Source organism: Hemitrygon akajei, chromosome 20 (genome assembly GCF_048418815.1).
Source record: "Hemitrygon akajei chromosome 20, sHemAka1.3, whole genome shotgun sequence".
Lineage (NCBI taxonomy): Eukaryota > Metazoa > Chordata > Chondrichthyes > Myliobatiformes > Dasyatidae > Hemitrygon > Hemitrygon akajei.
This window is the reverse complement of record NC_133143.1, coordinates 32,296,546-32,440,724: the sequence shown is the minus strand read 5'-3', so window position 1 is coordinate 32,440,724 and position 144,179 is coordinate 32,296,546. Positions and strand designations below refer to the sequence as shown.

At 40.1% G+C, this 144,179-nt stretch overlaps 1 protein-coding gene across 3 annotated transcripts; it reads right to left on the bottom strand.

The window, feature by feature from the left end:
* Window positions 1-26,390: 26,390 nt before the first annotated feature.
* Window positions 26,391-122,646, bottom strand: LOC140713701 (collagen alpha-6(VI) chain-like). Of its 3 annotated transcripts, XM_073024101.1 has the most exons (35): window positions 122,574-122,646; window positions 120,543-120,737; window positions 117,790-117,887; window positions 115,439-116,050; window positions 114,031-114,639; window positions 110,571-110,917; window positions 105,950-106,028; window positions 95,908-96,053; window positions 92,301-92,393; window positions 91,188-91,241; window positions 85,918-85,989; window positions 85,793-85,819; window positions 85,633-85,677; window positions 85,490-85,543; window positions 83,291-83,353; window positions 81,412-81,477; window positions 80,006-80,059; window positions 74,808-74,843; window positions 70,391-70,453; window positions 67,467-67,529; window positions 63,031-63,093; window positions 62,004-62,066; window positions 54,756-54,806; window positions 50,862-50,897; window positions 50,686-50,748; window positions 42,175-42,237; window positions 37,622-37,654; window positions 37,487-37,523; window positions 36,412-36,426; window positions 35,824-36,317; window positions 32,683-32,782; window positions 30,993-31,661; window positions 28,192-28,300; window positions 28,049-28,101; window positions 26,391-27,087 (listed from the first exon to the last, which is right to left on the bottom strand). In XM_073024101.1, exons 3-35 carry the CDS (start codon window positions 117,860-117,862, stop codon window positions 26,912-26,914), a joined length of 4,581 nt encoding a protein of 1,526 aa, XP_072880202.1. In that variant the 5' UTR covers window positions 117,863-117,887; window positions 120,543-120,737; window positions 122,574-122,646; the 3' UTR covers window positions 26,391-26,911. The 3 variants fall into 3 exon arrangements, with proteins under 3 accessions (XP_072880202.1, XP_072880204.1, XP_072880203.1); XM_073024103.1 differs by lacking the exon at window positions 114,031-114,639; XM_073024102.1 differs by lacking the exon at window positions 120,543-120,737 and having other exon boundaries at window positions 122,574-122,637.
* Window positions 122,647-144,179: the final 21,533 nt, after the last annotated feature.

Genomic DNA, 144,179 nt, shown 5'->3' with positions numbered 1-144,179 from the left:
TGTAAGCAGCACCAAAGCAATGACCCCCCCCTTTCACCAGCAAAAAAAGCATGTGCACCCCCCACCGAGCACTCAGCATGCAGCAAAGCATCAATAAAGACACAGATTTGCAGTACCCCAAAGACTACTCGTTCACCCGGTAATTCAACATACCACAAGTTCTCTCTCTCTCCCTAGTAAGGGAAAAAGAGATGTCTCCATTTCACAACGAGAGGAGAGACATAACAAACAGCTCACTGATTTACAATGTTAAAAATCAGTTGAGTCGCTTTTTCCGAGCTCTTTGCCCAAAGAACTGGGGTCTCTGGGCACACAGTCAGAGATCTTCTGTTTCCCACAACACATTAATTTCCTGCAGAGGCACCAACCTTGAGTCCGCCCCCTCCAGAACCCCAAAATCCCGAAACTCCAAAGGCAAGCTAATCTTCTAGGCCGCGTCCTCGTTATATCAAAAACGGCCAGTCGTGAGACCCTGAGAGTGGGTCCCACTCCCGCAAAGAACCGAAGTCAGCATGTTAATGCACATTTAGTTATATACTGTATGCACCTTTATTTAATTTATAACAGATCCAGAGAAAAATGAACCATGAGCCATTTTGCTGCTTGTAAGCCAGTCATGGCTGGCAAAGTGCCAAGGGGACAGGCTCCTAATGTATTCAGTTCCTTAGCTCAGATGATCTATAAGATCTATAAGATCATCTGACTCAGTGGAGATTACTGCAACAGAATCAGAGGTCATTTGATATTTGATTACACCATATCCAGTAATTTCACAGACATTACGAATGTAGATCTGTGGGACAGTTAAGATTAGTTCTCTTATGAATTTCTGACTAAAGTGCTGTCTGGGTTATTCAAATTAGTGCTTTGTTTCCCTCTGCAGGATACAGATGGTAACTTGCTTTTATTAAATAACTGCGTGAAAGTTTCAGTCAGCTTTATATGCATGGCTCAAGTTATCACCAGTATCCCGGTCAGCACTGCAATCACTGGCCACTTTTTCAGGTGCATCTGTCCATTTTGTTAATCCAAATATTTAATCAGCCAATCACGTGGCAGCAACTACACACATTAAAACATGCAGACATGGTCAAGTGTTTCAGTTGTTCATATCAAACATCAGAATGGGAAAAGTATAATCTAGGTGACTGACTGTGGAATGATTGTTGGTGCCAGATGGGTTGGTTTGAATATCTCAGAAACTGTTGATCTCCTAGGATTTTCACACATAACAGTCTTGAGTTTACAGCAGTGGCATGCTGAAGTGGATTTTAAGCACTTATATGCTCCATATGTCCATGAGCCATGTCCTTAGAAATGTGCTGTTAACACTATGACATAGTGCAATGGTGCAAAAGAGTTCGTATTGCCTTGCAGTCCATTTTTCTCTCCCTTCCAGCATTCAGGAAAGTTTTTTTTAAACAAAATTTTTCATGGACATGCACAATATAGCCAAATGGAAGGTTAGCAGTTATACAGTACAGTTAAACCATAGAACCATAGAACATTACAGCACAGAAACAGGCCTTTTGGCCCTTCTTGGCTGTGCCGAACCATTTTTCTGCCTAGTCCCACTGACCTGCACCTGGCCCATATCCCTCCAAACACCTCTCATCCATATTCCTGTCCAAGTTTTTCTTAAATGTTAAAAGTGAGCCTGCATTCACCACTTCATCTAGAAGCTCATTCAACACTCCCACCACTCTGTATGTGAAGAAGCCCCCCCCCCCAATATTCCCTTTAAACTTTTCTCCCTTCACCCTTAACCTATGTCCACTGGGTTTTTTTCTCCCCTAACCTCAGTGGAAAAAGCCTGCTTGCATTCACAACCATTTGCCTATTGTTTGCAATCCCTGAATGCACAACATCTGGCTGACAGGATCCCATTTCCATGCTCCACTTAAACCCACTTGTTCACTGAAGATTTTATTATATTGCTATGCAACGTCTGAAAAGGGGGTATTAAAGTGTGTTACTATAGTGGAGTCTGGGCATTCTAGCAGGGGGGCAGTTGAAAGAAGAGAGCAATCATGAATGTGAGAATGCATATGTTCCAGCCAAATATGTTTCCTTGGTTATCGCATTTAACTTCCTTCCTTTGGTTTCAGTCTTGTCAAGTCTTGACCGAAGCACAGGGACGACAACAATCCTTGCATATCTTAATCCACCTTTTGGGAAAGTAGATCAGTTACTTAGATACTTTGCAAAGAATGATATTGATTTAGTTCTCAGTTACTGCCTTCAAGCCACAGAGATAGTGCTAGTTTTTAGTTAGCAACCCTTTAGGCCTAACTTTTATTATTTTCCTTTTGTTCTATACAGTTCTTGTTAAAACTCAGTGAACTGTTCGTTCCAGGTCAATGCCTCTCCCTCTGCATGTGTCAGCAAGACTTGACCATCAAAATAGACCCAGTTGAGAGAGAACAGCTGAATTTGGTCCTAAACTTCATTGGTCAGGTGGAGGCTGGTTTGGCAGAAATGGCTCTCGCAGTTCCATAACGACTCTCAAAGTGTCAAGCCCTCATTGGTCAGGTGGAGGCTGGTTTGGCAGAAATGGTTCTCGCAGTTCCATAACAACTCTCAGAGTGTCAAGCCCTCATTGGTCAGGTGGAGGCTGGTTTGGCAGAAATGGCTCTCGCAGTTCCATAACGACTCTCAGAGTGTCAAGCCCTCATTGGTCAGGTGGAGGCTGGTTTGGCAGAAATGGCTCTCGCAGTTCCATAACAACTCTCAGAGTGTCAAGCCCTCATTGGTCAGGTGGAGGCTGGTTTGGCAGAAATGGCTCTCGCAGTTCCATAACGACTCTCAGAGTGTCAAGCCCTCATTGGTCAGGTGGAGGCTGGTTTGGCAGAAATGGCTCTCGCAGTTCCATAACGACTCTCAGAGTGTCAAGCCCTCATTGGTCAGGTGGAGGCTGGTTTGGCAGAAATGGCTCTCGCAGTTCCATAATGACTCTCAGAGTGTCAAGTCCTCATTGGTCAGGTGGAGGAGAAGTTAAAGTCCATGAAGGATGAGCTGGCAGAAATGGTTCTTGCAATGCAACCACTACTCTCGGAGCAGCAAATCTGGTCCAAGCTGGATAAATGGGTGTTAGCACTCACAACGATGATGTAGTAACTAATTTGGCAGGGGGATGGGAACTGGAGTGATAGTGCTGAAGATGAGGTAGTTGGTTTACAAACAGAGACAATGTGTAGTAATACACCTAGCAAGGAGATACTGACAATAGGGCAAAATTGCAGTGAACAGAATGAGCTGCAACATAAAACATAAAGAGTGGACAAATCTGAAAAGAGTGAGGTGTTATATTTGAATGTGCGCACTGTATGGAATAAGGTAGGCAAACTTGTCGCACAGTTAGAAATTGACATGTATGATGTTTTAGTCATCACTGAAACCTGGCTCAAAGGAGATTATAGCTGGGAGCTTAATGGTCAAGGATATACATTGTATGAAAAGGACAGGTAGGAAGGCAGAAGGGGGCAACTTTGCTCTTTTGGTAAAAAATGCTATCAAATCATTAGGAAAAAAAAGGTGACATAGGGTTGGAAGGTGTTAAATCATTGTGGTTAGAGCTAAGGAACTGCAAGGATAAAAAGGTCTTGATGGAAGTTGTAGCAGACCTCCAAACAGTAATAAGGATGTGGTTTACAAATTACAATGGAGGATAGAAAATGCATGCCAAAAGTGCAATGTTACAATAAGCATGGGGGACTGCACATGCAAGTCAATTGGGAAAATCAGGTTGGTGCTGGATTCCAAGAAGGGGAATTTCTAGAATGCCTATGAGATGGCTTTTTAGAGCAGCTCATGTTTGAACCCACTAGGAAATCAGCTATTCTGGACTGGGTATTGTGCAATGAACTGGATTTGATTAGAGAGCTTAAGGTAAAAGAACCTTGAGGGGATAATGATTACAGTATGATCAAATTCACCCTGAAATTTGAGAAAGAGAAGCTAAAGTCAGATGTATCAGTATTACTGTGGAGTAAAGAGAGTTACAGAGGCATGAGAGAGGAGTTGTCCAGAATTGATTGGAAAAGAACACTGGCAGGGATGACGGCACAGCAGTAATGGCTGGTATTTCTGGAAGCAATTAGGAAGAATCAGGATATATACATAAAAAAGAGGAAGAAGTATTCTAAAGTCACAATGATACAACTATGGCTAACCGGAGAAGTCAAAGCCAATACAAAAGCCAAAGAGAGGGCATATAATAGGGCAAAAATTAGTAGGAAGTTTGAGGATTGGAAGTTAGAGCTTTTAAATACCAACAGAAGGCAACTAAAAAGTCATTAAGAAGGCTATCCTGAAGAAGGTAAGGATGGAATACAGAAGTAAGCTAGCCAATAATATTAAAGAGGATACCAAGTGTTTCTTCAGATACATAAAATGTAAAAGAGAGGCGAGAGTTGATATTGGACTGCTGGAAAACAATGCTGGAGAGATAGTAATGGGGGACAAGGAAATGGTGGATAAATTGAATAAGTATTTTACAATGGTCTTCTCTGTAGAAGACACTAATACTATGGTGGAAGTTCCAGGTGTCAGGGGTCATGAAGTGTGTGAATGGTCTGAAGGTAGATAAATCACCTGGACCAGATGGTGTACACCCCAGTGTTCTGAAAGGGGAGGCTGAAGAGATTGTGGCAGCGTAAGGCAATAGCAATGATCTTTCAAGAATCACTAGATTCTGAAATGGTTCTGGAAGACTAGAAAATTGCAAATGTCACTCCACTCTTCATGAAGGGAGAGAAACAGAAGAACCAAAATTATAGGCCAATTAGTCTGACCTTAGTGGTTAAGAAGCTGTTGGAGTCAATTATTAAAGCATGGTTTCCTCAAGGGAAAATCCTGCCTGACAAATCTGTTGGAATTCTTTGAAGGAATAACAAGAATATTGAAGGATAGACAAAGGAGACAAAGGAGAATTGGTTATGTTCTGCATTTGGACTTTCAGAAGGCCTTTGACAAAATGCCACACATGAGGCTGCTTTACAAGCTATGACCCCATGATATTACAGGAAAGATTCTAGCAGGGATAAGGCAATGGATGATTGGTGGGAGACAAGCAGTGGGAATAAAGGGAACCAATTATTTTTATGTTATTTATCAGTGATTTGGATGATGGAATTAAAGGATTTATTGCCAAGTTTGCAGAAAATATGAAGATAGGTTGAGGGGCAGGTAGTTCTCAGGAAGCAGAGAGACTTTAGAAAAGCTTGGACAGATTAGGGGAATGGGCAATGATGGGGCAGATGGAATACAGTGGTGGGAAGTATATGGTCCTGTACTTTGGTGGAAGAAATCAGATGGCTATCTATTTTCGAAATAGAGAGAAAATACAAAAACCTGAAGTGCAAGAGGTCTTGGGAGTCCTTGTGCAGGATTCCCTGACAGTTAATTTGCAGGTTGAATCTGTGGTGAGGAAGGCAAATGTGATGTTAGCACTTATTTCAAGAGGACTAGAATATAAAAGTAATGACGTGATGTTAAGACTTTATAAATCACTGGTGAGGCCTCACGGAGTGTTGTGAGCAGTTTTGGTCCCCTTATCTTAGAAAGGATGTGCGGAAACTGGAGAGGGTTCAAAGGAGCTTCACATAACTTATTCCAGGTTCGAATAGCTTATCATATGAAGAGCATTTGATGGCTCTGAACCTGTATTCACTGGAATTCAGAAGAATGAGGGGTGATTTCATTGAAACATATTAAATGGTGAAAGGTCTTGATAGAGTGGATGTTTCCTATGGTGGGAGAGCCTAAGACAAAAGGACAGAGCCTCAGAATAGAGGGACGCTCCTTTAGAACAGAGATGAGGAGAAATGTCTTTATCCGGAGAACAGTGAATCTGTGGATTTCATTGCCACAGGCAGCCATGAAGGCAAAGTCTGTATGTATATTTAAGGCAAAGGTTGATAAATTCTTGATTGGTCAGGGCATGAAGGTATTTGGGTGGGGGAGGGTGGAAGCAGGAGATTGGGACTGAGAGGAAAATTGGATCAGCCATGATGAAATGGTGGAACAGACTCAATGGGGAAAATGGCCTAATTCTGCTCCTATATCATATGGTATAATGGTCAATCTGCCTACTGTCACAATGGGTTTACAGCAGATGCCAATTGATTAGCTCTTCACTCAATCCTGGATCGTCAGGAGAGTGAAGTTGCATACATCAGGATGCTCTTCATTGACTACAACTCAGCACTCAATGCTATCATCCCCTCAAATCTGATCAATAAGCTTCAAGACCTAGGCCTCAATTCCTCCTTGTGCAACTGGATTTTCAATTTCCTCACTTGCAGATCCCAGTCATTTTGTTTTGGCAACAACATCTCCTCCACAGGTGCACCACAAGGCTGTGTGATTAGCCCCCTGGTCTAATTGCTTTATACTTTTGACTCTGGCTAAGCACAGCTCCAGTGCCATATTTAAATTTGCTGATGACACCACCGCTGTTGGCCAAATGAATTGTTGTGACGAATCGTCATAAAAGAGGAAAACTGAAAATCTGGCTCAGTGGTGCCATAACAACAACCTTTCACTCCTGTGTGGAAGAGCTCACATAAAGCACTGTATGTGGCCCGGTCCGTCCTGGGTAAAGCCATTGAGCACATCTGCATGGAGCGCTGTCACAGGAAAGCAGCATCTGTCCATGCCCTCTATGCTGCCACCAGGAAGAAGGTACAAGAGCCTCAGCACCCACACCACCAGGTTCAGGAGCAGTTCAGTGATAGTGCAAGTAAAGTTACCTCCTCAACCATCAGGCTCTTGGGCGAGAGGGGATAACTTCAATCACCCCGTCACTGAACTCTTCCCACTGAGTAGATGGGGCGATTGAAGATAGAGAGGAGAGGTTTGGATGGCGGCGAATAGGAGTGGTGGAGAAGCTTCTCTTGAGTACCTCAAAAGCATGGTCTGTGGCAGCAGACCCAGTTATCCATGAGCTAGGTGACAGGAGCAGTGATTTGGCTATAGTTTCTGTACAAATGGCAGGTGAAGCTGGAGAAGCCCAGTTAGTGCTGTAACTGTTTGAGAGAGCGTGGCCAAGGCCATTCAGCAATGGTGCACACTTTCCCTGGGTTCATGGTTGTGCCTTGGAGTGAAAGGAAGTGAAGGAAGTGACCAGGGTGTGGAACTGGACATTTTCTAACTTGCAAGGCTTTTGAGGAGATGCTGATGGACTGAACAGATGTGACAGAGGTGATCTTGAGGCTCTTGGAGAAGAGGATGATGTCGTCAAGGTAGACAAATACATACCTGTATAACATGTCTCAGAGGATCTTGTTAATGACAGCTTGGAAAATCCAAAAGGCATCACTAAGAATTCATAGCGGCCAATGGATGTTATGAATGCCATCTTCCACTCATCCCACTCGACTCAGGTTGTGTGTGCTCTATAGATCCAGTTTGGTGAAGTTCAGGGACCTATGGAGTATCTTGAATGCACCATCCATCAAGGCTCAAGGGTAGCATTTCCTACTAGTCATTTTGTTGAGTTCATGGTGGTCAATGCAGGGACAAATTGGCTGGAATGTATGCATTCTCATATGTGTAGTTGCCGCCTTCTTTCAGCTGCCCACCTGCCAGACCACCCAGACCTTATGGCAGTGTCCACATTTGTGACAGAGCCCCCCTCCCCAGGCTCCCAAGATGCCAGAGTCCTGTGCCTGCTGGAAGTCCCGGATGAGAGACTTGTCCAGGATGTGTGGAGTCAGACCCCAAGAATGTAACTCTGGACAATACCCCTCCCATTCAATTAGGTATTGGACACTGCCCTGAACCCAGCAAGATACCAGGATGCACTGCACAGAACAGACTATGGACCCATCTACCAAGTGGGGGAGAGGAGACTGAGGGTGAACGATAATCAACTGTTATTTACATTTTATCTGACACATGCTGCTTTCTACATTTACATTCTAAGTGACAGGAAGGGCCTGAATCCTGGTTACTCATTTGCATTTTATGAGGCACACATGGTGACTATGTCTCAACTTTACAAAGTTATTTTCAGTAGAACTAAAGCACAATCAGTGTATTGACAATACCCAATATATATTTTAACCCTATGGAACATTCTTGCTATGAAAAACAATGTTTCAGATCACTCCCCCAAGAGTTCCAATCTTGTTCCAACAAATTTCAAATTCCCATTTCAGTATACACAAATATCAATGTCCCTGAATGCCAATTTCTCCCTGGAATGTGGGAATCTCATATCCGAAACAGAGGCGCTCACATTTCCATCACCTTAATGTGGAATATACAGTATATTAAAAATATATCTTAAAACTTAAAACACAAATAAGATAAAACAAAAATTGGTGCTTGCACTTTTCTTCCTTCTGAAGCTTTATAAATTAACTGAAAAATACTTGGACAAACATTTACTACACAATAAACACGTATTTCAAAGAACAAAGGAAAATAAAAGCTGGATGGATGGATTCCCCCACCCCAAACACCCACATTTACACAATTTCTTAGAGATGTCTAAAGAAGACATCCTGCAAATTCTCTCTCTTTCAAGTGAACTCACATATGGCTACACTTTTTGCAATACTCTTCTAATTCAAACCATTCATTTTTAGTTTCTTTCTCTCAAAGGTTAACACTCACAAAACATTTAAAGACACATTCACACACCGCCCAGAATCTTAGACCTTAAGGCTTTGAACCAAAGAATGCTGGAAATGATTGGTCATGGACAAGCAAACATTTAACTAAAAGCAGGAGAAAATCTGCAGATGCTGGAAATCCATGTAATACATACAAAATACTGGAGGAACTCAGCAGGCCAGGCAGCATGTATGGAAAAAATAAACAGTCGACATTGTGGGCTGAGACCCTTCATCGGGACCTTTCTTCCCTTCCCTGAGTCTATGACAACACCTGCCTTACCAAGTATATCTAAACCCAAGACAGTGGCCTCATTATTTGGGCATACCCTGAAATCCACTGGAAAGTGCACTTCCTCTATCCCAAGAACTTGAAGCTCACTTTTTTTTTGCTCTTATTGTTTTCCTCTCTACATCAGCAAGATAAATAGCCTCTAGAGTTGTGCGAAAGAGTAGGTTATGTGTCCACTAACACATAACGTTGCTAGCTCCTTATTAAAGCTCTTGTGTACTTCATGGGTGACCAGTACCAGTACTGGCAATGGGGGCTGATTTTACCTGTTTGTCTTACTTAATGCTATCTTGGCTAGTTCGATAATCTGGTCAGCGGTCTGATTAGATGGAGAGGGCAATGTCGGGGTTGGAGACAGGTCCTGTTGTGATCTCAGCCTGTGTTGGTGGATGACTCGCATGTCTCCTTCCCCTGTTAGGACACTGTCTCCATCCTTGGCCTGGGAGACCACAGCTGTCACATGTCATCTCCTCTGCATTTCCATGTTTAACATGGCAGTCCCTCACTAAGCGCTCTGGTCAGTGGCAAACAAAGCAAGATCCCTGTATTTCACAGCAGCTATGTCCTACATCTGCTTTATGACCTCTCTTCCCTCTCTTTCAATCTATTTCCCCGACCTATGGAACTACTGTGCTGTAGGTGGACCCCACTGTTATCCCCGTCTAAAAGCTCCTGGTCAGCTGAGCTCAGCCTTTCCTTGAGTATTTTCAGGAAGAATGGATCTTCCCTCCCTGGATTGCCCAGCCATGGATATTCCTCATAGGTTAAATATTTTTTCTCTGCATAGTCTCTGGTAAGTTCATTGGGCTACTGTACAGCTGAGATTATTATTTTCTTGTTACTCTTTCTTTCCTCCTCCAAGTCACTGCATCACTTCTTCCTTAAACGTCCGCTATTTTTCCTCATTACTGGCATTCCCTTTAGCTGGCCATGTTCAATTCTGCACCACTGGGGTCATACTGTCCCAGACTGATCTAGGGCATTTAACTTTAATATGTGTTCACTTTTGGGGTGTATCTGGTGGATTTTGATCATTTCTTCTAACTTTTGCCAAAATTCTGCATTGCCCTATGCAACTCTAAGCGAGGGTGGTTCAGATAGAATGCTTTGCTTTCTCCCTGGGGTGAAGGGCTTGTGGATGATGAAGATGTGAGAGGCTGGCCGGGATCATTGAGGTTCTGAGCTTCTTGTTGCCTGGTCCCTATAGGTTGCATTTCGACAGGCAATACAGGGTATAACCTCTCCGATTTGCGGTGCTTGTCAACTCCCTGGTCCAGCACTTCCCTATTTACCTCATCACCTTCCTCAGTAGTTATTCCCATGGCTGCTGCCCAGTGGGCAACATCCTCCCGTGTACCTCTCTGTCTGCCCATATCCCTGACTAATTCATTCTTGTATTGTTCTAATTGTTTTTCCACACACTCGCTCTGTCTGTCAGTGTTCCAACTGTCCCTTCTATCTGTCTCGCTGTTCTCTGTATTCATCCCTTTCCTTCTGTAGGTCCACTATTTGTATACCATGTGATTTCTGACATTTTGTTCTCTCTCCCCAGTACACATGACTGCTGCTTTATCTCCCTCCCTCAGTGACTGGCTTTTCCACCACTGCCAATGTTCCTCTGGGCTCCAGGTCTTAATGCACCTGACTTCGTCTATTCCCTGTTCAACCTTCTCAAGTTTATGGGGTATATACTCTGTGAGTTTGTCCCTCTTCATAATTGAGCCTATGATGTTGCTATATCCCTTTTATGCAGAAAGTTAAATATTTATGCTCTATAGCTTGTCTTAGTGTTTAATTCTCTGATTACCCTGTACACAGACAGCCACGCACAAACAGTTCCTCGAACGAGTATACACACATCACTCTGACATCCTGAACAGTCATCTACTGGGGGCCTCGTCTTGACAAACTATCCAGCATTGTCTTGTAGCTGGTCCCTTACACAGAACAAACACACATAAACTCACAGACAGATTCACACACCATTACACCATTACACGTTCACATCTACCTCTCCCGCTCTCCATCATGTTCTTTGATACTTCATGACCCCATAATGAGGGCACTAAGCAGATATAAGCATGGGATATCCTGATCAGAAATGATCACCCTCCTTGGACTGCTGAGGTTTCTGGCCATGTATTAAATGTATCCTGGATTAGCCCCCTAATGTTGTGACTGTGATCTAAGTATCAGTGAGACACTGGAGTTGTGGATATCAATATCATTATTCATCATGACAAACAAACATTCTAGTGGAAACACTCATGGTATAGGTTCACAAGCCCAAAAGTACATCACATTAGTATACCCTTAAGATCAAAGATAGCAGCAGGTATTTCAATATAATCACAATACTTAAAATGACATAATTTACTTCAATATTTTGGGTTGACAATGGTTCCTTTGAATTGCTTATCTACAGTGGGAGATCCCTGTTGACACAGATACTCTAAAAAATCATCTGAAGACGGACAGCCAGGTGCCAGAGTTCAATATGCTGAGTGAAAACATCAGCCTGACCTCCCAGCTTGAACACATGCACAATGGTGCAAATGATCTAACAATGCTGCCTGGTTTGATGCAGGCCAATTAACACAACCCCATTGTCTTAACATTTGGCTGATGCATATACAAACATGATTCATGGTCACCATTTTGCAAAGCTGTGCTTTTAACTTCAATATCCTGCTTGCAATTTACAATCTCCATTAAGAACTGGATTGGTTCTTGCTTGAATTAATATCTGTTATATTCAGATAACTCCAGAATACTCCTTAACAGTTAGTTTAAGAGGTTTTAGTTAGCAGCCTTGTTGCCCTACCATATATTATTTTCCTTTTTTTTGTACAGTTCTTATTAAAACTCAGTGAACTACTCATTCTAGGTCTGTGTCTCTCCCTCTGCACTCGGGCCATCAATGAACACGTGTCAAAGTGTATTACTAGGAATAATACCAAGTAATCTGGAAAATTTGCAAATTCCAACATGAGTATTAAAAGTTGCAAAGATGCTGTTTTATTAGAGCTTTCCTCTAATCTTTCAAATCTACTCAAATAAGAGCTTCAGTTGCCATTAATAACATATATTGTCTGACATGGCAATTATCAGGTATAAGCTATGATTGTTTTATCAGTTTGATTTTCTAGTATTTCTACAGTGTATTTCCCCAGTGGATTCAGTGTTGGACATAGTAAATTAAAAAGTCATTAAATCCTTCAGATCTGCTCTTCCATTCAATAAGATGTTGATTTATTTAGTACTCTAACTTCAAATAATATTCCCCATGCCAACAAATTTAAATCGTTATAACTTTGATTAAACGCAGGACTGATAACATTTTGGGGAAGACAGTGCTGGTGTTAATTATCCTTTATGTGAAAAGTCACTCCCAATTTAACTACTAATTAGTTAGTTCTACACTATAATTTCCTGGGCTATGTCCACTCACTTTCTTGAATAATGCAACAACATCCACAAGCCTCCAATCCTCCAGAACCTCTCCCATCCCCATTGATAATGCAAAGAACGTCACTAGAGGCTCAGCAATCTCCTTCCTCACCTCCCACAGTAGACTGGGATAAATCTCGTCCAATCCCGGTGACTTATCCAACCTGATGCTTTCCAAAAGCTCCAGCACATCCTCTTTCTTAATATCTACATGCTGAAGCTTATCAATCCACTGTAAATCATCCCTACAGTCACCAAAATCCTTTTCTATAGTGAATACTGAAGCATAGTATTGATTAAGTACCTCTGCTATCTCCTCCCGTTCCATACACATTTTTCCACTGTCGCACTTGTGGTCCTATTCTCTCACATCCTATCCTCTTGCTCTTCACATACTTGTAGAATGCCTTGGGGTTTTCCTTAATCCTGTCCACCAAGGCCTTCTCATGGCCCCTTCTGGCTCTCCTAATTTCTTTCTTAAGCTCCTTCCTTCCAGCCGTATAATCTTCTAGATCTCTATCATTACCTAACTCTCTGAACCTTTTGTAAGCTTCTCTTTCCTCCTTGACTAGATTTACAACACCCTTTGTACACCATGGATCCTGTACCCCACCATCCTTTTCCCTGTCACATTGGAATGTACCTGTACAGAACTTCACACAAATATACTATGAACAAGTGGGATTTTATTTCAATTTGCCTCCTACTCTTATTTTAAGCATTCATTCTGCTGATGAAACTACACCAGTGATTAAGAACAAGAAATCAACAAGCCACACAATAGTTTCCATACTTTAATTTTAATGCTGATTGGTTCTCCTGGAATTTGTAGTATGTACTTTGATAGCTGTTATTTTTGGTGCCAATTGGTGGGTGTTTGTTGTGTAATAAGAGACAAATATAATGTGGTTGAAGAACTATTTTGTTTACTGATTAAACAGGCAATAAACCAGCAAATATCAGATATAAGCGCAAACACAAGGAAATCTGCAGATGCTGGAAATTCAAACAACACACACAAAATGCTGGTAGAACACAGCAGGCCAGGCAGCATCTACAGGGAGAAGCGCTGTCGACGTCTCGGCCCGAAACGTCGACAGCACTTCTCCCTATAGATGCTGCCTGGCCTGCTGTGTTCTACCAGCATTTTGTGTGTGTTAATATCAGATATAAGCTATGATTGTTTTATCAGTTTGCTTTCCTAGAATTTCTGCAGTGTATTTCCCCAGTGGATTCAGAGTTGGACACAGCAAATTAATAAGTAATTAAATCCTTCAAGTCTGCTCTTCTATTCAGTAAGATGTTGATTGATTTAGTACTCTAACTTCAAATAATATTCCCCATGCCAACAAATTTAAATCGTTATAACTTTGATTAAACCCAGGACTGATAACATTTTGGGGAAGACAGCACTGGCTTTAATTACCCTTTATGTGAAAAGTCACTCCCAATTTAACTGCTAATTAGTTAGTTCTACACTTAAAGTATTGCCCTCTACCAATAAATTCTTTGCCAGAAGAAAAAGTTTATCTATGGAAACATAGAAAACATACAGCACAATACAGGCCCTTTGGCCCACAAAGCTATGCTGAACATATCCCTACCTTACAACTTATTTTTAAAACCTCTGTTAGACCACTCCTAATCTTAATATGTGTTCACAAACCTTTCAGCCCCGCTGGGATTTTAATGAGCATATGCATTCTCTTAATGGCCATTTTATCCTGCCTGAGGTGCAATATCTAAAATTGAACACAATCCATCAGGTAGGGTCTGTTCAAGATTGTAATAGGAAGCACAACCTCCCACTTCTGAATTCTACCTACCTCAAAATATAGTTGTGTGTACCATTAGGGACTTTGTCAAAGTAAATGATATATCAGGAGGTTTTGAAGGAACCGATGGAACCATGAGACAGAAAATACAGTTGTGATAAATAGCAATATGAAGATTGCTATTATATTATATACATATTACATACAGTGTAACTGTCCTTTTGTTACTCTAATGCTCTGTATCACTTTCATTGGAGTCTTTCTATCATTGACATATTGCACTGTCGCAACAAAGCTCAACATAGTCTCTCATCTTTCAACTAGGCACACGATAGTCTTTTGGAATGGACATTGATTTCAAAAGTTTTTTGTATGATGAGCATTCTCAGTTGTTTTACTCCAGCTTTTCAGTAGTCCTTCCAAATCACAATTTTACTTTCAGATAACCCTAGGCCAGGGTTACTCTAAGCCAGGGTTTCTCAACTGGGCTTCTGTGAGAGGTCACTAGAGGTTCTGGGAGAGATCGTGATTTAAAAAAAACACACCATTTTTTTGAACTTGGTGCTACGTGCAATGCAAGCATTTGCAGTGGTGGGCAGTGACTGAGCAATCTCATCACAGGTCTCTCAGCCCAGTAGGGCTGTGTTCATTTGCTTGAGTCCATTCTCAGTTTTTAATGCGAAGATAGGGGAGGATGGCAGGTTGTTGAGGAACGCAATGTATTGAATGAACTCACCCAACTTGGGCTGTGATGTCAGCCTCACTCTCCCAAATTACTTCACCCATCACGCAGCTGACTGACTTATGGGAGCAAACAAACTCTACTGGTGTAGTAGAAAACTGGAGGGATATTTTCATTCTGAAGACGGCCCAGTATGGTGATTTTTGAAGAGGAGATGTTGAACAGAAGAGGAGAATACTAGGACAAGGCCTGAAGACATTTCTGATAAGGTTAATGATGAAGAAATACAATTTTCTGAGTCATTTCACTGCAACAACAGATTTTTAAAAAATCTGCCTTTTTTTACAACACTATAAAAGTTTATTTACATAACAAAGATATAAAGTACAAACATTAAGTATTTACAAGATAATGAATATATACAAATTAAAATGTTATCACTGTCTCATAAAACAGTCAAATCCCTGGGGGGGCCCACCGCTATTGGAAACCCCTCTCCCCCCTCCAAGGACAGCCAGGCACGAACATACCCTCAGAAGAGGCGCAGGCAGTTGAACTCAACTTCCCACCACCTGGACCTGTGAATGGGCATCTTGGCCAGGCCCAGGAACAAGCCCACCAGTAGATCCACTTTGCGACCTGCCCTCTTCTGTACTAGGTGCCCATATATAAGGAGCCTGGGGCTGGACTGCAACCAGAACCCGAGCAGCAGCACCTTCAGATACTCAGTCAGGGGCTGCAACCTCTCACACTCCATATAAACATGGTACTCCACTCGTCCCGGCCACAGAATAGACAGGCAGACGGGGTGCCAGTGAACCTGATTAAAAACCTGTTGCAGGGTACTGCCCTATGCAACATCTTCTCCCCAGGTCCCCAATATACAGGGAAAGGACTCCGGCATAAAAAAGATTTCTACTGGGGACAAAGGGTAAAATTAGATCACTAAGGTGAATCTGGTCTGCAGGCGAAAGCAAGGATTTGAAAGGTGTGTAAAAGAAACCCATACATGAAACGCTTTGCAGAAGGCGGCGGTGGGCATCCACATGAGATGGCTCATGTATTGGGGCCCTCTCCCACATGGTATCCTGCGGTCTGGGTCCGACTGGCACTTCTGGTGGTACAGCCAGAACCCTTCCACTTCCCCCAGCCTCCTAGACATGTACCATGATAGGATGGGGAGCAGTCCCCCTCACAGATGGAGCACACTGTCTGGTTGAGACTAACCCCCATATCCTCAACAGCTCTCGGTAAAAGCAAGGCAGTTCCCTCAAAGCGGCGCTGCTGATGCTGTCTGTGGAAGCCGTGAGCCCTCCTGCAGGCAGTGTCCCTGGCGAGAAAAGTGCACCGCCATCTCGGAGGATGGTCGCTATACACGTAGCTCTACAGGGTCCTGAGGAGGAGTGCTGCCAGCTGACCAGTGACCTCCGCAATCGGAAGACTCAGTACTGCAGCAGGGACCCAATGCCTCCTGTTGCCCCAGAGAAAGTCCACCAGCCTCTTCTGGGTCCTGGAGACAAAAGCAGAAGGCATGTCTAAAGTAATCAGCTGATACCATATCTTTACAATGAAAGCTACTACTCAATGGCTTTTACATGGACAAGTGATCCCAGTTGTCCAATTCCATTGTGCCGAGTCTGTGGCAAACAACTTAACAAATGTAGCAATAGCTCCAGTAAAACTTAAAAAAAAAACACTTAACTACAAATCACACCCATGTGACACATGAAAGTGCTGAATATTTTGAACATTTATTGGAATTCAAGGCAAACAGATTAAAGCTTTTGAAAATAAAGTCACAGTCAGTAATGAGATCAGGAAGTAAGTTGTTTAGTAGCTTTAAGACCAGTTCACTCAAGAATGTTTAAAAAACAGTGTGGAAACCTGGACAAAGAGCACACCATTTTCCTGCTACACACAGAACTCCATTGGCTTAACAAAGAAAAAGCTCTCAACAGGTGTTTGAGCTGAAAGGTGAATTGTAATGATACTCTCAAGAAAATAGTAGGTCAGATTTTGCAAAGTACTTTGAAGATGAAGACTGGCTGCAGAAACTAGCCTACCTAACAGATATTTTTCATCATAGGAATCAGTTGAACAAATGTCTGGAGAAAATATTTTGACTTCAAGTGACAAGGTTCTTGGATTTAAAAGTGACAAGACTCTTGGATTTGAAAGGAAACTGAATCTTCAGAAAAATCATACTGCAAAAGGAAATCTTGAAATGTTTCCACCACTGCTTGGGATTGAGAGTGGGTAAGGATATCAGGAAGTCTCGAGTATTATCAAAATCCACCTGGAAGAACTGCAGAACAAACTGAACAGTATTTTTCCTCCCTTTCAACACCAGTGTATGACCGGGTGAAAGACCCTTTCTCTGCATATTCTAATCAGCTTGAGAACTTGACTTTGAGAGAAGAGGAAGAACTCTGTGAGCTCTTCTCTTATCACACACTCAAAATGATATTTACTGTCCTGCCCCAGGACATGTTCTGGATTTCTATGAAAGAAGAGTATCTTGCCATTCATAAGAAAGCAATGAACATTTACCTGCAGTTTTCAACTTCTTACATGTGGGAGCAAGCTTTTTCTTGTTCAACAAGCACCAAGAGCAAGGATAAAAAATTGCATCATTTCAGTTGAAGGTGAAATCCATGTGTGTTTATCTCAAGTTTGGCCCTGAATTGAGAAATTTATTATGTTTGCCTTATGAGTTTTTAAAGTTTATGTAGGAGAAAGAAAGGGTAATTTCAAGAAAGGAAAGCTAAACTTAACTATTTGTTTTTTTAAGAAAGGTTATCTACTTGAAAGAGCATTTACAATTATTTATGAATTATTATATCTGCAACTTACTGATCACGCTAATGTACCGTGTGCTCCAGATATAATAATTTTTATGCAGGGGTTCCCTGAGACCTGAAAATTATTTCAAGGATTCCTCCAGGGCAAAAAGGTTGAGAAAGGCTGCTCTAGATATTTGCTGTCTTCCATCATTAGAAATTTAAATCCTTCCTGCCCTCTCTACCTTTATCGCTGATTTTCCCTTTGACTCATTGCTCCCCAAACCACTTTTCTACATAGAGTCAGAGAATATTACACCACAGAACAGGTGCTGCAGCCTAACTCATCCAAGATGTCCACCTATGACTGTTCCAGTTGCCTGTACTTGGTCCATATCTCTCTAAAACTTTTCTAACCATGAACCTGTTCAATAGTCATTTAATTGTTTCATTGTACCTGCCTCAACTCCTTTGTCTGGCAAATAATTTCATTATATACACCAGGCTCTGTTTTAAGAAGTTGTCTCTCAGATCCCCTTTAAATAGTTCCCTGCTCAGCTTAAACCTATGCCTTCTAATTTTTTTAAAATTTCCTTTCCCTGGGAAAAAGACAAAAATAATTCAGCATGTCTATGTCTCTGCGAATTTATACACCATTATAAGTTCAATCCTTTTGATTTGTACATTCCCAGGATTAAAGTCCTAGTCTGCAGAACCTCCAATGAATACTCAGGCCCTTGGGTCCTGCCAACATTCACATAAATATTTTCTATACTCTTTCCAGCCTAATGACATCCTTAACCATGATTATCAATAATGAATTTGAGTCCTTACCTTAGAAATTACCAAGGGTTACCTACAGCCCTCTATTTTTCTGAGCTGCATGTTCCTGTCCAGGTGTCTCTTAAAAGGTCCTACCATACCTGCCACCACCACCATTGCTAGCAGCACATTCCACGCACTTACCCCTGACATCTCCTCTGTACCTACTTCCAAGCACCTTAAAACTGTGTCCTCTCATGCTAGCCATTTCAGCCCTGAGAAAAAGCTTCTGTCCATCCACATGATCAATGCCCGTCATCATCTTATACACCTCTATCAGGTTACCTATCATTCTCCATCACCCCAAGGAAAAAAGGTTGAATTCACTCAACCTATTCACATAAGGCATGCTCCCCAATCCAGGCAACATCCTTGTAAATCTCTTCTGCACCCTTTCTATGACTTCCACATCCTTCCTGTAGTGAGGCGACCAGAACTGAGCACAATACTCCAAGTGGGGTCTGACCAGCATCCTATATAGCTGCAACATTACCTCTCAGCTCCTAAACTCAATCCCACGATTGATGAAGGCCAATGCACCGTATGCTTTCCTAACCACAGAGTCAACCTGCATAGCAGATTTGAGTGTCCAATGGACTTGGAACCCAAGATCACTCTGATCCTCCACACTGCCAAGAGTCTTACCATTAATAGTATATCCTACCATCATATTAGACCTACCAAAATGAACCACTTCACACTTATCTGGGTTGAACTCCATCTGCCGCTTCTCAGCCCAGTTTTGCATCCTATCAATGTCCCGCTGTAATCACTGACAGCCCTCCACACTATCCACAACACATCCAACCTTTGTGTCATCAGCAGATTTACTAACCCCTCCCTCCACTTCCTCATCTAGGTCATTTATAAAAATCACAAAGAATATGGTTCCCAGAACAGATCCCTAAGGCACACCACTAGTGCCCGACCTCCATCCAGTATATGAGCCATCTACAACCATTTTTTGCCTTCTGTGGGCAAGCCAATTCTGGATCCACAAAGCAACGTCCCCTTGGTTCCCATGCCTTCTTACTTTCTCAATAAGCCTTGCATGGGGTACCTTATCAAATGCCTTGCTTAAATCCATATACACTACATCTACTGCTCTTCATTCTTCAATGTGTTTAGTCATAGCCTCAAAATTAAATCAGGCTCGTAAGGCATGACCTGCCTTTCACAAAGCCATGCTGACTATTCCTAATCATATTATGCCTCTCCAAATGTTCATAAATTCTGTCTCTCAGGATCTTCTCCATCAACTTACCAACCACTGATGTAAGACTCACTGGTCTATAATTTCCTGGGCTATGTCTACTCCCTTTCTTGAATAATGGAACAACATCCACAACCCTCTAATCCTCCAGAACCTCTCCCGGCATCATTGATAATGCCAAGATTATTGCCAGAGGCTCAGCAATCTCCTCCCTCGCTTCCCACAGTAGCCTAGGGTACATCTCGTGCCCTAGATAATCCCGGTGACTTATCCAACTTGATGCTTTCCTGAAGCTCCAGCACATCCTCTTTCTTAATATCTACATGCTGAAGCTTTTCAATCCACTGTAAATCATCCCTACAATCACCAAAATCCTTTTCTACAGTGAATACTGAAGCAAAGTACTCATTAAGTACCTCTGCTATCTCCTCTGGTTCCATACAGACTTTTCCACTGTCGCACTTGATTGGTCCTATTCTCTCACATCCTTCCTCTTGCTCATCACATACTTGTAGAATGCCTTGGGGTTTTCCTTAATCCTGTCCACCAAGGCCTTCTCATGGCCTCTTCTGGTTCTCCTAATTTCCTTCTTGAGCTCCTTCTTGATAGCCTTATAATCTTTTAGATCTCTATCATTACCTTTCTTTTTGAACCTTTTGTAAACTCTTCTTTTCTTCTTGACTAGATTTACAGCAGCCTTTGTAAACCACGGTTCCTGTACCCTACCATCGTTTCCCTGTCTCATTGGAATTTACCTATACAGAACTCCACACAAATATCCCACGAACAAGCGGGATTTTATTTCAACTTGCCTCCTACTCTTACTTTAAACATCCATTCTGCTGCTGAAACTACAACAGTGATTAAGAAAAAGAAATCAACAAGCTACGCAATGGTTTCCATACTTTAATTTTAATGCTGATTGGTTCTCCTGGAATTTGTAGTATGTTCTTTTTGGTGCCAATCAGCAGGTGTTTGTTGTGTAATAAGAGACAAATATAACGCGGTTCAAGAACTATTTTATTTATTGATTAAGCAAGCAATAAACTAAAGAAGTGAAAAACTTCGAACAACTTGACTTAATACTTTTAACACTCAATTAAGGTAAACATTAACCTGATTTGACTCTATATTTTGAAGTAATGATAAACCAGATGGATTTTTTAAAATAAAGTGTTCTTGAGGTATTCTTGTGAGTAATATTGAAAGCCACTCTCAGTTGTAAGTCTGAAGTTACCTGAGTCAGTTTGATAGTGTTGGGTAGGAGTTACCTGGAGGCCTAACTGAATAGGGAACACCAATTCATTCTAATGGATATTGGGGAAAATTTGGCAAAACTGTGGCTGTCAGTAAATACCAGCCCACAAATGACCAGATTTGCTGAATTTCACTTAACTACTTTATGGAAGAGATTAGTCTGGCATTTTAATAAATAAACTACTAGATACACGTAATCAAAACACTAATTTAGATATCTGTAGCCAGAAAAGTAGGAAGGAGTTGATCCTCCAGCAAGCTTAAGGTTATACAACATTCTGCTTTACAGAGGGAAAGGTCTGGTGTGTCCTGATAGTCAGGGCCAATAGCTATCAAGCTTATCTCCTAATCGATCAAGTGGAAGGATGTAAATTGCAGTCCAAGGACATATGACAATGGTATACTTTTTGAAGAAACTGCCGTCTGGATCTCTAGCACTTTCTCTGTAAGTGAGAGAGCTGTATTGATATTACTTAAAGCTCACAACATCCCAGTTGAGAAATTTCAGATGGGTTCTTATGAAATTCATCAGAGTCCACAAAATACATCATGTAAGATAGAATGGAGTCAGATTTACTGACTGGTTAGGTGATCCTGTTGCAAAAACACTTTAATATAGTCATGAACACCTAATATCTGGGCTTTATTGGTGCCAATTCCATATGTACACATTTTTAACAGGTCACCCTAGTGGGCATATCATTCTAGATATTTCCATATATTATATGACAAACTCCCAGAATTAAAAAGATCATGGCATCATTTAGTGTGAAATATGGATTTGATGCTAACACTACCACACCATCCCTTAAAGAATATGTAATATTTACAAAGATGAACAGATTCAAGACCAGAAGGAGTTTTGCTCTAACTCTTCATTCAGTATCATTTAGAGCAGGGGTTCTAAACCTGGTATCTATGGACCCCTTGCTTAATGGTATAGGCCTATGGCATAACAAAGATTGGGTACTGATACAGAGAATTTTCAACCAGTTGTGAATTATTTGACCATAAGACTGTAGGACATAGGAGCAAAATTAGGCCATTTGGCCCATTGAATCTGTTTTGATTTGTTATCCCTCTTAAACCTATTCTTCTGCATTCTCCCCAAAACTTTTGACACCCTTACTAATCAGGGACCCATCAACCTCCACTTTAAATACACTCAATGATCTGGCCTCCATAGCCGTCTGTGGCAATGAATTCCACAGATTCACCACCTTCTGACTAACAAAATTTCTCTTTATTTCGGTTCTAAAGGGACATCCTTCGATTCTGAGTCTGTGCCTTCTATTACTAGATTCACTCACTATAGGAAGCATCCTCTGCATGTGCTAACTGCTATGCTACCATGCTAGTGTAACATTCGGTTTGGCTGCGGCTTAACATAGGGATGATAGCCCCTTCCAACCCAGCCAAACTTAAGAAATCACGTTTGGGTGGACGCTGCGTGATGTGTCCCCTGTTACAAATCAGTATCCTGAAATAACAAACAGTACACGATATGCGATTGAACGATTGAGCTTTATAATTCTTAATTTGACTGTATGGTTAGTAAAGAAAACAGAAATGAAAAAGTCATGAAACAGTCTGATGCGCAACGTTGGAGCTCATTGATAAGGCTGTTCATCCACCATCGACCTCCTCCGATCGTCGTTGACCTTCGGACCCTCACTCCATGTCCACTCCATCCATCTACCAACTCTCTCCATTCACGTCTTCTCTCCTCATCCCTCCCCGGCAAAAGACTGTGAATTCTCGGCTCCCAGACACACAAGAAAGAACAACATCCCATTCATTGGCTAACATGCTCCGTTATCTCTAGTCATAACCCAAACATTGCTGCTACAGAGAAACCATTACCTTAGCAGTAGCACTTTAAAGAGAGGCCATTACACTAGCAGTGAAACAATAGACAATAGGTGCAGAAGTAGACCATTCGGCCCTTCGAGCCTGCACCGCCATTTTGAGATCATGGCTGATCATCTACTATCAATACCCGGTTCCTGCCTTGTCCCCATATCCCTTGATTCCCCTATCCATAAGATACCTATCTAGCTCCTTCTTCAAAGCATCCAGAGAATTGGCCTCCACTGCCTTCTGAGGCAGTGCATTCCAGACCCCCACAACTCTCTAGGAGAAGAAGTTTTTCCTTAACTCTGTCCTAAATGACCTACCCCTTTCAAACCATGCCCTCTGGTACTGGACTCTCCCAGCATCTGGAACATACTTCCTGCCTCTATCTTGTCCAATCCCTTAATAATCTTATATGTTTCAATCAGATCCCCTCTCAATCTCCAGCGTGTACAAGCCCAGTCTCTCTAACCTCTCTGCGTAAGACAGTCCAGACATCCCAGGAATTAACCTTGTGAATCTACGCTGCACTTCCTCTACAGCCAGGATGTCCTTCCTTAACCCTGGAGACCAAAACTGTACACAATACTCCAGGTGTGGTCTCACCAGGGCTCTGTACAAATGCAAGAGGATTTCCTTGCTCTTGTACTCAATTCCCTTTGTAATAAAGGCCAACATTCCATTAGCCTTCTTCACTGCCTGCTGCACTTGCTCATTCACCTTCAGTGACTGATGAACAAGGACTCCGAGATCTCTTTGTATTTCTCCCTTACCTAACTCTACACCGTTCAGATAATAATCTGCCTTCCTGTTCTTACTCCCAAAGTGGATAACCTCACACTTATTCACATTAAACGTCATCTGCCAAGTATCTGCCCACTCACCCAGCCTATCCAAGTCACCCTGAATTCTCCTAACATCCTCATCACGTCACACTGACACCCAGCTTAGTATCATCAGCAAATTTGCCTTCAATGCCTTCATCTACATCGTTGACGTAAATTGTAAACAGCTGTGGTCCCAATACCGAGCCCTGTGGCACCCCACTAGTCACCACCTGCCATTCCGAGAAACACCCATTCACCACTACCCTTTGCTTTCTATCTGCCAACCAGTTTTCTATCCATGTCAATGTCTTCCCCCCGATGCCCTGAACTTTGATTTTACCCACCAATCTCTTACGTGGAACCTTATCAAATGCCTTCTGAAACCTTACAGAGTGTTACACTAGTAGCTGTCCTACAGCTGGTAAAAGACCACTAACATGCTGGTGTAGATTGCAGATGGCCTTCGGTAGTTCTGGATGTAGAACAGGGATTGCCAACCCTTTTTACATCATGGAGCCTTGCATTAACCGAAGAGTCCATGGTGCCCAGGTTAAGAATGCCTGGGTCTAGAAGTTTTGGCTTCTTTCTCAGCTTTCGCACCAATTATATTGGTGACTGGCCTCAGATTATAGTGAAGCCAGTGGAAGAAAGGAAGCGGTGGAAGTGGAATACTGTCACCTTGAATGGGAAATGCAAGCTCGTGCAACATGGATCCATTGATATTACCTGGGAGCATCACATCATCAATCCTTGCAGTTGTTCAGTTGGTTGCTGGCCTTCTCTGAGATAACAGAAGAATGTTGATGCCAGCGTGATTGTGTGTGTATGGCAGCAGTCTGCGTGTGCAAAATGGTACCCTGAGCATTCGTGGCATTATCTGAACATGTGTGACCACATTCAGTGTGACATTCACGGTGGCATTCTGTGTATGCACAGCCCGAGTGGGTATAGCATCTGTCCAAGTGTGAATAATGGCAGCAATCTGTGGTTCCACTGGGGCAACCAGACCTCTAATGGTTTCTGCTTAGGTTACAACCAAGGCAAAAAAAGAATGTCCGCTGTGGCCACAGAGGTGTTTGTAGAGTTGGCCACTGTATCTATGGTTGAAAATTTGGGCTGTAAGCTCTGTGTCCGATGTAAGGCTGCAATGACATTGTGCACAGGCTTACTGATAGACAATGCCATCCAACTTGTCCTGTAGGCTGCCCCACCACAGTACTCTTCAGAAAATCACTCAAAAGCTATAGAAGCTGGAAACCTGGAATAAAAATATTCCAGAAACTGTCTGAAGCATTCAGTAAGTCAGTTAGCATCTATGAAAATGAAATAGAATTAAGCTTTCAAGTCAAATACCATTTGTTTGTGTCTTTGATCTGTAAGATTAGTTCTGTTCTTTTATCCACAGATGCCTCTGACATGTCCTGAATGTTTATAAAGTTCTTTTCTGAGTTGTCTGCAGCAGAAATCATCCTTGGTTGGCTCCGTCCTTGCCAATTATTTCCTTCCCTCAACATAGGACATCTGGATAGCTGGTGACTCACCATGTGCAGATCCGCTCGCTGAACTGACCTCTGCTGTTTGAGAAGACTCAGCAACTGAGCTGTTGGCTGCAAATGTTTAAGTAAGTGACTCTTGTACTGTTCCCTGTCCAGATCATGATTCCTGATTCTCGGGCTGGTTACAAGTTCAAGAGGAATTGTCATAAGGTATTGTGGGGGGGGGGGGGGGGGGAACTGTTGAGGACTGGGTGGAGGGAGAGAGAAGAGGCCAGGAATAGTAAGTCCATGTTTACCCATTCTTTAGTTTGTATGCAATAAGAGCCTGAATTGAGAGGGAAATGAGATGCATTAGGAATGATTGGGTATGAAGAAACTATCATCTTCAAGTGTTTCCTGTCTGTAGCAAGGCCAGACTATGATTCCAAGCTCTTATTTGACCATGGGCATTGCAATCATATTTGTTTCCCAATATTTAACTGTAGCTACCCTGTATGGAGACACCAAAATGCTTCTGCAATTATTGCACAATGATCTTATTCTACGAGCCTATCACTGTTGAAGCGCTAATAGCATGCGGAAGTTGTGAAATGAAATATGAGCTTATACAAGTGCCATGTTAGCGAGGTTAGAGAAGTAGTTGAATGGCTGTGATTGTCAGTAGGCAGTGATGGAACTGTGTTGATTTTCCAGGTGAAATAGGGAACTCTGGAGACAAAGTATTTGCAAGTCATTCTCTGAGCTCATCTGCTCATGCAAGTTATTAAACCTCTTACAGCACTGCATCAGTGTTTCCAAGGCAAGATTCCTGGATCTGGTCTCGCAAGTCTCTTCATCCTGCCTTTTCAGTGAGTCTTTGGAGTGTCTCCCAATTACCTATAAATAGAAGACATCACTCCTTCTCCCCACCTCTTGCACTATGGCCTCCAGTGCAGCAACAGAGTACGTTCGAGCTTGCTCCCTCCAAGAGGAGTCAAGTTTTGGTGATCACCCTTCAGTACCGACCCCCAGCAGGACACAAGATGCACTTCCTCCATAAGATTGGAGGCCGGCACTAATTAGTGCAGACCAACTTGTAGTGACTCATTCACTTATGAAAACGTGACAAAGAAGCAATGATGCAGTCATCTGTGGCTTATACTGCAGTCAATGTTACAAGCAATATTATTTGCTGCCAATGGGTTAGATCACAGGTTAACTTTGTACTACGATCTATGCACCTCTTCTTGAGGACTTCTGCTACCACTCCTGCATGTCATTGTTTGGGAATTAAAGTTCATGATTTTGTTGCTTTGTTGCACCCCAAAACACAAGAAAGCTGTTCTGCAGTTTACAAGGAAAATGCTGTATTGTTCAGCCTCTAATCGGTGGGAGATCTGAGATTATTATTGATCATACACTGCTTTTCAACATACATCTTTCATTTCAAGTAATTGAGTCCTTTGCCTGAGAGAAATATTTGACAAAGAAGTTTTCAAGTTAATGATAATTGAGAGTATAATCCAAGCAGGCAGATGAAGAGGAAAAGAATGGTCTGAATATTTGCACCATGTAGCAATAAGGATTTTTTGATTCAATGTCAAAGCATCAGCATTACAATCGTATACTTGTACAGCTCTATGTAAGTATTTACATGATTTCAAATATGCATATATAGAAGGATGGAGTTTCCCCTTTTAGAATTGATGGAAGTAGACAATATAGTTCTGAAACTAGTTCAACAGTATCTTACAACTGAACATGCTTCTCTGCTAATAACTCATACAAAAGAATTTAATTAACCTGATGTAATGTTTCATCACATCCTATGCTCAGTCACACCTTAACATATTCTGGTGTGTTTTACAATAGTGAATTTTTTAGACATGAGTTTTCACATTCCTTTTTTGTGTCAAATCTGTTGGCATTTCCTCCACAGCCACCATACCAGAATCGTTCACAGCCCCTTTCGTTGTCAAAGAACCACTTGATGGTGTAATTCTGACAGAGCCCTGTCTCCTGCTTCAATGCACACATATCTGCAAAGAAAAGAAACAGGTTGTGCTGATGAATGAGATAAAATATGAAAATATATAGGGAATGCCTACCTTAAAGTTTTGTTAAATGCTGCTTCGTTATCCAGAAGCAAAATTAACCTGAAATACTCTAACTCACCCTAAAATTAACCTTTATTCTAAACATGCATTTAAAATATATTTTGAGAATACCCTTTTTCGATGAACAAACGGAGGATTTTTGCTGATTTAATGTATTTTACTTTGTGATATTTTGAAGCTGCAATGGCCTCACTCAACCATGGGGTGGCACTGTGACACATCTAGTCGAACAGCTCACAACACACACAAAATGCTGAAGCAACTCAACAGGCCAGGCAGCATCTTGGAAAAGAGTACAGTTGACGTTTTGGGCCAAAACCCTTTGGCAGGACTGGCAAAGGGTTTCGGCTTGACAAGTTGATTGTACTTTTTTCCCAGATGCTGCCTGGCCTGCTGAGTTCTTCCAGCACTTTGTGTGTGTTGCTTTGATTTCCAGCATCTGCAGATTTTCTCTTGTTTGTAGTAGAACAGCTGACTTGTACCTGCAGAACCCCAGTTTCAATCTTGTGCTATGCTGTGGTCATAGACTTTGCACATTATTCTTGTGAGAGTTTGGGTTTCCTTCGGGAACTCTGATTTCCCATCTCATGTCAAAAACATGCAGATTAGTAGGTTGTTAGCCATCCTAAAATGGCCCATCTCCTTAGGTGGTGTTACAATTTAATGAGGGAAAGATGGGTTTGGATTAGGCAAGGTTAGTTCACAACTGATGCTCATCATGGACCCAGTGGCCTTCAGGTTCCTTTCTATGCTGTATGCTATGACACAAAACCTGTGCAAATTCATATACATACAGAGAGCACTTTCAGTAGACAGTGCACCTGTCCGTAGTCATAGTTGAGTACTAGTCATTATATACAAATGTTGCTTTCTCTTCACCTACCAGAAATGTTGTTGTAACTTTGGGGATTCTCGGAGTCATTCATAACAACCAACCTGCAATGAAGAAGCAATGACTTAGTCACAGAAAGTTCCCATTAACATTGCACAAGATCTATAAGCACCATAGATGTCAGTGAAACATACAACTGTAAATTAATAGGTGGCTCTTCTTCTGCTTCTTTCACAGTCTCCTGAGCTTTTATTCCTTTGCATTCCATCACAAGATCTGAAGGGGGATAGCTGTTGATTCCAGCTGTAAAATAAATAAAAAGCTTTAAGCCAACTCCACTATCTCAGTCAAAGAAAAAACAGTTGGAATATCTTTGTTAGTTCTCCCAAAAGACTGACACCACCCTGGAAGAAAATGGCACTTCTTCAGAATTTTCACTGTAGTTAGATGGCTGAGGAGGAACCTCCAGTTAAATTATCCACAAAATACTTTTAATCTTTTACTGTGGCTTCCAAGAATTAAATCAGTCATTAAAGGATAATAGCCATTTGCAACTAATGATGAAGTAATCAATCTTTGGATACCATTGTTTTTGCATTAGAATTCTCTCTCCAGTTTCTTTTGTTCATATCCATTCTACTATTTTGAAATTTGTAAATCGTTAAACCATTCTAATTTTCTCATGGTGTTTCTTAAAATGAAGTGTGATCAGTCATGGCACAATGTAGATCAGGGGGCTGAAGGTGAACTTTACTGTGCTTCTGTTAATGATCCCCAGTGTACATAGAACTGAGTCATTCTACAGACAAGGTTTCATTTTTCATCCTGAAAGACTCCTAGGCAATTGGGGCTGACTGTGGTAAACAAAAGATATTGAATATTTTATCAGAGATGGCTCTTACTTATTCAGAGATAGGTTTAGAACAAGGGAAGATGACATTCAATAAAATATGACAGTAGAGTGTATATTGAACTTCTTACAGATTGCTGGTTTATATCTGATGATTGTGGAGGAACTCAGGGAAGAATTAATAAAGGAGTAAACTACAGGTTTTCCTAATTTAGTGAGAAAAGGAATAATTGGGACAACTCATTTTTGAACTAGTAAGTGCAAAAAACATCTAATTTTCTTGTTTTTAATTACTATTGCTTGCCTACAGGTTAATCATCCCATGGCAAAATGGTAGACTGAGACATCCACGAAGTCCGAGGATATCATCGACATCAGTCACTTTACACAATGCTGCCATCCAGTGTTCCATCCGGGAATGGTACCATCAATTTGAGGAACTAATCGCTCACAGTCTTGGACTATATATATACTTTCTGGCGTGACTATGTTTTTTTATCCTTCACTATTTGAATGTGTTGTGTATGTTTTGCACCTTGGCCCCAGAAGAACACTTTCTCGTTCGGATGCATCCATATATGGTTGAGTGATAATTAAACTTGATTTAACTTTGACTTGAACGAATGAGTGACGCACTGGATAGGATGGTTTTCTTTTGTATACTGCAACTTTTGAATGGGGAAATCTAATAGCTGTTATCAGGTAAATTTAGCACACTTCAAGGTCTTTTAAAGACACTTTACTCCACACAAGATAAGCTACGAGATATACCAGTTAGTTGAGTGGTGTCATAGCAACAACCTTGCACTCAACATCAGCAAGACCAAAGAGCTGATTGTGGGACTTCAGGAAGGGTAAGACGAGGGAACACAAACCAATTCTCATAGAGGGATCAGAAGTGGAGAGAGTGAGCAATTTCAAATTCCTGTGTGTCAATATCTCTGAGAACCTAACTTAGATGCAACATATCAATGTAGCTATGAAGAAGGCAAGTCAGCGGCTATACTTCACTAGGAATTTGAGGAGACTTGGTTTGTCAACTAAGACACTTAAAAACTTCTACAAATGTACCATGGGGAGCATTCTGACTGGCTGCATCACTGTCTGGTATGCGGGGGGGGGGGTGTTTCTATTGCCCAGGATCAAAATAAATTGCAGAAGCTTGTAAAATTAGTCAGCTCTATCATGGGTACCAGCTTCTGTAGTTTCCAAGACTTCTTCAAGGAATGGTGCCTTAGGAAGGCGGGCAGCACCCATCATTAAGGAACCCACCACCCAAAACATATCCTCTTCTCACTGTTACTCTCAGGAAGGAGGTATAGAAGCCTGAAGATGCCTGCTCAGTGATTCAGGAACAGTTTCTTCCCCTCTGCCATCCGATTTCTAAATGGACTTTGAACCCATGAGCGCTATCTCACTACTTTTTTTTAATCTCTGTTACTGTGCAGTACATATTTTAACTTAACTACTTAGTAGACATATATATCCTTAAAGTAACTCAGTTTTATTCTCTTTATTTATTTCTCATGAATTTCATTGTACTGCTGCTGTAAGCTTAACAAATTTGATGACATATGCAAGTGGTCTTAAATCTGATTCTGAAGTAATTGTCTCATTGGAGTCAGAGTCTGATAAGTGTATGACTTCTGTTTACTAAAATAAGTGGATTTTTGAGGAACCCATGCCTTCTATCTTTTTGCTTTCACACTCAAGTTTTGATTGCTATATTAAATAAGCAGGAATGACCAGTGCATCAGATCTGCATGGGTGAGAAATCATTGATTATTTGTTACATCATGGCTAATTTTCTTTTAAATAACAAGCTCTTGCTTCACACAAACATTTTTGGGTTCTCTTGTGCAATCCAATCATTTTAGTATCCTAAAAGTGTTCCACACTTCTATACGATGACACATTTTGATTAATTAAGGATATGTGTAAGACGCAAGGCCATTGCGTTTTCTGATTGATTTTGGTTGCTTGTTTAGTTTGAATTATTTGTGCTGTAATAACTGCAAAGAATTTATTTATTTCCTATTAATATTACTGGGTCATCTCGTGTATTTATACTCATTAAGTACCAGGTATGAACATTCCAAAGTATCTAATTTTTTTCTGCAAGCTTCCTCCAAGGTTGCCACTTACTTGCCAAGGTTTTCAGAAAAGCCACAGCAAACTTTTGTGCATATTCTATTTCAGTGTCCAAGGCTTTGTCCAGATAAACTAAATGTTGCTCAGAAGGAAAACTAACAAACTCTTCCAGAAATGTTGCGTTCGCTACCTCTCCGAGGACCAAAGCAAACACTGCAAGGCCTTTACATTTAGCTTCATGTGCTACTTCCAGTAACTTTTTATCATCCATGTTTCTTTCACCTGAAACTATTGTAAAGATAACCTTGTGAGTCTGCTGTTTGGTGAAATTTGAGAAGAAATTTTTCAGGCTCCAATCAATGGTGCTGCTGATGCCAGTGGAGTCCTCTGGTGGACTGACTGAGTCTTGAATGTGCCTCTTCTTTAGTGTTCTTGAATTGTAATCCAAAATTGCAAATTCCAGTTCGTGTGGATCTTTCCCATATCTGAGCGTATAATTTGGAGAGTTTTGTACAATAGCCACTCTGGGATGAAGTTCAGACACCTTTGGTTCTTCGGAACTTAAAAATGTATTAACCATAGAACTCAAGAAATGTTGCACAGCTTCTGAATGCATGGGTTGCATTCCTTCTGAATTCTCCACAACAAAAGCTAAATCCAGATTCACGGGAATAAGAGATGGCTGTACAGTTCCCAGACACAAAGCTTTTGGTTCGCATTTATCTGTAAAAGAAAAAATAAGAATGTCCGTTTTGTTTCACTGTATTTTCCTTTATGAATTTGTTTAACTTACTTCACTGAAGCATTACAAATGATTTTGCTTCATTATATTCTGATGTTAATGTGGAGTCAAATTCACCTTTGGAATAAAACAAAGTGAAACTTAAAGGAGGAAAAAGAAACAACTTATTTCTCTATAAGCTGGCCATGAACTTGGTTTCTCGGTGTAAAGCAAATTATTTATAATGTTTAAACATATCCTCCACAACCAGTGGTTACAATTGATGGATTGCTTTCCATGGTACTGAATGTTAATACAAATACCTCCAGCCTGTAGAGATTTCTAATGCATAATTAAAGAGTCGGACATTCAATTTTGTGGTACTGCCCTCTGACTATGGGAGCACAGTCCTGTTTTCAGTACCTAATCCTGTAGTTGGGTTTGATCATTTTATATTAGCTAGTATTAAAAAGGTTGGCAAATTACTGGAACATTGAAACTATGAGATGCTGATTTAGTTGATTTTAGTTAAGATAAAGGTAGAGATACTACTGCTGATCCAAAAGCCTTAGAATAGTGAGGATAAAATTGTTAAAATAACAGGACGGGTACATAGATGTGAGGCACACTACAACAAATTCCTATTTTTGGGTAAAGTTCGAGAAAATGATGAAGAAGAGGCTTAAGAAAAAAAAGAGAAAAACTACTTCATGGATTCCGAAAAAGATAATGTGTCTGTTTCTTTCTGAATTCAGTCTAATGTGAGGCACGATCATAAAATGTTAGAATCAATCCTCACAGATGATGATTGAAACAAATAGCGCTTATCAAGATTCAGGATTGTTTAATGTCATTTCCAATACACAAGTTAAAGGAGAACAAAATAATTGTCAGAATCTCAGCTGATCTTTCACAATTCCAGCAAGCATATTTTCCAATACTTCTGAATAAGTTTAATAAGTTTGAATTTAATAAGTTTGAATGCAAGAAATCTCTCATACTGTAATTCTTTTACCATCATACCAAGGCAAAGTATGCACTGGGCGACCCTGCTTAACAGCTTCTTGGATTCTTGTTGCTGCTTTGGCAGTACGACCACTCCCCCTGAATCTTCAGGATCAACCTTAGTTAAATGAATAGAAAGAAATATACGATTCAGGAAAAAAGCATTTATCAGTTTGATAATAGTATAAGCAAATTTCTTTTACTCCATTAATAGATTGTCAGAATAGAAAACCATAAATTTCAGGTTACTACAACTAATTACTTAATGTATTTCAATCTAAATTAAAATAATTACCCAGTAAAGTATGCAGAATACTTAGTAAACTGATTAGTAAATTGTTATACATCAATGCAAGATACTATTTTGGGAATAAAATGCAAGTTTCTTTGCAAAATTCAAAATTTCTACAGAGATTCCACCATAAGGAACAGATAGAGATCTTATGAATGCATGCCACGAAACTGGTTAATGACTTTAAAGACTTATCGGTCATGTATTATATACCCACTGTAGCTTCCATGTAGCAAAATAGAAGGTTTATCTCCTGTGCCCTTTATGAGTGTGCTATGTGTAAGGGATTGTGGAGATGGGGCAGGGATTAGGACTAGTGCAGGAAATGGCAGTGACATTTTAAAGGCAGAGAAATTGAGAGCTGGGTGGCAGGTTGGGAATCATAAAGGGAGGCATGGTCATTAACTTGAGGAGATAAATGGCATTGCAGAATGGTTTGGCAAAGAGGATGATGTTAGTTGGGAGGGATTTAAAGGGCAAATACAGCAATGGAAGTCTGTGGTTGTTGAGGGGTTAATTATTGGTAAGGTAGGTTGTTGACAGATTGAGGGCAGATCACGTGCCTGAAAAGGTCACAGTATGGGATGGTGGCTGGTGAGGGAAAGAATTAGATAGTCCGAGGGAGGGCAGGATAAGTAAGGTACTTAAAGGAGCCTGCTTAAAGTGGGTTCCATGATTGGCTTTAAGTCAAACTGAAATTGTATTCTTTGACTTTAGTAGCCTGTATGTATCATGTTCATAAAGGTATCTGTGAGAAAGTACCAGAGTGGAGTAACCGGAGGATGCAGAATTAAAATAACTGAGAAATGAACTCGAGGTGTACAACAAAACCACAGTAATCCACCTTCTGGTTGCTGGGGAATCCAGATGGTTTGGCATTCGGGTCACCAGGACCCCATTCTCACCGATCCTGTAACACACCAAAGCCTCAGTTCCCACACACCCTTTAAACTCACTGAGCTTCTTGAACAACATCTTAAAGCGATTGAATTAAACGTATGTTGAAGTGTAAATTTTAATAATATCCAATCATCTGGAAAGTATGCCAGTATGGCATAACAAGCCCTGAGCATGTGGATTAAGAAGGTTGTACTGTGATTGGAAGTCTACATTTCTTTACGCATGTCATTGAAGTGGCTTCATTAATAATTTCAAAAATGAGATTTAAAACTTGAAAATTCCAAGAGAAGCAGAACAGACTAAAGAAATAGAAAGATATTTTTAAAAATTGAACATGCAGTAACAGCTTTCCAAATTACTATCACTAACATGAAAGACATCAACACTGAATGTTCCAGTTACTAGTGAAGGGATGGCAATAATTCTGAAATTAATCTGCCCATAAAGGTTTGGTTGGCCTTGCCTTACTTTCCAAAATGGATCAGTGACATCAAGCAAACTGAGCAGCCAATCAAAATGATGACTTTAAACTCTATAACAGGAGTAAGCTAGTCAGTCTCTTGGGCGTCCTTTAACATTCACTTAGATCGAGGCTGATCAGCCACAGAAATCTACACACCCTCCTTTCCCTCTAAACTTTAATACTTAATTATTAAAAACATACCTTGTTCTTAATGTTACTAATTGAACCAGAATGAATTGCTGTTTACAGAAGTGATTTCCAACCTCTATCACTAGAACTATTTCCTTACTGTCCTACCTCAAGCCCTGGCCCTAACTCTAGACTACATCCTCTACAATACAACTTCAATTATTTACGATCTGACCATTTGCAGATCTTGATACTTCAGCATCTGGCTCACAAGAAAGTGTTCGCTACATTCCCTTCCGCAGCCCCAGGGCCTGATCTGAGCCTGATTCCTCCATTTCTTTCCATTCACTTGGTTGCCGGTTCCTCACTTCCTTCTGACTTAACTGGGTCCTGCTCCCCATGTTTCCTTTCAATTTGCTGGGTCCCTGGTTATGCGCTCTCTTTCAACTGCTTCACGCACTTCCTTTAAGTTTACCTGTTTCATTATGAAAGTTATTATAATAGTGTAATTTTAAAAAAGTGAAGTAAAATATGTTGAGATATTGCTTTGGCATAACATTTCCAAATCTGGTATCACAATGTCCCAAAATTGCTGAATTATTGGAGCTCTACCATCACCCTAGACTCCCAAAGCAAACAAGCATGTGAAGAGTAATTCCTTTTAATGACATCTTCAGCATTTTGGTGAAAGTAAGATAAAGTTTGGAATGTAAGCAATGGATTGAGTGAAAATCTGAAACCTCAAGCTTTCATTAAAAATTGAAATGCTTTATAATTAGAATTATGTTTTTGAGTATTATTTTGAAAGACTTGCAACATACATCAAACTAGTTTTTCAGGGCAAGAGGGATTCTTCAGAAGTAATTAACACTCAGCACAATATTAAAACAAAACATTCAAAGATGCTTGGCGTTTTCATTAGAATTTAAACTTAGAATTGATAGCAAAAAGTTAAAGTTCACATCAAGTCACTGCTCAAAGACTGCAATGTGATAAGTTGTCTGTAGTTCTATGCGTATTATTTCCATAAGTTTATAATAACTATAATAAATTTTGACAGTGAAGTCTGACATCATTGCAACCAGCAACTCCAGGCCAATGCAGTAAGCTTCCATATATTTTTGCTTTTAACTGTATTTTGATCTTGGTATTAATGTTTGTCATATGAATTAGTCCATTTTAGAAAAAGAGGGCTGAGGAATTCCATATAAAGGAGTTAAGATATAAATACTAACAACAAAATGTAGGGCAGATACAGATATATCCTTTCTACTGCATGGAAAGATTGGCCTTCTACATTCCTTCAAATGTCAAGGTTAAATACTCATTGTACACACTGTAAGGAGAGATCCAAATAGGGAAACAATTTTCTTACTTGAAAAGTTTGCTTCACTTCAGGGATGTCTTTGAATGAGAGGATAACTGGCATGATATTTGCAGTACTGAACTGTTTAGCAGCAGTAGCAATAGACCTCGTGTCTTTGGATGCTCCATTAGTAAGAAAGACGGCGATTTTCTTCACAAGGACACCATTACGAACACGTTTAAAAGTATTTCTGACCACAGACTGCATACTTTTGCCCATATTCCGTTTCTTGCTTGATCGCTCATGACCCAGTTCTTCAATTTTTTTCAGAAGTGGCTGCTTTTTCCTAAAATCTGAAAATCGAATGTAAGGCTTTGCTTCAATATGGTACGTAAGGACAGCCACACGGGCACCTGTCGGACAGTTGTTTTCAGCGATATTGATGTCATTCAGCAAATTAATCACAATTTTCTTCATCCTTTCAAACACAGGAGGAGTGACATCTGAAGATGCGTCCAGAGCAAAGGCCAACTCCGTCGGGTAAGCTGGGCATGCTCCACTTCCTGCAAGAATGAACAAGCAATGAGCCGATAAGGACATCATTTAATTAATAGATTTAATCTATGGTTGTGGTAATAATCAATGAAGCTTACTTACTTGCTGAACAGCAAGCTGGAGGAAACAAAGTAATGAAGAGAATTAATACAAAATAAGAAGTGAATGAGGGCATGTTATTAAACTTCCTTTAATTTTTTTACACCTTAACTCATAGATTTAGACAGCATGGAAACAGGCCATTTGCCCCAAATCAACAATGTCATCCGAAGTCTCATGCTTAGCTAGTCCCATTTGCCCACATTTAGCCTATATTCTTGTAAGCCACATATCTACATCCACATATCTGTCCAAATGTCTTGTAAATGTTGTAATTGTATCCACCTCTACCAATTTCTTTGTTAGCTTGCTCCATAATACCCATCACGCTCTGCATGATAAACCTAACTCTCAAGTATCCTTTTAAATCTTTCCACTTACTTCTTAAAACCTATGCCCTCAAGTTTTAGATTTATAGCAATTCAAAAGCTGTAAGTTAACTAAACCTTAGCTCTCCATAGTTCCTCTTCTGGTTAGAACCTGGTGCAAGTTGTTAGGGATGTCTCCATAGATGTAATATCAGGAAATAGTCCCAACTCCATAAATGCAGGCTTCCTACACTTTGAGAGACCTGGACTTCTGATGCCAAACAGGTTTTTGTGAAAGAGAGCACCTTCTCCCTGATCTGATGTTCTTCCCTGACTGATTGCTCTATAAATGTGGCAGTGAGTTCCAGCAGGGATTAAAGGCATAGAGTACCTCCCCTTTAAGAAATGTAGGCTTGATTTAAGGAGATGGCCATTTTTAGCAGGAACATTTGTTCCTGAAATCATTGCTTGCAAGTGTGTGCCAACGTGAAACTCCACATGATCGGTACTAATTAAATGCACAAGTTATTGCACGAGCTGCACATGTGATATCTGTGTGCCTGGTGAGGTCTTGTGACAAACTGGCCGAGTCCTTACGAACCCCAGGTTGGTGCATCCTTTCCGAAAAACTTTGAAATTCCATCCCTTTGCTTTAAGGGAGCCTTTACATTGTGACACTGTGACAAAATCTGTTGGTTGGACTAGCAACTGCTTTTAAGTGTAATTGAAATTGAACCAACAGATTTGAAGCTTTTAATAAAGATACTCACGGCAGGTTGCTCGCACAGTCTTTATAAGATCACATGGCTGTAATGAAATAATGGAATTTAAGACTTTAAGAATATTAAACAAATTATATCAATTAATGTCAGCACTGTTAACTGTTCCTATATATGGTTACCTACCGATATTGCTGCACCTGTTGGTCCCTTGAGGCCCTATAATGAACAAAAAGAAAGAGTTGTACTGCAAAACTGGATAATTCACCTATACTTTACAGAAGTAAGAGTGGAGTTCTGATTAATATCGCTCATCTGTGAAAATTAAAGTTTCCAAACAACAAAAGCAAAATTGATGGTATTTAAGTTGTTTCACCAAAAAAGCATGCGAGATGTTTGCCCATGAGAAAGACATCATACGCTGTAACTTTCTATGGTTCTGTGAAGAGGGCTGGATTGACATCAGATACAAAGGCAGATTATCCTGATATCTAAGGGAAACTCTGGCTTTTGCAGTTTTAAGATCAAGGAAATGAAAGTCATGAAAAAAAACAACCAGAATTTAGCAGTGACAATGTGGAAATGAAAATGTCTTTTCTATTCTTGTTGGGGGACTGAGAGAAGATTTCTCTCAGCTGACGATTGAGACAATGCTTAATTTGGTTCAGATGTTTTTGTTCTTTCCCTACACTTTCCAATTGCTTTATATATGTACGAAGGGTGATTGATGGGTTCGTGGCCAAAGGTAGAAGGAGTCAATTTTAGAAAACCTAGCATATTTATTTTTCAACTTAGTCCTCTCCTACATTTACACACTTAGTCCAGCGGTCGTGGAGCATACGGATCTTGGACCTCCAGAAAGTGTCCACAAATGGGTGATTGATAAGTTCATGGCCCAAAGTAGAAGGAGATGAGTTATACAGCTCTCGTTACATGCACATACAGCTCAACTCTTTGAGTTATTATGCAAAAAGTTTGAAGTTAATAACTCAACAGTTAATAACTCACCAGGGGTGATTGATAGGTTTGTGGCCCAAAGTAGAAGGAGATGAGTTATTAACTTCAAACTTTCTGCATAATCACTCAAAGACTAGAACTGCAAGTCCATGTAACAAGAGTTGAATAACTCATCTCCTTCTACCTTAGGCCACGAACTTATCAATCACCCATGCTGTGGACACTTTCTGGAGGTCCAAGATCCGTATGCTCCATGACTGCTGGACTGAGTGTGTAAATGTAGGAGGTGACTATGTTGAAAAATAAATGCTCTAGGTTTTCTAAAATCGACTCCTTCTAACCTTAGGCCACAAACTTATCAATCACCCCTCGTACATTAAATTTGTATAGCTCCGGAGTGGCAATTGTGCCTAGAAGACCTCTGAACATGTAATGGATACTTTACCTACAAAAGCCTCTTAATTCTATCAGATGATGAACACATAGGCATTATTAGACAAAATAATATACACAAGAGATGCTGCTGTTGCTAGAAATCTTGAGCAACACACACTAAATGCTGGAGGAACTCAGCAAGTCAGGCAGATAGATAGATAGATACTTTATTCATCCCCATGGGGAAATTCAACTTTTTTTCCAATGTCCCATACACTTGTTGTAGCAAAACTAATAACATACAATACTTAACTCAGTAAAAAATATGATATGCATCTAAATCACTATCTCAAAAAGCATTAATAATAGCTTTTAAAAAGTTCTTAAGTCCTGGCGGTTGAATTGTAAAGCCTAATGGCATTGGGGAGTATTGACCTCTTCATCCTGTCTGAGGAGCATTGCATCGATAGTAACCTGTCGCTGAAACTGCTTCTCTGTCTCTGGATGGTGCTATGTAGAGGATGTTCAGAGTTTTCCATAATTGACAGTAGCCTACTCAGCGCCCTTCGCTCAGCTACCGATGTTAAACTCTCCAGTACTTTGCCCACGACAGAGCCCGCCTTCCTTACCAGCTTATTAAGACGTGAGGCGTCCCTCTTCTTAATGCTTCCTCCCCAACATGCCACCACAAAGAAGAGGGCGCTCTCCACAACTGACCTATAGAACATCTTCAGCATCTCACTACAGACATTGAATGACGCCAACCTTCTAAGGAAGTACAGTCGACTCTGTGCCTTCCTGCACAAGGCATCTGTGTTGGCAGTCCAGTCTAGCTTCTCGTCTAACTGTACTCCCAGATACTTGTAGGTCTTAACCTGCTCCACACATTCTCCATTAATGATCACTGGCTCCATATGAGGCCTAGATCTCCTAAAGTCCACCACCATCTCCTTGGTCTTGGTGATATTGAGACGCAGGTAGTTTGAGTTGCACCATATCACAAAGTCCTGTATCAGTTTCCTATACTCCTCCTCCTGTCCATTCCTGACACACCCCACTATGGCCGTGTCATCAGCGAACTTCTGCACATGGCAGGACTCCGAGTTATATTGGAAGTCTGATGTGTACAGGGTGAACAGGACCGGAGAGAGTACGGTTCCCTGCGGCGCTCCTGTACTGCTGACCACCGTGTCAGGCCTACAGTCTCCCAACCGCACATACTGAGGTCTATCCGTCAAGTAGTCCACTATCCAATCCACCATGTGAGAGTCTACTCCCATCTCCGTTAGTTTGTGCCTTAAGATCTTGGGCTGGATGGTGTTAAAGGCACTAGAGAAGTCAAGGAATGTAATCCTCACAGCACAACTGGCCCCATCTAGGTGAGAGAGTGATTTGTGCAGCAAATACATGATAGCATCCTCCACTCCCACCTTCTCCTTATACGCAAACTGAAGAGGATCCTGGGCGTGCCTGGTTTGTGGCCTCAGATTCTGTATTATCAGCCGCTCCATGGTCTTCATCACGTGCGACGTCAAGGCAACAGGTCTGAAGTCATTCAACTCCTTTGGTTGTGGTTTCTTCGGTACCGGGACAATACAGGATGTTTTCCACTGTCTGGGTACTCTTCTCTGCTCCAGGCTCATGTTGAAGATGCGCTGTAGTGGTTCTCCCAGCTCAGTCGCACAGGCCCTCAGTAATCGTGGGGAAACTCCATCCGGTCCAGCCGCCTTGCTGGTACAGATCTTCCTCAGTTGACCTTCCACCTGTGCAGCCGTAATCCTGGGCATGGGCAAGGTCTCCTGTGAGTGGCTATTTTCCTGTGAAGGAAGTAAGCCTGGTGTGGATTTCTGCGGTGAGGATGAGATTGAGCTGTCGAACCTGTTGAAGAAGTTGTTCAGCTGGTTCGCTTTCTCCACATCTCCACTTATGTTCGCCCCCCGCTTTGCACCGCATCCGGTGATGATCTTCATCCCATCCCACACCTCCTTCATGCTTTTTTTCTGCAGCTTTTGTTCTAGCTTCCTCCTATACTGCTCCTTTGCCCCCCTTATCTGTACTCTGAGTTCCTTCTGAACTCTTTTAAGCTCCAACCGATCACCATCTTTAAAGGCCCTCTTCTTCTGGTTTAGGAGGCCTTTGATGTGACTAGTGATCCAGGGCTTATTATTGGGATAGCAGCGAACAGTTCTAACAGGGACAACGGCATCCACACAAAAGTTAATATAGTCCGTTGTGCATTCAGTGACCTCCTCAACGCCCCCACAGAGCCCCCCTTGCAGTACATCCCAGTTAGTAGTACCGAAGCAGTCTCTCAGGGCCTGTTCAGCTTCAGGAGTCCACTTCCTAAAAGAACGTGTGGTAGTGGGATGCCTCATCACAATTGATTTATATCTGGGCTGTAACAAAACCAGGTTGTGATCAGCTTTCCCCAATGAAGGCAGTGGGGATGCACTATATGCCTCCTCTACGTTTGCATACAGTAGGTCAATAGTCCTATTACCCCTGGTGTAGCAATCCACGTAGCAGCATCTTTGAAGAGGAGTTAAAAGGCAAAGTTTCCTGACTTCTACTCTCTTTGTTTCCAGATTGAAGGATCTCAGCCTGAAACATCAACTGTTTATTTTCCTCCATAGATGCTGCCTGGCTCATTGAGTTCCTACAGCATTTTGTGTGCATGTGTGTTGAATCAGAAAAGTGAACTCATTTCCTTTACATTAACCACACACTGTTGTTTATAATTTTCACCTACCCCCCCCCCCCCCCACCGTGCTGAAGGTGATGTTATCTGATAGCCGTTGATAACTGGAGGAATGTCTTCTCCATAGACAATGTCATGGTCAGAGTCACATGACCATCATTGATACTCTCCTTCAGAATCACTGTACCTGAAGCAGTAAACCTTGCTCAAGCCTACTTCTATTCAGAGGATATAAATTTCTGTTGTTATTGGTATATTTTTGTTGTAACTCCAGCTTGTAACTGTGCTTTCATGGAAACATACTAAGCTGCTTTGCAGACAGTGGGGAAAAAAGGAGAACAAACTGAAAAAAGGTTATAAAATAAGGAGTGGCCAAAAGCTTATTAAGTTGGTGGTTGTAAGGAAGCTTTTAAGCAGGGAACTGAGATAAATAAACTTAGTAAAGGAGGTGGACTTATGGAACTTAGACAGTTTTAGAGACCAAATTTTAAAATTCAATGATTCACTGATTGCTGTTGAGTAATTATTTGAAATTTCATTTTAAAACATGTAACGGATGTGCAGGTAATGCAGCTGTGTAATGCTCAATAAAGTAGTATTAACTTTGTACCAGTGATAGTAAAACACACCATGACAATTGTGTGAAATATTGGAGTATCAAGTGTAATGACAACTTGAAACTAAATAATCAAATATCTCACCATCTTACCTTTGGTCCAGGATTTCCTGTCACTCCCGACTCGCCAAGGTCACCAGGATCACCAGCATAACCCTGACAAGAATGAACACGTCACATTAGTTTGGTGGAATCTTATCAAGGGATAATTCACACCATTTTCATACTTCACTCCCTGGATAACAATTCACAAAAGGAAGTACTCAAAGCCCAGCCTCAGGGTTTGAGACCTGAACTATGGCTGGATTCACTGTAGGAACTTGAGAGTATTGTGTTGTGCTTGCTCCGGGAGATAGTTGTGTTCCAGAGTCCGTGAGAATGGTGAACAAGTGCTCACCCCTCATGGGAGGAAGAAATAAAGCAAGTGCAGGAATCCACTGGACACATGACAGTCTCAGACATGCTTCAATCAGTAAGTATTCCTGGGGAAGGAGGGGTCTAATGCTGGTGTTCATGACAATGCTTTATTTGAGGGCAATCATTTTGCACAAGAAAGGAGTGGTCAATAGGATTCAATAGTTAAGGGGTTTAATCAGCACCCTAACTCAATAAGTAGGATGGCCTAAGTCTGCTCCTATGACTGATGATCTTTTTGTCAAAGCTACTTGATGAATACCTTGCTTCAGTATTCACTACGGAAAAGGATCTTGGCGATTGTAGGGATGACTTACAGTGGACTGAAAAGCTTGAGCATATAGACATTAAGGAAGATGATGTGCTGGAGCTTTTAGAAAGCATCAAGTTGGATAAGTCACCGGGACTAGACGGGATGTGCCCCAGGCTACTATGGGAAGTGAGGGAGGAGATTTGCTGAGCTTCTGGCAATGATCTTTGCATCATCAATGAGGACGGGAGAGTTTCTGGAGGATTGGAAAGTTGTGGATGTTGTTCCATTATTCAAAAAAAGGAGTAGGGATAGCCCAGGAAATTATAGACCAGTGAGTCTTACTTCAGTGGTTGGTAAGTTGATGGAGAAGATCCTGAGAGGAAGGATTTATGAACATTTAGAGAGGCATAATATGATTAAGAATAGTCAGCGTGGCTTTGTCAAAGGCAGGTTGTGCCTTACGAGCCTGATTGAATTTTTTGTGGATGTGACTAAACACATTGATGAAGGTAGAGCCGTAGATGTAGTGTATATGGATGTTAGCTAGGCATTTGATAAGGTACCCCATGCAAGACTTATTGAGAAAGTAAAGAGGCATGGAATCCAAAGGGACATTGCTTTGTGGATCCAGAATTGGCTTGTCTTCAGATGGCAAAGAGTGGTTGTAGACGGGTCATATTCTGCATGGAGGTTGGTGACCAGTGGTGTGCCTCAGGGATCTGTTCTGGGACCCCTACTCTTTGTGATTTTTATAAATGACCTGGATGAGGAAGTGATGGGATGGATTAGTAAATTTGCTGATAATACTAAGGTTGAGGGTGTTGTGGATGGTGTGGAGGGCTGTCAGAGGTTACAACGGGACATTGATAGGATGCAAAACTGGGTTGAGAAGTGGCATATGGTATTTAACCCAGATAAGTGTGAGGTGGTTTATTTTGGTAGGTCAAGTATGATGACAGAACATAGTATTAATGGTAAGACTCTTGGCAGTGTGGAGGATCAGAGGGACCTTGGGGTCCAAGTCCATAGGACACTCAAAGATGCTACGCAGGTGGACTCTGTCATTAAGAAGGCATACGGTGTATTGGCCTTCATCAATTGTGGGATTGAGTTTAAGAGCTGAGAGGTAATGTTGCAGCTATATTAGATCCTGGTCAGACCCCACTTGGAGTACTGTGCTCAGTTCTGGTTGCCTCACCACAGGAAGGATGTAGAAGCATTGAAAGGGTGCAGAGGAGATTTACAAGGATGTTGCCTGGATTGGGGAGCATGCCTTATGAGGATAGGTTGAGTGAACTTGGCCTTTTCACCTTGGAGCGACGGAGGATGAGAGATGACCTGATAGAGGTGCTCAAGATAATGAGAGGCATTGATAGTGTGGATAGTCAGAGGCTTTTTCCCAGGGCTGAAATGACTAGCATGAGAGGACACAGTTTTAAGGTGCTTGGAAGTAGGTACAGAGGAGATGTCGGGGTAAGTTTTTACATAGAGAGTGGTGAATGCCTGGAATGGGTTGCTGGCGATGGTACTGGAGGTGGATATGATAGGGTCTTTTAAGAGACTCCTGGATGGCTACATGGAACTTAGAGTATGAGTAAAGTCTAGGTACAGTAGTTCTATGGTGGGGACATGTTTAACACAGCTTTGTGGGCCAAAGGGCCTGTATTGTGCTGTAAGTTTTCTATGTTTCTAAGTTACAGGGAGAAGGTAGGAGAATGGGGTTGAAAGGAACAATAAATCAGCCATGATGGTACATTAGAGCAGACATGTTGGGCTGAATGGGTTAATTCTGCTCCTACTGTGTGTCATGTGGTCAAATAGAATAATGAATCTCACATTTATTGCTTTCATTACTCCAGACCAGCGGTTCCCAACTTTGGACCCACAGACCCCTTGCTTAATAGTATTGGTCCGTGGTTTAAAAACATTGGGAATTCCTGCTCTAGACAAAAGGATATCACTCAATGTTAGAAAACATTTTGTGATCGGTTAATGTCCTTTGGCCAATATTTCAGAAGTCAGTGAGGAAGTGAAAGACTTCTTAAGTGGTAATCTCTGATTTATCCCAATCTTACATATTAGGTGACATGGCAGAGCGATGCCTGATGGATGAAATAGTGCAGAGAAAGCAATTCCATTCCAGGCCGATGGGAAACATTGCAGAAGACGGGGAATAAGGTGAACAGGATGAAAGGTTTGCATTTCCAAATGGCTTTGACCATTGTCCCAATATGTTCTTGAAGAGGTTTAAGCAAATTTGGTAAATAACTGTGCAGCAGGAAGGGCCTTTGGGGTGGAAATATAATGTCCACAAGGACTGCAAGAGGTGAATAGCATTAAAATAAAGAGTGGTACTGTTTTTTTCCAGTGGGAAGGATACCTGGCTAAGCTTTGTATGGAAGTAATTGCCCTTAGAAATCAGCCACATTCATCACTACATTCCTGAAAATAGCTTATTTCCCAAATGAAAAGTAGTTGCAATCATTTGTAGCTTGAAACATCCAGAAAATTGATTGTGGATTCCAGTTACAGATCCCCCCCCCCCCACCATTCCTGGGGAGCTGCTTGGGTAAATAGGTCACCTTGTTCTGAGACTAGCTCTGTTGCACACTTCCAGACCAACCATATTCCGAACCAAGGTAGATCCTCTTTGACTCATTAACTGTTTACGTGCTGTTCTCAGAACCTAACTACCTATTTCTCCTTCCCGCCCCCAGTCTGATCCTCAGAAATCCTTCCCACACTCCCAATGAGCTGACCAGTGAGTAAAGATTCAAGGCACAGCTTTCACCCTTGCAACCCTCATTCCACCTTCAACATGAGGGGCATAGAGAGGATGGATGCTCTCAATCTTGTCCCCAGGGTTGGGGAATCAAAAAATACATGGCATGGATTTAAGATGAGAGAAGAAAGATTTAATAGGAACTTGGTGGTGAGGGGGGCAACTTTTACTTCAACCTAGAGGGTGGAGTTGATGTAGAATGAGCTACACTCATACGAGACAGGTACAATAGCAACTTTTAAAAGACAGGTACATAGTTTGGAAAGGTTTAGAAAGATATGGGCCAAACACTAGCAAATAGTACTAGCTTGAATGGGAATCTTGGTCAGTATTCTCCAAAAGGGCTGAAAGGCATCTTTCCACGCTGTATAACTCTATGACTTCATAAGCTACTGTTTCTAGTCACTCAGCTGCACATGTGACCTGTCACATGATTTATTTATTGAGCTACAGTGTAGAATAGGCCCTTCCAGCCCTTCGATATGCGCCACCCAACAACCCTCAAGTTAACCCTAGCCTAATCACGGGACAATTTACAATGACCAATTCACCAACCAACCTGTACAACTTTGGACCGTGGAAGGAAACTAGAGCACCTGGAGGAAGCCCATGTGGGCACAGGGAGAACGTACAAACTCCTTACAGGACAACAGCGTGAACTGAACCTGCGTCGCTGGTACCCCGATCCTGAAAGTGCCTGATGCTACATTTTTTATATTATCATGTTTTGCCACTAGATGGCGAACTTCGCTTATACATTACCATGCTATTATCCTGTGTCGAATGAAATCAGTTCAGAAATGTCCTTTAATCAAGATCCTCTTGAATTTTTTTAAATAATGGCAAATAATTTAATTTATATAAATTCTTTATATCATTATCAACTCTTATACCTAAATACTTTATACCATTTGCCGGCCATCTAAATTGAGTTATTAATCGACATTGACTATAATCTCCTTTAGTAAGGGGTAGAATTTCACTTTTATCTCAATTTATTTTGTACCCTGATATTTTCCCATATTCTTCCAATCTAGAAGATAATTTACGCAATGAATGCAATGGGTTAGTTAGATAAATCAGAACATCATCAGCAAATAGGTTAATCCTATATTTCTCCTGATTAACTCTGAAACCCATAATATCTGAGTCAGTTCCAATTAATTCAGCTAATGGTTCTATCGCCAACACAAATAAAGCAGGTGATAGTGGACAACCTTGTCTAGCTGACCTTGTTAACTGAAATGATGTTGAAATTTGGCCATTTGTCACCACTTTAGCTTTGGGGTTAGTATTTAAGGTTTTAATCCATTTTATAAAAGATACTCCTAATCCATATTTTTACAGTACCTTAAATAAAAAATCCCATTCCAATCTATCAAATGCTTTTTCTGCATCCAAAGCAACTGCCGCACTCATTTCTTCCCTCTTTTGTGCCAAATGAATTATGCTAAGTAACTGAGTTACATTATCTGCCGATTGTCTATTTTTAATAAATCCTGTTTGGTCCATGTGTATTAATTTTGGTAAGTATTTAGATAATCTATTAGATAAAATCTTTGCTATTATTTTATAGCCCATGTTCAACAAAGAAATAGGTCTATATGATGTTGGCTTTAAAAGATCTCTGTCTTTTTTGGGCAATACTATTAAAATAGTTGTTGAAAAAGATTCTGGAAGTTTATGCGTTCTTTCCGTTTGGTGTATTAGCTCCATAAAAGGAGGAATTAATAAATCTTTAAACTTTTTGTAAAATTCAGGCGGAAAACCATCTTCTCCTGGGGATTTATTACTCTGAAGTGATCCTAGAGCTTCTTCGACCTCTTTTAATGTAAAAGGCACATCTAATCCTTTCTGTTCTTCCGAATTCAATTTTGGGAGAGTTATTTGTGATAAAAACCTTTCTATCTCAACAATATCATTTTGTGATTCTGATTGATACAGTTCAGAATAAAAAAATTTAAAAGTTTCATTGATTTCTAAAGGTTTATAAGTAATTTCATTTACACTTGTTCTAATTGCATTTATCGTTTTGGAAGCCTGGACTGTTTTTAACTACCAAGCAAGGATCTTGTGTGATAAATCTTTTGTGTTATTTCCAATTAAGGGCTTATTTAAGAGATAAGCTGGGTCAATGTTATTGCCGAAACCTAATAAAATAGAAACTTTAATTCATAAAGGAAAAATTTTAAAAAAAATTTCTGGTATGTATAATTTGATTCAAAAACAGGCAACTAAACAAGGAATTCATAAGTCAAGACAAAAATGGGAAACTGATTTGAATATTAAAATTGATGAAACAAGTTGGTCAAGATTATGCCTTGACAGTATGAGAAATACAATAAATGTTCGATTAAGATTAGTACAGTATAACTTTTTACATCAAATATATATTATACCACAAAAAATAAATAGATTAAACTCAAATTTATCTGATCAATGTTTTCGATGTAATCAAGAAATTGGTACTTTTTTACACTCTACTTGGTCTTGTTTTAAAATTCAACCTTTTTGGACAAATTTAAGAGTTTTACTGGAACAAATTATTGGAATACAACTTTCACATAATCCAACATTATTTTTACTAGGCAATATTGAAGGGATAAAATCAAAATCCAAATTGAATAAATATCAGAAAGAATTCATAAAAATTGCATTGGCAGTAGCCAAAAAGGCTATTGCAGTTACCTGGAAATCGGATTCATACTTAAGTATAGATCGTTGGAAAAATGAAATTTTTAGCTGCATTCCACTTGAAAAAATTACTTATAATTTAAGAGATAAATATGAAATATTTCTGAAAATTTGGCACCCTTATTTACAAAAAACAGGATTAAATATATAAGTGCTCCGAAGATAAAATTATTGGTTATCTGGGGAAAGAAAGAAATATACATATTAAAGCTATTATGAACTCCGTGGAGCATGTGGGGATCTTCTGATATCCAGGCATTCTTTCTTTCTTTCTTTTTTTTCTTTCTTTTTTCTTCTCTTTTTTTTTCTATAGAGTTATGTTGGGGGGAGGGGTTAAGGAGAGGGGAGAAGGGTTGATTTTTTTTTCTTTCTGTAACCTATTTGAAAATTCAATAAAAGAAAGAAGAAATGTCCTTTAACAGAATGGCAGGAAAATCATGCCTGACTGACTAGGACATTGGAGCAGCACGCGCATGAAGATTAAGGGTGAAGTGGTCATTCTTCATCCCTGGAAAGAGTATGCCAATGAGTTGGAAAAGATGAACAGCAGAGCTAAACAGCTGGTGTCTGCTAAGTGTGAGGAGGAAGTATATTACCAGCTTCTGCTAAATGTGTGCAGCGGTTGTGCAGCACTGGGTAGCACCGTACCATCGTGCCAGAGACCCGCATTCAATCCTGACCTCTGGTGCTGTGTGTGTGGAACTTACATGTCGTCTCGTAACCACATGGGTTTCCTCTGGGTGCTCCAGTTTCCTCCCAAATCCCAACGATATATGGGATGGTAGGTTAATTGATCACTGTATATGTATGTATCTAAATGGTGGAATCTGGGGAGAGATGATGTGAATGAGGTGGAGAATGAAAGCTGAATTAGTATAACTGGGTGTTTGATGGTCAGCATAGGCACAATGGAGCGAAGGGCCTGTTTTCATTTAGGGCTATTGTACCTGGTGCAAGGTATCTGATAAGGCTTATCGACACAGTAGTGTAGTGGTTAGCAGACGACCTGGGTTCAATTCCCACCGCTGCCTGTAAGGAGTTTGTACGTTCTCCCCGTGACCATGTCCTCCCACAATCCAAAGATATACCAATTGGACAGTTAATTGGTCGTTGTAAATTGTCCCGTGATTAGGCTACGATTAAATTAGGAGGTTGCTGGGCAACGCAACTTGAAGGACCAGAAAGGCCTAAATAAAATAATAAATAAAACCTAACAGGAAGGTGGCTGTGCTACAATTTTTGTATTATCATGTTATGGCACTAGAGGGCGCACATCTCTTATTATGCCACTGAGAAGGCTATTAAGAGACAGGGTAATCTGCGACTGAATAACTAAGCACAAGGGCATCTAACCTGCTTGCTTTGTAAGAAGTTACTCTCTTTATACTTGCTTTTAAATACAGTTGTCTGCTGCTTAGACTATAACCTAAAACACAGTCAGAGTGACCACGATACTAGCTTGAACAGTTTATAGTTTGAGAGGTTGATTATTAGGTACGGAAATTCCAAAGTGGCATCCGGGTGGCCCACCAATGCCTATCTTATCACCTTTCTTAATGTAGAGCCAGTCAGGTGAATCTGCAATGAGGGACACCTTGGCTGTACATACGGAAGGGTGAGGGGTGGGTGGTGGAGACTCTCTTTAGTACAGACATGCTCCTCTTCTGCCCTCGACCCTTGTTTTTCTCCTGGAAGGATTCAGCCAAGGTTTTCTGAAGTATGGACTGTCCAGGCAGCAAAATCTCACCGAGGATGCTAGAGGTTCTATAGCACAGACAGAAAGTCTGCAATGCAACACAACCAGGAGCCCAGAGAAGACTGAGAAGCCAAGGAAAGGGAGGGCAACCTGTCAGTCAGATAGTTGTAATGAGCTGAATAGCCAAAGTCTGGGTCATTTTCATAACTGATTTCTTTCTGCACAATTTTAATAACACCCATTTATTTCACTTTGTTTAGATTTTATTGCTAACTTTATAGGTGGCGAATGGAGATATGTCTCTACCAAAAGAGGTGTAAAGGCATTCCTTCCCTCTGCAAGTCTGCAGGTCACCCTTGGGCAAGGTGTAGCACCTGCTTAGTTCCCCCCCCCCCACCCACCCCGATCAGGATCACGTCAAGCCGTGGGAGCAGGTGGTGAATGGTTGTATGAGCAGTTGGTGCAGATCACATGTCCTGGTTATGTGACTGCTGACGTCAAGCAGACAATCTCTGAAGAGTATTGATAATGGCTCAGGTCACCCATCTTGTAAAGACACTGCCCAGAAAGTGGCAACGACAAGCCACTTCTGTAGAAAACTGTAGAAATCATGGACCCACATCTTACAACACGATATATAATGAACAAATTCTAAACTGCAATAATCTATTGTTTTACATTAATAGATTGTCAACCAAATAGCATTCTTTTTTTAAAATATCAAATATGGATTAAGAATTTAATGTTTTTCAGTCAAGTTCCTACCTGGTTCCCTTTCATTCCTTTGAATCCTTGTTCTCCATTTATTCCTGCTTCTCCTCTTTCTCCCTAAAACCATGATAACAAATGTGGCACAAAGAAGAGTCATCTTTGATAATAATGAATTCAAACCTAAAGATCAAAGTAGTTTTACTCTAGATATTAAAAGCTATTAAACATACCTTTTTGCCAATGTTTCCCTGGGGCCCTATTTCTCCCTGCAAAGTAATGAAGTAATATTTTTAGCACTATAGGGCTAGAGCATGGAGCATAACTTTGCTTATGTATTAAACAGTTAACTACAATTGTTAGCTGGGTTAATGCAGTTCTTCTTCTGTTGTTCTATCGCTTTCTGATGAAGTTAAAGAAATCCTTAAGGTAAACTGCTTTGCTTTGAGTCTAAAAGTCCAGATGTGTACTCCTCATTTGGATATCCTAAGACTTACCCATCCAGTACTTCCCACCCTGGAAAGATCTTCTCCAAACCCAGTGAATGCAAAGGAATAACTGCTATTCCAGACACTCGCCTAACTCCAGAGCAGGAGGTCTGTCAGAGGCATGTTAATAAAGCCCAACAATTTAAGTCTCTGCAGCCTGAAATTCAATAAGAAACTGACACAGGCCACTCAGAGATAGTTTTCATGCCTCTTCAAAAGGAGGAATTACTAGAATCACATTAACCTTTTCTTCATTCAAAGCAACTAGAAAATCTATTGCCAGAAATCAGAATTAGTATAACATATCATGAATATTTTGCTTATAGTTCACATTTATATAATAAGGACATGGGGAAACTCTACAATAGTTAGATTTGTAATCATCTGGCGTTAAATATTTGACAAAAAATTATGGGCAGAGCCTGGGCATCTGAATATCACTGGATCCACAATTTCCTCATCGGGGACCACAGTCAGTACAAGTCGGTGATAATATCTCCTCCTCGCTGCGGAAACTAGCACACCTCAATGATGCACGCTTAACCACTGCTCTTTCCCTCTTTACATTCATGACTGCAGTTAAGCACAGCTCAAGTGAAATTTATAAATTCATAGAAAATACTACTATTGTTGGTCAAATCTCAAATGGCAACAAGGAGGCATACAGGAGTGAGATAGATCTGTTGGTTGAGTATTGTCAAAACAACTTCTCTCTTACCATCAGCAAGACCAAAAGATTCATTGTGGACTTCAGGAAGGGGACCAGTCCTCATTGAGGGATCAGTGGGGGAAAGGGTGAGCAGCTCTAAGTTCCTGGGTGTCAACATTTTCAGGGATCTGTCCTGGACCCAGCATTTTGTTGCAATTGTGAAGAAGACACACCAGTGGCTCTACTTTTCTTTAGGAGTTTGTGGAAAATTGGCAATTCACCAAATTTCTACAGATGTACAGCGGAGAGCATTCTGACTGGCTTCATCACAGACTGCTATGGAGGCTTCAATGCACAGACTTTCAAGAGGCTGAAAAGTGTCACAGACTCAGCCAACACCATCATGGGAAGAATCATAAGAACATAAGACACAGAAGCAGAATTAGGCCATTCAGCCCATCGAGTCTGCTCCACCATTCGATCATGGCTGATTAATTATCCCAGACAATCCTATTCTCCTGCCTTCCAACCAAAACCTTTGAGATTCTTACTAATCAAGAACGTACCAACTTCTGCTTTAAATATAGCCAATGAAGTGGCCTCCATAGCTGTCTGTGGCAATGAATTGCACATATTCTCAATGATCTGACTAACGAAATCCTCCTCATCTCTATTCTAAAAGGATATTCTTCTATTCTGAGGCTGTACCATCTGGTTCTAAACTCCCCACTATAGAAAACATCCTTTCTATGTCCACTCTGTCTAGAACTTACAATATTCAATAGGTCTCAATGAAATCCCCCTCATTCTTCTAAACTCCAGTGAGTATATGCCCAGTGCCATCAAACACTCCTCAAATGTTAACCCTTTCATTCCTGAGATCATTTTCCATGAACCTCTTCTAGACTGTCTCCAATGTGCCAACGCATCATTTCTTAGACAAGGGTCCCAAAACTACTTACAATTCTCAAAGAGCCTTCTGACCAATGCTTTATAAAGCCTCAGCATTGCATCCTTGCTTTTATATATATTCTAGTCTTCTTGAAATGAATGCTAACATTGCATATGCTTTCCTTACCACCAACTCAACCTCTAAGTTAACCTTTAGGAAATCCTACACAAGTACTCACAAGTTCCTTTGAAACTCTGAATTTGCTCACCATTTAAAAAATAGTCTACTTCTTTATTCCTTCCACCAAAGTGCAAGACCGTACAATTCCCTAAACTGTATTCCATCTGCCAATTCTTTGCCAGTTCTCATAATCTAAGTCCTTCTGAAGACTCCCTGCTTCCTTAACACTACCTGATCTTCCACCTATCTTTGTATCATCTGCACTTTTGGCCACAGAGCCATCAATTCCATCATCTAAAACATTGACATATAACGTGTAAAAAATGGTCCTAATGGTCCTAACCGGCAGCCAACTGGAAAACCCCCCTTTGTCAGCCAATGTTCTATCCATGCTAGAATCTTTCCTATCTTACTATTTTCTTATCTTGTTCAGCAGCCCCATGAGCAGCACCTTGTCAAAGACCTTCTGAAAATCAAGTAAACAACATCCTCTGACTCTCCTTTGTCTATCTTGCCCGTTATTTCCTCAAAGAATTTCAACAGGTTTGTCAGCATTTTCTCCCCAAGCTGACTTTGGCCTATTTTATCTTGTGTCACCAAGTACCCCAAAACTTCATATTTAATAATGGATTCCAACATCTTGCCAACCACTAAAGTCACACCAACTAGCCTATAAATTTCCTGTCTTTTGCCTCCCTCCCCTCTTAAGGAATGGAGTGACATTTGTAAATCTCCTGTCCCCAGAACTATTCCAGAATCTGGTGATTTTTGAAAGATCACTACTAATGCCTTCACAATCTCTTCCAATATCTCTTTGAGAACCTGGGGCATAGTCTATCTCATCCAGGTTACTTATCTCCTTTCAGACTTCCAGTGTCCCAGGCACTTTCTCCTTTGTAATAGCTGCTACACTGACTTCTGCTCTCTGACACTCTCAAACCTGGTGCAATCCACTCACGTCATTGTGAAGAATGATGCAAAATACTTAAGTTTGTCAGTCACTTCTTTGTTCCCCATTACTAACTCTGTAGCATCATTTTGTAGCAGTCCAATATCCACTCTCGCCACCATTGAGGATAACTTCAAATGATAGTACCTTGAGATGGTGGCATCTATCATTAAGGGGACTCACTGCCTTGTACATGCCTGCTTCTCATTACTAACATTGGGGACGAGCCTGAAAACTCAATGATTCTTCCTTCCATCATCAGATTTCTCTATGGTCCATGAAAACCATCTCAATATTTTCATTTTACCATTTATTTTGTAATTGATAGTAGTTTTATGTCTTTGCGCTATACTACTGCCACAAAACATCAAAGTTCATGTCATATACAGTGATAATAAACCTGATTGTGCTTCTATAAAGACTTTTCTGATTGAAATAATAAAGCTAATCAGTTAAAACTAGTTGAATCCATTACCTCAAAAATCTAAGCATCCAAATTTGCAAATCCTTTTAATAGATGTGGAATAGAAATATATTGAACTATTTTGTGGGGTTCTGCTTATGAGAATAAAATCTCTGAATAAAAGAAAATACATTTATTATTGAAAAGTCCTTTTCAATCTTTGGTACTATATACACATTTTAAGTGATCTGTTAATCAGGTGATTGCTGCCACCATTACTTTGTGAATGGATTAATAATATAGATTTGTTATTACCCAAGTTTTATTTCTCACTTCACCATGACTACAATAGTGAAATGGAAAAAATAACATAACATTTTTCCCATTGACAATGACATGCAAGGTTTTTTGTAGGAACTAGTACAGCAGATAAAAATATTCCTTCTTTCATAATGATAATGTTTAAGTTGTAGCTGTGGATGATAAGACACAAAGGCATAGAAAGAAAGATTCTTTTCCTTGTTACAAGACTAATGTCTATCTGTAAGATAAATTTATGCTGTTACCTTTCTTCCTTTTGAGCCTTGAGAGCCAAATCCATCATCGCCATCGAGACCCTGTGTAGTAAGCAAGATAATATACATTCACAGTCATATATTGTTTCATGCCACGATTCCCCGTAGGAATTTAACATTAACAGGATGAAGTCATTGATGGTTTTCAGGAGTGCCTCTCTGCTGATCAATAGTGGCTGAAGTATCAACAATAACAGCTACTACCATTTATATCATGCTCCTACCATAGAAAAATAAAACATCCAAAGAAACGTCACAGGATCGTACTGTAAAAACTTAATATCAAATCTCAGAAGGAGACTTCACTGCAGATGCCCACATGTGGTAGGTTTAACTGGGCAAGTCAGAGAAGGAAAGAAAAGTAGAGTCTGGAGGAAAATTCCAGAGCTTAAAGATAAAACTAGAAAATCCTGGAAACATTTAATGGGCCAGGCAGCATCTGTGCCAGGAGAAACAGTGAATGTTTCGCATCAATGAACATTTGTCAGAACTGGAAGAGGGTAAAGCAAATTTATTTTTAGTATCAGACAAGGTGGAGGGAGATGGGTAAAACAAAGAGATATCTCTAGTAGGACAAAGTTCTGATATTCCAGTGCTGACAAAATATCGTGGATTTGAATTGTGAATCATTTCTCCTTACACCTCTGTTTTTATTTGATATTTCCAGCTTCAAACTTTTTTTTAAATCTCTATTTTTAAGATGCAGCTGTCAGTATTGGAGAGGCCTGTTTTGGATATTTCAGCAAAATGTATTATAAAGATTAGAAGGGGAGAGAATATAGGGATGAGTTGAAAATATCAAAAATTTTAAACAGAGACAGCAAAGAACCAGAAACCCGTGAAATTCAGTCATACCATTATGTTATTAGAGACTAGAATGAGAGGAGCCAACTCTTCATATGCTGAAGCCACTATCATAGACCGAATCAAAGGTGGTGACGAATCATCATAAAGGAGGGAGATTAAATATCTGACTGAGTGGTGCCACAACAACCTCTTACTCAACGTCAGCAAGACCAAGGAGTTGATTATTGACCTCAGGAGGGATAAACCCCAAGTCCATGAGTATCAGAGGTGGAGAGGGTCAGCAACTTTGAACTCCTCTCAGTTATTATTTTATAGGGCCCATCCTGGGCTCAGCGCATAACTGCAATTGCAAAGAAAGCATGGCATTGCCTCTACTTCCTTAGGAGTTTGTAAAAATTCAGCATGACATCTAAAACCTTGACAATCTTCTATGGATGTGTGGTGGAGAGTATATTGACTGAATGCATCACAGCCTAGTATGGAATGCCTTGAATGGAAAATCCTAGAAAAAGTAGTGGTAAAGCCCTCTGCTCCATTGAGCACATCTACACAAAATATTTTTTCAGGAAATCAGAATCTATCATCAGGGATCCATTATCGAGGTCATCCACTTGGAAGGAAGAATGGAAGAGCAGATTATTATTTCACTGGTAAAAAAACTGCTGCATGCTGTTGTGCAGAGGGATTCGGGAGTGCTCGTGCAGGAATCACAAAAGGATGGTTTGCAAGAGCAAGGAGGTTATGCTACAACTGTACAGGGTACTGGTGAGGCCACACCTGGAGTACTGTGTGCAGTTCTGGTCTCCATACTTGAGGAAGGATATATGGCTTTGGAAGCGGTGCGGAGGAGGTTTACCAGGTTGATTCCAGGGATGAGGCTTTGTGGGCTGAAAGGCCTGTTTTGCGCTGTAGGTTTCCTATGTATCGATGAGGGGGTTAGACTACGAGGAGAGATTGATTCGCCAGGGAATGTACTCACTGGAATTCAGAAGAATGAGAGGAAATCTTATAGAAACATACAAAATTATGAAAGGGATAGATAAGATAGAGGCAGGGAAGTTGCTTCCACTTGCAGGTAAGACAAGAACTAGGGGACATAGCCTCAAGATTCAGCGGAGTAGGTTTAGGATGGAAATGAAGAGGAATTGCTTTTCCAGAGAGTAGTAAATCTGTGGAATTCTCTGCCCAAAGAACCAGTTGAAGCTACCTCACTAAGTATATTTAAGACAAGGTTGAATAGATTTTTGCATATTAGGTCAAATTAAAAGTTATGGGGAAAAGGCAGGTAGGTGGAAATGAGTCCATGGCCAGATCAACCATGATCTTACTGAATGCCGGAGCAGGTTCGACAGGCCTGATGGCCTACTCCTGATCCTATTTCTTATGTTCTTATGTTAGGGACCCACCCCCACCTAGGTCATACTTCCTTTTTGTTGCTGCCATCAGGAAGGAAGTACAGGAGTCTCAAAGGACTCACATCAGCAGGTTCAGGAACAGTTATTGCACCCCCCCCCCCCCAGCCATCAGGCCCTTGAACCAAAGGGGATAACTTACTCAATTTCACCGTCATTGAAATATTCTCACACGCTATGGACCCATTTTCAAGGACGTTTCATCTGTTGTCTCAATAGTTATTTCTTATTTTTTCATTATTGTTATTTCTTTCTTCCTGTATTTGCACAGTTTGCCTCTTTTGCACTATGGCTGAATGCCCAAGTTGCTGGATCTTTATGATCTTTGATTCTATTATGGATTTATTGAGTATGCCCACAGAAAATCAATCTCAGGATTGTATATGGTGACATACATGTACTTCAATAATAAATTTACTTTGAACTTTGGACTTTGAAATACATAGTCCATAATACTCTGACTGAGCAGAGCTAGGTCATAATAGATTTCATTAGGGTATGTAGAGAGAAACAACTGAACCTGCATCTACTACTTCCACTGGCAGCACAATCCACACTTGTATTACCTTCTGAGTGAAGAGATTACCTCCCAGATTCCCTTCGAATATTTCACCTTTCACCCTATATCTATAACCTCTAGTTCCAGTCTCACGCAATCTGAGGGGAAAATGCATTTAGCCTTTCTATGCCCCTCATTATTTTGTATACCTTTATAAGATTTCTTCTCATTCTCTTTCACTCCAGGGAACAAATTCTTAACCGATTCATTCTTTCCCTCTAACTCAGGTCCACATACCCCAACAACATTCTTGTAAATTTCTATTTTATTGATAGCTTTCCTGTAGGTAGGTGACCAGAAATACACACAATACTCTAAATTTGGCCTCACCAACATCTTGTACAAATTCATTATATCTTCCCAACCCCTGTAATCAATGCCCTGATTTATAGAAGTCAATGTGCTAAAGGCTCGCCTTTTTACCCTATCTACCTGCGGTGCTACTTTCAACAAATTATGGATCTCTAATACCAAGTCCGTTTGTTCTACAGTACAACTCAGAATCCTACCATTCTTTGTGCAAGTCCTATCCTGCAATGACCTCCCAAAATGCAACACCATACACTTGTCTGCATTAAGTTCCACCTGCCATTTTTCAGTCCATCTTCGCAGCTGGTCAAGACCACACTGCAATCTTTGATAGACTTCTGCTCCATAAATATCTTATTAATTTCATAAGGATCTAAAGTTTCTGTTTTATCTGGTCGGTGAATTTTTAAAATCTGTCTTCTGACCATCCCAGCCTTTAACTGACCCGCTAAAAGTTTAGCAGATTTTTCCCCATCAACTATCCCGAATCAGAGCCTGTTCACTAAATGGCTTATCATACTGTCTGTTGGAATACCTTCTAATAATTAATCCATGACCAACATCAGGATCATTGACTTATAATTTCTCGACTTATTTTTAGAGCCTTTCTTGAACAATGCAGCAATATTAACTAACCTCCAGTCCTATGGCACCTCAAATGTGGCTAAGGACATTTTAAGTATCTTTGCCAGGACCACTGCAGTAGCCTCCCCCCCCCCACAAGGTTCAAGGGAACACCTTGTCAGGCTCTGGGGATTTATCCACTCCAGTACACCACAAAACAATCAGCACCTTCGCTGCCTCATTCTCTCTTTAGGATATTTCTGTGCTTCCAAATTACATCCAGAAATACCAACAACTGTGGTTCTGCCATTATCCCTGCTAGTGTCCCCTTACAATCAACTTTGTCCAGCTCCTCTCTCACGTCCTCTATAATTACCTTTACTCATCTGTCATACCGATGCATCCAATTTTAGTTTCTTCCTCTCAAACTACGGGGTGAATTCTATTATATTATGAACACTGCCTCCTAAGGTTCCTTTACCCTAAGCTCCCTAATCAAATTTGGATTATTACACAACACCCAATCCAAAATTGCCTTTTCCTTACTGGCTCCATCACGAACTGCTCTAAAAAGCCATTTTGTAGGCGCTCGACAAATTCCTTCTCTTGGGATCCAACACTAACCAGATTTTTCCAGTTTACCTCATAGAGAATTCCTCCATGACTATTATCCTCCCTTTGTATATGCCTTTTCTATCCCCCTTTGTGATTTGTACCCCACATCCTGCCTACTTTTCAGAAGTCAGTATATAACTCCTATCCTTGTAGTTTCTTAATTCTATCCACAAGGATTCTACATTTTCTGATCCTGTGTTGAGTTTTTTCTAAGGATTTAACTTCAACTTTTACCAACAAACCCACCTCAACCACTCTACCCCCGCCTGCTTGCCCTTTTGATACAATGTGTATCCTTGTAGGTATGTTTAGCTCCCATCTGTGATTTTCTTCAAGGCATAACTCTGTGATTTCCACATCATCTCTGCCAATTTTTAACTGCACTACAAAACTATCTACCTTATTTCATATACTGTGTACATTCAAATATAACACCTTCAGTCCTGTATTTTCCATTTCTCTTTTCAATCTTGTTTCCATGTTGCCTGAATCTAAATTCTTATCCCTTTCTAAGTTTTAAAAAAAATATTATTCTTTATTCTGGAGAATTCATCAACCCCTCCTGCACTCTCACCTTTTATTTTATCCATACTTTTCCAAGCTATTGAACCCCCCAACCACTATTTAGTTTATCCCCAGACCTAGTCAAACTGCATTTTCCTGTTTCCTATTTCTTGCCTCACTACCACTTGTCATGGATAGAAATCCAGAGAAAACCACCCTGGAGATTCTGTTCCTAACCTACCATCAAACTCACTTTACAAGTCCTAGTTACCTTTCCTGCCTATGTCACAGGTACTCATGTGGACCATGACTTCTGTGGCTGCTCCCCCTCCCCCTTAAGAATGCTGTGAATTTGATCAGAGATGTCTCTAACCTTGGTACCTAGAAAGATGTGCTAGCATTGTAAAGGATCCAGAGGAGGTTCATGAAAATTATCCTAGAGATGAAAGGGTTAACATATGAGGATATTTGATGGCTCAGGGCCTGTAATCACTGGAGTTGTAAAAGAATGAGGAGGGATCCCATTGAAACTTACCAAATTCTCAAAGGCCTGGACAGAGTAGAATTGGTGAGAATGTTTCCAATAATGGGATAGTCCAGGACCAGAGAGCACAGACTCGGAATAAAAGAACATACCTTTGGAACAGAGATGAGGAATTTTTTAACCAGATGGTGATGAATCTGTGGAAATTCATTGCCACAGATGGCTGCGGAGACCAAGTCATTTGGTAGATTTAAAGTGGAACGTGATAGTTTCTTGATAGTAAGAGTGTCAAAAGCTACAGGAGAAGGCAGGAGAATGGGTTTGAAAAGGAATAATAAATTAGCCATGATCAAATAGTGGAACTGATTCAATGGGCCAAATGGCCTAATTCTATTTCTTTGTCTTATAACTTCATTGCGCTAATTTCTGGGATGGGAAGGAATTCCTTTTAAAAGAGTTTGAACAGTAATGGTCTGAATTCCTTGAAGTTTAGAACAATGATGTACACTGTTTAAGGCACAGCTTTAGGATGTTATACACATCAGCAGTAACAAAAGGACAGTTTTTCTTTTCAGTGCGTTAATTTGTTTAGACCCTTTGCAGTGAGAGATAATGACCAGACTCCCACTTTTAATGCTGTAAATAAATCAGACATCCAGACAAGGTTTCCAGGTAACCAGACAACTACTTGGACTGCTCGATGATTAGAGCCAAAGCAATGGTTAAAGATAACTGGCCTTGTTGCGCGTGAAGTAGGATAAACAAAATCAGTCAAAGCTTTTGTGGATGTCCTTTCAGAGCCTGTTGACAAGAAGTGCTCAGAATTATGCTATAATTTTGTCTCTACTATCAGAATACTTTGCTGCTGGGTGCACATGGGTGAAAACATTGTAAAGTTTAGAGAGAAGATAGGGATTGAGGGGTAGGTCATGTTACTTTACATCTTGTATAGTTGAGTATTACATTAGGCATGGCTTCAACTGGTTTTTTTGCCGGTCCATCATTTTCATATTTTCACACATTTTTATGACATATCAAAGACTAATAAACATCTGCAGAACTGTTTGTCTCCACACATAATTTTTGAAAGGGTTACAAAATAAACAAGGGTTATAGGGTAGTGGTAGGGATAGGGTACGATGAATTCTTTAAAAGAGACATGGAATTTATAAACTTTTATTTGTGCACTGTTAGATTAAAGCATCAGAATTGTGAGGCTGTAATGTCCAATGTGTCCAACTTGCCTTACTTCAATTTTAAATAACATGAAAATTCAGAATTCTAAAGCTGTTTATGGCCTTCCTGTGGTTTCTGACCAGCAATCCCACAGAGGAAATCTCCATGCTGGAATTCAGCCTGACAAAATTTTTTGTGGTAAATTGCGACACTGGGAGTTTCCAACGTCAAGTGACTTGTGTCATCTCTCACTGCAAAAGCTAATCATGTTGTCTACTGGAGAAGTTGTAGGCCCATATCAACAAGTTGGCTGAAGGCCTAGAGGCCTGTCTTGATGTTGTTGGACTTGTTGGTGTGGGTGGGAAGAGTGTGATTGTTTTGCTGTTGTTTTGTTGCTTGTTCTGCCGAGCATAGTGGACAACGTATCTTGGTAACCAAATGTGTGGCAACACTTGCAGACTGCCCCCAGGTTGTGCTGGGCTTTTAGCTCAAATGAATCAATTCACTGTATGTTTCGATGTGCGTATGATAAATAAATGAATCTGAATCTAAAGAAATGGTTGCAGTGGTGATGTGGTGGGGAGGAACTGGATCTGTATCATAATATGGCTAGCAATTCTCAGAGAACTGATGCAAGCTGCAGTTTATAATTTCAACTGATGTTACAGAAAATATTCAGGACTATCACTGCTGACATTCCAGGCGAAAGAACTTAATGGAGAGAAATTTCTGCCACTTTTGTTCCTGTTTAGCATACATTTTCATCAGAGAATGAATATTTTTGTTTTTAAAAAAAAGAACAAACTCACCATTGAACCACGGCGTCCAGGTGGTCCACTTACACCTTTCTCCCCAGGGTTTCCAGATTCACCCTATAAAATAATTGCCACTGGTTAATTACAAATATAAATGAGCCTAATTGCATATACTATCTTCCCACTAACAGCAATGTGTTGCTGACTGGATAATCCGTTCCATGTCAAATTAGTGAGGGATAGTGACTGGATACTGGAATGCAGTTTGTTGGTCTTGGTCAAAAGCAATATTGGGGACACGTTACATTCACCAATAAGGCCAAGCATTTTTAAATGATGGGAGAATGAAAGATATCCATGTTCAAAGAGACCTCAGTATCCTTGCACAGAAATGATTGAAAATTAGCAGGTGGATATGCCAAATAAATGGAAAGGCGGAAGGGATTTTTATCAGTTCACGGCTGTAAGACCCAGATATCAATGCAAAGTTAGGATCTGACCTGCTGGTAGTCTGGAAAGCAGAATCAGAATCAGAATTATTATCATTGACTTAAAATGATTTGGCAGAAGTAGATTAGCTAAATGGTGATGAACTTAACACTTAACTTAACTCATAGAATTAATAGCAGATATTTACCTAATACCAATTCAGATGGACAGCAGAGTGCAGCAGTTAGTAGAAAGATTTCTATGTGGAATACATATATAGGTATGCCTGGCAATTCACTAATACAGAAAGTAGATTCAAGTAGAACGAAGTGCCAGTATTTTTCATGTAAAGCTCTTCTGCTTTCCACATTAAGCTATTTAATTTTCTTCATTTTTCTTGATATATCCTCACAAATATATTAATATAAATGTTACAGAACTGTTCTAACTAAGTTGACATATTACAAACTGATTATTTTTTAATCCTGCAATAATTTTAAATAACTTTCTGATCAAGCAGAATGCAGAGTTTCTATAAAAGGGCATTTTAAATCTACCACAGATAACATTATAACATTCACCAAAATTAAAGCATTCCATTCCAGAATACCACTATTTGCTGCAGTAATAAACAACACACAATGTTACTTACATTTTGTCCTTTAAATCCTTGGATTCCCTCAATTCCCTGCTCACCTTGGACTCCACGTACTCCCTGTTGAACGATTGATATGTACAAGCTTTGATTAATTAACCCTTACATACTGTTTGGGTCAAATTTGACCTGTTTTGATATTTGACAGCAGTGAAAACAACCTAAATGCCAATTTTTTACCCAAAATTTGATGACTTTTCCTAAAGTGACCCAAAATGCGCAAAAATGAAAATATTTAGAAATTTTATACTTTTGTACAGGTGCTACAAATTTTTGTACATTGGGGCTGTTCCGGGTCAAATTTGACCCATATCTATTGAAATGGATTTTATATCTCTGAAACAGTAATTAAGGATTAATCACCAATGTATTAATGTCAGATAGGCTATTTATACATTCTAAATAGATCTGTGGTTCAAAATTTGGTATAGACACTTGTTATAAATGGATTCTTGGGCAGGTTTAAAATTAACCTGGACCATACTGTGAAGGTATAGAATATGAACAGGTTGCCTGGGTTAAAGCTGTATGATCGATCCTTTTGTCTCAAACTTCTTTTATAGTCTATGAGTTTGATCATCTGAGCAAGAATAAATCCTGGCTATTATTTGAAAAAATAAAGTAACATTGATTTGACTGCAGTGCTCTTGGCCTAATTTAACATAGATATCACGTTAACTCATAAAATTAATTGCAGATATTTACCTAACACTAATTCAGATGGACAGCAGAGTGCAGCAGTCAGTAGAACTGTTGACCTATAGCCCCTGTGATCCAGGTTTGATCCTCACTTCAAGTACAGTCTTCATGCATTTTGCACATTTTTCCTAAGTCTTGGTTTCTTCAGAAAGCTCCAATTACAACCCATAGCCCAAAGACATGAATTAAAAGGCTAATTGAACCCTGTAAATTAACCCTATTATAGTAGACGGATCAGTGTTGGTGGGAATGTGAGGAGAATAAAATGGGTCAAATGTAAACGTGTGGACGGTAGCAAGCAGGGTCAGTTTCTGTGCTACATGTCTTTATAAAAGAATTTACCATTGAATCTATGGAAAGTTCAGTTTCTCTATGCACAAACAAACTAGAAGTTTTTATGTTGAAAGATGTTTGTGTACCTTATCGGAGGAATGAGTTTGCACTGGAGGGAATACAGAGAAGGTTCATCAGGATGTTGCCTGGATTGGAAGATTTTAGTTAGGGGAAAAGATTGAATAGGCTGGGCTTGCTTTCTATAGCACAAAGAAGGCTTGAGGGAGGACACCTGATAGAAGTATGTAGCATCAGGAGAGACAAAGCTAGGATAAATAATCAGAACCTTATTCCTCCATGGTATCAAAAAAGAAGAAAGCATAAATTTAAGAACAAAAGACCATTAGGAGCAGAATTAGGCATTTTGGACCGTCAAGTCTGCTCCGCTATTTCGTCATGGTGGATCCATATTTCCTTTCAGCCCCAATCTCCTGCCTTCTCCCTGTATCTCTTCATGTCCTGAACAATGAAGAATCTATCAACCTCTGCCTTAAATATACATACAGACTTGGCCTCCACAGCTGCCTGTGGCAATGAGTTCCACAGGTTCACCACTCTCTTGCTAAAGAGGTTCCTCCTAATCTCCGATCTAAAAGGAGGTCCCTCTATTCTGAGTCTGTGTCCTCTGGTCTTAATCTCTCCCACCATAGGAAGTATCCTCTCCACATCCACTCTATCAAGGCCTTTCAGCATTCAGTAGGTTTCAATGAGGTCATTCCTCATTCTTCTGAATTCCAGTGAATGCAGACCCAGAGCCATCAAACGCTTCAAATGATGAGCCATTCAAACCTGGAATCATTTTTGTGAACCTCCTTTGATATCCTCTCCGGTTTCAGTACATCCTTTCTATGATAGGAGGTCCAAAACTGCTCACAATACTCCAAGTGAGGCCTCATCAGTGCTTTATAAAATCTCAACCTTATATCCTTGCTTTTATATTCTAGTCCCCTTGAAATGAATGCTCGTATCGCTTTTGCTTTTCTCATCACAGACTCAACTTGCAAATTACCTTTATGAAATCTTGCACAAGCACTCCCAAGTCCCTTTGTGCCTCAGTTTTTTGTATTTTCTCTCCATTTAGAAAATAGTTAAGCCTTTCATTTCTTCTACCAATGTGCATGACCGTACACTTCCCAACACTGTATTCCATCTACCACTTCTTTGCCTATTCTCCTAATCTGTCAAGGTCCTTCTGTAGCCTCTCTGCTTTCTCCAAACTACCTGCCCCTCCACCTATCTTCATATCATCTGCAAACTTTGCATCAAAGCTATCAATCCCATCATCCAAATCATTAACATATAACATAAAAAGAACCAATCCCAATACAGACCCCTATGGAACGCCACTAGTCATCAGCAGCCAACCAAAGAAGGTTCCCTTTATCCCCACTCTTTGCCTCTTGTCATGGGTTTGTAGCTTACTAAGCAGATTTATATGTGGCACCTTCTCAAAGGCCTTCTGAAAATCCAAATACTGTACACAACATCAACTGATTGTCCATTGTCCATCCTGCTTGTTATTTCATCAAAGAATTCCAACAGATTTGTCAGTCATGATTTTCCGTTGAGGAAACCATGTTGACTACAGCCTATTTTATCACGTGCCTCCAAGTACTCTGAGACCTCATCCTCAATAATCGACTCTAACATCTTCCCAGCTACTGAGGTCAGACTACCTGGCCTATAGTTTCCTTTCTCCTGCCTGTCTCCCTTCTTGAAGAATGGAGTGACAATTGCAATTTTCCAACCTTCTGGAACCATTCCAGTATCTAGTGATTCTTGAACAATTATTACTAAAGCCTCCACAATCTTTTCAGCCACCTCTTTCAGAACTCTGGGTTGTACACCATCTGGTCCAGGTGACTTATCTACCTTCAGACCCTTTATTTTCCCAAGAACTTTCTCCCTAGTAAAGGTTACTGCACATACTTCATGACCCCTGAAACCTGGAACTTCCATCATATTGCTAGAGTCTTCCACAGTGAAAACTGATGCAAGATACTTCTACTGATTCAAAATATTTCAGTCCTCTTCACCTCCCTGCTCCTCTGAGACATAGCACCAGAGACCAGGTCAATGTGGCTCCCCTTTTCTAGGTTGTCCCCCGCAATATTATCTAAGGTTGTGTACTTATTATAGAGGGGAACAGCCATAGGTGTACTCTGCACTGGCTGTGCATTTCCCCTCTTTCTCCTGACAGTCGCCTGTTCCCTGCAATCTCGGGGTGACTACCTCTCTGTAGCTCCTGTCCATCACTTCCTCATTCTCCCCATATGAGTCAAAGGTCATCGAGCTGCAGCTCCAGTTCCTTAATACGTTCTCTCAGAGGATGCAACTAAGTGCACCTGGTGTAGATGTGTTTATCTAGGACACTGAAGGTTCCCCAGACCTCCCACATCCCACATAGAGTACAAACAACTGCCCCTGGGGGCATTCTTCCTAAACTACAATGCCCTAATAGATGAGGAATGAATAAATAAGGACAGAGGGAGAGTAACTTACAAGAAACCTACCTCACCCAAGCTGAATTCATCTAAGCCTGATGAGCCAAAGCCACTCTAAAGACTGGCTGTTCCCTTTCCACTTGAATTATTCTTGTTGGCCCTTTCTAATGAATCCTTCTTGCTGACTGGTTGCTCTTCAAATCAGAAAAAAACTGCCATGAAATTCTACCTTCAAAATTCCTCTGATTAAAAGGTAGCTCTTCTCATGCACTCCAGGTGTGGATTGTCCAACTCAGAGAAAACTGGTTTGAAGCTCCGCTTTTTAAATCTTGGTCCTGGACCTGACTGAAAGGTAGCTCCTTCTATGCACTGCAGCTTGCTGATTGGTCACTCCTCAAAAAAAGAAAAACTGCTGCAAAACTCTACCCTCAAAATTTTGAACGCTGCCCTGATTAAAAAGTAACTCTTTCCACTCACTTCTGGTGTGGATCGTCCAACTCCCACTCCTCACTTAAGGTGAGAGGAATGAGTTTTATGGTGGATCTGAGTAGTTAACATTTGGAACAAACTGCTGGAATAGGTAGTGAAATCAGATACAATCGCTACTTGCAGGTTGCATTTGGACAGGCACAAATACTCAAGGCACAGAAGGATACAATCGTAATGCAGATGCATGGGATTAGGGTGGATAGCTGTCAAGTTTGGGAAGGACGTAGTGGGCTGATGACACTATCTCTGTGCTGTACAATGCTATGTGAATCCATGTGATAAGCTCTCTATCCCGAGGCATTTGGATGTTACTGACACATGCTGCTGTCACATCCAATAGACCAATTTTCATGTTAATGTTGGCTCTAACTTGACCTATAACCTCCCTTGCAGTGAGTCAGATAAACAGATGTACTTTACAAACCGGACCTAAATTGTGTCTCCACAGATAAACCAAACTGTACAAACCTGCTGACCTCGAGGCCCCTTCTCTCCATTTCGTCCCTGTGGCCCTGAGGGACCCGATACCCCCTGTAAATTAAAAAAGACATTTGAGACCAATGTTGATCAGGACAGGTCAATGCTACACCACAAATAGTTCATTCCTTTATTGTTTACGTGGGGATGTAGAAATCAAATCTTCACCATTCAAAATATTACATAGGCAATTTATTATCCAAGAAAAGGTTCTATGGTTCAAAAGCATGCTTTCTGTGTAGATCCAATCACAAACAGGAGAACATCTGCAACTGCTGGAAATCACACAAAATGCTGGAGAATCTCAGCAGGCCAGGCAGCATCTATAGAAAAGGGTACAGTCTTCGACAGGGTCTCAGTGCAAAACGTCTACTACTTTCCACAGATGCTGTTGAGCCCAGTGAGTTCCTCCAGCATTTATTATGTGTTGCTTTCTGTGTAGATGACTGCTGGATAAGGGTAGAGAGGTGTAATGGGTGGTGTGGTGGGGATTGGCCTTTGCTGAGAATAGCGGAGGTAACCTTCAATGTAAAATATTGGATTTAAGTGAGGAATGGGAAGCATTGGTTAATATCAAGGTTCACAGATGAAGTTAACTGATCAGAATATGACAATAAGACCATAAGAAATAGGAGAAGAATTAGGCCATTTGGCCCATTGAATCTGTCCTGCCATTGATCAGGTTGATTATTTTCCCTTTCAATCACATTCTATTGCCTTCTCTCCAGAGCATTTGGCGCCCCTACTAATCAAGAACTTATCAACCTTTGCTTACAGACAACCAATGAGAGAGCCTCCACAACTGTCTGTGGTAATGAATTTCTCAGATTCACCACTCTCTGGCTGAAGAAATCCCTCATCATCTCTATTCTAAAGGGATGTCCTTCAACTCTGAAACTGTGTCCTTTGGTCCTAGACTTTTCCAGTATTGGTAACATCCTCTCCATTTCCACCCTATCTAAACCTTTCAATATTTGATAGTTTTCAATGAGATCCTCCTCATCCCCCCCCCCCCACCCCACCATTCTGCTAAACTCCGGTGGGTACAGGCCCAGAGCTATCAAATATCCTCATATGTTAATTCTTTCAGTCCCTGATGAGGATCAATGCAATGCCAGCACTTTCCTTCTTAGTTATGGGACCCGAAACTGCTCACAATTTTCCAAATGTGGCCTGACAAATGCCTATAAAGCCTAAGCATTACATCCTTGTTCTTATATTCCAGTCCCTTTGAGATGAATGCTAACATTACATTTGCCTTCATTAATTCTGACTCAATCTGCAAGTTAACCTTTTAGGGTATCCTGCACAAAGACTTCCAATTAATTCTCTTTCAACCTTTAATTTCTCAATCAGCTCCCCATTTAGAAAATAGTCTATGCCTTTATTCCTGCTACCAAAGTGCATGATCATACACTTTCCTCAACTGTATTCTGTCTGCCATTTCTTTGCTTATTCTCCTAATCTAAGTCCTTCTGTAGATTTCTCGTTTTGTTAACACTACCTGCCCCTCTACCTATCTTTGCATCATTCGGAAACTTAGCCACAAAGGTATTAAGTTCATCATCCAGATCATTAATACATAAATATAGCAGACTCAACCTTGCCCCCTACTGAACGCCACTAGTCACTGGCAAACAACCAGAATAGCAATTCTTTACTCCCGCTCTTTGCCTTCTGCCAATCTTCTGTCCATGACTGGATTCAATCCAGTGACAGTGGCCTGAAGAATATTTGCAGCAAAAAAGGTTGATGGATTTGGACTAAAGGGGGAAAGCAAAATAGCCATGGGAAGATCTATATACTAGACTCCATGGTCATGAACAAGGACTGGTTCCCTTTCAGAGTCCCATGTTTTAGCCACAACTGCCTTGTGAAGTTCTGTTTCTGAAGGTTTCTATGCAAATTAAACTATGTGACTGAAGCCCAAGTGAGCTGTAATCCATTTGAAAAATGTTCCCTTTGTCCAGAAGTTTACTCTTGGTCCCAGGCTCTTTCTGGGAATATCTACATGACTCACACATTGAGCTTTGTGTGCTGCACAAAGGAATTTAACCAAAGAAAATCTTTATAAATAACCGGGTTCAGCTAAAATCCTTTTGTGTACACAAGAGAACCTGTTGTGGGTGAACATACTAATAAACGATTATTTTTGGCATCTTTTAGAACTGTTATATTAAATTCAAGCTTTTCTGAGTATGTGGATGAACACTGGAAGGAACTGTTTGAACCTCCCAAAACAAACCCTCAGAAGCCAACAAAAGCAACTTTGAAGATAAGATTGCCTCTGTTGGAGACAACTTTTGAATGTCTCAGCTCACACCCTTGAGCACCCTTGAGCCATGTATCAGTGAGAGTTTATCAAGCAGAGTATGCTACAAGAGGTCAAGAAAACACAGCCAGGAAATGATTTTTCAGCTAGAATAGGTGCTAACAGAAGACTTTGCTATTTACCTTTTGACAAGGTTATTCCCCAGGCTCTGTTTTTTTCTCTTACTTTGAATGCAAATAATGATGTTAACATTGACAGTGGACAGTAATGAACACTGGGTGATAATGAATCTGAAGATCATCATGTATCCTAATTTATTTCCCTTTGAACTATGTTGAGCTTTTAACTTTCTTTCATGAGTTTGTCCTGTTGCCCAATATCCCTTGACATTGCACATTGTGGTGTTGATAAAGTACAGGGGTGACCACAGCAACCTTGTTGGGTGAAGTAGTTGATGGCGTGAAGGAACAGAACTTTGTCAAATGAGGAAGAAAGCATTTGGGGGGGGGGGGACAACAGTAAAACAGGATGAACATGCATTAATCGAAATAACCATAGAGATTAATGACAATTAGAACCATTGTACTGTGAATGTCCATACCACTGACGTTCTAATTAAATGCTCATTGTTACTCTTGACTACCTGTGAGCCTTGGAATCCTTGGCTTCCAGTAGGTCCTCTCTTACCAGGTTTTCCAATTTTACCCTAGATAGAAACAGACAAGTATTACTTGATGATACAGATCCTTAATTTTGGAACATCATTTGATTTTTTAAAACTGCACTTGATTTTAAGATTTAATATATTGTAAAATTCCAATAATCCAGCACATACAAGACTTTAGCGCTGCCAGATTAGTAAAATTTCTGCATTATTCCCCCCATTTGTCTTAGATGTTAAGCAGGATGATAATACATTTTTCAGGCAAACCAGGTGATTTTAAACTGGACCTAAGTCAACTGATGGAGAGTGATGAAACCATTGAGTTAAATGGTGAGTTGGAAGAGAACAGGAACTGGAGATGGAGCTCCAAATTAGCAAAAAAGGGGTATGGTAACTGTGGCCCAAATGAGGGGCGAGGGAGGGTGGGGACCCAAACCCAGTGTGTTGAAGATAGCATGCGAGCTGGGGCCCTGCTGTAATACTTATTCTGAAACTCTAAACGCAGAATATCATAGTATCCATTGCTGGTAACAGAGTTGTTTCAAAGTGAGCTCAAGCTCTCATAAATGCCTGATGGAATGTTAGCCTGTAAATGTCTTAACTACTACAAAATCGCAAATTGGAACCTTTTTTGTCAATCAAGCAGTCAAAGGTCAAGGAGATTCTATGTTATTAATATTAAAATCCATCTATAATGTGTATCTTGTAACCAATTGATTCTCAGTAAAATACTATGGATTCTGCTTAATTGGGCCACTGGCTAATCCTGACAACTGCTTATTTGGGTAAAGTCTTAAAGAACAAAAGCTAATTGAGAAAATGGCTGGGATTTCCTTTGTCTATTTGAGGCACCATGCCACTTAATTGGGGCAGCAGACGGTTGCCAAACAGTTTCTAACTACCATTGGTCATGTGCACTTGTGCGGAGGTTAGACAGTGCATAGTGCTTAGAGCAAACAGCTTATAAATAGTGACCTTTGCATGTGTTTGTGTTCAAGAAGCAGTGATTTTTGTCACTGATAGTTGGCGATAAATAAGCAGTAAGACAATGCAGAACAGTTTTGTTCCCTGCAGTTTCAAGCATTCAGGCATGAAGATTCCCGAAATGGATGGGAGTGAAAATGAAATGATTTTGCTACTTCAACAAGTTAGAAACTACAAATAATTTGAAGATATTGACAATTATCTTGAATGTTACAATGAAAATGAAAAATTGGAGGATACAATTATATGAAACAGTCCTCATTTTGTTCATTTACATTCAATCAGATGAACACAGGGACATAAACTGACTAGGTATGTCGATAACTACAGGTTGAACACCTCTGATCCGAAACTCCAAAATCTGAAACCCTCTCAGATCTGAATTTTTTGAGCCCTGACACGATGTCACAAAAGGAAAATTCCACACAGCACTGGGAAGGTTCCTAGGTGATGCATGGGTCTCTCCACACCACAGACAATTCTGAGAAGTGACCTCACATATGTAATGAACAGAAGTGAAAGAAAAATGGAGAAACACTGCATTAAGTAAAAAATGAAAATCTCAATTGTGTATTGAAAGAGTGGATATATAACCATATAACAATCACAGCACGGAAACAGGCCATTCTGGCCCTCCTAGTCCGTGCCGAACTCTTAATCTCACCTAGTCCCACCTACCCGCACTCAGCCCATAACCCTCCACTCCTTTCCTGTCCATATACCTATCCAATTTTACCTTAAATGACACAACTGAACTGGCCTCTACTACTTCTACAGGAAGCTCATTCCACACAGCTATCACTCTCTGAGTAAAGAAATACCCCCTTGTGTTTCCCTTAAACTTTTGCCCCCTAACTCTCAAATCATGTCCTTTCGTTTGAATCTCCCCTACTCTCAATGGAAACAGCCTAATCACGTCAACTCTATCTATCCCTCTCAAAATTTTAAATACCTCGATCAAATCCCCCCTCAACCTTCTACGCTCCAATGAATAGAGACCTAACTTGTTCAACCTTTCTCTGTAACTTAAGTGCTGAAACCCAGGTAACATCCTAGTAAATCGTCTCTGCACTCTCTCTAATTTATTGATATCTTTCCTATAATTCGGTGACCAGAACTGTACACAATATTCCAAATTTGGCCTTACCAATGCCTTGTACAATTTTAACATTACATCCCAACTTCTGTACTCAATGCTCTGATTTATAAAGGCCAGCGTTCCAAAAGCCTTCTTCCCCACCCTATCTACATGAGACTCCACCTTCAGGGAACTATGCACTGTTATTCCTAGATCTCTCTGTTCCACTGCATTCCTCAATGCCCTACCATTTACCTTGTATGTTCTATTTGGATTATTCCTGCCAAAATGTAAAACCTCACACTTCTTAGCATTAAACTCCATCTGCCAACGTTCAGCCCATTCTTCTAACCGGCATAAATCTCCCTGCAAGCTTTGAAAACCCACCTCATTATCCACAACACCTCCTACCTTAGTATCATCAGCACCTACCTTAGTATCATCAGCTGCTTAAAAGTATGCTGATTGTGAAACAAGCAAAGATCTGTCATGACAAACTGAAATTTGAAGGTAGTTGTGAATATTCAGCAAGTTGCAGGAATTTAAGGAAAGGCACGACATTAAATTTTCAAAGATTTGTGGTGATAATGCATTTGCTGATCACAAAGTAGCAGAGAAATTTATTGATAAGTTTTCCAGGCTCATTGCTGATGAAAATCCAACACGTTGAAAGGCTGCATCTGTACATATAAGTGATGAACAAGTGTAAGACAAAGTGTGCTTACCGGTAGCACATAAATTCAGAGTCAGGAATGGTGTGATGCCAAACAGCCACGGATTGTCCACCTGGGCGGCTGAAGTACTGTTAGTTTACCTTTCTGATGGTTCAATGTACATAATGCTGCTTCATGCATAAAATTATTAAAATACTATATAAAACTACCGGGTATATGTATAAGCTGCATATGTAATGGAAATGGATTTCATGCTTAGACCTGGGTCCCATCCCCGAGGTATCTCACTATATAGAGACAAATATTCCAAAAACCAAAATCTGAAACAATTCTGGCCCCAAGCATTTCAGATTAGGGGTGATCAAGCTGCATACAGTTTTATAGTATGGTAGTGGTATTGGTCATGTTCTAATTTGTTCTGCATTTAGTTAAATACTTAAATTTTTAAACACAGTCTTTTTTATACCTTTTTAACTATTTCCATGAAACTTCAGTTAATTGGGCATAAATATACTGATCCCAATGTGCCCCAATTAACGGAATCTACTGTACTTGCAAATTTTAGGATCCTGACCTATGACTGTTTCCCATTCCATTTTTCAGATTACTTTAAATTTGGAATGAAGTGCGATGTTTGGTATGAGAGAATTGGAGTATGGGAACATGTAGTACACGATGCAACATGTTTTAAACTACGATCACTATCTTGAGAATTCTGCTTGTGAAATCATTAATTGTGGAAATAAGGGGAAAAGTAGACTTCATTATGAAGAGCTTTTGCCAAGTGGAAAATGCTGAGTAGTTATTTATGGCACAAACACTAGGAGGCTGCTATAAGCTTTCTCAAAGAATGAGGGAAGAATTTATCAATAATTTTCTTATATAAATATTTAACACATTCTTAAATCACTATAAGACAGGTGGGTCAAAATAAAATAAAAAGGCTAACATCTGCTGAAAACTTACTGGAAATAGAATTTTGAACCTAAATGTTGGACTTGGAGACTTCAATATCAATCCCACAAGACAACTGTGATATTTAAACCTGGTTTAATAAATCTGGAATACTAAACTAGTATCCATACTAGTAACCTCAATGTGGGTTGATTATAACAACATCGCATCTGGCTCCCAGATGTCCAATAGGAATGGAAACGAGCCCTATTTGTAACTCCAGACCCAAAGTATTGATATTATCTTCTGAATTAAGTCACTCAATTTGAGGGAGAAATTACATTTAGATTTTTCCGCTGGCTTCACCAGCTTCATTCTTGAAAATAAGTATATAATTGCTTAGTTACAAAACAGTTCCAAATCCGACGGCAGTTGGCTAGTTGAGTAAACCTTACCATAATGACTTCCAGCACAGATGTAGCAGCTAAATAATGGCACAGAATTGAAAGTGTGAACTTATAAAGCACGTGTGAATTAGAATTGCACATTTTGATCTTATTTTCTCAATAGACATATTCCCATTGGTTTTGTTGGTTAGATGGGAATTAGCAGATTCCCATTAGCAGATGGGAATGTACAAGATAGGAAAAAACTGACTGCAATCCATCAGATTTGATGCACAAAAAGCCCACATAAAGATTATATGATATGCACCACAATAATATAAATCAGTGAGAGTAATTCGAATGAAAAATAAATCACTCACGTCTTGCCCAGATGGTCCTCTGTGACCAGGGACACCCTAAAACACATAAAGTATTACATGTTAAAGTTAAATTACAAGTTAAATTGAGATCATGCCTTGGCAGTCTTAACATTTTTGGAGATTGCTTTTTTAATTTCTGCTCAACAAATGAGAAAGGAAACTGTTCTATATTTATGTTTAACATTTGAGTCAGTTTCAGCCTTTTCAAGGAATGATGAGGTAAAGGAGAATTATTTGCACAGGAAATGGATGGTGGTGGAGCCTGGTGCTGTAGATTAGAATGAGAATGAAAGGGTAGAGGTTAGAAGAGGGTCATTAAGAACTGAACCACAAAGCTGCTATAAATTTAACTTCCAAAACTCTGGCTTATTCTTCATTCAATTGGTGTTTATAACAATTAAGAGAGCGATAACTAATGAGTGAAGGTTGTTAACACTGTAAATGCTTAATAAGGATGATGAAAGATTACATTTAACAATAAGACATAAGAACATGGGAATTACCCTATGCATTTTATTGGAATTAAACGAACATTGTTAGCCACTCTTATGTAGCAAATGTAGCAAAATAGCTGGAACTTCAGCTCTTGAGGTTCTCCGAACAGTGTTGCCCGGTTTCCCTGAGTGATGCTACTCCTAAGTTGATATTGGATTTTGCTTGGTCTTCAGTATTGGTGTTGCTGCAGCTTCTCAGCATGTAAAACAGGATGCAACACACATAATATACTGGGGGAGCTCAACAGGTCAGGCAACTTCTAAGGTAAACTTTTGATGTTTTGGGCTGAGACCCTTGATCAAGACTGGAAAGGAAGGGGCAGAAGCCAGAATAAAAAGGCCGTGGGGAGGAAGGGCCCACGGGGGTGGGGGGGGGGGGGAGGGGAAGGAGTGCTAAACTGGTGAGCCACAGGTGGAAGCAGGTGAGGGGGAAGGTAGGTTGGTGGGGGAGGGGAGATGATAGGTAATGATGTGAGAAGATAGGAGGCAATAGGTAGAAAAGGTAAAGAGCTGAAGAATGAAACTAATAGGAGAGGACAGTTGACCATGGAATAAAGAAATGGAAGTGGTGAACCAGAAGGAAGTGATGGGCAAGACAAGACGGTGGGGAGAGGGAGTGAAGTGGTGTGAGGGTTATCAGGATGAAGAAAAACAAAGTGGGTGGGGAAGGGCATGGTTACCAGAAGCCAGAGAAATTGATGTTCACGCCATTAGGTTAGTAACATCCAAGATGTAGGGTGCTGTTTCTCCAACCTACATTTAGCTTTGTTATGGTAGTTGAGGAGAACAAGGATCTGCAGGGCAGTAGAATTGAAATGGGTGGCCAATCGGAGATCCTGGCAGATGAGGCAAGGGTGCTTGATGAAGCGGTCCCCTAATCTGCATTGGTTTTCATGGAGGAGGCTGCACTGAGAGCACTGGATGCAATAACTAAGCTCCACAGATCCATAGGTTAAGTGCTACTTCACCTGAAAGGACTGTTTAGACCCCTGAATGGCAGTGAGGGATGTGATGTAGCACTTGGCACAGCTGGAGAGATAAGTGCCTGGAAGGAAATCTGTGAGGAGGAACGAGTAGACAAGGGAGTTGCAGAGAGACTGATCACTGCAGGAAGAGGAAGGGCCTTGGCCCCAAATGTCGGCTGTTTATTTCCCTCCATAGATGCTACCTGACCTGTTGAGCTCCTCTAATGTTTTGTGTGTGTTGCTCAAGATCTCCAGGTGCTGCAGAAACTCTTGTGTCGATGTAAAACAGGATGTACAGTCTGCCTTCTCTGGTCACAATTTAAATACCACTCTTCAACCTAACTGGAATCTGCAATAAGACGATGGGAAAGTCCTTCCAATGAGTACAAGAGACCTAAATAGGCTTGGTAGAACAGAGCCAACTTTTGCTTTATGCAAAATACAAACAGCCACTGAATGTATGTGTGTTGTCTTCTGCCGTAGTAACCCATCCACTGCAGTTCAATGTGTTGTGCATTCAGAGTTGCTCCTCTGACACCACTGTTGTAAAGTGTGGTTATTTGAGTGACTGTCAAGCTTGAGTGAGTCTGACCATTCTCCTTGGACCTCTGTCATTAACAAAACATTTGAACCCACAGAACTATCACTCTCTGAATGTTTTTTTTTTGTTTTTAGCACCATTCTCCGTAAACTCTAGAGATTATTGTGTGTGGATATCTCAGGACATCAGCATTTCCTGAACTACTCAGACTACCCTGTCTGGCACCAATAATCACTCCATTGTCACATTTCTTCCCCATTCTGATGGTTGATCTGAACAACAACTGAACCCCTTGACCATGTATGCAAGCATAGAGTTGCTGCCTCATGATTGGTTTATTAGATATGTACATTAATAAGCAGGTGTACCCAATAAAGAGGCCACTGAGTGAAAATACTATGCCTGAAATTAATTGTTCCTGGCAGAAAGTTCATCCTTAGAAAACAAGTTCAGTTTCTGAATGCTTACTCGTTGGAGAAGATGCAATGTGACCAAATTCCTGTGTGCTTCCTGCTTGTTGTTGTGGGCTGAAGTCGTAAGTCTGGGCATTGGGCTATCTTCCTAACGCAGACTGCTCAGTACCAATCTGTGAGATGTGACAGAGATTGTAATGCTTACTATTGGGTAGATGCTTAATGGAACTTTTCCTGATTGCATCCATGGTACATCAGCAGAGAATCCTGCTATCAGGGTAAGAAAGATATAGGAGTGGAAAAAACATGCTTGATGGTGGAAAAATGGCTGATGATATCACAGCACTTCAATGGTCATGAGAGTCGATGAAGGATGCTGCATTAGGCGGAGACCATTATTTTGACCAGTGCCTCCATTTACTTTCCAGGTCATTCAGTAACTAGCAGAAGAAGATAATATACAGCAAAGTCATCTCTCATCTTGAACCAGCATGATGAGGTGGCTACTAAAGACCGATATGTTTATGGTGACTTTGTAGCAAATAACTTCATTTGGCCTTTTCTGTGCTGAAACACTTTTCAAACACCAGTCTGCAGGTTGGCATGTGAAAGAATTCTTGAAAGTAATACAGTTTTAAAGAAGCAAATATCAACAAACTTGCAGTATATAACACACAACATCCCCCACTTCAATAAGGAAGAGAAAACAAGTCATCAGGTAATTGGTTAGTCTCTGCGTGCTATACTCTGATGCATGAGGAACTCTGCTTCGGAGTACAGTTGCAAACTGATGGGAATGTTGGATATATAGTTTGCGAGGAAATTTAATGGAGGTATGAGATTGTGCTGACAGCTGACACAGTCAGCAGCATAAACAACCTTCTTCCATATCAGAAGGGAATATGGAAAATGAAAAGAAGATCCTCTTCAGAGTTATTTCTACACAGCATGATGAAGTGCAATTTTGACACCAACGCACAGGAGACCATGTGTTGCTGCAAGGAAGGCAGCAATTTAAGCCACAAAATAGCAACAGGAAAATAAACAGTGAGAATGCCAAGAACAGCAAGTTACAATCCAGATCAGCAATCCAGGCCCACCCATTTCAATCAAGAATACATGTGTCAAGTTTCCATTTCTGGAGCAGCCTGAGTAGGCTTTGTCCCACAGATGAGATATTCGCAGGGGGGCCCATCATTCCCAACCCCGATGTTCATCACTTGATCCAGCACAAGTTTCCACCAGTCCTGATGAAGGGTCTTGGCCCAAAATGTGGACTGTTTACTCTTTCCCATAGATGCTGCCTGGGCTGCTGAGTTCCTCCAGCATTTTGTGTGTGTTGCCTTGGATTTCCAGCATCTGCAGATTTTCTCATCAAGGTTCCACCAGTTGGAATACCTGCTACGTATTTTATCAAAACTCTTCAATGATTTGCAATCAAACCTTTCCTCCATTTTAAGAAGATTACCAGTTTCTCTAGTCTTCCCATTAAACCAAGTACTTCATTCCAGATGCTATTTTAGGACATCTTCTCTGCACTATTTCAGTATCATAACATTCCTTCTTAAGTGTGACATTCAGCACTGAAGGCATTATGCTGAGACTTAACCATTATTTCAGTTTGCATTTTGTTAGACCCTTTTATTTGTCACCCATCCTTCACACTAGGATACATATTTCCCCTTTGATTGTGCACCATGTTTCTCCACCCAGGATGTTTCTTCTTGAGGTCCATTCTCTGTTAACTCCACTGCAGTATTAGATAGCCTTCTCAAGAGGCCATCAATCCTAACTGTGTAGGGCACAACTCATTTATGTTTTGCTTCAGAGATGGCCTTGATGCTCTTGTACTGGAAAATCCTATCAGCTGCAATATTTCTTCAATCACATGTTAACCTTCTTTATCTTATTATTTGTAATGCCATGAGCACCATCCAAAGATCGCTACATTTGAGATTCCTGCTTTTAAAGTTCTTTTCCATCTCATTAAACCACCTGAGTGATTCCAGGCTTTTTCCATCGAAGACCAACAAATCCCACCAAGATGGATGCAAGAAGCCGGGCTTGTACCTCTTGGAGCAAAGAAGGTTGCGGGGAGATTCGATGAAAATATGGAAGATTATGGTAGTTGTAGGTAGAGGAAACAGATATAAGCTGCTTGGTTCTAGCTTCAGGAGACACTAATCCAAATGATCAGAAAGGTACAGGGACTTGTTGTAAGAAAAAAACTTTTATTCTGTTGGGGGTAATTACAATGTGACCTCCGAAAGGGAATTAGACGGACAATTGAAAGAGATTTACCTGCATGGGTACAGGATACAGTAGAGGAATGGGACTCCAGAAGAAGCTGGCAAGAACTCAATGGTCCAAGTAAACTAAGTCAGAGCTACAATTCTAAGATACTATATGTATCCATAACTACGAGCTGTTCCTCTTCCCATATCATAATGAGCCAAAGGTTAGCTGGTGGATGTTACCTCTATTTATGTGAGAAATAATTTTGACTTTAGGCAGTATAATGTACATTCAGCAGCCCACCACCCGTCTATCAAATTTTTGAGATATATTGACATTAAATGATGCCTAATTACCTACATAGAACATAACTTACTCTTCACTTATGAACTGCACTCTACCCAGTCTCCTCCAACCCCCAGATCCATGAGTAATATTAAATAGCTGAAGAATTGGGAGCAAAGTAAAACAGCAATAATGAGGTTATCTAAGGAATAATTAATTGAATTAACTATAGTCCTTATAATTATAAACAAGAACAATATCTTACAGGTCTTCCAGCCCTACCACGTTTTCCTGGAACACCATCCCCTCCTGTATCACCCTGTTAAAAAAAAAGTGTTCCATTGTTAGTTCAGTTTACTACTGCAAATCCATTGGATACGGATGGGGAAAAAGTCCAAAGGTTTTTGAAATTATATTGGGTATACGGTATTTGTATCAATTATATAGGAATATCATCTTAACTCTATTGTATAATTGTAAGGTATGCCATCCATGGATCCTGTAGTATGACTTCACTTGGATATCTAATATTAACACAGTACCTCACTTGCTAGTGCATTTTGGAACTACTGAATGCATAACTAAACTGTGATACATCATCAGAATCAACATTATAATTTTGAATGGAACTGTCAAGATTTTGATTTATTACTTTTTAATTGGGCAAATACAAACCTGTTTAAAGTAATCGTATGTATCTCTAGGGAGTATTACAGGATTCCAAGCATTTTCAATGAATGCCAAAGACCCTTTGGTTTTGAAGTGGATGATAGAAAGGGTACAGTTAGCACAAAATTGTGGAAGAAATTGTAAAGAAATATCTGGCTGATTATTTAAACTGACATGACACAGAAAACTATCAACCAAGTTCTGGTGAATGAGATTAGTATAGATGAATACTTGGTAATCTGCATGGTTGCCATGAATGTGGTGGGCCAAATGACTATTTGTTTGCTACAAAAAGAAAGATTTAAGAGACCAGAGAAGGATCTTTTTATATGTGAGTTTTTAAGAACTTCTAAAGCCTTGTAAATGAGGCATGCAGTTTTAGTTGTTTGCCTTAATTATCAGTTAAAGAGTAATTGTGCAATTAATTATCACACAAGTTCCCTACTAGATTTGTTGCATCATTAATGAATAGATATAGCATCAATTTGAAAATCACAGTCAGATTAAGCCCAAGGCATATCTTGCAAAGTTAATAATGGAGCATCAATAACCCCAGGGAATCACTTTCTTATTAAGAAGCATAATGCCTTGTAAGTGCCCCTATTAACCTAGTTGGTCTCACCCTATCAGAGATACTCCCTTGGTTTTACCCTTCCTCGCCTTCTCTGTTCCTGAAAACAGAATTGTTTTTTCCTTCTTCTGCCAAGTTCTGATACAGGGTCTCAGACCTGAAGTATTAACTACTTTCCTTTCTGCAGCTGCTGCCATTTCCTTCTGAATGCTTCTATAATTTTTTGGGTTTCTTTTTTGATTTTAATTTTCATTATGCTAATTTTTTTAATCTTCCTGCAGAACCTCTACCGTGCAATCATGCATCAAGTGGTTGGATGATTTGCAGGTTAACAATAACATAAAACAATCACACGAAATTGTTTCATTTACAGCTAAATCACATGTGATAATTAGTAAACTATCACATATAGAAACATGAAAATAGCTCACCGCAAATCCAGTGTCACCTTTTACACCCTTTGGACCTTGAATGTTATTGCTTTTACCAAATTCACCCTTCAAAAAATGAAACAAAGTCCATTAATACACCAAAAGCAAGGAACACAGTTTTCAGTAGAATGCTGTCAGGGAATATGTATTTTCTATGAAACAGTGATTCTGGGATTTTAGATGAATTCTGCAAACAAATATAATTTGGCCCCTTTAATACATAAGATGCAAGATCAATCATAATATTGCTAGTTTAAGTGATAAAGCCTTCATATCGATAGATAAAATGAATTAAGGAGTCACAAAGTGTAATATAGTATTCAGATAAATACAGCTACTTAATTTCACACACATTCACTTTTTCCTTTCCATCCATTCTCCTTGACTATAATATTCACCATATTTCCTAGCTCTGAAGTACAATCATTACTCTGAAATTTAACCCAATTTCTTTCTCCATGCCTACTACCAAACTACTGAGCTTGTTTCACCATCTTCTCTTTTAATTGGATAATTTGATACATCTAATCTACCAGTTAGTAATGATTTCAACTAAAGATTATTTTTTGTCTAAAAGTATTTAAGCTATAGTAAATGTTTAGTGTGCCAATTATTATGAAAGTAATGCCCCAGTCTGAGGCATAAAATAAGCAGGTTTAATTGTAGCATTTCTGTACCTAATTCAAAGTTATACAATTAAAACTCCAGCACAGATAGGGAGACCTGAGCTCCTGCCTTGAGCTTTTAGTTAATACCTAATGGGAAATTTGCATTCAGCAGATGAACTTGAATTATAACCACCACAACCTTTTCTCTCCACCACTTCATAATGGATGTAATAAAATCCATTTTCCTTCTAAAAGCTACTGGGGAATATTATGACTAGCTAAATTTCTTTTAAAAGGTTCAGAAAAGTCAGAAAATAAAGCAGCATTTGTGGAGAAAGAAACAGACAGCATTTCAAGTTGATGACCTTTCATCAAAACCAGATGAAGTTTAAAATCATTTGAAACATTAGTTAAAATAGGAAGAGGAAAGAACTAGTAACTTCCTTCTGAATGAAATTGGCGCGTAGATGTAATTCAGCGGAAGGAATAAGATGGGAATCTAACGACAATAAATAACAAGATTGAGTAATAGGAATTATAAATGTTGAGAAATAATTGTTACCAGTACTGCCGGTTCAGGAAATATGCTGATGATCTATGATCACTGAATTAAACGTTAGAAATGACTAAACCACCACACCCTTCCATAATGGCTTTCCACAAACAATTTAACAATCTAAGTTCTTCCAATTCTGGAGAAAGGTCTAAGATCAAAATGTAAGCCTTTGTTTCTCGCTCAAACCACAGATATCTATGAAGACAATAGTATCCAAAAGTCTTCATTTTTATGAGACCTCCAACAGTGTTTGTTATAGTTCTTATGTTGAAGATTGTCAGATTGATAATAGGCTTGTGAGTCATTCAACTATCCTCCAAGAGGAGAAATAGCTCGATTCAAACATAACTTTAGCTGATAAGAGACAAGTTTCTGCTGTGGAAGTAATCAGTAATCTATACTTAAATTATATCCCAAACTGAGGCTTTGTTTGCTATCTAAATTTTTATTCAAATTTTCCATCAAACACAGCTGCATATTACTGAGCATGAAATTCGAGAATAGACAGTATTTTATGTTTCCATGAACATAAGAGGTAGAAATAAAAGTGGCCCTTCATGCCTCCTCCACCATTTTACTTCAGTGGAATCTTTCTTCATTACCCTTGTATCCTAACCAAAATTCAAGTCCCTGCACCAAAGCTCAAGTGTGAAATGAATAAACATGCAATTTAAACATTTGTTTTAACCAGGGACAGAAGATTCTGTGTACTTACATGGTCTCCACGTAAACCCATTTTACCAATTTCACCAGTTTCTCCTTTTTGGCCTTTGCTGCCCTAAAAATTATGAAACAATATCAGAAAAATGTAGAAGTAATTTTGTAGAAATCTATATACTATTCATACAGTGGGTAAAATCTAATCAATTTATCAAAATTACTGCTTTTTTGACCTTATTATGGGGACCGGCTGGTAAGTGTAACAATCATTATTCTTTACATAAATGATCATCTTTCTTTCATGAACTGTCATCACTAAGAAGAGATGGATGGAAGATAAAGGTCAATGAAATTATTACAAGTTCACATTCCTCTTAGACACTGGAGCTTCCTGTGAGCATTGGAAATAATGTGTATTTCAAACATGCAAGTGCATAAAGCCAGAAAAAACAACATATATTTCTGTGTTGGGCCAATATTTGCAACATTTTTGTTGTACAATTCCTTTGCTTGTGCTTAATTTAGTGTTTCAATACCTTCTGTTTCTTCAGTACTCCAATCAATTAGTGACAAAATTTTGATATTTTGGTTTAATACTTAAAAATTCTACAAGGGCATATTTATCCTTACTAATACAACTCTCACAAAGTAATTATTCTTTCAATTTTCTTTCTCAGAATACAGAGTCAATAAAACAGTCTAGGACAATTTTATTTGTATTTCTTGGCTCTTCAGCTCATTACCAACTCACAGTTCACCTCTGTATGTCTTTTTTATTAAAGCTGATTGACTGAAGGACATGAAAAATGGAATGGGCGCATAACATTTTACGGTGATTTGGAGACAGAAATAATTGCCAAATTGTCACATGACTTTCTGTTGGTTAAGAGTAGATTCTGCAATTGCGTTGAACATAAGAACATCAGAAATTGGAACAAGGGTAGGCCACCTGCCCTGTTGAGCCTGCTCCGCCATTCAAAAAGATCGTAGCTGATCTGGCCATGGACTCATCTCCACCTACATGCCTTTTGCCCATAACCCTTAACTCTCCTACTATGCAGAAATCTATCCAAACTTGTTCTAAATATATTTACTGAGATAGCCTCCAGTGTTTCATTGTGCTGAGAATTCCACAGATTCACCACTCTCTGGGAAAAACAGCTCCCCCCCCAACTCCGTCCTAAGTTTACTCCCCCGAATCTTGAGACCATGTCCCCTAGTCACACCTACCAGTGGAAGCAACTTTCTTACCTCTATCTTATCTATCCCTTTCATAATTTTATATATTATTATAAGAGCTCACATTTTAAGTCAATTGTAAGTTTTAAAATATTTAAAAATTAGCCCACTCCTCCAACAATAATAAGTTGAGACATATAATTATAATCTCCAATTTATTCTGCTAATGCCTTATTTCAAGCTGACAAATGAAAGAAAATATGAATATATTTTAAGACTATCTTCTTCCATTCTCAAACAACTAAAATTATTAGATGCTTTTTAATTTAAATGAGTAACAAAGGTAAGTGGTATTTTGATATTTCCTTTCACATTACAAAGTTTAGGTGCAGATATGACTTAAGACAATTATTGCTGTTAATTATAGCCAATTATCATTTTGCTGCTTTCTGTTCCTGGTCACATATAAGCTCCGATTTTATGGTCAGACCATAATAATTTGCTATCAGCTGTCAAGTGCAAGCCTGACCAACTGAGTTCCTCCTACCTTCTGCGTGTTGCTCTTAAATTTCCAGCATTGGCAGTCCCTTGTGTCCCAATTACAAAGGATTTCAGGGGTCCCAGAACAATATTGTCATTAAAGGAGTTGTTCAACAGGTCACACTGCAGCTTTGTTGCAGAATGCAAATAAACCAGCTAGTGCAAAGTGCACTTCTAACCAAAAGCATTAAATCTTTCATAGATACCGAACTTCGAACTGGAATTGTAACATACAAATGAGATCACAATGGAAGCTTGAGAAAATAAAAGAAGCATCAAAAATTTTGGTGTATAGCACTGATTTCTATGTGGATCGTGCAACCATATATGTACTGACAGTTTCAATCGGAATTGTTGGCAAAATCCTGCCATTCAAGTTGCAAGTTATAAAGAGGACACTTTGGAGTACAAACCAATGTTCATGAATCATAAGCATTGAGTAAAGAGCTGTATTTCATGGGGAAACAAACACTTGAACGAGAAGCAATAAATAAATATAGATATGCATTTTCTGAATATTACAAAGTGATAGTACCAGATTTCCAGTCATTCCTTTTTCACCAGGCGGTCCAACAACACCACCATCGCCCTGTAAGAACATTATATTTTATTAGTACTTATAACAAACCAAGATTATTTTAAATCTAAAATTAGCCTAAATCTGCTTTAAAAAATTACCTGCTCTCCTGCTATTCCATCAATGCCATCAATTCCACCAATACCCTGTTACAACAGGAAAATCATGAACACTGGCTTAAAAATTAGAATTGTCAGGAAATTAAAAAATTCTTGATGAATAATTAAATACTTTAACTTAGAACAAACATTATAAGTTTACCTTCTGTCCGGGATACCCTGCCATTCCCTGAAAAACAGAAACTCTTTAATCAAACTGCAGGTACATAAATACAATCAATCAAGACATATTTTTGGTCAACTGCTTCCAAAAGGAGAGTCTCTTGCCTTTGAGCCTCTGGTACCTGGACATCCTTCAATCCCATGAGTTCCATTTGGACCTGTTCGGCCTCTTTCACCCTAGAAACACAAAAAAAAAGCTAAACTTGCAAAACTTCATGCAAAACATTGAAATGTATTTTTCCCAGAGTCAATGGCCTCTGTTTCTTTTTTTTAAATTCCAGTTATTTAATACAGTCTTAATAGAGAAATGGAGAGTAAAGAATAGAATATTTATGAGCAACACATATACACAAACTAAGAAATGTTAAGGTATACATTTCAATCCAATTCAATTAAAGTTTAATTGTCATTCAACCATACATGGATACTCATGAATACAGCCAAATGAGACAATAGACAGGAATAGGCCATTCAGCCCTTTGAGCCAGCACCGCCATTCACTGTGATCATGGCTGATCGTCCACAATCAGTATCCCGTTCCTGCCTTCTCCCCATATCCCTTGACTCTGCTATCTTTAAGAGCTCTATCTAAATCTTTCTTGAAAGCATCCAGAGAATTGGCCTCCACTGCCTTCTGAGGCAGAGCATTCCACATATCCTCAACTCTCTGGGTGAAAAAGTTTTCCACAACTCTGTTCTAAATGGTCTACCCCTTATTCTTAAACTGTGGCCTCTGGTTCTGGACTCCCCTGACATCGGGAACATGTTTCCTGCATCTAGCGTGTCCAATCCCTTAATAATCTTATATGTTTCAATCAGATCCCCTCTCATCCTTCTAAATTTCAGTGTATACAAGCCCAGTCACTCCAATCTTTCAATATATGACAGTCCCACCATCCCAGGAATTAACCTCATGAAGTTACGCTGCACTCCCTCAATAGCAAGAATGTCCTTCCTCAAATTTGAAGACCAAAACTGCACACAATACTCCAGGTGTGGTCTCACCAGGACCCTGTACAACTGCAGAAGGACCTCTTTGCTCCTATACTCAACTCCCCCTGTTATGAAGGCCAATGTGCCATTAGCTTTCTTCACTGCCTGCTGTACCTGCATGCTTACTTTCAGTGATTGAGGAACAAGGACACCTAGGTCTTGTTGTACTTCCCCTTTTCCTAACTTGACACCATTCAGATAGTAATCTGCCTTCCTGTTCTTGCCACCAAGTAATGAGGCAGTGTTATTCAAGGGTCAAGATGCAAAATAGAATACCAACTGTCACACACAGCACAAAGCACACACAAGACAGCAAGTACAAATGGTATCACAAACATGCAATAAAAGAGTCCAAAACGTGCACTATCAATTCACAGACGACCACAATAGGGCCCACCTCCCACTGAGTGACCATTGGGGGAAGAAGCACCAGAGGACATTTTGTTTACCCCATATAAGCCATTGTAATAGACCATTCTGCCATCTTACTTTTCAAAGATGAAAACAAAATATAATGATGATATTGGTTTAAGGAAGATATACTTCCCTTTAATGATATGTGGCTGTGCTTTTTATTAAGGTGTTTCAAATATACCATTCTACAGTACCGCTTGACAGCTACTGAAGAAGATGATAAAAATGTGCAATTAAATGTGTCTATTAACCTACAGATAAATATGAGTAAAGTTAAATAAACCAGACAAGATGCTATTCTTCATGGAGTCAATTGTTGCTGATCAGTAAAAAATGCAGGTAAGTTTAGAATCAGGGAGAACAATTTAGTGTTTCTCAGTTCATGCATAACTTTCATTCTTGTGCCAAAGTTATTTAATAACTCATTGCAAAGAGGAACTCATTTATTTGTGGTAGTCCAGTTGTACTGCATGTGCTGGTAAAGTTGCAAAGAGTGTGTTGAGTTTCAGTCCATGCAACTACGGAAAAATGATGAAATTTACTTATTGACAAGTGTCCTCTTGTTTCAAATTTAGGGTTAAGGGACAGAACTACTTTCTGAGTAGTTGAAAAGTTATTTCCTACTACCTTTTTGAAGTTGTATAACTTCACATAGGGTACTCAGAAAAGAACACATCTTGTAAAGTTTGAACCTGATGGCATATTGTAAAGTGATAAGACAGCTGTGCTTTGTCAAACTAAAAACACGGCAGCATTCTCACCAGAAAACAACTGCTGGAATCAATTATTTTCCTGATTTGGCATAAATGTATGTCCTAATGTTGCCAAAGTAGATCATAACAAATAATGTTTATTGACATTTCTAGAGTGGTCAGACATTTGGTGAAAATCAGTAAGGGCTGGATAAACACTCTTTCAACTTCAAGTATTCTGTATAATGGATGATCAAAGAGTGTGCTGGCATAATGGAGGCGCTGGTGAATCTCATCATCAATGTCTACCTCAGCTGAGCTGAGGCTCCTGCGATGTGGAACATACTGTCTGAGCTGAGTACTTTCACAACATCTAAGACTTATCTAGATGGATCCTTGAGTTTCCAAGGCATAGAAGGCGACAGAACAAGTACTGGTAAATGGGATTAGACCAGACAGATAATTCTCAGCTGGGACAACCTGGTCCAAAGAGTCTCTTTCTGTGTTGTGTAACTCACCAACTCTGCACATAAAGTGACATATTTAACCAATTTGATCATTTTGTTCTGGCTACCTCTGTCAACTAGATTCACCCAACCATCTCTGGAGCTCAACCAGCATTAGTGGAGAGACAGCTGAAGATTCTCACCAAGCTTCTGGGAGTGGACCAGGTGAAGTCTGTGCAAAGCTGCTGATCATGAACAGCATGGCTGCAAGGATCTCAAACGGAGACTTGGGAAGAGTGGACAGCCAGCAGCTAGAGAACGTCAGGGGCCCAGAAATGGAGGGAGGGAATGGAAAGCTGGTCTCTCACCTTTCACATATCATTATGGTATGGTAAAGACACGACCTTTAGAATTGTATGATACATTGTGTTTCAATTCTGGAAACCCTCCCACCCAATTTCTCCTGCATAGTCACTTGGTTTGGGATTGAATAATCATCCATTGTATCTTAAACACAGAAGTTTCTGCAGATTCTGTAAATATTGAGGAACCCAGCAAGAGAGGCAGCATCTATGAAGATGAATAAACTGTTGACATTTCGGGCAGACAACCTTCATCAGGACTGGAGAGGAAGGGGGAGGGATTTGGAATAAGAAAGTGGGTGGAGGGTAGGGGGTAAAAGGTGATGGGTGACAGGTGAAACTAGGCAAGGGGAAAGATGGGTGGGTGGGAGAGGGAGGATGAATTAAGAAGCTGGGAGGTGATAAGTAGAAAGGGTAAAGTGCTGAAGAAGAAGGAATCTGGTAGGAAAGGACAATGAGCCAATGGGAGAAAGGGAAGGAGGAGAAGCATTAGAGGCAGATGATGGGCAGCTGAGCAGAAAAGAAGGGGTAAGAGGGAGCCAGAATGCATGTTGGTGCTCCTGATGTGAAAAATAGTGGATTAAATGCCTGGGCTGGTCCAATTGTATTTTAGGACATTGTGGGAAGCCAGGGAAGAACTTACTTAGGTCCTGCTATCTTCATTAGCCACAACTGATGTATTGAAAGACTGGAGATTTGCTAATGTTGTGCTTTTATTTAGGAACAGCTGAAAGAACAAGGCAGGTATGTGAGCCTAATATCACTGGTATGTAAGTTTCTAGGTGTGAATTCTGAGAGATATACCCTAGCTGCATTTGGAAAGGCAATGTTTGATTAGGAATAGTCAGCATGGCTTTGTGCATGAAGAATGTGTCTCAGTTATGCAATTCAGTTGTTTTTAAGACAAGATCTTTAGAATAGACAAGGTCAGGTGGATAGACATTGTCTACATGGACTTTGCAAAGCCTTTGACTAGGTCCTGTGTGGTAGGCTGGTCCGGAAAGATAGGTTACGTGGAATCCAGAGTGAGCTGCTCAACTGGCTACAAAATTTGATTGATGCAAGGAGACAGAATAGAGGGTTGTTTTTCAAATTAATGGCCTGTGGCTAGTGGTGTGCACATGGATTAATGCTGGGTGCCCTGCTTTTTGTCATATATATTAATGATTTGGAATGATAATTTAGATGGCATGAATAATAAGACTGCAGATTGCACCTAAATTGCTGATGAAGTGGACAGTGAAGAAGGTTCTATAAGGTAATAAGAGGATCTAAACCAACTGGGAAAGTGGGCAAGTGAATGGCAAATGGAATTAAATTCAGGTAATTGTGAACTAAGACATTTTGAGAAACTAAAAACCAGGGGAAGACATGGCCAGTAAATGAAAGGGCCCCAGAAAATGTTGTAGAATAGAGAGACCTAAGGGTACAAGTACATAGCTCTTTCTAAGCAACAACATAGGTAGATGCACAGTCACAGGAATTGGAATATCATTTTAGTGCTGAACAAAACATTGGAGAGACTGTAACTGAAGTATTATGTGGATTTCTGGCCTCCATACTCTAGGAAAGATATGATTAACCTAGAAAGGGTGCAGGAAGATTCTCGAGAGTGTTGCCAGAATTGGAGGGCTTGAGATGTAAGGATAGACTAAATAATCTGGGACTACTTTCTCTGGAATGAAGGATGTGTATAAAACCATATAGCACATAGATAAGTTGAATGGTCACTGTCTTTTTTTCTAGGGTAGGAGAGACTAAAAGTAGAGGCAGGTGTTTAATGCAGCTGAGGAAAGATTTAGAAAGGACTTGAGGGCCAAGCTCTTCACCCAGATTGTGGTAGGTATATAGAAGCGCAAGTGGTAGAGATGGGTACAATTACAGCATTAAAAGACAATTGGAGAGATACATGTTTAGAGGGATATTGGGCAAATGCAGGCAAATGTGACTGGCTCAGATGGGCACTTTGGTTTCCATGGGCGAATTAGGGTGAGGGATAGATTTTTCTATGCTGTATAACTTTATAACTCCATGAGTCTAGTCTTGTGAAGTCAAACACTGGTAGTCTTTTTGGATAATTATATATCTTATAGGACCCAAACATATGCAAGTTGTTGCGTAGTCGATCAAAAATTTATTCTAGTTTATTACTGTCTCCAACTCAGCTTTTACAATTATTTCAGAATTAACATGTACAAATATACCTTAGAGCTACTTGGAGTAACATTTAAAGCTGTTAGAGGTTTTTAGCTAAATACACATGCAAGTTTTCATTATTTCTCTGACATCCTTGTTTTGGCCTTGTTCCCATATTTCTGTACATGGCCCCAAAGTTTCTAATTTAACACAGGGTTAGTCACAGCAGAGCCTAAACAGAATTTGGCTCAAAACCAATTGAAGTTGAACTATTTCAGTGCTCAGGATCAGGACACTTCCATTTGCAAAAGAAACATTAAGTGCCAACTTACCGGTTCCCCGTCTTCTCCAAAATAACCTGGAAATCCCTGTGCTCCTTTATTTCCCTGAAATAACCATAACACATTTACTAAAAGACAACAGAGCTGAGTAAGTTAGATGTCTAACAGCTAGCAACAATGGATACAATTTCAATCATGAATCAACCATAATCTTTAAGTGTTAAATATATTCTAAAAATAATCAGAGTTAGAATGCAGATCCTGTTACAACTCTAGGGCTCATAATGCTACACTGAGCCGAGAGTTTCAATGCAATAAGGTGTGACCATTCTGCCCTTCATTTGAAGCAGGGTGGGGCAGATCTGGTGGGAGGTTTTAGAAATACTCTAAAAGCTGCTACCAGTGGTGGCAAAAGTGGAAACCATGAGATGATTTCACTCAGACCATCTAATTCCTCTAAAAGAAGTAATTAATAGTCTATTGATGCTGTTTGTCAGCACCTTTCAGCCAGATAACTGTGACTCACGGTCTTCCAACAGACCTGGGCATTTACTGTCTTATTGATTCCTTGATTATGTGCGCTCTTCTGATAACTAATGTTAGAGGAGGGTCAACTTAGCCCTGTGAATGGTGTTTGCAATATTATATTTATTGTTCCAAACACTCCGCTTATGTTTGGGATAATAAATATAATATTGTGAAAAGCATATGCTTTCAAAACACTGCCTTCCTCTTCTTTCTCAGTTTCCTGTCTTCCAATATAGTGACAGTAAAAGATGGCCGTCAGGAATTTCACCCTGCTCTTGAGAGGTTCCCACTGTGGAGAACAATTGGATCCATCGTCTCCCAGGTGCAAGAGCATTAGAAGCAATCCATAGAAGTCAAAAAGTAAGGAATATAATTAATGTATTTCCATGTATTCCAAATGAATTGTAACTGTAATTAAGGAAGTACTAACAGCTGTAGTTATGTGAGACAAATAGACATTGGAGGTGTAGACTTCAAGAAGGGCCAAACTGCGTTTGGAAATTTGGCCGTATCATTCTCAAGGTGGAAATTCCTTCAGTAATTAGTCACAGTGCTGATAAATCCCAAAATTAGGCCATTACATTTTCACAAAGCTTCATTTCAGTTGGGTTTTACATCTTTAGCACAGGGACTTACCTGAGCCCCTTTTTTACCCCTTGGCCCTCTGGCACCTGGTTCTCCTGTGCATTTGCAGAGGACGCAACAGCATTCCTTTTCCACAATTGTATTCTAGAATAAACACGTACATGCGTTAATGCTTCGCGTGGCATGAGTACAAGTTCACTGCTGGATAGCAAACTGAAAGCTACAATTTTTCCCCATTTAAGATAAATGTTATTCTATTTAAGGCTTCTTAAGGTTGTTAATGCCCGGGGTGGTAATGGAGACAAGCTTCCATTAAATACTCCCAATAGACCCTGATAACCAAGTCCAGTTCCTGGCCTTCACGTGTGGTTTAGTTACTAAGCCCGGCAGAACCATTTTTACCAATAGGAGAAGGTGTCGTCTAATTGAATATACACAACAAACGTTTTCCAAATGGTCGCCTATGATGATGTCATTAATTGGTTGAATAAATGCTATAAAAATGGTAATTTTACCAGAATTTTTATATACATTTCAAGCGGTTTCATCCTTTGTCTCGAAAACGTTCTTTGACAGAATAGGTTCTATGACCCTGTCATATATTTGGAATAATAAAAGTTCTAGAGTGCAAAAATCTTTATTGCAAAAATTAAAAAAAGATGGAGGACTGGCATTACCAAATTTTAGATTTTATTAATGGGAAATTAATATTCGTTATATCACCTTTTGGATTTACGGTATAGATAATCAGGACTGTCCTTCATGGTTAGAATGGAGGAGAACTGGGTAAGGGGGTTTTCTTTGGCTTCTTTACTGGGAGCTCCTCTTCCTTTTTTGTTCTCTAGGATAGGTAGACAAGGCCTTAGTCCTATTGTTAAACATACATTAAAAATTTGGTTTCAGGTTCACAGATTTTTTTACTTAAATAACTTTGTTCTCTCTAGTAATATCCATTTTAACTTTTTTTTAAACCATCAATTCTGGATAAGGCTTTTTTAACATGGAAAACTAAGGGAATAAAAACTTTTTTGGATTTGTTTTTAGAGGATTGTTTAATGTCCTTTTCACAGTTAGTGGATAAATATGATATATCTAATGCACAATTTTTTAGATACTTACAAGTTAGGAATTTTTTACATGATTTCTTACCGAATTATCCATTTGTTCATTTACCAAATATGATAGATGCTATTTTTCAGCTCAAACCATTTCAAAAAGGATTGATAGCTATTATATATAAACGGTTAATGAATTCACATGTGATACCTAATGATAAGGTTAAACGTGCTTGGGAAATGGAACTTCAGGACTCACTTTCAGATGATCGATGGAATAAAATTTATTATTTAGTTAACAATTCATCTGTCTGCGCCCATCACTCCTTGATTCAGCTCAAGGTAGTGCACAGGGCACATATGTCAAAAGATAAACTAGTACATATTTTTCCTAATATAAATTCCACCTGTGATAGATGCAACGCTGAGGTGGCTACTCTAACTCATATGTTTTAGTCTTGTATAAAGTTAAATAATTTTTGGGGAGATGTTTTTAGAACATTATCAAAAGTCATAGGTGTGGACCTACAACCTAATTCACTTACGGCAATCTTTGGGATCACTCCAAAGGAAGCAGGAAATGTCCCTGCTTCCGCTCATCATGTGATAGCCTTTTCAACTTTATTGGCTAGGAGAGCTGTTTTGTTGCATTGGAAAGATCCTAATCCACCTACTGTTTTTTTTCTGGCTCCCCTCCATTATGTCTTGTTTGAGCTTGGAGAAAATTAGAAGTCGGACATCTTTGATACATCTTTCAAATTTAAGCAAACCTGGTGACCTTTTATTCAATATTTTCATATGATCTAATTTTTTTTCTTTTCTTTTCTATTTTTAGGAAAATGTTTTTCTTTCTTTTTCTCCCTCCACAAAGTTTCAGATTTGACCAGAAGGATGTTTTCTTTTGTTTTGTAATTTTATCCTGAAATGGACTGCCCAGTCCCTTTTTTTGTTTTAAGTTAGTTTAGTAGGTTTTTTTTTCTTCTTATAAATAGAAAATTTCTAGTCTTTTTTATTTGTATGAATTGTCAAAAGGAGTTGTGGTTCTCTGTTTATATATACTAGCCTAATATTATATTATAGATGATTTTGATAGTGTACTGTATATCCTTTTCTTTGTTTGTACATTTATTGTATTATGTATTTGATATGACTTCTCCTTTGATTTGTATCATATAATTTTTTAAAAAATCATTAAAAAAATGATTGAAAATGAAAGAGCAAACATGAGGAAATCTGCAGATGCTGCAAATTCAAACAACACACACAAAATGCTGGTGGAACACAGCAGGCCAGGCAGCATCTATAGGAAGAAGCACTGTCGACGTTTCGGGCTGAGACCCTTCGTCAGGTCTCGGCCCGAAACGTTGACAGCGCTTCTTTCTATAGATGCTGCCTGGCGGGCTGTGTTCCACCAGCATTTTGAAAATGAAAAATGAGAAGGGGTAAAGGCAGGTTACTAGTGTCTCAAGCCAGTCGCTTAGGGCAGATGGGTTTCATCAGCTGTGTTGGCAGCTTATCTAGGAGAATGAAAACTCTGATCTCAAACCTCTGCTGCCTTGCAGCATTACCCACTCATGGGGAAGGGTTCAGGAGTAAACCCTGAGGGAAAATCTGGAGTTGGAGTCCCTAAGGCAATCCTACATTGAGTTCAATGCTGACTGACAACTCCTGCGACGCTGCTGGTGTCGGTCTCTGCCATTCCTTTGGGTTCATCAGATGCATGGACAGAGGGACCTTGCTACATGAGCAACAGCTTGCTGTCTATATTGTCGGCTTGCATGTCTGGACAGCTAGGATGCAACAATCCATGATTGACCCTGAACGACGGGGGCCTCACTCACTCACTATCCTATTTAAATCACGTAGTACTAAATAAAGACTGAAGAGTGGCATAATCTTCACTACTGTGATGTTATTCTCATCCATAGATTACTGGACAGTGAAATAGAAGCATTTGCAGATTTGTGAAATCAAGTGTGCAATGCAGATTATAATAAGTAGGTTATCAAAAATAAAATGAGGAATGGCAAACTAATTAAAAAGCAGTGCAGAAATTATTTAAGGATGATGTTATTGAAAGAATTAACAGGGAGTTAAATGTTAAAAGTAAAGCAAATCACCATAGACCTTAGCATCTGAAATAAAAGCAGAAGAGGTCAGGCAACATCTGAGGAGAAGGAAGCAGGTTGACAATACTTCTCATTTTGATGAACATTTCTGATAAACCATCAGTGACAGTCCTGAATGAAAGATCAGCAGCATAAAATATTAATTTTGTTTCGCCTTCCACAGTTATTGCATGGCTGATGAGCTTTTACAGTATGCATCTGATCCTTTTCTGCTTTTTTGTTATAATAAACAAGTCATTGGACAAAAGTATCGGAACAAGGATTGATCCAGTAAAGAGGAAATTCATGTAATCTATAACAAAAATGAACTGAATTCTGTTCTGGTCATTATAGAAGCTGAAATGCTATCTTTGAAGGCAAAACAAAAAACTGGATAAATTAAAGCCAATGGGGAAAAAAATCAGAAATAGCAGCAATATTAAGAATACTTTTTTAAAGTTTGCTAAGAATAATTGTTTAATAGGGTTTACATACTATCTGTGTGTGTAAAGCATTTGCAATATCCTCCATTTCAATTGATAGTGCTTTCTTATATCCAAATCCTCTTCCATATTCAATAGAAGATAAGTCACGAACATTTTGTGCACCCTCCAGGGCCACAGTGATGAGTGCATTGATACCTACAATAATAAAATTGCTATTTATTAATTGTACAATACATGTTTGAATATCATCAAAGATTTTGATTAAATGTTTGGCCCATTTATAAGTTAAGGAATACTCTTTCTTTTGAGAAGAATAATTGCAATATTCTATTATAATCTATTACTAATAATAGATAATTACTAGAATAATCTATTACTAAATATTTTCACAGAACTCAAAGAACATAAAATTGACTTTAGTTCCTAGTCACAGTATTCATAGAGGAACCTTTTTAATGTTGACAGATATTTTGAGACCATCAGTAAAATGTTTTGCAGAAATGTATTGTACCAAAATAATAAATAACAGCCTTCTGAACTCGCTGCCTGCACTGACAGAAGACAAATAGCCACATGGGTCAGATCCTTGAACACAGCTGGTGCCTCTTGGAGCTAGAATCCAGCATGTGTTAATTGTTTAGAACAGCCAGAGAAAATCAGAAGAATGAGCCAGAAGACTTTTAGTCAAGTTAGTGTTGAAGTTATGTAGTCAGTAAATGAGAATATATGTTATAATTTGTCAGCTATAAACTGGACTTTTGCTTCTGGCCTGGGCACTATCAATAATAAAATTAAACTCTATGAGGATTGAAATATTACCTGATCAGGTTAAGTGGTGGGGTGGGTGACTATGAAGGGGAGGAGAGCAGGAGTGAAATTCTGAAGGGTCATTGTGTTGCTTTCTCAGATAGAAGATACAGTCACAGGATATGGAATCAGTTACTAAAAGCTGAGATTACTGAAATAACAAGTAGTTTTTTTTCAGTGGGTTGGAACCTTTTGGCGTTCTCTTCCACAATGGGCTTTGGATGCTCAGAAACTGAGTGGACTGGAGGCTAAGATTGAGGCGCACCGGGGGAATCAAGTGAAATGGGGTTTGCCAGGAAAATAGTCTTGTGGATTAGTGAACTATTGAATGCTGGAGCCGGACCATCGACTAATCCTTTCCTAATCATCATCAGAGAATTTAACAGGCCATTTCCTGGCCTGTAATCAAGAATGGGCAGGAAGGGAAAATAATATTGTTCAATGCAACACGCACAAAATGCTGGAGGAACTCAGTAAGTCAGGCAACATTCGAGGTTTTGAGCAAAGACCCTTCTTCGGGACAAAAAGCAAGGAGAAGATGCCAGAATAAAATGGTGGGGGGAGGGGAAGGATAATAGCTAGAGGGTGATGGGTGAAGCCAGGTGGGTAGGAAAGGAAAAGGGCTGGAGAGGAAGGATTCTGATAAGAGAGGAGAGCAGACCATTGGTGAAAGGGAAGGAGGCGAGGCCCCCGGGGGGAGGTGATAGACAGGTGAGAAGAGGTAAGAGGCCAGAGTAGGGGATAGAAGAAAAAGGGAAGATCAGCAAAAAAATAATTACCAAAAGGAAAAATCGATATTCAAGCATCAGGTTGGAGACCACCCAGACAGAATATATGACACAAGAGGAGGGCATGGACAACATGTCAGGATGGGATGGGAATTGGAATTAATAAGTTTGGCCAGCAGGAAGTTCTGTTTTTGATGGATGGGGCAGAGGTGCTATACAAAATGGTCCCCCAATTTATGACAGGCTTCACCAATGTAGATGAGACTGGACACGATAAATGGCCCCAGTGGAATCGCAGTTGAAATGTTGCCTCACCTGGAGGACTGTTTGGGGTCCTGAATGTTGGTGAGGGAGGAGGTGAATGGGCAGGTTTAACACTTTGACTGCTTGCAGGGTTAAGTGCCAGGAGGGAGATTAGTGGGGAGGGACAAATGGACAAGGAAACCACAGAGGGAGCAGTTCCTGTGGAAAGCAGAGAGTGGGGGTGAGATAAAGACATATTTATGATAGGATCTCTTTAGAGATGGCGGAAGTTGTGGAGAATGATGTGTTGGATGTGGAGGCTCATGGGGTGGTAGGTAAGAACATGAGGAACTCTATCAGTGTTAAGACTGTGAGAAGATGGGGTGAGTGCAGATCTTTGCGAAATGGAGGGGATGCGGTGAAGGCAGTAGCAAGGGTGGAGGAAGGAGAACCCCATTTTCTGAAGCAGGAGGACATCTCTGATGTTCTAGGAAGGGAAGCCACATCCTGGGAACAAATGTAGTGGAGATGAAGGAACTGAGAAAAGGTAATAACATTTTTACAAGGGACAGGATAGGAAGAGGCATTGCCAAGATAACCATGAGAATAGATAGGTTTATAAAAGATGTCGGTTGACAGTTTGTCTCCAGAGATGGAGGCAGAGAGATTGAGAAAGGGAAGGGAGGTGTCAGAAATGGATGAAGTGAATTAAGGGCAGGGTGGAAGTTGGAGGCAAAGTTAATGAAATTGTCGAGCTCAGCATGAGTGTGTGAAGCAGCACCAATGCAGTCATCGATGTAGTGGAGGAAGAGTTGGGGAGCATTACCAAGAAAGGCTTGGAACATTGTTTGTGCTACATAGCCAAGGCAGGCATAGTTGGGGACCATGCGGGTGCCCATAACTAATCCTTGCGTCTGGAGAAAGTGGTAAGAGCCGGAGGAAAAACTTTGAGGGTGAGGACCAGTCTGCCAGACAGAGGAGGGTGGTGATGGAGGGGAACTGGTTGGTTCTCTTATTGAGAGAGAAAAAAAGAGAGCTTTAAGGCCTTCTTGATGGGAATGCTATTTTTATTGGTGTTAAGTAAAAAATGCAAAGGTTTTAAAACAGCCATATACAAACCCTATTCAGCAATAAATCTTTGTATTTCCTTTTACTACCATTCATGTTAGATGATATTCCTATGCTTCAACCAGACTTCCAAAGATTTATAACCCACTGAATAAAGGTACAACCAGGTTGACTGGACCCCTGCTGAGATCTCCTTGGCTGTTATGCTCCGAGCTTGGATCTCTAACTAGTCTAGTGGAACACAAAACAGCAGCTGGATTTTGATATTAGGAATAGGGAAATGTGATGGAAAACAGTTACATGATGGAAGCACATTCATGTTGAGGTGCCTTTTCCATGTTACCTCTAACCATCACTCCCCATCATGATTCAGCACACCTCACTGACACCACTGTTCTGGAGCACAATATACTGGAGAGGTGTGGGCCATTCATTCAGTTATCTGTTATTATGAGGCAAGCTCCTCCTAGAGGGCTTCAGATTCTTGTGATTGCTTGCATTTGGTAGGTTTATTTATAGCCAAATACTTATTCCTTTGCATTACAGCTGCTTCCACTCACACCAACTCATGGAAACACTTCTTGCAGAAGTAATCTCCAGCAGTTGCTGGAATTCTGAAATATAGCAGAGAATGCTGGAGATACTCAGTGGGTCAGGCAGCATCCTTGCAGGAAGAACCAGTGTCACAGGTCAATGGTTCTTAGAGCACAAAATGCATTGCTCTTTCCTACATGATCAAGTTTGTGAACTGGTGTACGGATGAGTTCTTCAGAATGAGCTGGCTTCATTGATGAAGCTTTCCCCTTAACCTGCACAGATGAAGACTTGAGAGAGATGAAAGGCATAGTTGAGCACTGACAAGGTAGATAAAAATAATAATCGGAAATTCAATCACATAGTGCTGTTCCGGCATTGAGAAAGTACTTTGCCAGGAGCGAAAATTTCCCTGAAGTCCCAAATCTCTGATTTCTTGATCAAAAGATCAAAGAATGAAGTTTATTCGCTATATGCATTTACATGTATATGTATTGGGAACTTGCTGTGGTGTGTTAGGCAAGGTGCAATGTGCAACAATACACAACAATATTCAGCAATTATGAAGAACAAGTATTATGAAAATAAAGTTGGGGTTAAATTATGGATATGGAATAAAATGTGCATAAATACTAGCATGTATTTACAATGTAAACAGTACTATAAGAAGTGGTTTAACGTGACAGTGATGGGGTTAATAAATAGAGGGGTGGGGTTAACTAGAATGGTTGATCAGTTTAACAGCCTGGGGAAGGAACATTTAAAATGGCATTTCAAGAAGGGAGCTTTCAGAAAAGGTACTTTACAGGGTAGGTAATGTCCACAATGACTTTTCCTGCCTCTTTGTGCTGTATACATACAGGTACAGTACTGCAGTGATGGTAGAATGCAGCCAATAACCTTTCCTGCTGATCTGACAGTTTGCTGTAGCTTTTGTGTACTGTGGGAGGATGCTGCACCAAACCAGACTGAAATGGCTGATGTGAGGATGCTCTCTATGATAGCAACATAGAATTGCAACAGTATACTGTATTCTGAAAAAAACAGAGTTTTACCAAATGCCACAAGACATACATTCTTTGCTGAGCCTTTTCGTTAATGAAGAAGATATGGTTTTCCTGTATGAGGTGCTATGAAATAATTATGCCTCGGAATCTGAATGTTGAAATGGTGCTGAGTTGTCGAGGATGAGACACATCTCTTTTGAAGCTGATGTGCATCTCCATGGTTTAGAGGGCATTCAGCTCCAGGATGCTAACTTGTTTACTTCCTGCTGGTACTAGTGATTAGTCCAGTGACGGTGGTGCCCTTTCACAAACTTAATTAATTGAACTGATGGATCACCAGAGATGCAGTCATTGGTCTCTTAGGGAAAATAGGAATGGGGAGAGAACACACCCCTGTAGTGTACCAGTGCTGAAGAAGCAGGCCGTGCAGATGTGCTTGCCTGTTTCCTGCCAGAAAGGAAGTTTGTGACCTACATGCAGGTGAGACATGGAATGTTAAGCCTGGAGAGTTTCCTTTGCAGAAGCTCGAGAATGATGGTATTGAAGGTTGAACTGAAATCAGCAAAGAGAATCCTGACATACGTACAGAGAAGCTGAGATACCTCAATTCATAATCACCTAACAACCTCACTTGCTCCCACCTCCAATCAGTTGACGGATTCTACCCTTGATTACTCAATAGTTCTGATCCCTGGTCACCTGACAACCACAACTGCTCTGATCCTGATCGGCTGATGATTCAACTTGATGGGCCTGCTCCTAATCACCTGATCATCCCAATGGCCCTTATTTATGATCAGCTGATACTTTAACTCTTGGTTGCTCAGTGGACAGACTACCGACCACTCAAATTTGCTAGACCCTGATGGTCGATCCTCATACTCAGCCTAAACCCCAAATGCGCTCCAGACATTAGTCATCGCTCCTCCCTATTCCCCTGCACATAGTCTCTGGCTCAGATAGTATGATGTGATGGAATATAAAAGCATTGTTCTTCTTGCTATGAGATATATATTTAATCGCTGCTGATGTCAAGTCAACATGATATATGCTTGTCCAATACGTCACTGGATGGCGGGGGGGGGGGGAGGTCATGGTCATTTACGACTCAAGATTGAAGATTGAAGATTCAAGTTTACTTATCAGATGTCCATTGAAGTATACAGTAAAATGTGTCATTTGCATTAGTAAGCAATACACCTGAGGGTGTGTTGGGGGCAGCCCGCAAGTGTCACCGCTCATTCCAGTGCCATCGTCACAGCAGATCAAGGTATTAAAACCTTGCTTCACCTGCACTTGTGAGATTGCTGAAGGGCAGCTTCCAGTCCTCCACATTTCCTTGGCATTCTGTGCTCTGATCTGAAACCCAAACTCAAATGAGTGCCATAGCATTTACTCACTTGATGGGTAGAGAGCAGTAGTCAAAGTGAGCACTGAGAAGAGGCACAACAACCTGATGATGAGGGCAAGTAAATGTCAGCAGTGGACCTCTAGGCGGAGGAGATAAGACAGTACATGGTCACCAATAGGTTGAAGAGTGGAATGCTGGAGTTGGTAATGAAAGCAAAGTGAGGAGATAAGCAGGAAGTGAGTGCATGTGTCAATGTACTCTGCTTTCCTGTTCCGATTGATCATTAAAACCTATCTTCTACTTCATTAGGAGCATTGTATCTCGCCTTGAACAACCTTCCTGTGAAAACGCTTCTAATCTTCAGAACTAATGAGAAACTGTTCAATCCACTGCTATTAAACTCCAAAGGTGTCCTGTTACACATTTGCATTTGCTTCAACACATTATCAACTTGTTCTCCAAAGAATATGAGAGGATGAGTCCTACTCACCAAAATCCACGAGACAGAGATCCCCCATTAACCTACCTACTGTGTGCAATATCTGCAGACAATAAAGGTTCTTTAGCACCTCCCCTCTGAAAATTCAGATGTTACTGATAACATTCACCATTGCCTCAATGCACCAACTCATCCTCCCATACCCTTCAGTGAACAAATTGACATACACAGAACTTGTTCTCCAAGTGCATGCAATTGTTTATTATTTTATTTATTTAGCGATAGAGTGGAGAAGTGGCTTTTCCAGCTCAATGAGACACAGTGTTCAACAACCCATCTATTTAGCACTAGCCTAACCAGAGGACAATTTTAAATGGCCAATTAACCTACTAACCAGTACATCTTTGGACTGTGGGAGGAAACCGGACCATCTAGAGGAAACTCACAGGGGGAACATAGAAACTCCTTTCAGATGGCAGCTGATTAACTCCAAACTCCAGAGCGCCTTGAGCTGTGATAACATCATGCTAACACTATGGCACATTAGTGCCTACTTGCTTGATTGAAGGAAAGGGACAAAACTCATTGTCTATGGGCAGCAGTGACTCCTAGCAGCCTACCCAGCCTACCTACAACAGGTATCACTAGGCACTCAAAAATGCCACCAAATACTCTCTACAAAATTCTCCAAACTTGTCTGGCAATTCCCTATCTTGCTATTACCTCCTTAATTGAGCCTTAATCCCCTCGTCTGATTTCCAATCATTCCCAGTTCCACTAATTACAACACACCAGGCTCCCATTAGCAAACATAGGATAAAACTCAGGCCATGCTTTGCCAGTTCGTTGGTTGACTCTAGTGTGAGTAAACCTTGTTTCCTGATTCCTTAGGACTGGCAGTTCTAAGCTCCACATTGTTTCCTGGATACTCTATGTAAACCTTGTCTCCATGTAAAGACTCTCCTGGATACTGGTTCCCTGTTTGTGAAGGTGCTAATGCCTCATGACTCTGCCTCCGTGCCTGTGTCCTGCATTTGGGTTTGTCCCCATCCTCGTCCTTGCAACAAAACCCATTGAGAGGACGTGAACAAACATCAGTGTCTTCTCTCAAACTGTCATACTCAACATCAAGGACCTACTTACATTAGTCAGCTCCATTGGGCATGGCAATGCTGAATACCAGGCATCTTATTCCAATATCTGTCATGAGAAGGGACTACCATATTTCATAGTTTCCCTAAAATAAATTCCACTGTTCCCACAGTTTCCTGGGAATCCTTGGATCATAACACACAAAGCAGAGGAAGAAATTTCAGGATAGTGTTGAGTACTTTGAGGCTCTGCATCAGGAATAGGCAGAAGCCCTACTTTAGTGATGGAAGATCATACTACCTCATGAACAACCGACCTGCCATCCCATCAGCTACCTAATACTTCTTGTATGGAAGAGTCTGCAGTTCCCTCATTATCCATCTCGGAAGCAAATCATCTTTAATCTCAAGGCAGTACTGAAGTAGACACAAAAGCTGAGGGACAGTTTTTTAAGCTCTTCAGATTCTGTGGTAGCACACCCAGGGAGACATTCCTGAACTGGAACTCAAGCTTTCAGATCTGACTTCAATGTTTTATCATTCACTTTCATTCTTTTGAATTCCAAAATCTCCAAACTGCATTTTTGCACTCTTAAATAAACTTATTGAACAGTTGTATTTGCTGATAATTGGACTTGATCTTTCAGAGCAATAGATACATCCATTTTTTCAGTACGTGATGATTGTGCAATACCAAGGTTCAGGAAGTGCTTACCGAGGAAAGGGTGTTTTGGACAATGTATAGTTTGTACGTTATATAGGTACTGATGTAGAGTATAATTTAAACTAAATTTAAATTTCTTTTAAATAATGCTACTGATTTACTCTCAATAGGTCAGACCTCTTTAACAGGAGAGTAATTATATGAAATCCCTATTTCTATATCCACTCAAACAGTGGATGAACAGAAGTTTGGAGAGCTGTGTCACAATGTGACCAGAATGAATGTGTTCATATGTATTTCCAATCTCACTGCAAAACTTTGATAAACCTAAAGAAAAGTCTTTTTACAGAAAAGATTCCTGAACAATAACAGGTTCTGTTATATTTTATGAGAATTAGTCTCATTTTCCAAGGCAGCTGATGCAGATATTTGATTAAGTAATGTCTGGGCAATGCTGACAAACAGGAAACACCTAATTGCAGCATGACAGGTCAGAAGATAGCATGATTACTCATCAGTAGAAGAACTGCCAATTATGTATCAGTTGTCCATTTACTTTCAGATGGCCATCCTTACACAAGTAAAAGGCATTTTTGTTAAAGTAGCTTCAAGAACTTTTGTTTCCTAGCAACACTTTATTCAAGCCAACATTAACAATATCATAACCCTACTCAGCAATGTGGTTTATATTTTTCAAGTACATTACAATAAATTACAATTGCAATCCATATTTATTTCAGAATATTATTTGATTTTTAAGTTTTTTTTGCCCCAATTATGGCCCTAATGCTTCCAAAGCAAAAGCATTGTTTTTCAGTGTAGTACAGTATACAGTATGTGTCAATAACAAAGCAATTTACCAATTAATTGCCCTTTTGGCAGAATGGAAACATTAGTATGTCTGCAAAAAATGTTAATGCAAATTACTTAAATTTCCCTGTTTGGTTTTCTTTTTTTTCATTATTTTTTCACAATATGGAAATAGCTTTAATTGCTCTTCAAAACTTAGATTCAAAGATATCTAATTTAATCATAATCCAATATCCTTGGCTTGAAGCTTGTTAATATGAACACTGCTAACTGGAACAAGAACACAATATTCCAACTGAACTTATCCTTGTGTTTTGCATGACCAACACCATATTCATTATTCTACAGTTCTTTGAATGTGGCTTTAACTTTTCACTCAGATAATATAACAGCACATGTTTTCTGAAACATTGCAGAATAATACAGTTGGTAATTTACAGTAAAGACTACTAAAACAGCATCAGATTATCTACTGGAACATCAATGAAATTATATTTTGTTTCTTTCTCTCTACAACCGATGTACAGTTGGATGAATACTGATAACTTACATTGGGGAACACCAAGATAGTATTTATCCTGCCCTTGATCTGCATCTATCAGATGAGCTAATAAAGTAAAGACTGCTGGCTAATTTTTCACTTGTATAACTTGCAAAATTCCAAACACATTAGATATACTTACTCCAATCAAACCCAGAACTGATGTGAGTTGAATTTTCTAATCTGCGTAGTTTCCGCACAATGCCATGGTGCTATACATTTGAGGTTTAGATTTATAATTAAATTTAAACATCTGGGGTGGTTTTTATCTGCTAGTTGTTTGTGATGTGAAAAAGGGAGGCCCAGCAACTGGATACACTTGAGCTCTTTCAACCATTCCATTTATGTCAAGGCTTATGCACTGCATTTTGTAACATATCAACCAGCGAATGGACTGGAATAGTTTTGTAATGAACGAAACATCTAACATCATTTGTAAGATCCAGAATGCAGCTTTCATGAATAAATGGTGGAACGTGCACTTACACGTCTCTTAAGGGGACCACTGGAACCCATGCCAAAAACAAGAAACTTGACTGGGAAACTGTTAATTAATTCTGGAGAATCCAGGAGGAATAAGACAGCATTTCATTCCCACTGTACTTCTGCCACAGAGTCCCTCTAAGTTAACGCACCATGTGCACTGCATAGTAGCTGCTGGATATTGCAATTTAACACAGTCCCAATGGCTCAGTTATCCAGTGATGCACCAATCCCTATGGTTCTGCATCCAGTACACACTGAAGTACGGAATCAGACTGCACACCAAATAACTCAGACAAAACTTGGATAAAAATTATATCTTTACCTTTCTCTCTGAGACTTCTGGTTACTTTTGCAAATGCATCTTTAGAGCCATCCAAGCCATCTGTAAATATGATTATTGCCTATAAAGAGATTGTGTTCAAGATAGTTATTATGAACTGTTAATTCTCCAATTAATGAATTTAGTGCTAGCAATACTGATATAAAGTGTAAGCTGTTAGGTGAAGTGGTGCTGATAATTTCCAAAATGTGGAACAACAGAAAGCTGAATCTGATTGTCCTCACTTATAAACAGAAAACTGATAGAATGGGCATAAATTTGATCTACTGACTGTGATATAGGCTTATCGCTACCACTTCCTCCCCACTCTCTTCAAACTGTCTTGTCTTTCACAAAGGTAGCCAAGGAACTTCCAAATTGGATGGAAGTCTTTTCAAAATTATACAAGTTAGGATACAAATGGTTAGGGTTTTACCACACTACGTTCTGTCCATTAGCAAGGGACAATTAGTGTCTGAGCCAGTTGTCCTTAAAGAACAATTCCTCTTTCTATCTCTCCTACTATATTGTCAGCCCACAACACAATGAACCTTCACTTGCTATATTTTGTAGTGGGATTTGGTATTCTCCCTGAACTAAAGAGCTGTAATTGTCTACCCCATCTGATTTTGGATCCCAAGAGAGGGAATTTGTAGAATGTCTATTAGATGGCTTTTTAGAGCAGCTTGTGCTTAAGCCCACTAGGGGATCAGCAATTTTGGATTACTAGGGAGAAGGTGCTTGGGATGCTGAAAGGTCAGAGAGTAGATAAGTCACCAGTACCAGATGGACTACGCCCAAGGGTTCCGAAAGAGGTAGCTGGAGAGATTGTGGAAGGATTAATAATGGTCTTCCAAGAATAACTAGATTCTGGCATGGTTCTGGAGAAATAGAAATTGCAAATTTCACTCCACTCTTCAAGAAGGGAGGGAAGCAGAAGCAAGGAAATTATAGGCTAGTTAGACTGACTTCAGTGGTTGGGAATGTGCTGGAGCTGATTGTCAAGGATGAGATTTTAGGGCACTTGGAGGCATGTGATAAAATGGGCCAAAGTCAGTATGGTTTCTTTAAGGAGAAATCTTGCCTGACAAAACTTTTGGAATTCATTGAAGAAATAACAAGCAGAATATAGAAAGGAAAATCAGTGAATGTTGTGTGCTTGGATTTTAAGAAGGCCTTTAACAAGGTGCCACACATGAGGGACTTAGGAGTACTTGTGCAGGATTCCCTAAAGGTTAACTTGCAGGTTGTGTTGTTGGTGAGGAAATCAAATGCAACGTTAGCATTCATTTCAAGAGCAGTTAGAATATAAATACAAGGATGTAATGCCTAGGCTTTATAAGGCACTGGTGAGGCCTCACTTGGAGTATTGTGAGCAGTTTTGGGCTCCTTATCTAAGAAAGAATGTGCTGATACTAGGGAGTGTTCAAAGGAGGTTCACAAAAATGATTCCAGGATTGAAAGGCTTATCATATGTGGAGCAATCGAAGGCTCTCGGCCTGTACTCGTTGAATTTTAAAAGATTGAGGTGGGGTCTCATTGAAACCCATTCAATACTCAAAGGCCTAGTTAGCGTGGATGTGAAGATGTTTCCTCTAGTGGGGGATTTTAGAACTAGAGGGCATAATCTCAGAACAGAGGGACATCCATTTAGAATGGAGGTGAGAAGGAATTTCTTTAAACAGAGGGTGGTAAATCTGTGGAATTTGTTGCTACAGGCTGCTATGGAGGCCAGGTCATTGAATGTATTTAAGGTGGAAGTTGAGAGATTTTTGATAAGTCAAGATGTGAAAGGTTACCGGAAGAAGGCAGAATAATGGGTTTGCGAGGGAAATGGATCAGCCATGATCAAATGGCAGAGCAGACTCAATGGACTAAATGGCCTAACCTGCTCCAATATCTATGGTCTATCTTCAGCCAATTTTGCATTTATCCCTGGTGTGCCTTAACAAGTAAAATATAGCTTAGGTGCATGTCCCCATCCCTTCTTGATCTCATTCAACTAGTTATCAAGGATTTTCTGTCATAAGCACCAACACATTTCACCCATACAATATGCCGACAAAACATATGTGTTCTATGACATGGTGAATAGTGGTGGTATGATGATGTGCTACACGGTGGTGACAATGATAAAAGTTGTGGTTTAAAATTTAGTTTTCAAATGTACAGTCAGTTTGATAGGTAACTTTAATCATGAGGTTAATAAAGAATATTGGGAATATTTAATCAATCAACATTTGAAAGAATGACAGCTAAATTTTAAACCAGAACTTTTATCATTGTCACCACCTTGTGTTGTTTGAAAGTTCAAAATTTAAAGTAAATTATTTTCAACCCTGGCAAGGTCACCTGGTATGATGTTGAAAGACCTGAAACACCCGACGATGATGTGTCCCAGTGCATCTGAATCATACAAGCTGGCTGAGCCAGTGGTTTCCAGAAACAGGCTGGGGTGACCACCAAGAACAGATTGGTGGTGACTGGAGAGACAGCTGACAGCTCAGATAGACGGCAAGCGGGGCAGGGAGGGGTAGCAGCCCAACCTGCATCTTCTCTGAAGAAGAACCCAAGAAAGCTACAGATAAACCCAATGAAAGACACCCCCAGGGGAGCCCGAGAGGCAGGAAGAATGTGCACCTCAATAGGACGGACCTAATAACCAAGGCAAATGGATTGTCGACGACGAGAGAGAGCTGCATTTGTGGCAAGGTTTGTAAGAACAAGCGCGGCCTGAAGGCCAGAATGAAATGCTTGGAGCAGGAGAATGCTGCGCAACGCATAGGATTTACACCTGGTGAGACGCAGGAGGAGCCCGGCCTGGTCCACAGAGCCCAGAACCTCCAAGTGCCAGAAGCTTCTGACCCAAGCAACAAAGTGGAATAGCGCCGGATCAAGTGGCCCCTAGCCAGCAACAAGAAAGACTGGCTCCAGTCCGATGAGGATGAGGCAAGGATCATAGCGTTGACAGCCAAGGGAGATGTTGACAGATGGCTTCAGACAAAGACCACCACCAATATCAGCTTTGCCACAGAGAGGTCTGGAATAGAGGAGGGGAAGACCACCAGATCCCAATACACTATGAACTGCAGGGCAGCACAAATCCACCAACTGCGCCATGAGCTCCGGTCCCTGGCACTGCAGTTCAGGGTAGCAACGGAGGAGGAGAAACCTCCTCTGGTTGAGCTCTGGAACATCTGCAGGAAGAAGCTAATGACCCTGCGCAGAGCAGAATGGCACAGGAGGCGAGGGAGAGAAAGAGCCAGGAAGCGAACTGCCTTCATAGCCAATCCGTTTGGTTTTACAAAACAGCTCCGAGGGCAGAAACGCAGCGGCCGCCTTGTGTGCTCTAAAAGAGAGGTAGACCATTTCCTCCATAACATCCTGAGTGACCCCGCAAGGGAGTAAGAGCTGGGTCTCTCCCCATAGTGGAGTTCGATGTGAGGGAGCCCACCTGGAAGGAAGTCTACGAGGTTGTGTTTTTAGCCAGAGCCAGTTCTGCACTGGGACCCAGTGGAATACCCTACAAGGTGTACAAGCACTGCCCGGAGCTTTTCAAGATTCTTTGGAAGATCTTGCGAGTGATCTGGCACAGGGGGACAGTGGCAGACAAGTGGAGGTACACAGAGGGGTGTCTGGATCCCCAAGGAGGAAAATCCGTCGAACCTGGAGCAGTTCCGATCCATCTCGCTGCTTAGTGTGGAAGGGAAAATCTTCTTTAGTGTCTTGTCCCGCTGGCTGATGGACTTTCTTCTCAAGAATGGCTATGGATCAGGAGGGGTGATCCGTGGGGCAATGCTGCTGGGACACAAGCTGGGATCTGACTAACCCCGGCTGGGTCACCTGGGCAAGGGTGTATGATGTTGAAAGACCCGAAACACCCGAAGACCCCAGGTTACATCACCGATGATGTGTCCCAGTGCATCCGCAGGATGTATCACAGAATCAGAATCAAAGTACGTATATGTCACCATATAGAACCTTGAGATCCTTTCTTTTTCAGTCACTTATTGTAGAATAGAGAAATAAGATGAACAACGACTATAGGGAGACAGACTATACAAATAAGATAAAATAAATAAATAATACAGAGAACACGAGTTGTAGAGCCCTTGGACGTGAGTCCATAGTTTATAGAATCAGTTCAGAGTTGAGGTGAGTGAAGTTCTCCTGGTTGGTTCAGGAGCCTGTTGGTTGAAGAATAATAACTGTTCCTGAACCTGATGGTGTGCAACCTAAGGCTGCTGTCCTACCTTCTCAACGACAGCAGTGAGAAGAGAGCATGGTGTGGGTGGTGAGGGTCCTTGGTAATGGATGCTGCTTTCTTGTGATAGCACTCCTTGTACATGTGCTCAGTGGTGAGTGGGGCTTTGCCTGTGATGTACTGGGCTGTATCCACCATTTTTTGTCGGCTTTTCTATTCTTGAGCATTAGTGTTTCCATACCAGGCTGTGATGGAACCTGTTGGAAACTCTGCACTGTGCATCTAGAGATACTTATCAAAGTTATAGACAATATGCCACATCTGCACAAACTTCAAAGTAGAGGAGCTGGAATCGCTTCTTTACAACTCAGAAAAATATGCTAAGTTGAATAGAAAGATTTATTGTAGAAGAATTTTTACCTTTGCTTTTGAATTTGCTTCACTGAGTTTCTTTCCAAATGACTCCAAGTTTTCAATGGTCATATCAATTTTTCCTTCGGCTTGGGTTGCTTTGAGGAGATCAGTTTTTTCAGAAGTATAATTCTCAAATTTTGTTTCAAAGATAACCTGGCCAGTTGTACTTTGCAAGTAAAATGCTACATTTATTGCGAGCTGGGAGTCAGGAATACAACTGATATTACTGACAGATGTAATTTTCTGCATAATTTCTGGTAGCTTTTGCCGTAATTTCTGTTGGCCGGTAAATATGTTTTGTAATCCAGACCATCCAGCGAGATCAAATCCCACAACAATGTCTATGGAGCAATCTGTAAATCATATCAAACAAAAGCTGTCAGAAACCACAATATTGCCCTACAATTCACAGGTCACTGTTGAAAGGCACTTAAGTGCAAGCACTCACAAATAGATTAACTAAGTTATAAAAGAAGCATAATTCTCAATATCACAGAAAAAAAAACAGTATGTTCAGTGCTGTTTGAAAAGCTCATTTGACCAGTGACACTCAGCAGCAGGCATCAACATTAATTATTAAATTTGCAAATCTGTAAAGTTACTGGTTCTGCACCTGGAATGAATTTTATTGAAGAAAGTGATTATGCAGTCAAAATAGTTCTATTTCTTTTTTGGATTATTATTTTAGGAGGTTAACCTGGTTTCCATTAGCTATATTATCCATTGAGGCTTCTTTAACATGATTAACCCACTGGTGGAGAACTCAACTCCTGCCAGCCTGTCTTTTGATTTAAAAATGAAGGAATGCTAGTTGGAAATCCAATAATAAATAACTGCTGCCACCATTCTCCCTGAATCAACTTCTAGATCTAGGGTTAAATGGGTATTATCCTATCCAAAGAAAGGCATTACAGTAGCAATTTTGGGGATTGAGGGATATAGATTGTGTGCAGGGAGACATGCAATTTAAATTAGCATCATCTCCACCTAGTCTAATAGTATAGTAAATCTCAGATTAAACTATAATGCATACAATGGCAAATATTAGACATAATGGCCAAGGAATCTAGTGGTGTATTATCTGTATTGAATAAACAGAGTAGAAATTTGAAATACAAGTCGATGGTCTGTTTGGTGTACAGAATAGCTTCCAATATGCTTGCAACCATATTGTGGGAAGGGCACTGGTGTGTCTACTTTTTACACTAATCAGAATATGTTATGATCTCCGCCTCCTAAGAGCTCCTTTACCTTAAGTTCCCTAAGTAAATCTTTTTTATTACATAACACCCAATTCAGAATTGCCTTTATCCTCGCGGACTAAACCACAAGTTTCTCTGAAAAAACATCTCATAGGCATTCAACAAGTTCTTGGAATCCAGTACCAACCTGATTTTCCCTTTCTAGCTGCATATTGAAGTATACCATGACCATTGTAACATTGCCCTTTTTACATGCCTCTTCTATCTCCCATTGTAATACGTACCCTGCCTGGCTACTGTTCAGAGGCTTGTATATAACTCACATCAGGTTCTTTTACCCTCATAGCTTCTTAACTCTACCCACAAGGATTTACATCTTCTGATGCTATGTCACTTTTTACTAAGGATTTGAGTTCATTTTTTACCTACAAAGCCACTCCACACCCTTTGCCCACTTGCCTATCCTTTCAATACGATGTTAAGCTCCTAGCTGTGATCTTCTTTCAACCATGATTTTGTGATGTCCACAACATCATACCTGCCAATTTCTAACTGCACTACAAGATCATTTCATATATTGTGTACATTTAGATATACCACTTCCATCCTGTACTCACCATCCGTCCTTTCAATGCTGCCTTCTTTTCAATGCTGCCTTCTTTTCATGTTGGCTGAAGTTCAATTCTTATCCCTTTCTAAACTTTGTCTTCTTCTTTATTCTGGAAACTTCAGTAATGTCTCCTGCACTCTCTTCCCTTTTACTTTATCCAAATTTTTCCAAATCAACCTTCCTTCCAGCTCAAACAATTTAGCTTAAGGCCTTATCCACAGCCCTGCTTCTGTGATTCCCCAGGATCCTGGTCCCAGCAGGGTTCAGGTGGAGCCCATGCCATCACACCAGCTTCCTGCTTCCCCAATACTGGGAGGAACTCAGCAGACCCAGTAAAACTTTGTAGTGATAAGAAGAATGTGCAGACTGCACACAGACTGGATCAGCTATCTGCATTCAACCTGCATTACTTGATCTATGCTAGTGCCACCACGGTGCCATCTTTATATGACCTCACTGAGTTTCAGTATTAACTGTCTTGAATTGAGCCCTGCGTAAGTAATTTCTGAACTAAGATCGTTGGCCTAAGTATCTCCATTGATCTTCTCTGACCTGAGTATTTCCAGCGAATGCTGGATCAAGTGCAACATGTAATAATTTGACTGTGGCCTGAACATCATGCAGTTATGTTGATGATGCACTGGGTATGTTCACACATTGGCTGGAGGCAGTAATGGGGCATAAACAAACAGCGATGAACTGAATAAGTATTTTGTGTCAATTTTCACTGTGGAAGACACCAGCACTATGCCAGAAATTCGAAAGTGCCGGGGCAGAGGTGAGTGTATTGCTATTACTAAGGAAAAGATGCTTTGGAAGATGAAAAACCTGAAGCTGGATAAGTCACCTGTACCAGATGGACTAGAACCCAGGGTTCTGAAAGAGATAGCTGAAGAGATTGTAAAGGCATTAGTATGCTCTTTCATGAATCACTAGATTCTGGAATGGTTCTAGAGCACTGGAAAACACAAATGTCACTCCACTCTTTGAGGCAAAAGACAGGAAATTAGCCTGACTTCAATGGTTGGTAATATATTTGAGTCCATTATCCAAGATGAGATTTCAGAGTATTTAGAGGCACACAATAAAATAGACCAATGTCAACATGGTTTCCTTAAGGGGAACTCATGTCTGAAAAACCTGTTGGAATTCTTTGAGGACCTAACAGGGAGAATGGAGAACAAATAGTCAATGGATGCTATTTACTTGGATTTTCAGAAGTCCCTTGAAAAGGTGCCGCACATGAGGCTGCTAAACAAGATAAGAGCCCATGGTATTATGGGAAAGATGGAGGCTTGGGAAGAAGAGTGGCTGACTGGCAGAAGACAAAGATTAGGAATAAATGGGGACTTTTCTGGTCAGGTCCCAGCAATTAGAATATCTGCATGGTTTATTTCCCATTAGCAGTTTTAAAGACTGTTCTGAATGGATCTAAATTCTGCACATACAGGTTTTTATCTAACTGCTGAGTAATTAATTAAATAACTCAATTAGATAAAGACAAGATTTCGACACAAAAGCACTGAGAACTGACATTCACCCTCATTGTTGCCAAATGCACCAACAAGGGAAGATGATGTTCAAGAGGTTTAATAGCCATCTCTTATATTTTAAAAATTGCATGTTAAATCATGAAATCAAACTCAAAACTTGCCTTGTGTATGTAAATCCTCTGATTGGGTTTCTAAAACTTGTCTATAATTTACATTGCAAATTTTCTTTAGGATGTCTCTTTCAATATCTTCCAAATTGTTAGTTAGCATAACAAAATTTTCTGGAGGAGGTGATGCAATACTTGCAAGTTCCTTGAAACTGACACTTTTGATGCCTACTGCATATACATAAACACCAGCACGTCGGAGCTCAGCAGCTGGTAGAGCCACGCTATCTGTTGAATCTTCTGCAGTGATCACAATTATAATTTGATGAATTCCTTGCTCTATTCTGCTGCCAGATCTTTCTGTAAGGTAATGGCGCCTTACAAAGTCCATAGCAGCCCCTGTTTTAGTAACTCCTCCTTTGTAAACCATTTCTTTTAGGTATTGGATGATGTCTGCCTTGTTTGAAAAAGAATTGAGGTAGAAATCTGGTTTTGTACTGTTACTATACCGGGCCAAACCAATTTGTATTCTTTTAGCACTTATTTCCAAAGCTGTAATAACCTTAATCAGAAAATTGCGGATCTTTTGAAAGTCACTATTTCCAATCATGCTAGATTCACTCACTAGGAATATAATGTCAGCCAACCATGGATAGGAGCACTCTGTAGAAAATAGACAACAAGATTTAGAGTTCTTCAGTTCTTATGATACTAAAAATATAATTGATTGTTAACCAAATAACATGGAGATTGAATAGATCTCATCTGAAAACATCAAGAATAACCCTCATCAAAACAAATGCATAAAATGGGAACAATTAAACCGTTAAATACAATACATATTTATATCTCATTTTCACCTTTTACATTAACCACTTGAATTTGCTTTTATTTTTTGTTACCTAACAAGACTAGCATAAACCCAATGCCACTTTGGCTCCCCTTCTCAATGCTGATGTAATCCGAAGTAAACTATCATGATGAGCACTGAGAAATTTTTATTGGGTTAAATACATGTTTAATAGTTATATATAAGCAACTTAAGTCATGTACATCCAATTTTATCTTCACCACAAGTTAGGTTGAAAATATTAAACATTTTGTCTACCAAACTTAAGCTTTATTTTACAGGATAGACTGTAGTGCTGTACTATTAAAACTGCAAAGGAAGTGCCTACCTACCGTGGCATATTCTTCTCACTGTCACATCATAGACATTATTTTTTTAAAGACTTGTTTTTATTCAAATTATTCTTCAGCCCATTACCTCTTAGTAGCTCACTATTTTCTAAGCAGCATATATTCATCACTCTGTACCTTTATGAATACTTATTTGATTTTATTGCAGCAGAAGTTAATATTGAGCAATTTATATAGTCATTACTGATTCAGAAAGAATATAGAAATAATTTTACATCTGACAAATAACTTTAATGTTCGTGAAGAAGTATTTTGACTTTACCTGATGCTGGTACTATTGCTTGGCGTTTGATGATATTGTGTATGTTTTTTACTGTTTCAAGTACATCTGAGGATAAATCTGAAATATCACCAACATTATCAGATTTGTAAACAAATGGAAGACTGTCACGATAGGCAATTTTTTGTAGTTCTGCGATGTCTGCCTTCTTTACTCCAATGGAAATCGATATAACATTGCTTTTTTTCAAGGATGCAGCATAGTTTTCAACATTATCTTCTGATGGTGCAGATGTAATTATTATTGCAATTTGAGGAATATTGTCATCCTTTCGACTTCCAGCAGTTTGTGTGAAGAATCTTTTAAGCAGAAAATCCAAAGCAATGCCTGTATGTACCGAAGCTCCACCCTTATACTGAAATCTTTTTTTTATGTAGTTCAGTACTTCCTTCTTGGATTGAAATTTATTCAACACAAACTCTGCACGTTGAACATCACTGTACTGAGCAAGGCCAATTCTGTATGCATCCATTTTTACATTCAGCTTGCTGATAGTTTTTAAAAGAAAAGTGCGTATTTGTCTAAATCCTTGGATTCCCATATTTTGAGATCCATCAATCAGAAAAACAATATCAGCAGCAGGTTCATGAAGAACTGTCAGTTTAAAAAATATCATTAGTTTCAATAAGAAAACATGAAAATTAATATGACGTCCCTATAGTTATTGAAAGATTTCAGGGTCCAAATTCCCATTTTCCATCCCTGTAAAGTAATTCTACCAATTGCAAACTAATCCTGCAGTTGAATTGTGTAGGCTACAGAAAGTATAGTAACTTCTGTGATCTCAGCCCCTCAATTAAAACCAAAAATTGAACTCAGTTGAGCAGCTAGAGTTCCAAGGTTCAACTAGTGGTAATTCAAAATGGTGAACTGCCTTTCTGTGCAACTCGTTTCCATGGTCTAAATTCCCCTAGCTCAGCCATTTAGCCCGATCTTCAGGCAGACAGCCAGCTTCAACTGCTTGCTCTCACTCTCTGGAGAATTCTGCTCTTGCTCTTCTTCCGTAATGGGTTTCTATGTTCCTAGACTTAGCTGGTCTGGACCTGCTCTGGATGACACCTTGAGGCCCAACTGATTCCTCTTTGATCTGCTGAACAGCAGCTTAAATCTTAAGGTCATTTTGTTGAGCCCTCAACTCATTTCAGTCACTGCCTCTTTACCTTCTGAGTCATTGTGTGACCCACTGCATCTGTTAATTATTCAGCTTCAGCCTCTGTCTGATTTCTGACCTAATATCTATTCTTTCGTGTGGAAGAATTTTAACCATTATGTCTGGACTGTTATAATTATGTCAGCTGCCTCTCCAGTTCCTCCTGTTGTTCAATACTCTGAGCTTCAAATAGCTTTTGTAATCATTCCTCATTTCTGAAGTCGAACATCACTTGCCAATCCTCCATGCTGATAGCCATATTCCCTGTATCAACTTCATCCCACCACCTCTAACACTAGGTCTAGAATCCTCCTCATGTAAGCTCTCTATTCCCCATTTTCTAACTTAAGAAAACTTATATTCTAACTTCCTGTGAGACCAAGCCTGTGGAATAAGTTCTCCCTGCCACACGCATGCGTTGGCTCAATCTCAAACCTGAGCAGGTCAAGTCCCTTGGTTTCACTCTAGCTTTCTCCTCCTAGCCCCCTCCATCCCACTTATTTCATCTCTCTGGATACAATGACCTCTTACTATCCCAAATCCAACTGCAACTCTGTCTAAGCTGTCCTCAATGGTCCACCAGGCTCTCGATGCTCCATCTTTATAGGGAGCAACTGAAGCTGCCCCACCTTCCCGTCTTTCTGTCTTACAGACCTCCTTGCCAGCAAGGGCCAAAGTTGACAATCAAGCTTTCTTTTCCAGGTCACCAAGAGTCAAATCCATTTATTCATAATTTCATATGATATCGAGGGTTTCATTCAGTCTATCAAGCCTATACTAGCTTACAGAGTAGCCCAATTCCCCAATTACCTTTCTGTGTATCTGAAAACATAAACTCCCTCCAGATTCTACCTATAACCATCACAACTAGGAACAACTTACAGTGTCCATTAAAACCTACCAGTTCACAGATGATCGGGATATGGGAGGAAATCAGACCATTCATGCAGTCTCAGGGAGAAAGTGTAAATTCCATACAAACAGCATTGACGATCAGGACTGTACCCCAACCATGTTTTATATCAGGTAACTGTAATTAAATATTTCTTTAAAATTCATTGTTTTGTATATATTTTACACACATACATATGTATAATTAAAAATCACCTTTTATATATTTCCATGTAGGTTTATAGTTAGTCTCTTAAGCAAAATGAATTCACATTTAGAAATTCTTAAATACCTTGCGCCTGAGAGTTAGTAATGCATGTTGTTGTCAGGAGGAATAATGATATTGATGTTTCAAGCAGCCCCATGGTGGTGCAAGTTCCAAAAATTGTCCTATTAAAACCACGAGAAAGAGCAAAGATTTATTTCTTTTTCTTACTGTTTGTTATTGTACTATTGCTTTTAAATGGCAAAATCTTGAAAACACAGAACTAATTAGTTTAAGTTCAACTCATGGTTCTTTTTAAACAGAATACATTATATAAATACGATGAAATAAAACTAATTCACTAATTTGTTTTGCAACAAGATCCGGATGATCCCAAAACAACAAATTCATTACCTAATGCTAGCGTACGAGGTTAACATATATTTTGAATGAGCATTTCTAAAGCATTGGGTAAAATTCTTACCTCCACAAATCGTATATGTTTAAACACTTCGAAATAAACACATGCAAAAAATGTGCCATCTGCAAATTAGACTTTAAATGCTCAGAAAGTATTCAAACAGGATAACAGCCAAAGAGCCATCAAGTGCAAAGATTTATGTATTTTACATTTGCTAATCCATATCAGATAGAATTGGTAATTCTCTCAGTGATTTAATGGGCTTCTTTCTACCAACCCCTCCTCCATGCCCCCCCCCCCCAACCTCCTCAAAAACATGGCACTATATATCAATCAAAGTATGTAGCTTTGTAAATTTTAGTTGGGAATATTCAAAAGTATTGTCTTTGCATAGACATCTGAAGTCAGTGATAGCTGGGAGAGAATCATCCAAATTTTCTTAGGGTAAGTAAGGAGGCCATTTGCCCCATTAAGTCTATATCAGCTCACAGAGCAATCTCATCCTCCTACGGATTTTCCTTGTAATTTATTCTCACTATTTCTAAGCAACACATTGAATTGAGACTGACAGAACAGACCTGACAATAAGCCTGGTAATGAAACTGATGGCAACATGTTAATAAGCATTTAGTTCTCCTCTTTCTAGCTCAGAGATTAAGGAAGGCTAAAGAAGTAAAATTTCACACAAAGGAATAATAATTCATTTCCTAGTTCAGGAAAGAGAGAGAGAGGAGATATTATTCTCAGACTACAGATCTATCTGACAGTGGATTTGCAAAAAATCTGGAGTGAAGCACTTTATTGCTTAAAAATATGAAGCATTTTATTTTGGTAGGGATAATGAGAAGAGGCAAAAAAAGCTGAGGAGCAATATGTCTATAAGGCAACAAGTGCAAACAGTTTGAGGGGAATCTCTGCATGCTTCTTTAAAAATGGCTAGACAGTGTGAGAAATTGCTTGTAAAATGTAAGTGGAGTATATGACACTGGGTTTGTGGTCTCCAACATGATATGGCTCAGGTTCAGTTGTGTTTTTAAGTTTGTAGAGATGGTTTTGGAGACAGTGACGTGAATAATTGATGGAGGATATCTGTGGATGGTGGCTGAATGAGGTCAGTGGGTCCTGGGAGGCACGAGGTCCAGTAAGTCCGTGCTGGGTCCCATAATCAGCTAGTCTGGGGGGGCAATACCAAAGATTTCAGCCCGGCAGTCAGTTGGAAGTCCAGAAGTTTAAGCTTGAAGGCCGAAGCCTGGAGACTGGAGGCCCTGGAATTGGACAACTGGTCGTGTGTGAGGGAGGGTAAGAGAGAGGAAAGGGTCTTGTTTTGCTGTTGTTACTTTGTTACCTGTTGTGTTTTGTATTGTTGCATTCTGTGTTGTTCTCATTGTGGTCATGCTCTGTTGGCACCGGAGTGTGTAGCCACACTTGTGGGCCGCCTCAGGCACATCCTTGGGTGTGTTGATTGTTAATGCAAGCGACATATGTCTTGATGTACATGTGATAAGTAAATCTGAATTTGAACCTGTATTTGAATATCGTGTCTGATTCTAGGGGCAACCACTTAGAACAGAAGTTAAGACTTTCAAGAGAATAATTTAGAGAATTAACAAAATAATTCCAGAGATGGTGGACTTCAGTTATGACAATGGATGGGAGAAGCTGGTTACATTTTTTTTGGAACAGAAGAAATATGAGGAATTCTAATATTTAAAATCATGAAGAATAGATAAAGATGTGTCAGGGATCCGGGAATACAGAATGAAAGGAAATGGTCTAAAATTAAAAGGACCATGAAGACTTTTTTTCAGTATTTCATGTTGTTGTAATATAGAAATAGGAGAAGGTGTAGACCAATTGTCCCTTCAAACCTATTCCAACATACTCTAAGATAATCTCTGATCATTTACCTCAGTGCCATTTTCCTGCACCATTCTCATATCCTTAAAATATATCAATCTCTGTTTCAAATAAACCCAATGAGAGAGCCACCTAATGATTCACCATGACCTGTGTGATGAAGTTTCTCCTCATCCTAAATAGCCTGCCACTTTTTCTGAAACCATGATCCCTGTTTCCACAGAAACATCACCCATGCATTTGATTTTCAAGCATTAGGGCCAATTAACCTCCTTCAACATCATAGTAAGTAGTGCATTAGCTTTCTTCTTGCTTAAGTCAAGACTACTTTATGCCTGACTGATGCAAATTTCTCATGGACGACACGCATCATTACCCCTTCATCTGCATATATTTCCCAAATGAGTGAGTGGAAGAAAATCTGATATCACTTCATTTCTATTGCACTGTTGCCCACATCCTAACCGAGGCAGAATTGACACACACCAGAAGGCTGCTACGTATCATAATAAAACAATGGTCTGGATCGTGCTGGGACAGACTCACTGCCCAGAATCAGTACCTGCAGTATTGATTTGGAGCTCTCCTTCCACTAGTCCATTGCACTCTTGAATGCAGCAATGAAGTCTAAACAGTGGCTGAGACACAGTCAGCAGTAATGCAAAATGCAGTTCCTGAGTGCAGGCAAAGCAGGGAGCAAATCTGTCTCACGTCAAAGTTCTCACTGATATTAGCAGTGTTTAAATGTCAGGTCTCCCTGCAAATGAAGGATACAATTTCAATAGAGGGAGGAAATGTTCACCAGATATCTGGGCTGTGGGATCATACCATGCAGAAAGGTTAATCTGACTAGGCATATATATTCCTTGGAATTCAGAAGAATGAGGGGTATTGAAAGATACAAAATTCTTTCGGGGCTTTTCAGGGTAAAGGCAGAGCCAATGCTTCCTGTGCTTGGGTTGGATTGAACCAAAGGTTGACTTAAAGTAAAGGGTCATTCAATCAGGACTGAGACGAGTAGAAATCTCCTCACCTATAGGCAATGAATCTTTCTGGACACTGAGAGCTGTGGAGGCTTAATAAGCATATTCAGGATTAAGATCCTATATATATTTGAAAATTAAGTATATGAGGTGAGAATGGAAAATGGCACGGAGATAAAAGCACAAACATTGAATGGTGGAGCAGGGACATGCAGTCAAGTAACCCACTCCACATTTTATTCTTTATGTTTTATGTCTTTTGGATTATACACCAGATCTCTGGAGTTGTTAGAACAACAGTAACTTGATCCTTAATTTCCTGCCACATTAGTTGTCTGTTTTATATCAATGCATCATATATTTGTTCTGATCATTCCACTACAGCTTTTATTACTACTTTGCAGATTTATTTAATAAACTGAACAATTGTTTTTGATGTTAATCCCTAACTCTTGAAAGAATGGTATTCTCTACACATGGCCGAATGAATTTGTCACTTTTTAGTGGCTAATTTTAAAATAACAGGACAGGGTGAGTTTGATAATCCACTAGGTTTATCGTTTATTCCAGTGACCAAGCTGTACATTTCCAAGTTGCACATATTTCAAAAATGACATCTGGTTTCTTAAATTAAAGATTCAAATTACTTTAAAACATGGACTTTTTGTAATCTTTTCTGAATCAAATGAAAATACAGTATTACTTTATCCTTTAGTGCAAATGTTCAAACTGTCTGTTTTAAGCAATAACATTCCACATATATTCCAAAACAAATTAACTCTCAAATGTAGTCATAGTGCCAATATATACTCAAAGACTAAATTATGTCTGAAAAGTTAAAGTGCATTTGTAATCTAATCATTTATTTTGGTTTAATCTGGGCCACAGATCTCATACATTAAAATATTTTAGTACCTATCTTCACTACTATTTTTGTAAAAGTAACTGAAATGCATCATTTGCAATCTGAAGGTTCCCTTCTTTCTAATTACATATTTTTTTCTTTCGCTTTGTCTACCAGCCGGGTGTAAAGTACAAGTGATTAGCTTCATAGGATGGAATTCTAATTATAAAAGTCAGTCTTTAAATATTATGGCAGTATATTCATCTGACCAAAACCATGCAAGCAATCAATTAACTTCAGAACAAAAACTAGCTTTCTTTTACAAAATAAATATGACATGTTCCATGAGAAACCAAAGAGTTTCATATACAAATCAAAAGATCAATTAACACTTCAAGTTAATCATATGTGATCAATGCAGAAATGTCATAGCAACTGTATTGAAATTATTGATCCAAAAGGTAATATTTAACAATATTACTTACAAGAGAGTTGAATTTTCAAAAGAAAACATTTTGATGTGACTTGATTTTATACTGCACAAAATCTTTCAATTTAAATAATTTAATTCCTTATGATATTAAAACTTCATACAAGTATCAGTCCTCTAAAGCACATCTTAATGCTTTGCATATGTGGTATCCAAAATACTTGTAATAAAAGCTATATGGTTTGTTACAAAATTGGCAGAGATAGGTCTGTGTATATATATTATATATAGTCCACTAAAGAACATTTTTAATTGTAAAAAAGTAATATTACTTACTGTGTAAGACAATTTAAATTTGCCCAGTTCAGAGCAGGTTCTGAAACTCCAAGCTAATATTCCAAAATCACATTGGAAAAAAAGCATGTGGAGGCTCCTCCTTACTCTCCCATTTCCAATATTAGCGACTATCCATGGTACAACTCCTGGGATGTTAACCCTTCACATGCAGTCTAATTTTTCAAACTTCCAAATTATGGCGAGAAGCAATTTGGTAGTAGCCAGAGCAGCTAATGGTCAGAAGGGCTCCACAAATCAAAATTAAATTTTAAGGTATCTACACACCAGTTGACTTACTTGTGTACCATTTTTAAGATGCTCTCCAGAGGCAAAAATTGAAAACAGTTACAGGTACATGTGACATCGGTTTATTATTGTCACATGACTGAGATTGAGTGAAAACATAGTTTTTCAAGCCATCCGTGCAGGTAATTTCAAAAACTTATTTTGAGATAGTTCAAGGAAAAAGCAGTACCAGAAAGCAGAATATAGTGATATGGTAATACTTAGAGAGAAAGCAAAGTGCATCATAAGCACAGGAGTTTCTGCAGGTGCTGGAAATCCACTGTATCACACACTAAACACTGAAGGATCAAAGCAGATCAGTCGGCATCTACGGAGAAGAAAAAAATCACTGTTTTGGGCTAAGATGCTTCATTAGGACTCATGAGCTCTTGATGAAAGGTCTCAGCCTTAAACATCAAATGTTTATTCCTCTCTAAAGATGTTGCCTGATCCGCTGAATACCTTGTGCATTTTGTGTGTGAAAGCACAGTGTAGCTGGACAATAGGGTTCAAGGGTCATGATGAGGTAGGTTGTAGGAACAACAGTTCACCTTCACCATGCAAAAGGTTTGATCAGGAGCCTTATGACAGTGGGATAGAAACTACCTTTGAGCCTATTGGTACAGGTGCTTTTGTATTTTGTGCCCAATGGAAGAAACCACAGGCGAGAATGAATGTGGTCTTTAACTATCCAAGGAAGTGAGATGTCTAGACAGAATCCATGGAGGGGAAGCTGCTTTTCATGATGACTACCCAGAACTTTCTACAGTTTCTTGCCGTCTTGGACAGAGCAGTTGCCATACCAAGCTGCTATTCATCTAGATAGATTACATTCTATTGTGCATTAATAAAAATAAGTTGTGTCAATGGGGACGTGCTGAATTTCCTTCTAAGGAAGTAGAGATGCTGGTGTGGTCTCTTGGAAGTAGTGTCTACATGGTTGGACCAGGGCAAGCTATTGGTGATGCTTACAACGTGGAACTTGAAACTCAGCACCAATGATACATACAGGAGCACATGGTCCGCTCTGCTTCCTGAAGCCAAGGACCACTTCTTTTGTTTTACTGACATTGAGGAACAGTTTGTTGTCCTCACAAAATGACCCCAGGCTCCTTATCCCCTTCCTGTACTCTGGCTCATCATTATCACCATGGTGGCACATTTGCAAACTCGTAGTTGGAGATAGAACAGAATCTGGCCACACATTTCTGGGTGTATAGGGAGGAAGGAGATCGCGACTTTGCAGGTAGATCTGGCAGAGGTGTTGCTGCTTATCCTAATAGTTGTGGCCTGTTGGTCAGAAAATCAAGGATCCAGTTAACCTTATCTTATATAAATAAGTTTGCCTTTTACAGATGTAATTGTCCTTGATATCAATAATGTGAAGAATTCTCTTGCTTTCCACCAAATCCAGTCATAATTTTGCCATTTTCTTCAAGAACAGACTCAAGCAAGACACTGATGAAGAACTCAGACCAGATGCTAGAAATCTGAAATGAAACTTGAAAATACTGAAAAAAACTCAGAAGGTCACCGGTATCTGTGGTGCACAAATGGGGAAGATCATTAGTATGAAATATTAACCAGTTTTATCTCTATAATTTTGCCTGATAAATTCAGTATCACAAGCATTTTCTGCTTTATTTCACAAAAGACCTATCATATTTTTCTCTCCTTTATAGTTATCCTATTTTAAGTATGTTTCTTTCCCTATATGACATACTGGAATCTTTTCAACACAGGATCATGTGAAGAAAGTTAAGTTACATCAATGCAGACTTTCATTCTTATACACCTTTAGTCATTATCGTGGGTAAAATTATAAAACTGAAACAAGAATGAGAGCTGTTAACTAATTAAGCTGGCCCAAATTCCAGTGATTTTATCATTTCTGGAAAACTCTCTCTTCCAGTTGTAGCCTCCAGCCTGATTGCATCTCAACCCTGTGGTATCTATTTTCTCCCTGACTCTGGCCTGACTCAGAAAACATCTTTCTACTTTCTACCAAAATTGTTTTGCCATATCAAATTTGATGCTAGACCAAGAATTTGACTTTGTAAATTCTGCATACTCAAAGCTCGCTTCAATATATTAAAGCTTAACATTCATTTCCACATTTGAATGTTTTAACAAAACAGACAAGTCCTCACTGGTTGTTGCTGGGTTCATTTGATAAGCAGAGTTGACATGCGGGCATTGCTCGCTGAGCACCCAGAAATCTGGGTTAACTAAATTTCCCTTTATATATAACTGCTTGCAGCAGTAATAGAACCTGAGGGGAGTTCATGGAAATGTGGAGAGTAAAATGGGATTTCATTAAGATTTTTGTAAATGGATGCATAGTGGGGCAAATGGCCTATTTCCATGCTGATTTCCTCTTGGCTTATAGTTCAATGACACAGCTCAGCAATATTCACTGTTCTATTGTTCAAACTCTACTCATGTACCTAAGTTCATGATCCTCATGATGCTTTGTACATTTGAAATTGTCAGAACTTCCAATCCAAATAATCTTATCCATAAGCACACCCAGTTCTGTAACATCTCCAAGTCTCATGAAATTAGTCACTAGGTCTTTGAAATCCAAGCACTATAAAATGATCCAGACAATATAGAAAAACGGTAAAAAAAAAAGAATGGCTTTATTGACAATAAAACATTATTAAGGATAAGGAAGTTTTTAATAAGAGGAAGTAGAGATTTATGACAGGCTTTCTTACTCTCTTATGAAGCAGACAAATGTATAACTGCACTAAGTGACATGCACATACTAAGCCAAGGTGGCCTTCAGGAGGTTTTTAACTTTCATGTTGGTTGAGATAAGACAACATCTAAAAGGCTGTGAATGTTTTGAGCAAATTGACAATAATTGTATGAAACCAGTGCCTAGAAATTCAATTGCATAACTCAATTGAATTTTTTTTTCCAGAGTAAAACACATAAATCTATTTCCAGGGCAGCACACTCAAAATGCTGGAGGAACTCAACAAGTCAGGCAGCATTTATAGAGGGAAATAAACAGTTGATGTTTTGACCAAGACTCTTGATCAGGAGTGGAAAGGAAGGGGGAGAAACCAGAATAAAAAGGTGGGGGAGGAGAAGGAGTACAAGCTGGTAAGTGAAAAGTTACACCAGGTGAGGAGGAAAGTGCGTGGGTGGATGGCATGAGCATCGATTTCTCCAACTTACAGTAATTCCTCCAACTTCCCTTTTGCTCTTCTTTTTGCATTCATCAATTCTGATTTCCCCTTCACCCCTTCTCTTCACCTAACCTGCCCATCACCTCTCCCGGATTCCCTCCTCCTTTCCTTCCATCCATGATCCACCGTCCTCCCCTATTCGATTCCTCCTTCTTCAGTCCTTTACCTCTTCCACCTATCTCACCCCAACTTCGTACCCCACCCCACCCACCCACCTTCCCCCTCATTCTCATTCCTGCCCGCTCTCTTTCCAGTCCCGGTGAAGGAATCTGACCTGAAGTGTCAGCTGCTTAATCCCCTTAGAGTATGCTGTCTGGCTTGTTGAGTTCCTCCCCCATTTTGTGTGTTTGAGTGAAAAAAGCAATTCCGATTGAAGTTAGAGACTAAATCAGATGCACATTACTTCCTACAAGGTGAAATATAACTTCATGGATGGCTGTGAAGCTTCACTCCCAGATGAGCTCAATGCCTTTTACGCACGCTTTGAAAGGGAGAATAAGACTTTACTTGTGCAAATCCCAGCAGCATCTGATGACCCTGTGATCTCTGTCTCAGAGCCTGACGTCAGAACAGCTTTCAAGAGGGTGAACCCTCGCAAAGCATCACGCCTTGATGGTGTACCTGGTAGAGCATTGAAAACCTGTGACAATCAACTGGCAGGAATGTTCAGTGACATCTTCAATCTTTCTCTGCTGCAGTCAGAGATTCCCATCTGCTTCAAAAGGGATAATCATACCAGTGCCTATGAAGAGTAAAGTGAACTGCCTCAATGACTATCACCCAGTTGCACTCACATCTACTGTAGTGCTTTGAGAGGTTGGTTATGGCCAGAATCAATTCCTGCCAAAAGAAGGATCTAGACTCACTGCAATTTGCCGAACGCCACAATAGGTCTACAGCAGATGAAATTTCATTGATTTGGATCACGTAGACAATAATAGCTACATCAGGCTGGTGTTTATTGACCACAGCTCAACATTCAACACAATCATGTCCTCAATTCTAATCAACAAGCTCCAAAACCTGGGCTCTGTACCTCCCTCTGTAATATGATCCTTGACTTCCTCACCAGGAGCGTACAGTCAGTGCTGATCAGAAATAACATCTCCACCTCACAGATAATCAACACTGGCACACTTCATGGGTGCTTTGCCCTCAACTCTACTTTCTCTACACCTACAACTGTGTGTCTAGGTACGGTTTAAACACCATCTATAAACTTTTCGAAGATACAGTTATTGTTGGCAGAATTTCAGAAGGTGGCAAGGAGGCATACAGTAGTGAGATAGATCGGCTCGTTGAGTGGTGTCGCAATAACAACCTTGCACTTAATGTCAGTAAGAACAAGGAATTAATTGTGGATTTCAGGAAGGGGAAGCTGAGGAAATACAGACCAGTCCTTATCAAGGGATCAGGAGCAGAAAGTGTGAGCAGTTTCAGGTTCCTGGGTGTCAATATTTCTGAAGATCTGTCCTGGGTCCAACATATTATGCAATCACAAAAAAAAGGCAAATCAGCAGCTATAATTCATTGGAAATTTGAGTAGACTTACTATGCCACCAAAGACCCTTGCAAATTCCTATAGATGTACCCTGGAGTGCATTCTAACTGGTTGCTTCGTCATTGGGTATGGAGGGGCCACTGCACAGGATCAGGAAAAAGACACTGAAAGTTGCAAACCCAGCCTGCCCTTCATAAGCACCAGCCTCCCAAGCCACATTCTGAAAATTAATTCCCTGTTATGAGCCAGCCTTGTGCTGCTGATAAGATTCAGGGTTTCACATCAACTCATTCCCTGTCCAACACTCCATTTAATCTTGGAATTATGCTTCAATGTCATGAATAACTCGCCAGCTAAAGACCAGACCAGTATGCCTGTCAGGAAAGTAAATTACTTACCTTAATCCTTGGCCCCAGACTCAGTGGATCAACACATGCCCAGCACACCTCATCTTCATTTTGCCCTTGTTCCCAATATTGATCCACCTTCATGAGGCTTTCCAGCCCTGTCTACCTTTAAACAATCTATCCTATTTTTCAGTCACCAGCTCCTCTGGGTAATGTTTATCTGATTCCAAACCCAGACTCCCTACCACCTCTCACCCCAGCACAAGCACAGGAATTTGTAGCAAATGTATCCTAGAGCCCATGCAGGTCAGACTACACTTAGAAGTTAAAGACATAAGGATGTGGAAACCATAGAAAGGGTGCAGCGGAGATTTTCAAGGATGTTGCTTGGATTGGGGAGCATACCTTATGAGAATAGGTGGAGTGAAATCTGCCTTTTTCCCTTGGAGCGACGGAGGATGAGAGGTGAGCTGGTAGAGGTGTATAAGATGATGAGAGGCATTGATCATGTGGTTAGTCAGAGGCTTTTTCCCAGGGCTGAAGTGGCTAGCACGAGAGGACACAGTTTTAACATGCTTGGAAGGAGATATCGGCGTAAGTTTTTTATGCAGAGAGTGGTGAGTGCGTGGAATGGGCTGCTGGAGATGGTGGTGGAGGCAGATACGACAGGGTCTTTTAAGAGACTCCTGGACAGATATATAGAACTCAGAAAAATAGAGGGCTATGGGTAATCCTAGGTAATTTCTCAAATAAGGACATGTTTGGCACAGCTTTTGTGGGTCAAAGGGCCTGTATTGTGCTGTAGGTTTTCTATGTTTCGATATTTAGTGAATAGGTAGATGATTATTTCCAGCATCTGCAGAATTTCTCTTGTTTGTGATTATTAATCTGCTGGTGATCACATTATGATAGAGTGCAGCATAGTTTATCAAAAAGAAAAATACAAAATAGAAGAGGATGAGAATAAGAAGCCGGACTTTCCACGACTATTTAATCAAAGATGAAGTTTCAGCAAAATTAATAAAATTAACTAATGGCATTAAAGAAGAATTCATGTACTTTTTGATGCCCCATTTGCTTGAAACCTGGATTGATGATAAAGGCAGTTATGCTACCTTGATAATTCAAGTCTTTTCACTATGTTTGGATCAAGGTTACAATCGGGTCTGGAGCCAAATACCCCTCGATGACTTTAGTCATAATCTTCCCATTTGACTGAAGCCTCAGCACTGCTTTATAGAAACTTTGATGTGGCTTTCTATAACCATGGTAACAACTGAGAATTAGCTGATAGGGCAGCTTGAATTGGCCCTGCATTTTGTAAACATAATGTGTTGGCAATTTTCCATATTCTCAGATAGTTGCCAGTGTAGTAATTGCAATGGCTTGCAAGAGGTACTCCAGTCTGGATCACAAATATTCAGTAGAGTATCTGATATGTTACTGGGACATTTGATTGTGGGTACTCCCAGAGCCCTCAAATATTTTCTAATAAGAATCAAACACTAATTGACATTTATATCTTATTAGTAAACTGGATTTCCGTGCAAATTTTATTTAAAAAGAATGTACCTGCTCTTTAATTATCCCAATGATTCTTCATGACTCTGCTGCTTCTATGAAATTTTGGGTTTTAGTTGACTGGTAACATTAGAGATTTTCTGTCTGTGATCGTTCTTTCTCTGAGGTATGCTAATTGTAAAACCATAAGGTTAAGAAATTTCCATTTCTATGATATTGCTCAACATTAGGTCATTCATGTCTAGCCTCAATTATTTCAGCAAATTCCAATGGCCAGTTTCCCACCATCAAATCCATGTTTATTTGTCATTTACAGCTCATGGCTATTTTATCAAGTCTTGTGCACTCATGGTTAAGCAACACCACTACTTGAAAACATTCATTCAAATCATCCCAAAGCCTTGCTCTGTAATTTACTTCAACTTTACAAACCTCCAAAATTTCTGCACTCCTGTAGTTCTGGCCAATTGAGATTCTTGTTAGGGAATTGCAGTCCCTGATGGCTTACTGAACTGTTGCATTACATCCTGAAAATTATGGTCATTACAGCTGTAGAGTGCATTTGCCTTTCAGGTGGTGTGTTGTGTGTCAAGCAAATCTACTCCTTTTTCCAGCTGTTTTGAATGGATTTTGAATGTTTTTGAATGTTTTTCTTGCTGTTAGAATTGCACTTTACTGGGCAAACAGAGGGAATTCCATCACACTTTTAACCTTCCTGCACAAAACCTTCAGGTAGCCAGAAATCGAGGGCTAAAGCATCCTTGATATAGCTTTATATTAATATGTAAACTGCAACTCACTCACTCTCTTTTGTAAAACCCTCAAATGAAGCCAATATCTGATTTAAAAAGTAGTTTTGTCAAACTCCCTCCTACACTGCTTCACTTTCCATGGGAGACTCTGAAAAGGTCTAGTTAGTTTCCGTTGTGTCAAGACTTGGCTATCTCAGTGCTACAAGACTGCTAGCAATCTTTGACTTCCTGGAGGGAGTTTGCTGCTTACAGCTGGGTGAATTAGTCCTTCAACAGGCATTTTTCAGACTTAGTAGGCTGGAGTGAGGTTCTAGGTGGCTATGCAGACCATACTTACTTGAGAACCCATAAGTAGATCAACAGAACGAAGACCATCACCCTCGACCTCGAGGGATAGCCACGACGACGAGAACATACAGTACTCTGTAGTTAATGCCAGCATGAAGTTGCCATTTAGTTTCCCCATTAGAGACAACATTGATCTGTCTCACACATACACATCTGTCTCCTTTCTCATTTCTGCTTCCCTTTCACTCTTCTTTCTCACTTCACCTTTCCTTTTGATTTTCCACCAATCTATCTCTCCCCATCTTCTTTTCTCTTTATTGCTGCTGCCCTGTGTGTCCATATCTTTCTATCTTTCCCTAATCCCACTGTTCTACCAGTGTCTCTTCTGAGCTCTACATCCTTGCCCCTCTGTATGTCAACATAACAGTATGCCAAATTAGCTGCTCTATTACAGGTTTGACTCCATCTTCAAATGAGACCTTGAGGCAATGGAGACTATTTCTGGAAAGAGTGAAATGATAACCATTTTGCAGTGACTTTGTTTTCTTTTGAACTAAAATATTTTTGAATGCTCTTTTGACCTCATTACGTAGCCCCACTTCTTTGTGCTCTCCTGATCTTAACTATTGTCAACTGTAGTAGACTGCAGATGTTCTGGAGAGGCCATTTGATAAGCCAGTGCTTGCTGTAATGGTATCCATCCTCTGATAAAATGAAATCAGTATGCATCACTTAGTAAACATGAAGCTAGTATATGGATTATGGGGACTAACATTTAGATTTATACATGATTTCATTGTGATTTATTAAATAGTATTTTCTGTCTCAGGAACTTATATTGAAATACTTTGCTAAATTGGGAGCCTCAATTTATTTTTTTATAGGAGAGGAAGTCTGTATTAATTTTAATTAAATACCCTTTTGGAGATAATTAATAGTTATAAAGTGCTGTAACTGTTTTATCACACTGACTTTTCCTAAAAAAAAATACTAATTGTTTAAGTGCCCCAGCAGACAGCAGAGTGGTTTGAGAATGATTAGGCAGGAAGGGGTGAATGTCAGGGTACTTTTGCTTTTGCAGGATTCAACACTGTCTCATAGAAAGGTGTTGACTTTGGGGAAATTTAGCAATGGGTGTTTATCGTTGATGGCCTGGACTTACATACTCCTCAACCTTATCCTCAACCTCTTCCTCTTAACTCCTCTTGGTTACTACAGTGTTGTTATTCTCCTCGGTGTTTTTCTAGTTTTGGTTGTTGTTTGCCAAATTCTCGTCAATACCTGAGGTTGTCCATTGGGTAAAATATGCGAAATAAACAGCAGTTGAACTCCGGCTCTGTTACAAGCTTCAACTAGAAACAAAAATCTGAAGAAGTTTGATAAGTATCCCGGCTTTATTCACTATTAACTCCTGCAAATAGATTACAATCAGACTCAGAGGGCAATCCTGTTGATGCTGCTCAGAATATGTTTTAGGTGTGTCCTCTGATAACTTCTGCCTTGGTCTATTTGATCATGCAAGATTGTTCATCTGTGGCCCAACTTCTGTTATAACCTAAAATACAACTGCAATGGGGATCAATTTCTCCAGGCAATAGTGTGGGCTTCGTAGCAGTGGATGCATCATTTGAGGAATGCAGTTGGTCTGAACTCAAGAGTATGTCTTGTAGGATCAAATTCATTTCCCGATATTTTTTTCACTTCCTTTGGGAACCGAAATTTACCATGGGAGACTTATTCAATTGTTTCCTTTGGGAAGATGTCAGGAACAATCATTACTGGAATATTTCCACATTTAACATCTGGGCTATTTTGATGGCTTAATTGGTCCTCGCTCAAACTTCATTTTCTCATATTCTGTGGTCTGCACAATTGGCTTTGTGAGGTGAAAATGTCAATGCAAAAAAGAAGGAAAAAAGCTGATGCTTGCATTGTGAAAAGTAGTAAATTATGTTGTAATCTCCATTTCTATTTCACTAAAGAAATATTCTTCACTGGAGTAGTGATTAAAATCAAAGCAGTGAAACACTTGATGAAGAGATAAAACTCACTTCCTAACATTCTGGCCACACTGGAACCTAACTGATGTTGAACATTTTCAAGTATTAGGCAACATTAAGTAGGTGGTTAACAGAAGGTTTCATGTTCCTTATATACACACACACACACACACACACACACACACACACACACACACACACACACACACACACACACACACACACACACACACACACACACACACACACACACACACACACACACACACACACACACACACACTTCAACATGGACATACACCAAGCCACCAATGCTGTACTTATACACACATGCACACACAAACACATGTTTAACATGGTTCATACGGTTGTCATGCATGAGCAACACATTGATGTTCACTTTCTTTTGTTTTCAAGGGGATAGGGACATATTGAGTAAGCACATCAGAAGGGACATAACGTGAAACAGCACGTGGTCATTTACTTTGGTGAATGGTAGAAAAGCAGAGTCATTATTAAATGGTGGGAGATTGAGTAGCATTTATGTTCAAACTGTCCTGGGTATGCCAACAAAGTCAATGAAGGCAAATATGCAGATGTCACAAGCTATTCGAATTTTGACCTTTGTAATGAGAGGGTTGGATTACAAGATTAAGAAAGTCTTAACCATCTGCAGCAATACCATACCTAGGGCATTATGTACAGAACTGGCCTCCTTCCTTAAGAGATAATATCCTTATCATAGAGGGATTGCAGCAAAGAACTATTAGATTTGTTCCAATGATTGCAGGTTAGCCACATGTAAAGACACTGAGTCTGTATTCGTTAGGTAAAAAAGAATGAGAGGACATTACCAAAAGTTATGCAATTCTTAATGGGCTTGACAGGCTAAATGCAGGGAGAATGTTTTTCCTGATTGGGGGGTCAGGTGCCTGGGGGCATGCTTCAGAATAAGTGGTGGACAGATTGAGATTGAATTGAAGATTTATTTCTTATCTCAATTCTACCCTGGCATTAGTCCGCTCTGTGATAAATGCAAGAGGGGCGTGGCCTCTCTCATCCATATGTACTGGCTCTATCCTAGCTTGGAGAAATTCTGGAAAGATGTTTTCACTACATTATCGGGTATTCTGAATCAGCACTTAGAACCAAACCCCTTAATTGCTCTGTTCGGTTTTTGGGGCGAGACAGATTTATGTCTGGGTCCGACCAAATGCTGAATACTCTCCTGGCTAGACGCTTGATCCTGCTTAGATGGAGAGATGTTGCCCCGTCCACTCATGCGCAATGGCTTAACGACATTATGGCCTGCTTGGACCTCGAAAAAATTCATTATTCAGTTCTTAATTCGGATCTAAAGTTCCATAAGGTCTGGGGACCTTTTATCAAGTACTTTCATAACCTTCCTCTTGACTAGGGTTTTTTTTTCTTTTTTTCTTCTTCTTTTCGGTCCCTTGCTTTCAGCTCCCTTTTTTGTTTCTGGTAGTAGGCATTATTATCCTCTGTTGCTAAGTGTATTCACAGTCTGGGAGTTTGACTGTCCTGACCTATACTCTTTATATTGTGTTGTGGTCGGTCTGGAGTTGTTGTTGTTTTTTTTCTTGTGTTGTGGGGCTTGGGGAGGACACTAAGCTTACTTGTCTTTAATTTAGGTGCTTTTTTGTTAAATTCTCTTCCTTTGTAGCATATTGTTATTGTATGCTTAATTTTGCACTGTATTAATGCTCCTCATTGGGATTTGGGGTTTTTAATTTGTAAAATGTTTTGAAAAACTGATTAAAAAAAATTTTTTAAAAAGATTTATTTCTCTCCCAGGTGGGGCTTCAGAGGTTCAATCACTGAGTTCATTTACAACAGAGGTTGATAGATCTCTGGAGACTGTATTGAAACTGGAATTAGTTTATTATTGCCACATATACTGAGATACAATGAAAGCTTGCCTGGTATACCATTCGGACAGATGAAATCAATGCACGGTGCATTGAGTAAAACAAGGGAAAACAATAACAATGCAGAATAAAGTGCCACAGCTACAGAGAACATGCAGTGTGGTAAACAATAAGATGCACAGTTATAACAGAGTAGATTTTGATCAGGAATCTATCTTATCATTTAGTAGTTTTATAGCAGTGAGATAGATTCTGTGTCTGAGCCTGGTATTACATACCTCTGCACCTTCATTTCACAACTTATTACCATGTCCTCTCATTCAAGGTTTGCCCGCAGGTTGAAACATTGCAACATCTACCCTGTCATGTTGCTCAAGGATCTTAAATGTTGCAATAATATCATCACTCATTCTTCTGAATTGCAAATAATATAATTTCTTTCTGAGAAAGAGGCCTTGTATATTTTATGGATTGAAGAAGTCAATTTGTCACTTCAGATGCATTTCTGGTGGTGTTCTTTCATGTTGTGAACCCATCCAGAACACCTATACATTCAGAAGGTTGCTGGAGAAAAGTCATTGTATCACGTATATGCCATGCAGAGATATTACTGAATATACAGTAAGTGTGTTTTATATATTTGAAGCAATGTCTTATGTACAGATCTTACACCATGGGAGCTGTGTGCAGACTCTTCATCAGAACTGTGAAGTTGAAAAATAGTATTTGGCTTTGGATTCCCAAAGGCCTGCACGATTAAGGTGGCTGTCATTGCCATAGTTACTACCTCCCTCTCTCTTGTGGAATCAGTAAAATAATCCCCAAAGGAATCTCTATGTTCTGATGTTTGGACTTGCCTCCCCTAGTCATTATTTGATCCTACCCACTTATCTGTCTTTTCTTCCCCACTTCCACCTCTCCTACCCACTTATCTGTCTTTTCTTCCCCACTTCCACCTCTCCTACCCACTTATCTGTCTTTTCTTCCCCACTTCCACCTCTGCTCTTCTATCTCCTGAAGGAAGTCTTCAGGCAACTGCTCAGCACTTCCAATAGTTAAAGCAGACGATGGTGAAGCTGCAAAGCTCTTGACAAGTGCTGAACTGTAAATGGAATATGGATACTGGAATATCATTTTGAGCACTCTTTTAGCACTTTCCATTAACATCCTGGTGGTCTAGAGACTATTACTGGATGCTGCTTTGTACTAGAGCTTAGTAGGGGTCAGTTGCAAAGGAAAGGTAGTCCTTGTTTCTATAGGTAGAAAGCTGAAAAGCAGGACCTCCAGGGTAACATTCTTTGGATTGCTGCCTGTGCCATGTGCCAATGATGGCAAGAATAGCATAATTAGCCAGGTTAATGTGCAGCTGAGGAGCTGGTGCAGGGGGCAGGGTTTCAGATTTAAGGATCACTGCGATCTGTTCTGGGGAATGTACGACCATAGAAAGTAAATATTTTATTTATTTTTCTATATCCACACATAATGACACCATCACTTCATCAAACTATACCACTCTTTTTAAACCTACCTTTGTTGAAGTGTCATCAGTTGACTATCCACTGAACTAACGTGAAATATCATAGTGATTTTAAGTTGAAGAAAACTTACTTAAAAAGCTCAATAGGAAGTGCTTCTTGGAGTAATGGAAGGTATGATTTTAAATAATGATCTGGAGTTCTATTTCAGAAGAATTTATTCTGAGACTATGATTCATAAAATTAGCTCATTTACTGCGGATTTACTCTGTTAGTTCTCGTAAAGTGTCAAACTTGCATCTGCTGTCTCAAGTGTTTTGTGTCCAAATCCAGAATCACCAAACAGAAAGCAGATGTAGCTATGATGTAGTTGTTATAATGAGACTAAACCATGCATATTGTCAGAAATTGAAATGATCAGAATCTTTTTTTATATAAAACTAGTGTTCTAACTTGTATTATGCTTACATAACACCAATTTCTATTGTGCATATTGAACAAAAGTAACCTTTCTTTTGGGGCAGGCAGAAATATTTTTAATCTATGTGTGAGTGTTAGGAGTAATATTATGATGTTAGAATCTTATTAAGATATAAAAGTAACATTACACTGTGAGAATTATACAAGGTCCGCATGGGAGGTTGGTCAAGAAGGTGCAGTCGCTCACATTCAAGATGAGGTAGTGTTATGACCTCGGCCCCCTCCTTTGTGAGAATCGCAAGAGCCCTAGTCAAGGGGGGGTCAACTGACCCAAGAGGGGGAGAGACGTGCTGAATAGACACAGGAAATGGGAGAGAGAGAGGGAGACGTGCGGAAGACCACGTTCTCCCGAGAAGCAGAATAAAGGCGACATTGACTATTGTCTCATGGAGACCACGTGAAAAGCCCTCGGGCAAAGTGGGCTGGTTGAGAGAGAGATCGCATCACCTGCAACCTGATTGACACCTGCGATCCCGTGAAGAAGTATAAAGGAGGGTCTGAGAGGGGGACAACCCTCAGACGCACCAAGGAGATACCAAGGAAGCACGATACCAATTCCCGTGGGAGCGGGAAGCCATTTTGAAGGAAGCCACGTGCGTTAGATTCCGACTTTTAAATCTGTGGTTGGAACCATCGGAAGACCGCTTTTAACTAACAACGGGGAAGCCTGCTCCCCTGATTCCAAGGATTTGCTCTGTAAAGGCAACGGGCAAGTGTTTATCCTTTCTCAACCATCTCTCTCTCTCCACAACGTGAAACCCCAGCGGTTCCCAAAAGGGAAAAGCCTGCAGACTTCTGAGTGACTCTTTATATTTCAATTGGACTCAGTATTATCCCCTAGACAACTGTAGAGCTTATTTCTGATTGATTATCACTATACCTGTGCTTTAGATTGAGTTGTGACGACGTATATGATCTGAATGTTTTGTATTAACCATACGTTTGTGCCCCTTTATAAATAAAAACGTTTGAAAATAGTAGCATCCGACTCAGCTGATCCTGCTATCTTTGCTGGTAAGTTACCTGGTTACGAGGTTACGTAACAGTAGTAAATTGGATTAGACATTAGCTTTGTGGGAGAAGCCAGAAGGTGGGTATAGATGCTTGCCTCTCTGACTGGAGGTCTGCAGTTAGTGCAGGAATTGGTGTTGGGTCCTTTGCTGTTTGTCATCTGTATCAACAATCTGGATGATAATGTGGATAACTGGATCAACAAATTTGCGGATGACACCAAGACTGGAGGAGTAATGGACAATAAAGAAGGCTATTATGGCTTGCAGTGGGATCTGGATCAGTGGGCTGAAAAAGGCAGATGGACTTCAATTTAAGCAAGTGCAAAGTGGTGCGCTTAGTTAGGACCAACACAGTGAATGGTAGAGCACGTTTAAGAGTGGTAGAACAAAGGGACATGTGAACACAGGTCCATAATTCATTGATAGTGGCTTCAGGTAGGTAGGGTTGTAAAGACAGCTTTTGGCACATTCGCCTTCATGAATCAAAGTACTGAGTATGGGAGATGGGATGTTATGATGAGTTGTACAAGTCATTGAGGAGGCCTAATTTGGAGTTTTGTGAGATTGGTCACCTATGTGCAAGAAAGATGTAAGGAAAGTTGAAAGAGTACAGAGAAAATTTACAAGGATGTTACCAGCTCTTTTCTATGAATAGATTAAGTCTTTATTCCTTGGAACGTAGAAGATTGAGAGAAGATTTCATAGAGGTAGACAAAATTATCAGGGGTATGGAGAGGGTAAATGCAAGCAGGCTGTTTCCACTGAGCTTGGGTGGGACTACAACTAGAGTTCATGTGTTAAGGGTGAAAGGTGAAAAGTTTAAGGGAAAATGAGGGGAAACATCTTCACTCAGAGGATCATGAGAGTGTGAAATGAGTTGCCAGCCCAAGTAGTGCATGCAAGCTTAATTTCAACGTCGCAGAAAAGTTAGGATAGGTACATGGATGGCTGGGGTATGGAATGCTGTGGTCCTGATGTAGGTCAATGGGACTAAACAGCTTAAATGGTTTGGAGGACTAGATGGGACAAAGGGCCTGTTTCTGTGCTGTAATTTTCTATAGTCCTTTTAGTCTATTCTGTGCAATCTGTGGCCACTTTATGAGGTACACCTGTACAACTGCTTATTATGTATATCAGCCAATCACTTGAGCCAATCACTCAATGCATAAAAGCATGCAGACATAGTCAAGAGGTTCAATTGTTGTTCAGACCAAACATCAGAATGATAAATAAATGTGATCTAAGTGACTTTGATCATGGAATGCTTGTTGGTTCTTGACGTGGTAGTTTGAGTATCTCAGAATCTGCTGATCTCCTGTCATTTTCATGCACAACAGGCTCTAGAGTTTACAGGGAATGGTGTAAAAAAAAAGAAAAAATGCTGCAAGTAGTAATTTTGTGAGTGAAATTCCCTTGTTAATGAGAGAGATCAAACAAGAACATCCAGACTGGTTCAAGGTAACAGGAAGGTGACAATAACTCAAATGGTGTGCAGAGGTGCATCTCTGAATGCACAACATGTGGAACCTTGAAGTGGTTGAGCTACAGCAACAAAAACCATGAACATACACTCATACACTGTGTTTAATTCCCAAGATATCCCTATTACTTCTCCTGAACAACAGAACAATATTTGCCATTCTCCTGTGCTCTGGTATCACTTGTGTGGTCATGAAGGACAGGTCATAAATGCCCCATCAGTCTCTTTTCTCACTTCCTGTAGTAACCTGTGTATATACACCTGGCCCTGGGAACATACGTATCCTAATGTTTTTTAGCCTCAACATGCTTCTGTCATACAGTGGGCGTTGGGAACAGACCCAAATGCAAGACACAGACACTGAAGTACTAGGGAAAGTGGGACCTGGACGAGGAACAAGGAACAGGGAACTAGGAACTAGGAACCTGGATAAGGACTCCGAGCCAGAGACTGGACAGGGACACAGAACCTGGGTCTTGACTCCGGCTCGGACTCCAGATCCAGGCGAGGACTGGACGTGGCAAGGCAACAGGACTAGACATGGGGCAGGACACAGGACTCCAGGCCTGGACGAGGACATGAAGCTCAGACTTGGTCTTGGTCGAGGGAGAGCAAAGCAGAAGCGGCGAGAGGCGTAGCTGGACCCGGACCCTGACCCTGGATGAGACCAGGACTCAGGGCCTGGGCTATGACTTGGACTTGGCCATGGACTGGAACATCCGTGGAGCCCTGGCCACGGACTGGAACCTCCTCGGAGCCTTGGCCACGGACTGGAACATCCGCGGAGCCTTGGCCACGGACTGGAACCTCCGCGGAGCCTTGGCCACGGACTGGAACCTCCGCGGAGCCTTGGCCACGGACTGGAACATCCGCGGAGCCTTGGCCACGGACTGGAATATCCGCGGAGCCTTGGCCACGGACTGGAACATCCGCGGAGCCCTGGCCACGGACTGGAACCTCCTCGGAGCCTTGGCCACGGACTGGAACATCCGCGGAGCCTTGGCCATGGACTGGAACATCCGCGGAGCCTTGGCCATGGACTGGAACCTCCGCGGAGCCTTGGCCACGGACTGGAACCTCCGCGGAGCCTTGGCCACGGACTGGAACATCCGCGGAGCCTTGGCCACAGACTGGAACATCCACGGAGCCTTGGCCACGGACTGGAACCTCCTCGGAGCCTTGGCCATGAACTGGAACCTTTTCAGAGACTTGGACATGAGCACAGGAACACAGAGCCTTGGACTTGAGCACGGGAACACAGAACACAGAGCCGGGACCCCTCCTTGGAAGCAGGACGTAGGGCTGGGACTCATACACGGACACTAAACACAGGGACACAAAGAGACAGTTCCAAGCTCAACGATAGATAGTTCCTTCTGTTGGTGTGGCAAGGCTCCGGTCTCACTCTGGCAGCTGAACTAGACAGCAATACAGGCAAGGATGCAGGCGAGGTTGCAGGGCAAGGCTCCAGCCAAGGACTACAGAAAGAAGGGGAAGGGAAGGGAACAGTCCAGCCTCAGGGTAACGGCAAAGACAGCCTGCCTTACTCAACGGAAGCAAGGACAGGAAGGGACAGATCCACCCGCAGGGTAATGGCAAAGATGGCCTGATTTACCCCACAGAGGCCAGGACAGGAATCTGACAAGACAAACCAGCAACCACACTCAAACCCCGGGCCACTTATATTCCAGCCCCAATATGAGAATCAGGTGCCTGTGATTAAGCCCAACTGAAACAACGGACAGCCAGAAGACCCGGAGTCCGGAGTCCACAGACCAGACCGTGAACTGGAACGTGGACTTCACGGACCAGACCATGACAGCTTCAGCACGTTAGCCTTCTCCATGCTGACCTCACATTCATCAAATTCTCTCTCTCTGCTAAACACTGAGGAAAATATTAATTAAGAATCTCCATCGTCTTCTCTGCCTTCAAACAGATGATTCCTCCTTTATCCCTCAGTGGTCTCGAACACACTCTAGTCATTTCAGCTATTCTTCACATACTATAGAATGCCTTTAATCCTACTTGCCAAGGCCTTCTCATGTCTCCTTCTAGCTCTTCTAAGTCTATTTCTAAACTTCTTTCTGGCTACCTTAATCTCAAGAGCCATGTTTGAGTGTTGCCTCCTAAACCTTAAGTATGTTTCCATCTTCCCCTTATCTTGATGTCCTATCTCTCTTGTTAACCATGGATCCTTCATACCACCATCCTTTCCCTGTCTAAGTGAGACAAACATATTCAGTACCCCATACAAGTGCTCCCTAAACAATCTCCACTTTTCTGCTGTGCATCTCTTGAGAACATCTATTCCCAGTTTACACTTCTAAATTCTGGTCTAATACTATCTCATTTAGCCCTCCCAGAATTGGAAACTTTCTCATATCATCTGCTCCTTTCCTTATCCATGGCTATGCTGAAGGTTAGGGAGTTAAGGTCACGATCATCGAAATGCTCACCCTCTATGAGATCTGTCACCTGCCCAGGTTTATTGCTTAGACTAGACCCAGTATGGCCTATCCTCTAGTTGCCCTGTCCACGTATTGTGTCGGGAATCCTTCCTAGCCACACCTAAGAAATTCGGTTCCATTTAAACCTTTTGCACTCAGGAGAAGCGGATCAGTATTAGAGAAGTTGAAGCCTCCTATGACCACATTCCTGTCAGTTTTTTCCAAAATCCGCCTACTTTTCTACTCCTCCATATCCCAGAGGCTATGGGGGGGGGGGGTGCCTATCAGAATATTCCCAACAGAGCCATTGCTCCCTTCGTTTTTCTGACTTTCACCCACACTGACTCAGTTGTTGATCCCTCCAATCACATCCGCCCTTTCTGTAGCTGTGATACAATCTCCTATTAGCTATGCCCCTTCCCTTCTGCTCACTACCTGTAACTTTTAAAATATCCAAATGTCCAATCCTTCTGACAGCCCAGTATCTGTAATGGCTACAACATCATAATTCCATGCATAGGTCCATGCTCTAAGTTCATCACCCTTATTTTCAATACTTCTTGCGTTAAAGTGAATATGTTTAAACCCATCCAACTGACTGAATCTCTGATACTGTCCAAAATCAAACATTCTTCTGACATTTAGATAACGTATAAACTTCACCGACTGAACCTGGTGACCCTGCATCGATTTTCGACCTTTGCCGGAATGACCAGATTCCTGGTATGGTAGGGGAGAAGAGCCTGTACATACCCATCCAGAAACATACAACCACATGCATTCAGAATGGAAATATTAAAAAAGTACAGTATTTACTGGGATCCGTAGGTATTTCCATTCAGAGATTTGAAATGCACCAATGATAAGAATTTGATTTTCTGGGCCTTTTGTGCATTCAAATAATGTGATTACAGTCAGAATAATTCCAGTGGTGCATAAGAGCTCAATTTTTCAATGTTTAAGAGAAGTTTGGATAGGTACATGGATGGTAGGAGTGTGAAGGTCTATGGTCCCGGTGAAAGTTGATGGGAGTAGGCAGTTTAAATGGTTCGACACGGACTAGATGGGCCAAGGGGCCTGTTCCTGTTCTGTAATTTTCTATGACTCTATAACAGCGTGGGAGTGAAATTACAATTTGGAACTCACATTATAATGTGGAAATGATTTTACAGTGTGTGAGTGATATAACATGGTCTCCCATAAGGTTCAGCTAAACACCATGACATTTACTTTAAAGACCATGTAAACAAGCTGCATGTTGAAAGTTCTGACATTGCTTAGCATTTATGAAAAGAGGAACAGGCCTTGGCAGAGCAGTCTCAATTGGTCAAGTGGTTTAATTCTGCTCTTATGTCTTAAGAAATTTCAAAAGCAATATTGAAACAGTGCCGCACATGGGTTGCCATCAGATTCTTCCAGCGCTGTTGGGGAAGCAATTTTCTTGCAAAGAAACATGAACACTTTCACCAATCACCTCAGATGTTGTGGTTGATATACATAGTTGCAAAAGTCATACGAGAAGCACAAGACATCGCAGATGTCCATGATAATGGAAGTCTGAATTTACAAATCTGCCAAGCTAATGAGAGCAGCAACTTTTCTTCCGTAAAGTGACATTTGTGAACGAAACAGCTTTCTGAAAATCTAAAAGAAAACTGCAGATGTTAGATTTTGGGAAGTAGTCCAAAATTACAGGAAATATATAATGTTAGGGTGGGTATTTGTTCCAATTTATGGTTCATCAGTTACAGCCTGAGAATAGTGCATCAAAATATATTACAAGCTCTCTATTTTCTGCACATCTAAATAATAATTAGAGTTTGAATTAACTCAGATTTAAATACACCGCTGAGAGGTTTTCTTTGGTATGCTACAAAGTGCTGATCTTCACTATCAGCCTTACCACAAGATACTTAATTTTAGGTATGTTTTCCAGTCCCATATTGTGATATTCCTTTTATGTTAACAGTTGTGATAATTATTATGCTAACAAAATGTTCCTTAGCCACAAGTTAATTTTTTTATGTAACACTACTATGCAAAATAACACCGTTCTCTATTGATTTTGGCTTCCTTACTATGCAGTGTCTACTCTAGATTGAAACTATGCACAACAGCTTGAATGAATCAGCTTTCGGTGTTAAGTGCTGGGAGGAGATGAGTGCTTGTTTGAAATTATGCCAGTTGGCAGCCTTGAATTTAAAGATTTTGGCACTGGGTATATTACACTGTTTTTTTACCCATTTTAGTTTCTATAGAGACTAAAATGAAGTAATGTGGTATACTTCTTGTTACCTAATTCTACATCCCTGGCCACACACATTTTCTTTATGTACAGGTATCAGAAAGTCAATCACTTTCATTGTTAAACTTTGTGATCACAAATTATTTGTGACCCAGAAAAGCCTGTGTTTTTCTCCCTAGTGTAAACTGGCTATTCCAACAACAGACCAGTAATAATCTGTGTTTTCTTTCTTTTCCTTATTGTCATATGACCCCCAACTGACTGGGACAAAATGGAAGAAGGGAATATTATTAAAACAACAATCGGTTTCCACGGCTAAGATTTTAGTCCACTTTGTGGGAAAAGATGGTAGAAAGTAATTGTTTCACTGGTAGTGGCAAATTATTCACCTCACCATTGAACTTGGCTGAAGGGGAATGTAAAGAACATTTGTAAGGTAAATTATGCTTACAGAAGAAAGTCTTGAAGCTTACAATGCATACTACCAACAATCCTGGATAAGAAACCAGGTAATATAGCAAAGTAAGAAAATCAGCTTTCATCCATGATTATCCACTTCCCAAATGAAGCAGCAAGCTCAGCCCTAATATATGAAAGCAAAATAAGAAAGTGAACTACTACAGATGGAAGACAAGAGCAGTAGAATTTCTTGGAGCATTGTAGTAGAGAGATCAAGGGGA

What these genes read in the sequence shown, in the direction of transcription:
- LOC140713701 (XM_073024101.1), bottom strand. Translation starts at nt 117,862, where the DNA reads ATGGGGCTGCTTGAAACATCAATATCATTATTCCTCCTGACAACAACA. An exon ending in AAGGATTCCAAGGCTCACAG is followed by an intron (nt 67,530 to 70,390) that starts GTAGTCAAGAGT and finishes TTTAATTTACAG; the next exon opens with GGGGTATCGGGTCCCTCAGG. An exon ending in TTTTCTGAAAACCTTGGCAA is followed by an intron (nt 28,301 to 30,992) that starts GTAAGTGGCAAC and finishes TTTATTTTACAG; the next exon opens with CTGGAATCAACAGCTATCCC.